This window comes from Phascolarctos cinereus, unplaced genomic scaffold (assembly GCF_003287225.1).
Source record: "Phascolarctos cinereus isolate Bilbo 61053 unplaced genomic scaffold, phaCin_HiC Scaffold_4;HRSCAF=312, whole genome shotgun sequence".
Taxonomy (NCBI): domain Eukaryota; kingdom Metazoa; phylum Chordata; class Mammalia; order Diprotodontia; family Phascolarctidae; genus Phascolarctos; species Phascolarctos cinereus.
In genome coordinates this window covers 633595331-633739509 of record NW_027555847.1, presented here as the reverse complement: position 1 = coordinate 633739509, position 144179 = coordinate 633595331, and the positions used below count along the sequence as shown (strand labels likewise).

The window sequence follows — 144179 nt, the reverse complement described above, 5'->3', positions numbered from 1 at the left end:
AGACAAAAAAACAGAACTCTGCTGGCCTGCAAGGAGTTTTCATTCTGCTGGAAAAGTATGGTCTATATGCAGATAAGACATAGGGCATGCAAAAACTAACCTTGTAACTTTTTCAGTAGTATTTGGCAGGCTTAAAAACCAGCTCATATTTTATAATATGTTATTACTTTTGTAATGAATGCATTTTAAGAACTAAAAAAATAAAACACCCAAAATTTTAAAAAAAAGACATAGGGGCATGTAAATGTTATCTTCAAGTATATTAAGTGTGAAATTATATGTGAAATTATAATAATAATTGACATTTACGAAGGATGATAATAAAGGTTTTGCTTTTTAAATATAAATTCCAGAGCATGATCTGAAGTCAGTCTAGATTCAGACCAATACATAATATAAATATCAGAAGGTGTTTCTCTCTTTCTTTTGGTGACCTCAGTCATAGTGCTCACAATTCAGGGCATGTGCACAACCAAGTTAATGTCACCAAAAAGCTTTTCTTTCCCTTCTCGTCTTCTCCATTAATGAGTCAAATAAACATTTATTAAGCATCTGCTATGTGCCAGACACCTTGCTAAGCGCTGGTTATAGAAAGCAGAGCAGAAAGCAGAATTCCTGGCTTCAACAAGCTCACAGTCTAATGGGGGTGTCAAAATGCAAACCACCATGTGTATACAAGATGCATACAGTGTATGTGGTAGACAGGAGGCACAACGAATAGAGTGTAAGGCTTGGTGTCAGGAATACCTGAGATCAAATTCTGCCTCAGCTAAGTATATGAGCTTACTAGCTGTTTGATACTGGGCAAGTCAGCTTAACATATGCCTGCCTTAGTTCTTCATCTGTAAAATGGAAATAATAATAATACCCATCTTCCAGGGTTGTTCTGAAGATCAAATGACATATATTTACAAAGCACCTTGCAAACCTTCAAATGCCACATAAATTCTAGCTGTTATTAAATTTGGGTAAGCTCAGAGGAAAGGATGGAAGAGATGGGAAAGCCTCATTCTTTTTCCCTATCTAATCATCTTATGGTCTCCCCTGCCTCCCCTTCTTTCTCTTTTCTCTCTGATGAAGAAAGCAACATTGAGAAAAAAAAAAAACTATTCAGAGAAGCAGTGTGGTATAATGGAAAGGGCTTTGGATTTGAAATTGGGTAAGACCTGAGTTCAGATTCCTGCTCAGATACTCCCTAGCTAATATGATACTAAGCAAGTCATTTCTCCTAAGTCTCAGTTTCCTCATCTGTGCAATGGGCATAAAAATGCCTGTACTCCATAGGCTTTTATGAAAAAGTATTACAGGCATTTGAATGAGGGCCCTGCCCATACATCAAACTGTTTTTTGTGCCTTTACCTTATTACACTCAACCCATTTTCCTTTCCCTTGCCCTGTTTTCAGTTTTTCCATCTTCTGACAGAAACCTTGTAGGCTGCTCTAAATGGAAGGTAGGGAAGGGGTTGGTCTTAGCAACGGGAGCTATTCTAACCTATGGTCACCTTTTCTTTCCCTCTTCCTTTCCTTACAGAAAAGAGCAGTTGGAGGCAGCAGCCAGGTAAGTGTTCCTTGTTGCTCAATTTCTTCAAGTCAAATTAAAAAGCATTTATTAAGTACCTACTGTATGCCAGGCACTACGCTAATTACTAGGGGTGCAAAGAAAAGCAAAAGAGAGTCCCTGCCCTCAAGAAGCTGTCAGTCTAATGGGGAGACAACATGTCAACAATTAGGTACAAACAAGATATAGACAGAATAAATTATAGATAACTTCATGGGGAAGGCACACCATTGAGGGGAATCATGAAACATTTGCTTGCTTGCTTCCTTCCTGCCTGCCTGCCTTCCTGCCTTCTTCCCTTTCTCCCTCCCTCCTTCTTTCCTCCCTCCCTTCTTTCCTTCCTCCTTTCCTTCCTTCCTTCCTTCCTTCCTTCCTTCCTTCCTTCCTTCCTTCCTTCCTTCCTTCCTTCCTTCCATGACTTCAGGGCCCCAAGTCACCAAGATGCCACCTACAGGGGCCCCTCCAGAATCTTAGTCTGGTACTCAAAACCCTGGTTCTCTTGAAGGGAGAATATTCACATCTTGAGATACCAATCTCTTCTCAGAAAACAGCATCAACCCTGGGCTCCTCCAAGTTACACATACTCATCACCTTCTACAAAGATTTCATAACTAGATATACAGATAAAGCGTTCATTAAGCACTTACTGTATGCCTGGGAAGTAACTCAGAATACTCCAACATGGTTCTGTCTACTGTCCATACCCAAGAGATAAGCCAATCAGTACAAACAAAGATGGGAAGGATAATTGAAAGAGAAGACCAATCACAAGTCTTGAACTAAATATCCCCTTCTCTCAACATTAGTTACACCTAGGGGATGGCAGATAATGGAGCCACACATTTGTCTAGTCACATACTTTTTAAAACAACCAGTTTAAAAAGTGCTTAGAGATAACAAAGACACCAGCATTTTTGTAGAGCTGTTTTTTAAATGAAATGATCACTTTTTGGCAGAGTTCCCTTTACCAGCTTCAGGAAACAATATGGCAGAGTCTAGCAACAAAACCTTTTCAGTATTGTGTGGTAACGCTAATAATGATTGTTGGGAAGAAACTGGTGATGTTTTATTAAGCTTGAATAGATTTTTAGCTGATTTTGAACGACCTAGAAGGAACATGTCTAAGAAGAAAGTTAAGCCATGTAACTAATAAATCACAACTAATTAAAGTGAGGAGAGAAATCATATTGAATTTCAAGAATTTTTTTAATTCCTATGATATTGGTTTTCAGAAACCATAAGCTCAGTATGAGTCAGTTGGGTGTCCTGGAAGCCCCCAAAGCTGAAATAATCTTAGGCTTCAAATACAATGTTTAGAATGAAGGACATGATATTCTTACCATGTATCTAGTCAGACCACCTTTGGAATATTGTGTCTATTCTAAGCATCAGATTTTAGGAAAGGCATTGTATGGATGAACAGAGTCAAAAAGAGAACTGACCATGATCCTAATGATCCTCAGCCTGCTGTCCCATGAGGTTTGGTTGAATGAAGTAGGGAGAACCTCATCCAAGGAAGAGAAAACTTAAGTGGGAAATGAACACTTTCCTCAAATATTTAAGAATTATCAATCAGAAGAAGAATTTGATCTGTTTTGTTTGGTCCCAGAAGGGAGAACTGGGAGGAAAATGCAAAAAAGAAAATCTAGGCTTTAAGAAAGCAAAAGATTCCTTCCTGGCAATTAGAACTATTCAAAATTGGAGTGGGCAGTCTCTGAAGTCACAAATTCTCTTAAATTATAGTGATCGTTTGAAGTCGTAGAGAGGATTGTTGCTCAAGTATGTTGTTAATGTTGTTGGTTAGTTGTTTTCAGTCATATTTGACTCTTCATGACCCTATTTGAGATAGGCTAGGCAGATGTTATCTCCAACTTTCCAATGAGGAAACAGGTTTAGGGAGACTACGATTTGCCACAGACCACTTGGTGAATATGTGTGAGCTGTGATTAGAGCCCATATCTTCTGACTCTAGGGCTTGAGTCTTTTGTGACATTTGGAGAGCTGGCGAAAACATTAGAGGACTAGTAATGTCTGTAAAGTTTGAATAGCTTTCCGATGGAAAGTTGTATTTCTTTCTGATTTAATTTTTCCAAAGATGTAAATTGAAACATCTTTATATCAGGGACCACTGTCTCAACTAAGACATGGAACTAGTCAAGATTACTTTATAATAAGATCCTCTGGGTAGTTTAGTTTCCAAATTCCCTTGGATGGAGTCCATAATGACCCACTGTAAATGAGCTCTGATCTGTAGCAAAGAATATTATAGTGCAGTATTCAGTAGTGTGAAATCCAACCCAAGTTTTATGTCCACCCTGCACAATCTGGATGTTGGATATCAAGTTGTTTCTTTCCTAGACATTGAATGCTTGACATCCATTAAAAGAAATTCCAAGGTAGGGCTGAACAAAGAACAATCCACCCCCAGCCAAATCCTCATTCATTTAAGATGCTCATTGCTCCCCACTGGATTAGCAGCTTGGATAATATCTAATTAAAGCCAAACAAGATATATATAAAGCATTTTCTAAGATTTTTTAATAATAGCATTTATTCTTGATAAAAGCTAGCACTTTGGAGTTTGAAAAGCACTTTACAAATATTTTATCTCACAATAACCTTAGGAAGTGGGGACTGTTATTATCTCCATTTTTACAGATAAGGAAACTGAGATACAGGTTGAATGACTTGCCCAGAGTCACAAAGCTAGTGAGTGTCTGAAGCTGGATTTGAAATTAGGTCTTCTGACTCCAGGTCTGTTGTTTTACTTACTGCATCACTTAGTTGCCGCTTATTCCGCTTCAATAATTTAAAAGATTCATGATTTCATCTTGATGGGCACTCCTTTCTCTAATGTAGATCACAATCTGTCCACATCTTAGAGGTTTCATGAACCTATAACCAAAAAATTCCGGTGGCTAAACCTCTCCACACTTAACTGATATTGTCCACAACCAGGCCTGTATTTGAATCTCCCTCTCTCTTGTGCTTGCGCTCTCTCTCTCTCTCTCTCTCTCTCTCTCTCTCTCTCTCTCTCTCTCTCTCTCTCTCTCTCTCTCTCACACACACACACACACACACACTCTCTCTCTCTCTCTCTCTCTCTCTCTCTCTCTCTCTCTTTCTTTTTCTCTCTCTCACACACAACTACAAGTCACCTTTCAAGGTCATCAGGTCTAATCCCCTTATTTTGCAGATGAAGATACTGAGGCCCAGAGATGACAAATAGCTTCCCCAAGGCCACATAAGTAGTGAGTACCATAACTGAGATTTGACTTCATGTCCTATGACTCCAAAACTATGGCTCTTTCCACTACACCAGCTTGGTATTATCTACAGAAATTTATCTTCTACTGACAGAACACAGCCTTCAAAAATCCAAGTTCATCTCTATGCCACGATAAGGCATCAGAAAAGGATTTTAGTGCTAAGGGTACTAAGGAAAAAATTTAGTAGTAGAAAAGTAGGCTCTCTAAGATCGTGTCATGGAGACATGGAAGCCCACTTCAAGAGAGCACATTTGGGGTCGGAAGAGGGCATTGCCATCTGCTTTGGTAAAGTCCCAAAGTCAGTTGCTGGGTGACTCACAAACTGGATACTGAGAGAAGAAGGAATATTCCATGAAATTTTCTCATGTCAGGTTACCAAGTAGATGCTATGTTCAGACGGCCTATAGATGATAGAGAAATAATGGTGTAGATGGTGTTTTCAAGAGTTTGGCTACAAAAGGGAAGAAAGAACTATAGGATTGTAGCTTGAGCAAATGATAGGATCAAGTGAAAGAGTTGTTGATTTATTTTAAAGGATAATGTGTATCTGGGCATGTTTGTAGACATCGGTGAATGAGCCAATAGATAGATATTGAAGATTTCATAAGGGGTAATATTGTGGGAACAATCTGACAGAGGACAGTACAAAGGAGGGGCTGACTTTGAAGGGGAGAGTGGCTGCCTTTTTCTTCATTGGAGACTAATGCAAGGCAGAAGGAAATAGAGAATGATGGCAAGAGGCTTTGAGATGTGGAGTATGGGAGAAAAGGAAGTTCACAGCAAATGGCCTCTATTTCCTATATTATAATGATAATGATAATGATAATAATAATGATAATAATAATAATAATAATAATAATAATATACCACACTTAGAGTTTTGTATTTCACAGAATACTTTCCTAAAAGCATAGAATGAAATGGGATGTAATAGAAAGAACATGGGACTGGGGTTGAGAAGAGCATGTACTGATTATGTGACCTTGGGCAAGACATTTAACTCCTTTGAGCCTCAGTTTCTTTATCTGTAAAATGGAAATGAAAATACACTTGACTCACGTTGTAGGATTTTTGAAAGGGATATATTTTGTAAATCTCAAAGTGCTCATTTGCTCAGAACTGCCCCAGGATGTCGGCAGGAATTATTTTCTGCACTTTATAGATGGGTAAATTGAGGCTCAATGAGGGCCAGTTTTCCATCTAAGGTCACGCATCTAGTAATTGGCGGCATTTGCACTCAGATGTTCTGATGCCAAATACAGTTCAACTCTACCATGTGAGCTCCCTCTTATCAGTAAAAGAAAACAAAAGAACTGGTTATACTAAACTCTGTTAGCTACATAGGGAATGGAGTGTGCTAGTTTATCTACTATTTTATGGACAAAGAATTATCCTCCAGAAGGGAAGGGAATAAGCATTTATATAATGTCTACTATGTGCCAGGAACTGTGCAAAGCTCTTTACAAATATTATTGCATTTTCTTCACAACAACCCTGTGAGGCAACTGCTATTATTATCCCCGTTTTACAGTTAAGGGAACTTTTAGGCAGCAGTTAAGTGTCCAAGGTCATACAGCTAGCATGTGTCTGAGACTGGATTTGAACTCAGATCTTCCTGACTCCAGGCCCAATGTTCTATATAAGACTATATCTTACAAAGCAGTTGCCAATGTGCATTAGTAGAGGGAGTTTCTGCACTGAAAGTACCCTACACCAACAAAATCACTATTCAAGACACTCCTTCCCACCCCAAAAAAAGCCATCCCATATTTCCATACATTTGCAATGACATTTGAGAAGGAGGAACACTGAAGTAAGGGGAGAGAGAGACCTGTGATTTCAACTGTATAGAAAATCATTCTACTGGTACAGATCTTCATTTACCAGTATCTTATGGTCTTAGAGATTTGCCATGAACACTGAACAATCGATGAACTTCTCCAAGGTCAGACAGACATCTAGTATGGGTCAAAAGCAGAACCTGAACCCAAGTCTCCTTGACTCCAAGGCCCTACTTCTATAAACTGCCCATTTTGTCTCTCATTCCATATGTGCTTTACCAGCTGACAGAGAATCAAAATACAATGAAAATAAACATGAAAAGCACGTCTAACAGTGCCATCTCACTTGGATATTTTAGAAAGCACTTTAGTTTCTTCTCCAAGTTTCTTCTCATCATTTTGAACATCATAGCATAATGCATCTTGAAGGAACTTCGTATTTCTGCCTCCTCACAGACACACCCAATTTACAGATGAGAAAACTGGGGCCTTAAAACGTAAAGTGACTTGCCCAGGGTCACACAGAACTTGCAGAAGAGTTGGAACTCAAACTCAGATCTTTTGATTTCAAGTCCAGTGAACATCCCACTATACCATGCTGCCTTATCGACTCCAAGATATCTTCCCATTGGTTATAATCATATTATATCTATGTACTGCTGCTAAGCATTAGGGACTTAAACTGGAGAAAAGACTTTTTCCCCCTGGATTCTGAAAACTGGCTATTATTTAGGGGGAAAACCACTTTCTTGCCTCGGTACTATCATTTGTTGCCATTTTTCTTTTCTGCCTAAGTCATTTTGTTTATGTAAGTGTCACCTTGTGTTAATTCTTGAGAATTCTGAAATGGGAGGAATCTGCCAAAGTTTTTACTTGACCTGCCACGTCAGTAACTTCTCCTTCCCTTTTCAGTAATGTCATCTTAAGTAGGGAGTCTTTCTTTGGCCAGAGCCTCATCAGAAATTTAGATATAAGATCAAACGTTGGAAAAAAAAATAAATTTAAAACATTTTTTTAAAAAGTTCAAACGTTGGGCCCTGAACACTGTCATTGGTGACTGTGCGTCCTCCTTTTGCCTTCACCGTTACCTTCTGCCCCTGATGTTCACAGAACCCATATAGAGAGAAGGCGTTTTGAAAAAGATAGCACTGAACTCAAATGTTTAAAAAAAGCACTTTCCTACTAGGGTTTCCACCAGAAGAATCCCATTGCCCTACTTTTCTGAGTGTTTGTGAACACACTACTGTAATTTGCTTTCTTTATGATATCAGCTAGTATTTATTAAGCACCTACTAGGTGTCAGGCACTGTGCTAAGCTCTAAGGGTATAAAGAAAGACAAAAACTGGTCCTTGCTCTGAAGATGCTCACAAGGTAATGAGGAAGACTACACGAAAACAACTATGTACAAATCTTTTATATGCAGAGATAGTCTCAGAGGTAAGGCACAAAGATTGAGGAAGACCAGGGAAGGCTTCTTGTGGAAGCTGTAACTTTAGCTGACACTTGAAGGAAGATAGGGAAGCCAGGAGATGGAGACGAGGAGAGAAATATTTCAGACATGGGGTACAGCCAGGAAATCCTTGTTTTATTCCATAAGTTAAAAATTAAATTAAATTAAAAAAAGAAAAAGATGCCCAATCAGAGATAGATAGTCAAGTGTAAGGGATGATAATAATATTAGTGGAAAAGACCTCATGTTGCATGGAATTACAGACTTTTTAGTGAAATCTTAGACACTATTTTAGTCCTTCCCTTTCATTTTTTTGGAGGAGAGAACTGAGGCTCACAGGAGTGAAATGACTTACCCAATGTCACATAACTAGTTAGGGAAAGGTAGATGACACAGTGGATAGAGCCTGGATTTGGGGAGAACCGAGTTCAAACCCAGCCTCTGACACTTACTAGCTCTCTGACCCTGGGCATACTACTTTGCCTCAGGTTTCCTTACCCATAAAAGAAGATAATAATAGCACTTACTTCCCAGGGTTATTGTGAGGATCAAATGGGTTAATAATTGTAAAGTTCTTAGCACAGTGCCTAATGCATAGTAAATGCTTTAAAAATATTAGCTATTAACATTAGTGGCTGAACTATCTTTAGATCCAAAACCAGCTAATTGCTAGTCCAGGAACTTTTTTCTTCATTAAATCACACATACCTTCGCATCTATTTTCTCACTGTTATCCTTAGAACAACCCTGGATGATAAGTAATAATAATAACTACATATATGTATATATGCATGTATACACACATACATGCATACATACGCACACATATATAACACGTTCTAAAATTTACAAAGCACTTTCGTACCAGCAGCCCATTGAGTTTAACAATGCAAGTCTGATTTGTTTCAGACAGTGAATGAGTCCAAACCTGTGATTTCATTAATGTGAAGAACCCTTGGTGGGGAAACTCCCTCAGTTGTTACTGACTAGCATTTGACATATAACCTTTACTTATAGGATGATAGATCTGGAACTGGAAAGGACCTTTGAAATGGTCTAATTAATCCTCTCATTTTACAAATGAGTAAACTGAGGTTTAGAGAAGTTAAATCACACATAGGTTGGCAATAGCTGAGCTGATATTTGAACTCAGGTCCTGTGAGTCTGAGTATACTGTACTACCTTGAGCTGCCTGGGAGCAATGAGAAAATAAGTGACTTGCCCATAATTACACAAGAGAATGTAGCAGAGGCAAGAGAACCCAGATCTTCTTGACTCAAAATACTCTGTTTTGTCACATTTCATCTCAGCACAAGTATTATCCCCATTTTACCAATGAAGAAAATGAGGCTAAGAAAGCCAATGCAATTTGCATGAGTCATACACAGTTTGCTGGTCTTAAACCAAGGTATCCTAACTCTTAAGTAAACCACCAGTATGTTTCTGATTGGCTTACTGAGGCTTATCAAAACCACTGACTGTTCCCCACTTTGATTGTTCATGTAATGATAAAGAAACCTGGACTGAGTCTCTAATAACCCTAAAGTCCTAGAATAAAAAAATCAGAGGTCATGGAAAGTGCTGCTTTCCTTCATTTTTCTGGCTAAAGATTTTGCATTTGAAAGGTAAAGGAGGATACAATCCATGGGACATGGAAGGTGAATAACTAATTACAAACATTATGCTAGAGAATGGTGTTTGGCACTCTGAATGATGACTTGAACTCCCAGAATGATGAACCCCAACAAGAGATACACTGGGAAGCATTGGTTTGACAAGTAAGTGATTGTTAAGCTGACCAGGAGAGTTTCAAACTGATATTTGAGTTTGTGGAGGTGGTGAGGAAAGTTAAGTGCCTTGATAAACTGAAATCAACTACTGTGGAGGACAACAGGTTTGGGAACAAAAAGAAAAATATTTGGAAGATGTACCCATTTCTTTATAAGTAAAGACAGTTGGAAACAATACTTTTGACATGAAATAGCAATATACTAATACAAAGAATATGGATCATAAAATTATTTTAACACTTTTATATGTGGATGTAAGTACATCTTTGTATATTTCACCAAGACTTGGTTGGATGAAACCCCATTACTGGAATGTGGGTAGGAGGGAAGAATATGTTTTATTCAAAAGAAATATGTAATAGAAGGAGTGGAGGAATTGTATTATATGTTTAAAAGATAATGGGAATCAGCAAATCAGATATTAGAAGAATAGAAGAAGAACATTTGAGTGAGGATAAAGGAAAAAAAATAAATGTTATTGTTGTGGAGCATAAATTCTAGATAGACCAAATGGAATAGATAGGTAGCAATTCTTTGATATAGATCACACACACACACACACACACACACACACACACACACATAAATATACACTACAGTAATGAAGAATTATAATCCTCACTATGGCTGTTCAAATCTTCTCCTAATACCCCAAGCTCCCAGTGTTGCCTCCCCCCTCACCAGAAGATGACTACGTCTTCTGCTTGAATGAGAAACTCAAGCCCAAATATTGTCAGCTCCCCATGGACATTTCCCTCTCTGATTCATGGTCCTAAGAGAACAAGCATCTCTTCTTGCTAAAGGCTAAACACTCTCCATTCACATGGCTACAATCCTCGTTCAGGTCCTCACCCCATCTACTGGGGCCACTGTAGTAGTTTTGTAATATACAAACTCTTTAGCCTGGAATATAAGCCACAATTTTACTCCAGACAATCTCTCTAATCATATTTTACACAGCTCCATTTCACTGGCTCTGTAGTCCATCCAAATTAGACCATTTATGGTTTTCTGAGTTTGACTTCTAATCTCCAGCTTCCATGTATTGTCACAAGCCCTAATCCATGCCTGGAATGTACTCCCACTTCATCTCTACCTTTTAGAATCTAATTTCCTTCTAGGCTCAGCATAGGTGCTTGTTAATTGAAGCCTTCCCTGATTCCTCCCCTACCTGCCCCCTCCATCTATCAGTGTTCTCTCTTTCCTTTAGATCCTTTTATCTGATCTCTCCTTTGTGTCCACTATCCCTTCCTTATAATTATACTTAGGTATAATCAGGTCATATATGCTCTTCGGGGAATATAAGTTTCCTCAAGGATAGGCACTGCTTCATTTTTGTCTTGTATCCTCCGTTCCTAGAACGGTGCCTAGAAACATTCAGTAATAGTTGCTGACTTGAATTGATCTCTCTGTTCATCTACTAGGGTTTTTCTGTTAGAAGCAGAGCAACTGTCGAATTCTTTACTTGGCATGTTGTCAGTTTGTTTCATTTCTAAGATGGAAGAAGAAATAATGAAGAGAGTTATCACCCTGCATCTCCTGATGACCATCCACAAAGAACTGTTTGTTGAAATAGATGCAATGTGGGAAACCTTGAGAGAAAAATACTGTGTCAGCAAATGCAGTTCAATCCAATCCAATCCACAACCACTTATTAAGCATCTTTTATGCACAAGGCATTCTGGTAGACACTAGGCATTCAAAATATGAAAGACCACATAACCCAGTGGAAGGGATATGACGTATACCAATAAGTATGATGTAGGGTATAAGGAGGCAGCTAGAGAGCTATATAGAGGAGTGGCTAGAGCACCGGACTTAGAATCAGGAAGACATTTTCTGAGTTCAAATCTGGCCTCACTCACTAGCTGTGTGACTGCACAAATCACTCAATCCTGTTTGCCTCAGTTTCCTCTTCTGTAAAATGAGCTGGAGAAGGAAATGGCAAACCACTACAGTATTTCTTCCAGGAAAACCCCAAATGGGGTCACAGAGTCAGACATGACTGAAACAACTGAATAACAAAAATAATGCAGTGGGGCAAAGGAGAGTCAGTTAAAGTACTATGAGAAATCTATGGTGGGATTAACCTGGGCTGGGGGCAGGGAAGGGATTTTACATGAGTTTCTCTTAGAATGTAAGATCTTTGAGGGCATAGGCTGTTTCCTTATGACCTTTGTGTCCTGGCATCTAGAACAATGCCTGACACATAGTACTCAATTCATGTTCCTTCAATTAAAGTAGTATTAAGGGTTTTTAATAGTTAAGGAAGGATACGTTGGATACATCCAGAGGTGTAACATAGACATTTAGAGAGCAGATTTCAAAATATTTAGAAAAATGTGAGTTTGAAGCTTCCTTTCGAGGCACTAAAGGGGTATCAGCTCAATAGGGATGAAAATCTCTCAAATGCAAAATTCTGGCAACACAATTAAAAGTAATCCTCAGGAGGGGAAAAGTGAATGACAACTAAAGAAAGCAGTGCAAGCATGGGCACTGAGGGAGCTGCTGCACTGAGCTGTAATTTTTCAAGGACATTTACAAAAGACAAGTGAGAGTGAATATGAAATAGTGGCATGAAACGCTCCAGATGACATCAAGAAGTCTGAAACCCCAGATGACCTGAAGCTTGTAGAAAATGCTGAGGACAGTCCAAAGGAATATGCGGTCACAAAGTAGCCTGGGAGCATGGAGCCCTTTCTGGGAAAAGATCGTCACGACACCAACTCCATCTTAGCAAAGCTCCCCAACACTTCCTATTCCTTGAAAAAATGTGAAGTTTGTTTTGTTTCTTCTATCAGTGCCATGTTCACATAGAGATGAGAATGAAACACTTCCTTATTGCTTCTGGCAACCTGCCCAATTAAATGATCCCTACACTAATCATTTCCAATGACCCTGGTAACAAAAACTCCATGTGGTATCATGAGACTATACAGAGTAGCATGACTAGGGTGCTGGACTTCAAGTCAGAAAGTTTGTTGCTGCTGTCGACTTGTTCAGTCATGTCTGACTGTTGTGACCCCATGGACCATAGCATGCCAGGCCTTCTATCTTCCACTAATTCTGTCCAAGTTAATGTTCAAAGTGTCCATGACACCATCTATCCATCTCATCCTCTGCCAGCCTCTTTTCCTTTTGCTTTCGATCTTTCAACATCACGGTGTTTTCCAATGAATATAGCCAAAGTATTTAAGTGTCAGCTTCAGTATTTGACTTTCCAGTGAACAGTCTGAATTAATTTCTTTAAATATTGACTGATTTGATCTCCTTGCTGTCCAAGGAACTCTCAAAAGTCTTCTCCAGCAACACACTTCAAAAGAACTGGATTCAAATCCTGCTTCAGACAATTATGTGTGATGCTGGATAAAAAAAAATACTTACCTGTCTGAGCCTCAGTTTCCTCCTCTTTAAGATGGGGGTATTAATAATAAAATAATAATAATATAATAAAATAATAAAAAACCCTTGGTGAGTTTTGGTAAGGCTCAAATTATATATATACATATGTGTGTGTGTGTGTATAAATATGTATATATGCAAATCACTTTACAAATGTTGGAGAATTATATAAATTTGAGCTGTTACTACATTTACAAAGAGGACACTTTGGATAATGGAGAATGAAGTGGGAGTCACAAAATCAAATGGAAACGGAATTTTCCTTCTATTTAAAAGATTGCAAAGCATTTGCACTGAATGATGGGATCAGGTCAAATCATTCAATTTAGTTCATTTCAACAAACGTTGAGTAAGAACCTACTGCATGCAGACAGCTATGCTAGGCTCTGAGAAATGTGCAAAAACATAGTCCCTGCAGTTACCAGTTAATTTTCTGATTGCTCAGCAGCTAGAACTGTTCTTCTAATTAGGCAGTTTTCTGATATTTCCTCCCACTGATTAGCCTCAAACCACAGCACTGCCAGGGAAAAGAACTGTCTCATTCCTCTTTGTATGTTTAAGCAAATGCAGACACTCTTCCTTCACCGGGACCTCAGGTTGTGTGCTCCCTTGCTGTCCTGGTAACTGCCTCTCACTTTGACTTGGGAACTCCAAAGTGCATGGCATGCCAACAAACTCCCTATTCCCTTGCCCTATGCCTTTAAGGGAAGAAAAGAAGAGCAAGGTTTGAATATTCAGGCTACACATAGAATAAGGTAGGAAAGGGAGGATTTGGGGAGGTCTTCAGTCTAATACAAGATGTTTGAGAAGAAAAGCCAGACTATAGAAAACACTATACTAGCAGTCAGGAAGAAGAATCTTACTGTGGCATCCCAGGAGGGACAAGGCGTTATGCCCCATGGCAATGTTTGATCGCCAGTTGGTTATGTTCTTCTGCAGGCTCTCAGACTTGGCTGTAACACAAGAGACTTCATTTCCTACAAAATAAATCGCTGCATGCTATGGAGAACAGAATGATCTGGCATTACAGTTGGGTCTGTTTATAAAAATTCATATTAAAAAATGTTCCATATTCTAGAGAACAACTCCCCCTAATCTCCAACATGAATAGTGCGCCCTGGGTGGCTGCCTGCTTTGTTCACCCCCAGGTCCAGTTCTCAGTGGCATGCATTGATTGATACTGAGCTATTCATAACATGTACATATCTACAAGAGGTTCATAGAAAAGACTGAATAAACAGAGCTGAATCTCTTTCTCTGTCTCTATCTTTCTGTCTCTCTCTATGTCTCTGTCTGTTTCTCTCTGTGTGTCTCTGTGTCTGTCTCTCTCTCTCTTTCTCTCTCTCAAATGAAATGTCTTAAGTTTGGAATGAAGAAGGCCTGCCTGCTGACCAGTAGCCTTGGTTAATGGTCTACCTAGGGCAAAAGTCTAGTTACCTTGTCCAAGTTAAACTCTTCCCATGACAGTGGCATAATTGAGACTAGAATCCATGTATCCTACCTGTCCAGGGCTCTTTCCAGTACATGGTGTTACAAAATTCAACAGAAGGTAGTAGTAGTAGTAGTAGTAGTAGTAGTAGTAGTAGTAGTAGTAGTAGTAGTAGTAGTAGTAGTAGTAGTAGTAGTAGTAAACGATTAGCATTTATATAGTACTTTAAGATTTGCAAAATGTTTTACAGATATCATCTCATTTGATCCTCATAACAACCCTAAGAGGTGTTATTACTATCCCCATTTTACAGATGAGAAAATTGAGGCAGAGGTTACATGACTTGCCCAGAATCAAACAGCTAGTAAGTGTGTGAGTTAGAACTTGAACTCAGAGCTCTCTAACTTCAGTCCCAGAATTCTGTCCACTGTGTCCCCTACAGGAATTGCTCCATCTTGATATATAATCACATATTAACATCAAAATCATTACCCTTCATATTTATAGAGCACTTGATACTTTTTTGGAGCATCTCCCATGCATCTTCTTATTTTATCTGCACACTAAATCTATAAGTTTGTATAGTATTATATCCATTTTACAGATGAGGAAACTACAAACCCTGTGAATTTGGGCAAATCTATTTGCCTTTCTGAAATTTAATTTCCTTATTTATAAGATTTAATTCTCTACTTCCAGGACTCTTACTTCCACTGAGGGCAATAAAAATACTGGCATTACCTCCCTACCACAGTTACAAGTATCAAATGAGATCATGTATATTGAGTGTTTTCTCTACATACTCATTAGAATACTCTATAAAGTGCATTCTTTACAACAGCCTTTTAAGGTAGGAAGGGAAGTAATGTCATATCCATTTTAGATGTGAGGAAACAGATTCAGAAAAAAGATTACCCTTCCCTAGTTAGACTCTTCTCAGTCATATCCCTAGACAGTGGCATAGTTGGGGCTAAATCCAGGTAGCCTGCTTCCTAGTCCAGGGATTTTTCCAGTAAATGGTATTTATGAAATTCTGTGGAAGCAGAATCGTTTAATAGGCACCTTCTCATCAGCCATAGGACCAATATGGCAGGGGAGGGGAGAAGTTGGGACAGCAAGGGGTAGGGGAGAATAGGAAAGTCATCTGACCCAAGCTTCAAGTTCAAATTTAATAGGTAAAGAACTACTACCATTTAACTATGGGTCAAGAGCATTTGAATATTTTATAGCCTTAGTATGAACTGTAGCATGGTATTTCTTTCTGTCTAGATTTTCTTTCCATTATTGGTACATATAGCAAATGGAACATCCCACATGTTATAATGCTATCCATAAGATAATAAAAGACCTGGAGGAAATCATCCCTCCATACATTGGGTAGATCTTCTATAAAGGACTTATGAAAGGACATAGGACACTAATCTCATAAAATAAATAGGATCATAGAATCACAGATCAAATGTTGGAATAGACATTTAATTGCAACAGAAGCACTAAGGTGGCTCAGTGGATAGAACACTAAACCTGAAATCTGGGAAACCTGAGTGAATTCAAATACATTCTCAGCTGCTTATTAGCTGTGTGATCCTGGACACTTAACCTTGGTCTGCCTCAGTTCTCTTATCTGTAAAATGGTAATGATGATAGCACCTCATTTGTGAAATGGAGATAAGAATAGCAGGGATAAATATAAATAACATGATAATAGTAAGGCTAAAATGAGATAATATTTATAAAGCAATTTGCAAAACAAAGTACTATTCAAGTACTGTGTAGAATGCCCCAAAAGTCTCAGTCATTAGAAGTCTAAGCTATTAGAGTTTAAAGATTTTTGAGACACTCTGTATAACTGCTAGATGTTGTTGTTGTTATTGTTGCTGATATTATCATCATTATTTCACTCCAGAGAAAAATTTAAAATAACGCAAAGTACTCCCAGGAGCACTTAACAAGCAAGATACCCTCTACTATGGTGAGTCTCATAGCAACATCTATTTAGGGCATGAAGGGACCATCTAATCCATCCCCCTCATTTTATAAATGGGAACGCTGAGGCCCGTAAGTCAAGTGACTTGCCCACGTCCACACAACTACTGAGTGGCGGTACTGGGATTTGAACTCAAGTCTTTCGACTCTGATTCCAACATTCTTTCAATTAATTACACCTGTAATTACTTCTGTCTCTTGTCTCTCTGTAATTCATCACTCTCACTACACAATTAACCAACCCCCTTTTCTGGTCACATATATCTCTGATGGTATTTAAACATCTTTTTTCCACATACAAGTCCTCATAGATAATACATCTAGGTATACCCACCATGAGTCTTTTCATTATGCTTAGATCACTTGAAAAGAATATTGTTATAAGACCATAGTTTTCAATGACATTTCCCCCACCCCAGCCCATATGCCTATTTAAAGTTTGAAAATATAGATAGAGACTACCCTGATGATGGTATTGATACAGGGAATTTCTAAATGAGGAAAGCCTTCTATCAAGACAGGCTGGCCCCTTTTCTGGACCTTGTAATCAGAAAAAGTTGTGTAGTAAAGACATACATTTATAAAACCCAGAGGATAAAGGTTGTACTTTTTGTTCACACTCTTTTTTCTTTAGAGGCAAAATAAAATAAAATCTAGGGGTTTTTTTTGTAACTTGACTTCTTTTTCTTATGCTTTCTTAGATTCATTTATTAAGACAGTCTTTCTTTACCTATTTCTCAGAGATGATCATGACCATCCAAGGTGTACAAGTTAAGCTTCACTGCTTTTTATTAGGCCCTGGACCATTCAGAATGAAAAGGCTTTCATTCTCTCTTCTCTAGCTCCAGGTCCCTTTTCAACTGGACCCAATTAGCCTTTGTTATTGGTTTCTCTGTGTTTAAAAGCCTTCCAAGGCAGGCACCTAGAAATCAGGTGCCATTTCTGAGATGAGCTTGTCATGCTAGACCCAGCCATGGCCACAGAGAACAAGGCTAGAATTGTTCACTTGAAAGCCATACTGAAAACAGAAGATGGCTATTGTGGCTCAGGGGATGAACTCTTTCTGCTATCTGATCATCCATCCATTTAGGTATTCATTTTCTACTGACGCAATTAGAAAGCAAAAAGATCTCTCCCCCTACTACAGAAAGAACTTAAGCCACTTATGCTATAATAACCAGGAGTAATTCACAGCAGATATTAGATTACAGACTTGAGTGCTTTCAATTTCTGACATGTGCACCCTACACTCAAAAATCATCATCTGGGACCCATATGGTATGAAGTAAATAGAGGTGAACCCAATAGTACAGGTAATAATATTGGTATGACCTGCATCTAGTGGGCTGTTTCAGTGCCAAAAAATCCCAGCACCCACCTCCAGAGATTCTTTGCCCTAGCTCATCTATTCCAAAGTCACACATGGGGGTTTAGAATCAGGACCAAGCATCTGCAATGAATGTTACTTTAAGCACCTTACCATGATTTATGTATATACTCTATATACAGTTATCTCCTGACATGCTGTTGTGTGGTCAGCCTTCCTGTATTCTACAGTTAGCTTAAGAAAATCTATAAAGTACTAAATCCATATCAAGAGCCCACTGAAATTCATAACCCAATGCTTTCCATGCTCTAGCAAAATATCCCTCTTCATTTTGTTTCCTTCATTTCAAACACTCTCTTCTAAGGAATTCAATAGAAAAAAAAAAGTGAAGTGAGTACTATTGTGTCAGGTGCTAAGAGTTGATACATAGATAAATAAGAAAGGATTCCTGTCCTCCTGGAAGTTGCAGTTCAGTAGAGAAGATGAGGCAATTTCAGAAATACCATAATCCAAAATAGACTATGATAATTGCATAGAAGAGGTATAAATCTCAGTAACTTTCTGTTTATTACTTGAAATCTAGCACATGCAAACATAAGAGATGCTTCATTCATTCATAAAATATTCATTGAGGTATAAAACACTATAAGATAATAAGAAAACCAAAGATTAATTTAATACCATTCTTACCTTCAATAAACTTACTGTCTAGCAAGCAATTAGGTTTCAACGTCTATCTCTAATCCTCCCTATGAAACTATCCATCTCTACTCAGACCTGGCTGTATCTGTAACTCTGGTGGGAAAATAATTCCAAAATGAGTCTAATGTTAAAGTTCATCAGTTAGATCACCAGAGGTTAGATTTAGTTATAGATATGGAAGAGAATTTAGAGATTAACTAGAGACAGGACCAGAGAATAGAGAGACATGAGGGGCACCAAAACTCACAGAATCAAATCCAATTCTGTCATTTTATAGATGGAGGAGTTAAATGTTATAAATGGGGAAACTGAGGCTCATAAGTCAAGTGACTTGCCCAAGTCCACACAGCTATTGAGTGGCAGTACTGGGATTTGAACTCAAATCCTTCAACTCTGATTCCAACATTCTTTCAATTAATTACACCTGTAATTACTCCTTTCTCTTGTCTCTCTAAAATTCATCACTCTCACTACACAACAGAAATTGAGTGGCCTCCCCAAAGTTACATTGGCAGTACAAGTAGCAGAGCCTGGGTTTGAAAAGAGATCACTGGACTCCAAATCCAATACTTGCTCCACTCTATATAATGGGATTGACTACAGATGCCATCCTTGGGTGGCCACTCCGCTCATTTTACAGATGAACAGCCTGAAACCCAGAGAGGGTAACAACCCTTCCAGACTCACACAGCTGTTATGTGATGGTGCCTGGACTCAGACTCAGATCTTCTGACTCCAAGCCCAGTGCTTTGCACACAGTATCTCACAAACTACCTCTAATGTTACTATATAAGGCAGTTAGGTGGCTCAGTGGATGTGGAATCAGAAAGATCTAAGTTCAAATTCTATTTTAGATACTTAATAGCTGTGTGACCCTAGGCAAGTCACTTAACATCATCTGCCTCAATTTCCTCATCTGTAAAATAAAGATGATAATATCATCTACCTCCCAGGATTGTTGTTAGGATCAAATGATATGGTATTTTGTAAAGTGCTTTACAAATCATGAAGTGCTATATAAATGCTAGCTATTAGCTACGTGGAGGCACAAAGCAATGCAAGACTGCAGATTTCTGACAGTGATTTGGCCATGTAGAACAATCCTTCCATACAAATCTTGTCATGAGGTACATTTCAGAAAAACCCCACTGCCAGTCATATAGAAAATAGCTAAGGGCCTTATTTCCAACTGGCCAATGCCTTAATCTGGCATGGTTCTTCCATCTATAGCCATGGGGGAAGTTTTGGTCCTTGAGATTTTTATCGCCTACTTTACAGTCATAACCTTCCACTCTGTAATCAATTTTACTCTTCAGAAATCAGATACATGCACCCTTCAGAAGGAGAGATTGGAGGTTGTGGGTTGTGTACTTACATTTCAGAACCAATCCAATCCAAAGAGTGAGTAAAAAAAACACGAACTGATAATAATAATAATAAGTATTTAGTTATCACTTTAAGGTTTATAGAAAACTTTATGTTATCTCAGCTGACACTCATAACAACCAAGAAAAAACTGGAGTTGCAGATTATATAGCATCTGAATGTCTTTGGCCTGAATTGTTCCATCTAAGAATTAATTATCTATCTTAAGAAAACATGACTGAATAGTGGGTAGACAGTAGGTATCCTAATATTTAGTAACTGGTAATAAATGCCGCCAACATACTGGTACCCATCATGTATTTTGAGACAGCTGATAAGGACCTTTCCTATCTCAGGAGATATCTCAGTTGTCCCACTTCTTACTTTGGTTGCTATTTGATCCTACCTCAGCCTACAAAGATCCTGGTTGTGTAATAAGGCCTGTCTTTAATGTACCCCATTATCATACAAGGGTAGTTCCCTCCTCATCCCCAAAATTATTTTGCATTTACTTTGTGTGTGTGTGTGTGTGTGTGTGTGTGTGTGTGTGTGTGTATATATATATATATATATATATGTGTGTATATATATATATATATTTGTATTCACTTATCTATGTACATGTTCTTTCCTCTTAACTCCCCACCACTATTAGAATGTAAGCTCCTTGAGGGCAGAGAATAATTTCTTTATTTTTATCTTTGTATCTCCAGTGTCTACCTACCTGCCTATCACAGCATACAGTAGGTGCATAATAAATCATTGTTATTAAATTCCATCAAAATTACCAGAAAAAATTGATAAGGTGGAGAAATAGTTCCAATGGTAGCCATTTGTATTTTCTGAGAGGAAGAAGTACATGGTGTTTACAGAGAGAGATGCTCTTTGAAAGGTGCAAAAATGTCCCTGCAACAAACACACAGCTAAAGTATTTGGGGCTCTGACTTCAAAAGCAATTGTCTCTCACATTACATATCTTTGTATAATATGTCTGTTTGAAATTCCTCAAAGGACTTGACATATTATATCTACTAATGCCCCGAAAAGGGTACCCCTCTCTAGCTTCAGAATTCTTCACAAAGCACATTTCTCCCTTCTCCTGGGGATATGTGAGGGGATCTTAGAATACAAGGTGCATAACAGGGATGGACGTGCAATGTTAAGAGCTTTCACTGAAGGAGGAAAATTGTTCACTTTTGCTTATTTTGTAGCCAAAAGCTGGGTCTCTTGGATCGGGTTCGACTTTCTAATCCTCGTGGTACCAATACTAAAGGAAAGCTATTTACCCCTCTGAATGTAGATGCCATAGAAGAAAGCCCTTCTAAAGAGCCAAAAAATGTTGGCTTGAACAATAAGGAACGTTTTCGGACTGCATTCCGAATGAAAGCATATGCCTTTTGGCAGAGCTCTGAAGGTAACCCAGCTTCCCTTCCTTCCTCCAACTTCTTTTCACTTTTCCTCCACTCCTTCCGAGGTTACTTCCCTTTCCAGCTCCATTGAAGTATCTTTGAAGTTGCCCAGCATCTTCAAAATAGCTCATTCCCTCTGATCCTAACTCCAACACTCTACCCCAATTTTTTTTGCATTCTCACTAAGCATTTGGGGGTAGGAGAAATCCCTCCCCCCAAAAAAATTAAGAACGAAGTTTTTAGGAAATATCCCAGTCAGGCAGATGCATTTAATAATAATAATTACCATTTGTCAAGTGCTATATAAAGTTTTCAACAAGCTTTCCCTATATTATCTTATTTGAGACTCTTCTTGGGTATGTAACTTTTATACTCCTTTTACAGAGGAAAAAAATGAGACTCAAAGATGTCCAGTGACTTGTTCAAGATCACATAGTAAAGTAAATGGCAAAGGCAGTATTTGAACCAAAATCTTCCTGATTCCAAGTCTACTACTTTATGTCCTAAGAAGGCTACAGTGCCTCCATTTTTCAGGAGCCTCCAGCATCAGGGGACAGTGAATATGGAAAGGCAGCATGATGTCATGGACAGAGGGTTGACTTGGAGTCAAGAAAAGATGCTAATCAAATCCTGACTCTTACACTTCTTTTCTCTGTGACCCTAGGGAAGTGACTAACCTCTCTGAGCCTCACCTCAATTTCTTTGAAAGAGTACCTGCCTCACAGGTTCTTATGAGGCTCAAATGAAATAATGTTCAAAAAGTTATTTGCAAGCTTTCAAGTGCTATGGATATGTCTATTGTTATTTTTATTGTCATTATTATGCAGTATATCACTTACCCCCTTATAATATGATCACTGTCACTAACTGGCCTCCTCCACATAAATGTTTTGCATAGCAAAACATACATGGCAAGTTGTTAGGACTCACAACTATTATTTCATTATTATTTCTCCTCAGGGTCTCAAAAAAGAGGCATGACTAATAGGGTGGAGGTTGGGAGAGAGAAGGAAGTCTGTGTCCAGAATTCCATATGCCCAGTGGCAACATTCTGCCAGAACTGAATTTTCACTTAAGCTGGAAAAGGAGTCTTAAAGTCAGTAAACCATCCCATGAGAAGGCTAGGATAGATCCACATTAATAAGAATGTCTGAAGAGAGAATATAAGATGACATTTTTTTTTCCTTTCCTCACTGAGGATTTAGAGAATATGTTATAGGACCATAGATTTAGAGCAGGATGTGTCCTTATCAAGTCCAATCCCCTTATTTACAGATGAGGAGACTGAGGCTCAGAGAAGTTAAGAGACACACAGCTAGTGAAGCAGAATTTAAACCCAGGTCTTATCCATGACACCAGACTGTCTCAACAGGCATTGACTCAGTAACTCAATGAATGAATATTTATCAGCTGCCTTCTATGAACATAGCACTGTGCTCGTCACATTATGGTGTCGGAAAGTGAACGAGATGTGATCAGTACCCTTAGGAATTCACAGTCTAGTAGTGAGAACAGAAATACACACACACACACACACACACACACACATACACACACACATGCATACACATACAGGAATATACATATAAATTCAAACATATGTATACATATACAGGTATGTGCACATAAATTTATGTGTATATATGTATATATATACACGTGTGTATACACATGTACATATATACATATATGGATACACACATATACAGTTCTATTCAAACATATACACCTATATGTATATATGAGTACATACACAAATAATAGATTTCTTACTCTACTATCTGGAGAATTTGTGATTTCAGTGATGTCTTTAACCACTAACACAAATCACAATCCTTCTACTCTTCAATAAAAAGTCTTTGTGATTATTTGTGGCTAATAATAATAATAATAATAATAATAACAATCACTGACGGTAAGTCCCCAGGGATGAGCCTCTCCAAACTTAGCTAACCTGGGATGACAAACACATAGAACTCAAACCATTTTCAACTTAAATACCCCATCTGAGAGTGAGCTTCACTGGCATAACTTCAAATGACTGGTTCTCCTCCATGCCATGCCAAGGCATTTAAACAGAATGTTAGACATTTTAAACATGTATTAAACACCTTCTGTGTACATAGCACAGCCCTGGGTGCTTGGGGAGGGGGAGAGACATACAGAACTTGAGGTAGTATGTGGTAGTAGGCTAGATTTGGATTCAGAGGACCCAGGTTTGAATCCTAGCTTTGCCTCTTACTTCCTGTATGGCCTTGGGTAATGGTAATTAATTCACTTAATGTCTCTTGACCTCCATCTGCAAAATGAGGGGACTTGGACTAGGCAGTCATTGATGTCTTTTCTAGTTCAAGTATTCTTATCCCCATTTTACAGGTGAAGAACTTGAGGCAGAGACAAATTAAATTAGATGCCTAAAGTCTTGTAGTTAGTAAATGGTGAAGGCAGTACTTAAGCCCAAATTTTCCAAATAGAAATCCCATATGCCACACAATTCTGAAAAAAATTCTTTTTAAAAATAATCATAGAGCTAAAAGGCCATAGAGGCCAAACTCCTCATTTTACTAATAAGGAAACTGAGTCACAAAGCTTTTAAATAATTTCCCCAGTGTCCACAGTTAGTATTTGAGGCAGGATTTGAACTCCAGTCTTTATGACTCCGTGCCTAGAATACCATACTGCCTCTCCAAAATGCTAATTTGATGAGATCTCTAAGCCTCACAGGGTTCTATGACCTGGTTTTTAGGTTTTTGTATCCTATTTCTTAGATGCCGGGACAGGAGAACCCATGACTGAAGAACGGGGCTACAGTAATGAATTCCTCATAGAAGATATGATCCCCACACTCAAGTCGGTCATCAGAGCAGTCAGGTATTGCTTTTATTGCTTGTCTGTTTTACTTCTGTGGAGCCAAATTGAAACAACAAGAAATTATTTCTGTTCCAAAGTGAATTCTCCCTTGGGTGGCCAGGGAGATGCTGGCATTTGGTAGACTTTGGAGGCCAGGTAAGAATCACCCTTAATTTTTGTTGTTATTGTTCAGTTGTTTCAGCCATGCCTGTTGCTTTGTGACCCCATTTGGGGTTTTCTTGGCAGAGATGCTGGAGTGGTTTGCCATTTCCTTCTCCAGCTCATTTTATAGATGAGGAAACTGAGGCAAACAGGGTTAAGTGACTTGCCCAGGGTCATGCTGCTAGTAATTATCTGAGGCTGAATTTGAACTCTAGGTCTTGCTGACTCTAGGCCTGGCACTCTATACACCTAGCTATCCCACCCTTAGTTAATGTAAGTCAAATTAGAAGACTCACTCATGTAGAATATTACATGAAGTCACAGTCATAGAATGTTAGCACTAGAAGAAAAATAAGAAGTCAGTCACCCTGTCCAACTCTTCTCTGATAAATAAATCCTTCTACAGCATGCTCACAGAGTTGTTCACCCTCTGTAGGAAGACTATTGATGATGGGTACTTCTACTTCAATTCAGTTTAATTGGACAGTTCTGTTCACAGAGTTCTTTCTTATATTAGACTGAATCTAGCTCCCAGCAATTTCTACTCATTGGTCACAAAGTAGTTGTTGCCCTAAAAGGTACACTGAACATAACTAATCCCTCTTCCACATACAGCCTTTCCAATGTTTACATGCATCAGTCATGCCCCCTTAATTAAACTTTCTCCAGCTCCCTGGTTGCTTCACTAAATCCTTCAAGATATTTTCAAGTGCCCTTGATATCTTCATCTCCCTCCTCTGGACACGGTCCATTCTGTCAAAATTTTCCTAAAATGTGTCACCCAGAACTGATAACTACATTCCAGATAACAACAACAATAATAATAATTAGCACTCATATAAAACTTCAAAGTTTGCAAAGTACTTTATATATTTTATTTCAGATGAGAGTTTCTATTAGTCTTACATGAGAAAGTGATACATACAGTAACAAATAAGTCCCAATGGTTCTTCATCACTTCTAAAAGTCACAGAATAGCTCCGTGTACCTTCTAGCAATGTTCTCCATGTATAGTAATAACTATTTGATTGAAAAGGCAGGCAGGGATTGACTTTGGGCTGACCTTAACAAGTCAGTTTGACGGTCCTTTCTCTCCTTCACTATTCTACTGCCTGTTTTTTTTTCTCTTTCCTCTCTTTTAACAAGACAATCAAGCACAGGATTTTGTCTAGACTAGAATATACAAGAGTCTAATCTGTCTATTTATATGTACTTAATAATTCAGAGGCAAAATGAAAGCATGCCTCCATATAGAAAAAACCACCCAGCCCCCAAACTCTCTGAAAATTTTAAGACTGATCAACTAGGATATGATTACATTAATAACCAAGGGATTCCTTAGAAAAGGACTCCATGGAATAGCTTTATTCCTTATTGCACAGAAATTCTAATACATGGATTGCTAAATAACTCTACAAAGATGAACAAGGGCAGAGAAACTTAATATTGAAGCATTAGGACTCCCTATCAAGTGAAAAGCTATAAGAAATAAAGAAGAAAACCTCTCTGAAATGAAGACTTCATTTGCAAAAATTCTCTTTACTAAAATTCATTTTCTATCGCCACAGCATAAAGGCTAGTATATCTGCAGTGATAGATTAATAATGGATCCATTATTGTATTTGTTTTTCAAAATAGCCCCAAGTAATAAATTAGACAGGTATTATCACTCCCATTTTATAAATGATTAAAGTGAGGAACAGGGCCTTTCTCAAAGCATTCAGCTAGTAAAGAATAGGTCTCAAATATCAGGCTCAACATCCAGAGCTCACTTCACCATACTCCAACCAGGATGGACCGTGTCCAGAGGAGGGAGATGAAGATATCAAGGGCACTTGAAAATATCTTGAAGGATTTAGTGAAGCAACCGGGAAGCTGGAGAAAGTTTAATTAAGGGGGCATGATTGATGCATGTAAACATTGGAAAGGCTGTATGTGGAAGAGGGATTAGTTATGTTCAGTGTACCTTTTAGGGGAACAACTACTTTGTGACCAATGAGCAGAAATTGCTGGGAGCTAGATTCAGTCTAATATAAGAAAGAACTCTGTGACTGATTTTTTTGTGGCTTTATGGAATCAAGCTAATTATTTTAGAGCCACAATATATAAACATTTCCCTCTCCAAAGCCCACAAAGAACCCTGCCTTGGGTCCTAGTAGCATTGATCATGAGATATCTTCTGCTCCGTTTCTATGCGTGGTGAAAGGGAAAGTGAGAGGAACATTTTGCTTGCTGCCCACAGACCTGGAGCCAGAAAGGATCTGAGAGACCATTTAGTTCAACACCTCCCCCATTTGATAGATGAGGAAACTGAAGCCTAGAGAGAAGATGTGATTTGTGCAAGGTCACAAGCAACAAACATCAAGAACTGGGAAATGGGTGGGGCCGAGGAAGGTACCCAGAACCCACATTTCCATTTAATCTGCATCATTCACATCTTCTCTATTGCTATCTTAAGTCTAGATAGTCAGCAAAACAATAAATCAAGCCCGATTTGTACCTTTGCTGGATTCCATGGTGTAAATGTACACAATGAAAATTTAGCAATCCATTCTCTGAAGCCCATTTGAGCTGACTCCAGTGAACTCCCAATGCAGGCTCTCTGGCTTGAGAGGGCTTTTGGTACTACCCTGTATCCTGTTGTCCTGGAAATTACTTCTACTTCTCTGCCTCTGTGTCTCTGTCTCTCTCCTCCTCCTCTTTCTCCCCTTATCTCTGTCCCTTTACTCCATCTCCCCTCCCCCTTCTTTGCCTTCCCTCTCCTTCTCTCTCTTTCTCCTCTCCCTCCCTCTCCTCTTCTTCTCTCCTTTCCCCCTTCTCTTTCTTTTCCTTCCCTCTTTCTCGCCTATCTTCTCCTCCAATTCCTTCCACCTCTTTTCCTTTCTCTCTCTCTCTCTCTCTCTCTTCTCTCTCTCTCTCTCTCTCCTCTCCTCTCCTCTCCTCTCCTCTTCCCACAATCTCATAGTCATTCATAACTTTTTTCCCAAAAAAAACCAGACATTTATGAAGTATTTACATCATGCAGAGTATCCTGCAGGCCTGAGAGAGAAGCAAAGTTTCTATGATACACCACAGTCCCTGCCCTCCTGGAACTTACAGTCCTGCTGAGATATAAGATGCAAACAGATAACTATGATGTGCATGGACTGCTAAGTGCATTAAAGAAATATAAAGTGCAATGTGAGATCTGAGGGGGAAGATTGCTGCTGGCTGGAAGGAATCAGCAAAGACTTAAGACTACAGATTTAAGACTGGAAGACATTTTAGAGGCCAAGGAGTCCATGTTCCTCATATTGCAGATACCTAAATATTAAAGGACTTACCCAGGGTCACACAAATAGTAGGTGTCTGAAGTGGGGTTTGAACTCATCTTCCTGACTGTATGGCTAGAGCTTTTCACAGCATTGCTACTTCATGGAGGAAATGACATTTGGGTTGGGCTTTATGGCAGGAACTGACTGGGAAGATGAGAAGTGGAGACATTCCAGGCTCAGGGAACAGATTCAGGAGAACATGGAGCACTTTTAGAAATAGGGAACGGTACAGTTTGACTGGAAATGAGAGTGCATAGAGGGAAGCACTATAAGGATATGGAGAGAAAGTGGACCTAGAATTTCATTGGCATAGAGAATTCACAGGTGAGGAAAACTCCCTCCATCAATGTGGTTTGGTCCCTTCTCCTTGACTTTATCACCTTAAACAGTTGTCTAGAGCACTGAGAAATTTAGTGACTTGCTCAGGGTCTAATAGCCAGCATGCCAGAGGCAGAATTTGAACTCAGGTCTTCTGGCTTTAAAGCCAGCTGCCTATACCACTGTGCTTTGAGAAAAGAGCAGTAAACAAAAGTGATAACAGATATAAATTTCATTCAACTGGAAGGCAATACAGTCACTGAAGATTTTTTTAGTGACTACATTTATACAAAAGGAAAATTATTCTGGCAATGGTATAAAAGATGAATTGAAAAGAGGGAAGGAGAGGAAGTAGGAAGTACTATTAGGAAGCTATTGAAATTGTCTATGTGGGAGAAAATAAGTTCCTGTACTATAGTGGTGGTGGGGGAATTGAAAGGATGGCTCGAATGGGAGGGAGATTATAGTTACCTAATCAACAAGATTTGGTAACTGAGTGGATGCAAAAGATGAATGGGTCATTTATCAGTTCTCTTTGCCTTTCTGTTCCTTCCTTCTATTCCCTTCCTTCCTCCTTATCTCCCTTTCTTTCTCCCTTCCTTCCTTCCTTCCTTCCTTCCTTCCTTCCTTCCTTCCTTCCTTCCTTCCTTCCTTCCTTCCTTCCTTCCTTCCTCTCTCTCTCTCTCTCCTGCAATAGCTACCTATGATCACAAACCCACTTCTCATCAGCATGAGAAATTTGATCCATTCCGTTTCCAACTTGTGCAGGCTCACCATTCCTGAGGCAGCCTGGAGGGCCCCCACTCCCCAGGTATCAACATATTGGTGCTGTACTTAAGACAGACACTAAATTGGCTATCACCCTCTTGCAGCTCAGAACTACTGAGATCAAGCTATCTATTAGCCTTAACCTGCCTAACAACAAAGGTATGTTCCACCACACCTAGACTGCACTGACTCTCTAATTCTTCTCTCTCCTGTTCACATATAGAATACTACAATTCCGTCTCTACAAAAAAAAGTTCAAGGAGACTTTGAGGCCTTATGACGTAAAGGATGTTATTGAACAGTATTCTGCAGGACATCTGGATATGCTTTCCAGAATAAAGTATCTTCAGACAAGGTAAGACAAGCATGTCAGAGCAAGAAGCAGCTAAGTGTTACCAGAGCTGTTTACAAGAATTTCAAATGAATGGAAGGCCAGAAATTGCCATGAGACACAAGAAATGTAAGGAGTAAGGACAAGAGGAAACTCCCCTTGATGATTTATCATGGTTCTCTTTGCCTTTCTGCCCTTCCTTCCTTCCTTCCTCCCTCCCTGCCTCCTTCTATCCATCCTTCCTTCCCTCTCTATTGATGCTAGACTTAGTACAGACACCAGATTATTAGCCCTCCTGAATCTCAGAACTCCTGAGCTCAAGTGATCCATCACCCTCAGCCCTTCTGGTAGCAGGGACTAAAGGCATGTTTCACCACACCTGGCCTGCATTGACTCCCCTCCTGGCAGGTCTTCAATGCCAGTTATAAAATAGGTGTTACATAGAACTTGATGGCTGAAGTAAAGGACAATATGACTCTGGATTGAGGCTCAAGAGATATGGATTATAGTCTAGGCTGGATTCCTGACTTGCTCAATTAATTTAGGTGAATCACACAACCTTTCTGGGTCTTTCAGCAGCTCTTTTAGTAATGGCTAGGAATTGAACACCAAGGGGATGCCCTTTAATTGGAAAATGGCTGAACAAGCTGTATATGATTGTGATGGAATTGTGATGGTGTTCTTCTTTCTTGGCCTTTTAGAAGTGCTATTGAGGGGCAGCTAGGTGGCGCAGTGGATACAGCACCAGCCCTGAAGTCAGGATGACCTGAGTTCAAATCCGACCTCAGACCAAACACTTGACACTTACTAACTGTGTAATCCTAAGCAAGTCACTTAACCACAATTGACATAAATAAATAAAAAAAATAAAAGCTTAGAATTGCTATTGAAAGATCATGACTATATGTGAAGTTGAATGAAAGTTTCTTGAGGTCAGAGACACCTGTAGAGATGTTCACAGTGTAGATACTTAATAAACACTTGTTGTATTGGATTGGATTGGACTGTATTGGAGGGGGTCTGATTTTTTTTCATATGAGTTTGCACTAAAACCAGCCTTTAGCTACTATTCCTACAGCTTCTCAAAATATTATCTCTATGGATGGTGGTTGAGAGTCTGAAGAAAGGGAAGAGGGCACATACAGAACAGGAAGTTACCTTCTCCAATACTCATTTGGGTCTGTGCCCTATGTATTGTGGGTATTCCCTCCAACAAGGCAGATAATGATCCATTTATGCCTACCTGATCTGTGTAATTTATCTGTGTCCTCCCTTTGGTTCCCCACAGGGAGTTCATTCAAAGTCTTGAGGTTCTTCCTTGATTACCTTTTATATTAATAAGATAGCAGTTGAGGTGATATACTGATTCAACTATTCTGTAGAACAATTTGGAACTACACCCAAAAGACTATGAAACCATGCATAACCTCTGACCCTGCAGTACCACTACTAGGTCTGTATTCAAAAGGGATAAAAAGGTAAAAGGACCTATACGTACAAAAATATTTTATAGCAGCTCTTTCAGTAGTGGCTAAGAATTAAACATCAAGGGGATGTCCATCAATTGGGGAATGGCTGGACAAATTGTACATTTTTGTGATGGAACACTATTGTGCTGTAAGAAATGACAAACAAGATACTCTCAGAAAAAGCTGGAAAGACTTACATTAACTGATACAAAGTGAAATGAGCAGAACTGAGAGAATGTTGCATATAGTAACCGTAACATTGTACAACATTATACAGTATACAAGAGTAAAACTATACAACTATGAATGACTTAGCTATTCTCAACAATCCAATGATCTAAGACAATTCCAAAGTACTCAGGATGAAAAATGCTATCTGCCTCCAGAGAAAGAATTGATCGATTTTGAATGCAGATCAAGCATACTTTTCCTTTATTTTTCTTGCCTTTTTTGTCTGTTTTCTTTCACAACATGACTAAGAACCAACTCAAATATTGTGAAGCTACAATCAGGATTACACAGGATTTAGCAGCTGCAACACTAAAGGATTAGAGGTAATGACATTCCAGAAAGCAAAGGAGCTAGGACTGCAATCAAGAATCACCTGTCCAGGAAAACTACGCATAATGCTTCAAGGGAAAAAAATGGCTATTTGATGAAATAGAAGGATTTCAAGCTTTCATTAGGAGAAGACCAGAATTGAACACTGATCTCCAATATTAAGATCCAAGAGAAGCCTAATAGGTAAAAAAACAAAAGGAGAAGAAAACATAAGGGATTCAATGGAGCTGAACTGTTTACATTCTTAAAAAGTTATACAACTAATAGTACAGCTAGAAGGAATATACATATAGAGAGGATATGGATGTAAGGTAAATTTCAGGGAATGACATAAAAATAACTAAGGAATGAGAAAGAGGAGTACACTGGGTGCAGAAGGAAGGGAGAGGTAGAATGGGATAAATTATTTCACATGAAGAGGTACAAAAAACCTATTAGAGTGGAGGGAAAGATAGAAGGATGGGTGATGGGCATCACTTAAACCTTAGCCTCATAAGTATTGGCTCAAAGAGAGAATAATGGACATAATCAACTGCATATAAAAATCTATCTTACCCAGGAAAGTAGGAGGGGAGAAGATTAAGTAAAAGTGTGGGGGGGGTGAGGGGGGGTGGAGACTGACAGGAGAGAGGGCAGACCAAGGGAGCCAGTAGACAGAAGCAAAATACCATCAAGGAGGGAAAGGGTGAAAGGAGAGAAAGGAGAAACAGGAGGAAAAATAGGATGGAGGGAAATACACAGTTAGTAATCATAACTGTGAATGTGAATGGGATGAACTCTCCCATAAAACAAAAGTGGATAGCAGAAGGGAGCAAAAATCAAAATACTACAATATGTTGTTTACAAGAAACACACTAGAAGCAGAGAAATACACACAGAGTAAAGGGTAAGGGCTAGGGTGGGGAAAAAGCAGAAATAGCAATCCTAATCTTAGACAAAGCAAAAGCAAAAAACAGATCTAAGTAAAAGAGATAAGGAAGGAAACTACATCTTGCTAAAAGGTACTATAGACAATGAAGTAACATCAGTACAAACATACATGCACCAAGTTGTATAGCATCTAAATTCTTAAAGAAGTTAAATGAGTTACAGATTCATGACCAAACAAGAGATAGAGAGCATTACAAAATATAAAATCAATAATTTGATTATATTAAATTAAAAAGCTTTTGCACAAACAAAACCAGTGCAACCAAGATTAGAAGGAAAGTAGAAAGCTGGAAAACAATATTTACAGCAAATGTCTCTGATAAAGGCCTAATTTCTCAAATATGTAGAGAAGTGAGTCAAATCTATATGAACACAAGCCATTCCCCAATTAATAAATGATGAAATATGAACAGGTAATTTTCAGATGAAGAAAGCAAAGATATCTATAGGCATACAAAGAAGTCCTCTGAAACACTTTTGATTAGAGAAATGCAAATTAAAACAATTCTGAGATACCACCTCACACCTATCAGATTGGCTAATATGGCAAAAAAGGAAAATGATAAATGTTGGAGAGAATGTGGGAAAATTGAGATGCTAATGCACTGTTGGTGGAGTTGTGACCTGACCCAACCATTCTGGGTAGTAATTTGGAACTATGCCCAAAGGGCAATCAAATTATGTATACCTTTTGACCTAGCAATACTACTACTACATCTGTATCCCACAAAGATCATAAAAAAAGGAAAAGGACCTACATATGCAAAAATATTTATAGTGGCCCTTTTCATGGTGACAAAATATTGAAAATTGAGGGGATGCCTGTCAACTGGGGAATGGCTGAATAAGCTGTGGCATGTGGATGTAATGGAATACTATTGTGCAATAAGGAATGATGAAGATGAACAGGCAGATTTCAGAAAAATCTGGAAAGTCTTTTATGAACTGATTCAAAGTAAAATGAGCAGAACCAGGAAAATGCTGTACACAGTATCAACAATACTATGTGATAATCAGCTATGAATGACTCAGCTCTTCCCAGCAGCACAATGATTGATCCAAGACAAGTACAAAGGCCCCATGAAGGAAAATGCTATCTATATCCAGATAAAGAACTGATGGACTCTGAATACAGATCAAAGTATACTTTTTTTCACTTACTTTATTCTTATTCCTTTTGATCTGTTTCTTCTTTCACAACTTGACTAACATGGAAATATGTTTTATATGACAGCACATGTATAATCTTTATCAAATTGCCTACCATTTTAGGAAGAGGGGAGGAGAAGAGAGGGAAGGGAGGGATAAAAATTTAGAACTCAAAATCTTGTAAAAATGAATGCTAACCATTGTGTTCTACTCAGACTTGGGTGGAGATTCTTTTGTCTAGATAGTCCAAGGTTAGGAGTGGTGTGTCATGGCTGGGAGTGGTTTGGTATACAGATATTTTCTCTGTCCAGAGGTGAAATGATGATAGTAAGATATCAGCCTCTGTTTGAAAGGTAAACTGTGCACCCTAACCCTAAAGTGAGCTCAATTCCAAACTGTAGCTCCCATGCATAGACATTGGCATGCCACCCGCTTTGAGAGAAATAAACATGGAAACAACCTTAAAAAAAAAATAGGGAGCCAAGATGGCAGAGTAAAAGCAGTGACTTGCTTGAGCTCTCCCCCAAACTCCTCCAAATACCTGTAAAAAATGGCTCTAAACAAATTCCAAAGCAACAGAACACACAAAAAGACAATGAAACAAATTTCTAGCCCAAAACAACCTGGATGGTTGATTAGAAAGTTTGGCATGTGCGCAGAGGCAAAACAGGCCTCAGGGAACCTGGAGCAGGCCTCAGAGGACTGAATCATGGGTAGCTATGGTGGTTTCCAAACTTCTCAACCCACGAACTCCAAAGACAACTTAGAAAGAAGGTCACTAGGAAAAATCTGTGACCCTGGTGAGAGAGAAGCTCAGTCCCAGCCCCAGTCCCCATGCATGGCCCTGGGTGGCAGCTGCTTCCTGGGCTTCTGACCCATAGACTGCTGAAGAATCGAGTGGCTGATCAGAGGGGAATTGCAGGGATCTCTTTCCTGGTGCAGGATTCTTTTGATTTGCCCATGCTTGGATCTGGGTCAGAGTTCTAGGTAACGATCCTGGGGCAAGGAAAAGTGCTGGCATGGTGGAGCTTGCAATGGTGAGAGAGAGGGAATCTTCCCCAGAGTTCCAAGGCAGAAAAGAGTGCTTGTGGTCACTCACACACCAGAGCACAGGCCAGAAAAGTTGTAAACACCTCACCCCTTATCATACCACCTTGGAAGAACTGAAAATTTACAGCTCTCTAGAAGTCTCTGAAAACAGCTGCACAAAGTCCCTGAAGCTTGGGACAATGTGTTCTCCACACTGGAAGCAGACCTCTACCTTAACAAAGAGTTTATAACTCAAGTAATTAGCTGGGATCGTGAACAAACCTTGAAAAAAAAATCAGACTATAGAACCTTTCTTTGGTGATAAAGAAGATCAAAACATACAACCAGAAGACAACAAAGCCAAAGCTCCTACATCTAAAGCCTCCAAGAAAAATATGAATCAGCCTCAGGCCATGGAAGAGCTCAAAAAGGATTTTGAGAAGCAAGTAAGAGAAATGGAGGAAAAACTGGGAACAGAACTGAGAATGATGCAAGAAAATCATGAAAAACAAGTCAACAGCTTGCTAAAAGAGACCTGAAAAATACTGAAGAAAATAACACCTTAAAACTAACCTAGGGGCAGCTAGGTGGGGCAGTGGATAGAGCACTGGCCCTGAATTCAGGAGGACCTGAGTTCAAATCCAGCCTCAAACACATAATACTTACTAGCTGTGCGACCCTAGGCAAGTCACTTAACCCCATTGCCTAGTCAAAAAAAAAAAATTAGCCTAACCCAAACAGCAAAAGAGGTCCAAAAACCCAATGAGGAGAAGCATGCCTTAAAAAGCAAAACTGGCCAAATGGAAAAGGAAGTCCAAAAGTTCACTGAAGAAAATACTTCCTTAGAAAATAGAATGGAGCAATTGGAACCTAGTGACTTTATGAGAAATCAAGACACTGTAAAACAAAACCAAAGGAATGAAAAAATAGAAAACAATGTGAAATGTCTCACTGGAAAAACAACTGACCTGGAAAATAGATCCAGGAGAGATAATTTCAAAATTATTGGACTTTCTGAAGGCCATGATCAAAAAACAGCCTAGACGTCGTCTTTCAAGAAATTATGAAGGAAAACTGCCCTGATATTTTAGAACCAGACAGCAAAATAGAAATTGAAAGAATCCACCAATTGCCTCCCGAAAGATATCCCCAAAGGAAAACTCCTAGGAATATTGTAGCCAAATTCCAAAGTTCCCAGGTCAAGGAGAAAATATTATAAGCAGCCAGAAAGAAACAATTCAAGTATTGTGTAAATACAATCAGGTTTAGCAGCTTCTAAATTAAGAAACTGCAGAGCTTAGAATATAATATTCCAGAGGTCAAAGGAGATAGGATTACAACCAAGAATCACCTACCCAGAAAAACCGAGTATAATCCTTCAGGGGAAAAAATGGTCATTCAGTGAAATAGAAGACTTTCAAGCATTCTTAATGAAAAGACCAGAGCTGAATAGAAAATTTGACTTTCAAATACAAGTCCCAAGAGAAACATGAAGAGATAAACAGGAAAGAGAAATCATAAGTGACTTATTAAGGTTGAACTGTTTACATTCCTGCATGGAAAGACGATATTTGTAACTAATGAGAACTTTTTCAGTATTAGGGTAGTTGGAGGGAAAAATTATATGTATGTATGTATGTATGTATATAGATAGATAGATAAATAGAGGACACAGGGTGAGTTGAAGATGAAAGAGATATCTGTAGAATAAAATTAAGGGGTGAGACAAGATTATACTGGGAGAAGGAGAAAGGGAGAGGTAGAATGGGGGTGAATTATCTCACATGAAACAGACAAGAAAAGGCCTTTACAGTGGAGGGGAAATGGAGGAAGGTGAGAGGGAATGAGTGAATCTTATTCTTATCAGATTTGGCATAAGGGGGAATAACATACATGCTCAATTGGGTATGGAACTCTATCTTACCCTACAGGAAAATGGGGTGGGGGAAGGGGACAAGAGAACAGGGGGATGATAGAAGGGAGGGAAGATTGGGGGAGGGGATAGTCAGAAGCAAGCACTTCTAAGGAGGGACAGGGTCAAAAGAGAGAATAAAATAAATGGGGGCAGGATAAGATTAAGGGAAATATACTTAGTTTTTCACAACATGACTACTATGGAAGTGTTTTACATGACTACACATGTATAACTTATGTTGAGTTGCTTGACTTCTCAATGAGGATGGGTGGGGAGGGAGGAAGGGAGAAAATTTGGAATCCAAAGTTTGGAAACAAATGTTAAAAAAATTATTTTCATATGCAACTGAGAAATAAGATATATAGCCAATGGGGTATAGAAATCTATACTGCCCTACAGGAAAATTGAAGGGGAAGGGGATAAGAGAAAAAGGGGAGAGATAGAGAAGGGAGTGCAGATTAGGGGAAGGGGTATTCAGAATGCATGCCATCTTGGGGTAAGGGTAGGGATAAGATGGGGAGGGAATTTGGGATTCAAAATCTTGTGGAAGTGAATGCTGAGGACTAAAAATAGATAAATTAATAAAAAAAAAAAGAAAAAAGAATGTAAAAAATTGTCTTGATGTGTAATTGGGGAAAATAAAATATTAAATTATAAAAAGAAGAAGATACCGGTTAAGCAGCTGGGCTTTCCAATGTTTATCCTTCACTCTTGCCAATGAGATATCATATGAGATAGCCAACATTTGTGAAATTTTAAAGTTTGCAAAGAGCAAATCTCATTTGAGCCTCACAAAAAGCCTGAGAGGTTGGTGCTGTTATTATTCCCATTTTATAGATGAGCAAACTAAGCCTAGGAGATGTTAAGTGACTTATTTGGGGTCATACAATTAGTAAGGAAGGACTAGAACTTAAGCCTTCCTGACTCCATATCCAATGCTCCATGTATTAAGCCAGACTGCATGTCAATATTATTATTGTTTACAAATGACAAGCCCTTATTTTTGCTCATATATTTCTTCAATGATATTCTGAACAAGATCAAAAGTACCCATAGAAGGTCCGTGATAGAGGCAGCACAATTTTGAAAGCACTGAGGGATCAATCAATCGATCAATCCATAGGCATTGATTAAGCACTTTAATTCTCTAGATGCTATGCTAAATCCTGGGCATAGTAAGAAAGAGCAAAAACCAATCATCCCTCAAGGAGCGACTTCTGCTGTAATGGGGTTCAACTGTCAGTGTAAGGAGGGAAAGATAGCAAGGGTGTGGAGCAAATCTTAACCCTCATTATTATCCCCCCAAAGAGTTAAAGGAGTAAGAAATGGACCTGTAATTTCAATGGTATAGGAAACTCTCAGGGGAGGAAAGTCCCTCTACTAATGAGTCTTCAACTTTCTCTGTAATTTGTAGTCTTAGAGAGTTCCCTAGAGCACTGAGATATTAAATAATTTGTCCAGAGTCATGAAGCCAGTAAATGTTAGAGGCAAGACTTTTACCCAGGTCTTCTCGGTTTCAAAATGTCTGTCCATTACACCAGGGGTGTCAATCTCAAAAAGAAATGGTGCCACTGACTGACCCATACACAAGGCTCCCTGTGGGCTGCATATTGACGTAGAAAACCATACATGTTTATACATCTTTTTTTTTTTGGTAAATACATCAGCCCATTAAAATCACATAGGAACTAGACATTTAATCTACTTCAGCCACCCTGAAGAATTTTGTGGGCCTCATTCAGCCCACTGACCATGTGTTTGACACCTCTGCCTGACATCCTCCCTGCCCCCCCCAAAAGGCAACCAATTATTATCAATAATTCCAAATGTGTATGCCTACTTCCCCACCTGTATAAAATTTCCATGGCAATGATCTAGTCACACTTGGAAGGCAACCATGGTGAGGCAAATGCATTCCAGAATAGAACACATCTTTACCTTCAAAAAATTGACTAAAACATGTAGGAAATTCGACATCCTCCTGTGTTTATTATTTGTTGACTATTTTTTAAAAAGGCACCCAATTCAATAAAGCAAGATAGATCCTTAAAGTTTCATTCAATACCAGTCAAATACAATGATTTTAGAGTCAAATGTTACACCTCTGCTGCCTTTAATATTAATGGATAGAAGTGTTTCTATGTGAACAAGGTGTTGGGAGGGGAGGGATACACTGGTGCCCGATTATCACTCTACTGAATTTTATAGGTTTTCTTAGGCCAAACCTAAGCAAAGTTTGGAAAATGCATGATTTCAATTGCATAAATATTTGTTAGTTGCCTACTAAGTGCAAAGCATCACATTAGAATCTGGAGATACTAAGAAATAGTTCCTAGCCTCAAGAAGATCTTACATTCTTCTGTATTTATCGCATTGCAAATCTGCTTTATTTTTTGGAAAGGGACAAAAGGAGGCCATTGCACAGACAATTATAGACTGAGAGACCATTTCCCTGTGCACCATCTTAGTGAGGCTGAGGACAGCATGGACTCCCAGCCTACTGCCCACACAGAATTATGGAGCAGAGGTAGAAGAGGTTTCATTTCTGCTCCACTGAATGGGGATCACGAAATGGTGCGGGTTGCAGGAAATGAAAGCATTATGCCAGCAGAATATTGTCAGATCCATCATTCTAATGACCAGCAAAAGTCTAGGGAGCTAAAAAAGATTCATGCCGCTAAAAACAGGTCTTTTAGAGTTGGCAGTAAAAATCTCCCTAACTAGATGTCTTAGAGAGAAGAAAAGCCAAAGATGAGCTAGGCTTAAAGCTTAATATATTAAAGTTGCTAAGAGAAATAATAAGATGCATCTATCTCCCTGTCTCTGACTCTGCCCGCAATGTTCTCCATAATAATAAGAAGCTATTTTTGCCTAGCCTAAACAGATGATGTATTGGGGTTATAAATATTCTTGTATGTAAATCCACAATCCTTGCCTTATTTTGTGTAGTCAGTGGTCCACTGTCTCAAGTAAGTTCTTTGGAATAGTGTTTCTTATTTTTTCCTCTTTTTCTCTCTTTCAGAGTAGATATGATCTTCACCCCTGGACCTCCGTCTACTCCAAAACACAAGAAATCCCAACGAGGCGGAGCTTTCACCTATCCTTCCCAGCAGTCTCCAAGGTTTGCTGCTAGGAATGGCTTGACCCAGAATCACCAGAGTCACTACTCCATGAGCAACCCTGAGTTTCAACTTTATTCACTTAGGGTGTGGAGATTCACTGTTTCCCAGAAGTGATAAGGAGAATGAATAGAAGCAAGGAACTCATATAGAGAATTTTATGTAATACCTGGGTCCTTGTAAGTGGAAATCCTTTCTTCAGTGCAAAAGGGTAGTTTGCATTTAAAGAAATCTTACGGCAATTCCTTTTGCAAAGTGATTTTTCATTTGGAAAAAATGAAGACGTTCATATAGCATATTTTCTTGAAGTGTAATATATGATAGGTAGCAATGTTTGGTGACACGAACCCTGGTCTAAGTGTGGACCTAAGTTTGCATCCTGGCTGGGCACGTCACTTCATTCTTTCTAACGTTATTTTTCTCATTTTGAAAATGATCATCACATCACCTAGGCTGGCTACCTCCTGAAGGGGGAAGAAAAAGTTAAACCCTGAAACACTATGGAAATGTAAGTTAAAATCATGGCACTATGTGCCAGATGCTGGGCTAAGCACTTTGAAATATTATCACATTTGATTCTCACAGCAGCCCTATATTTTTATAACCATTTTACAGTTGAAGAACCTGAGGAAAACAGAGGTTATCTAAGTCACACAGCTAATGAGTATCTTATTTGAGATACTTATTTGAGGCCAGATTTGAACTCAGGTCTCTTAAATCAAGGTGCAGTACTCTATCCACTGCACCACCAGTTACCACCGTGTTTTTGAATAGCTAATGTTTTTGAATTGTCCTTAAGATATCTCTAGAATCATAGGATTAGCAGAATCAGAATTACCAAAGTTGGATCCTCAGAGTCTAAATCACAAACTTTTCCCACCATATGACCTAAAATTGTGCCACAGATAATACACACACCAATACAGAGAGACAGAGAGAGAGAGACAGAGAGAGAGAGACAGAGAGAGAGAGAGAGAGAGAGAGAGAGAGAGAGAGAGAGAGAGAGAGAGAGAGAGAGAGAGAAGTTCATTTGTTATCCACTTTGGCTCCAGTTGTCACTGTCTCTCAGTAAAGCACAGAATTTCTATCCACTAGTTTCGAAGTCAAATTGAGGAGAGGAGAATGTAAATTTTTTCCTAACTCAAATTGAACTATTGAGTCTCATGAGTATCTTAGTGAAATCATCTATCCATATAACTGCAGGAATGGGTATGAAGACATTAGGTCTCCTGAGCTACCAAAGAGATAAATAACATTGCAGAATGGACTAGGATGCAATGCTCTCATGGGACTCTTGATTCTTTCCTAGAAATGATCCGTATGTAGCCAAAGCATCCTCGTCAGAAATTGAAGACCAAAGCATGATGGGGAAATTCGTCAAGGTCGAAAGACAGGTGGGTTCTGAATGCAATTTATGGCATTGAAGAAATGTTTCTATATCATCGTCTCATATAATCTTATCTTCTGAACATAATGTTATTCCACTGGATATAGGAATCATAAGATCATAGATATAGAGTTGAAAAGAAACTTAGCAGCGATCTGAGTCCAACTTTATAGATGAGGTAAGTGAGGCTGAAACAGGTTAACTGACTTGCCCATGGACACATGGATATTAAGGGCAGCTAGGTGGCACAGTGGATAGAGCACCAGGCATGGAGTCAGGAAGACCTGAGATCAAATGTAGCCTGAGACTCTTATTAGCTTTGTGACCCTGGGAAAGTCACTTAAACCTATTTGCCTTAGTTCCCTCATCTGTAAAATAAGCTAGAAAAGAAAATGGCAAACCATTCCACTATTTTTACCAAGAAGATCCCAAATTGGTCGAAAAGAGTCTAACATGCCTGAAACAACTGAGCAACAACACAAATATTAAGTTTCTGAGGAAAGATTTGAACTGAATCTTCTGGACTTTGAGTCCACTGCTATATCACCTACACTAAACTGCTCTTCATGTCTTCAATCAGGTCCACAAAATAAAAAATACATAACTAAGCAAAGTTAAAAAGTCAGGTGCCCCGCAGTGAGAGGATAAGATATATTTGAATACATAAACCATCTGAGTCTGACCCTACTTATTTAGAAATTGAGAAAATTTGAATAAGACTCATTAAGTTGAATTCCCCTTCTTATAATTTATCTGTGTAACCTGGGCATACTTGAAAGGCCAGCCCAGGTTACACTTTCGAAAAAGAGTAGGGGAGAGAACTTGAAAGAAAATATAAAATAAATGTTTAACATAACTTAAAAATTCAACTGTTTCCAAGGACTAAAATACAGCTTAACACTACCCTTTTTTATTAAAATGAAAATGTTCTAATTTAAACACATGCTCATTAAGATAAGCCCATGTAAATCATACTTAGCTGTTTTTTTTTTAATTTTATTTTGTTTGAACAGATAATTTCACTGGTATATGGAACTTTCAGTTAGGAAATTCCATTTCTTAGTACTAATCATCAATCATTCTGTAACAGATTTAGAGGTTAAGCGGCAGTCCCAGGGTCACACAGCCAGACCAGAACTCAGGTCTTTCTGAACCTTACTATCTCTCTTAACTGCAAAATAATAAAATTTCATTAAAAAGGTATATAACAATTAGCACAGTTTTTCTATACTCATGAAATTTCCTGCCTCTGTATGTCAATTCTTTACACATTTAGAAAATCATACTTCCTCCCAAGACCTTTCTTCTCCTCTTTTTAACATTTTTGATTAATAATACAGGCCCTGATGGAGATAGACTTTGCATGGAAATTCTTCGGGAAGGCACTTGGGGGAAACCAGCCACAATATTAACTGTGTCAAGTAATGACCCAATACATCTGAGGCTACCACGACTCTGCCATACCTAGCCAATATTGTCATAACAGACATTAATCAAGTAAAAACTGTCGAGGGGCACTAAAATATGCCCCTCTGTAATTCCCACCCATTTGCCTCGTTCTGTGCTGTGGAACCAGGCAGACTCAATGGAATCTCTCTTTGGCTTGATAGTCCTTTAGATACTTAAGACAATTATCAGGCTTCCCTTGAGTTTTCTCTAGACCAGGCTGAACATTCCCATCTATTCCTTTAACTCATCCTCATATGTCGTGAGCGGATAGAGTGTTGGGCCTAGAGTCAGGAAGACCTGAGTTCAAACCTGGGCTCAGGCAGTTACTAGCTGTGTGACCCTGGGCAAGTCACTTCATCTTTGTTACCTTCAGTTTCCTCAACTATAAAATGAAGGTAATTATAGCTAATAGATAATAATGATCTATCTCGCGAGATTGTTGTGAGGATCAAATGAGCGATGATTATAAAAAGCACTTAGCACAGTGTCTGTCACATAGCAGGTACTAGATAAATGTTTGTTCCATTATATTCCAAGACTTCTGACTATCCCGGTTGCCTTTCTTTGGACATTCTCCAGATTATGAATGCTCCTCCTACAGTGTAGTAACCACACCTGATCATAATGGCCCGCATGTGGCCTTACCATGGCGAAGTTCAGTGGGCCTGTCTATCATGCCCCTGGTCCTGGACACTATGCCTCTTAATATGCAGCCTAAGATTGCATTTTTCACTGCTATATCACACTGTAGACTCATATTGAGTCAATACCACCCATGTAACCAGGCTGAATTCTACTAGCTCCCAAAGCTATCCCTACCTGTATCTATAACTTAAAAGCACAGTGATATGGGAAGAACTTCGCTAGACAGCTCAGATTGGGTTAGAAATGAGATCTAACGTTAGTCTCTGACTTAGGTAACCATATTACAAACACAAGGTTATTATTCCAAAGGGAGGAAAGAGTTTCAGAGAAGGAGAATGTTCGTCTTTGTGGTAGATGTGCCCACTCACCCAAAGTTCCTTTTCTGAAGGGATATAACCACATGGAAGCAATATTCCATCTAAGCATTAGATATGCCTGAGTATGCTCTGTCTAGTCACTGACTACATGACAGGTTTTCACTAAATAAGTGAGAACTGAGATATAGTCATTAAAAAAAGAATGATCATTACCCTCAAACTGCAGGTGAAGGGATATTTCTTTGAGATTAAAACCAGATGGTCAAAGCAAGGGACTGTTTGGGTTCAATCCTAGCTTCCTTACTTTCTGGCTATGTGACCTAGAACTGTATAATTTAGGGTTTAACGGGACCTTAAGGATCCTCTTATCCAACTAAAACATTTTATAAATTGGCAAACTGAGTTCATAGAAGAGAAGTGACTTTCTCTAGGTCACACAGCTAGAAAGTAGCAGAATAGGAATTTGTACATAGGTCATCTTACTTCAAAATTACTCTTTGCATTAGTTCCCTCTGTTTTGACCTCTAGGAGATTATTTCTTTATTTGTAAAATGAAGTTAATAATACTACACTAAAATACCATGGATAAGCTAAGGGAGCATAAAATAGTGTACCTGTCAGATATATGGATAAAGGCAGAATTTCTGACCAAATAAGAGATAAGAGTGCATTATGAGATATAACATGGGTAATTTTAATTATATTAATTTTTAAAAGTTTTTATATAAACAAAACCAATGCAGCCAAGATTAGAAGAAAAACAGAAAGCTGAGGAGAAAAATTTAAAGTAAATATCTTTGATAAAAACCTTATTTCTCAATTATATAGAAAACTGAGTCAAATTTATAAGAACATGAGTCATTCCCCAGTTAACAGATGATCAAAGGATATGAGCAGGAAGTTTTTGAAGAAAGAAAACAAAGCTATCTGTAGTCACATGAAAAAATGCTCTAAATCACTATCGGTTAGAGAAATGCAAATTAAAATAACTCTCAGGTACCACCTACACCTCTCAGATTGGCTAATATGACAGAAAGGAAAGTGATAAATGTTGTTGGGAAAAATGTGGGAAAACTGGGACACCAATGCATTGTTGATAGAGTTGTGAAATGATCCAATCATTCTGAAGGGCAATTTGGAACTATGACCAAATGGCTATAAAAGTGTTCATATCCTTTGACTCAGTAATACCACTACTAGGTCTATATCCTAAAGAGATTAAAGGGGGAAAAAAGGATCTTTATGTACAAAAAATATTTATAGCAGTTCTTTTTGTGGTGGCAAAGAATTTGGAAACTAAGGGGATACTCATCAATTGGGACATGGCTGAACTAGCTGTGGTATATGATAGTAATGGAATGCTATAGTAGTATAAGAAATGATGAGCAGGATGATTTCAGAAAAAACTTAGAAAGATTTACATGAACTGATGCAAAGTAAAGTGAGCAGAACCAGGGAGAACATTGTGTACAGTAACAGCAGTATTGTGCAATGATCAACTGTGAATGTCTTAGCTATTCTCAGCAATAGTGATCCAGGACAATTCCAAAGGACTCATGATGAAAAATGTTATCCACTTCCAGAGAAAGAATTTATTGAGTCTGCATACAGATCAAAGCATATTATTTTCCACTTTCTTAATTTTTTGTTTTTTTTCAAAACATGACTAATATGGAAATATGTTTTGCATGATTGCATATCTATAACCTGTCTCAAATAGTTTGCCATCTTGGGAAGGGAAAGAATTTGAAATTCAAACTTAAAAAATAGTTTAAAATTGTTTTTACATGAAATTTGGAAAAATAAAAAATATTGCTAATAATTATTTAAAAATAAATAAAATAATGGTGCACTAGGTTGTTAGCAAAAACATAGTTTATAAATTTAAAGTGCAATATATTGTAAACATAACAATTTTTATCATTATTGAGTGCTGGCTAAGTGTTAGAATGAATAACAACTAGCATTTATATAACGTTTTAAAGTTGATAAAGCATGTTACATACTTTATCTCATTTGACCTTCACAACTAACTCTAGAGCATATATGTATTGTGTATATTATCATCCCCATTTTACAAATAAGAAAAGTGAAGCTCAATGAGGTTTAAATGACTGCCCCATGGTACCTCTTTTGCCTTAAGCAATAAAATGAAAATTTGTATCAAGAATGAGCCAATACATTTCTCTCCATTTTTTTCCCCAGGTTCATGACATGGGGAAGAAACTGGATTTTCTTGTTGATATGCACATGCAGCACATGGAACAGCTCCAAGTACAAGTTACAGAATACTACCCAACCAAAAAGGCCACTGCTACCCCAGCAGAGGTCGAAAAGAAAGAGGAGAACAAGTATTCTGAATTGAAAACCATTATCTACAACTATTCTGAACCCTGCACCCATGAAACCCCCTACAGCTTCCACCAGGTCCCAGTCAACAAAGTCAGCCCCTATGCTTTCTTTGCACATGACCCAGTGAGCTTGCCTCGAGGTGGAGGAGGACCGCCATCAGAGAGGGAGAAACTCCCGAGGACTCTCCCCTCCTCGGTCCCCTATGCAGAAAGACCCACCGTCTTGCCTATCCTCACTCTCCTAGACTCTCGGGTGAGCTACCACTCCCAAGCTGAGCTACACAGCCCCTACCAGGAACGAATCTCACCCCGGCAGAGACGGAGCTTCACCAGGGACAGTGATACACCACTCTCCCTTCTCTCTGTCAACCATGAAGAACTAGAACGCTCACCCAGCGGCTTCAGCATCTCCCAGGACAGAGACGATTACCTTTTTGGCCCAAATGGGGGCTCGAGTTGGATGAGAGAGAAGCGTTACCTGGCCGAGGGAGAGACCGACACGGACACAGACCCCTTTACCCCGAGTGGTTCTATGCCTTTGTCTTCTACAGGGGATGGGATTTCAGATTCCATATGGACTCCTTCCAACAAGCCAGTTTAAAGGGGGAGGAGGGGTCACTGGATGGCCTCTCCTTGTAATGTAGACAAACTTTGTATAGCTCACTTACTCTTACACCCAAAGCTTACTAGTTGGAACACCAATGGCTGCATTCAATGCATGTGTTAGTATTAGTCACTGCACCATTCCACGGGGATTTACAGCTACATTTTTTTTCCCAAGACACCACAAGGAAGCCGCTTCATTTTGAGCATGCTTTGCATGACTTTACACTATATAAATGGTACCGCTACTTTCTTCTAGAATACATATCTATCTGCTATTCTTACTTCAGAACCACAATTGGGCCTGTGCAGGGAGAGACTATAGAAGATTTCACGCTCCTTTTCTTTTATAAACAGAGAATATAGTTCAGTTAGTTCTAGAATCACTGCCCGTTTGTGTTCTAGCACCTGCCCTGAAATCTGCACCCATTTTTCAAAATAATGATTTCATTTTCTTGATAATTTCACTAGCTCTCAAAAATTCCTGGAATGGAGAGCAAGCTTAGTGAAGTCTAACCCCCTGCATTAATATGACACAATTCATTAACATTCATTAACTTTTGGAGGAATTCTGATTTCATTCATGTATGGACCTCCCACAACAGAAACTCCTTCCACTGAGGCCAGTCAGCAACCTCTCTGTAACTAATCTTCAGCTGTGTAGGAACCCTGAGAAGGTTAGTGATGCCTTGTTTCGCATAGCTAGTATGTGTCAGAAGCAGGACCTGAAAACAGGTCTTACTGTTTCCAAGGCCAGCCCTCTATCCTGTATATCATGTTGTTTCTCCTTAAATATAATACAGAGGGAAAGGAAGGGCATCTATCTCTTTTCCTATACCGTGGATACCTTAATTTATAAAGAAACTAGAAAAAAAAATTAAGGCTTCCAAATAGAATTTTACTGAGTCATATTAAATAAAGAACAGTTTGCTGCTAATTCCATTGTCCTCAAAAAAGGACCCAATTTGTATTCCCTTCAGGTAATTGTCTGCAAAATATCCATTGGGAATAGAATCAACTTTAGAGATCATTTGGATTCATCTCCATTAATCACATCTTTACATGTGTGTAAAATGAGACCTAGAGAAGTTAAATGGCTTTCCTCAAGTCAGAACAGCAGAACAGATTTGAACACAGGACTCAGGACTTCTAAGCCATTTACATATTCTGTGTAGAAAACAGGGATCAGAAATCATACTGAGATTTAGACTAGAATCACAGAGATCCAAGAGACCTTAGAAATCACCTAGACCAACTCCTGTCAATTAGTAGATGAGAAAATTGAGGCCCATAAAAGTTGTTATTCATGGTCACACAAGTAGTAAGTGGCTCAGTGTTTTCTCTGTGGCTGACTTAGCTGTGGTACCTTCAACACAGAATGTCGGTTACTTTATGCCCTAATTGACCAGTGAAAACCATAAAATTTGTTTTTATTGTAAAACACAATACACTCATTTTTATTCTGCCTATTTTGCTTCAAGAAAAATGGCTCATAGTAGCTTTACTGATGCGTTAATTGGCCAATATGACAACAAACACATTTTCTTCATTAATTCAAATGAGATCATATATGTAAACTGCTTTGAGAATTTTAGAGAGTTGTGTCATTCATTATTATTTTATTTCAGTGAATGCATAATTGCATTACTGTGGGGTACTTCCTCCATTGATACAAATTATAATGAAGTTTATCCATCTGTTATTTCATTGGTTATTAGGTGAAGGTTTCATATTATTGGTACCAAAAGTTAGATGAATATTTGTCAATTGGATACTCCATCAGGGTATTGGAGTATGAAGGTGACCCTGGCCTATTGAAAGCTACCAAGTTGGAATAGATGCAAATATGGTCTCAGCCATTGGCTTCATCTGATGCCTAAGGACCGTCCTGACTCGATATAAACAGATTCATTACTAGAAAATTGGCCATTCTTTAGCCATGTTCATCCATTCTTCCTCTCACACTTTTATGAAAATACTTCAATCTTAAGTGACATTGGATCAGCACAAAGTTAAAGCAAATAGCCTTGTAGCATTGTCCCACGCTACTTACTAAGCACAATCTGCCTGAGGTTTCTCTTTACCACTTGATAATCTATAATGTACTCAGTGGAATTTCTCAGGAAGATTGGGTCATACAGATGGGTACCATGTCAATGACAGCACAAGCATGTATCAGTTCTGCCCCTCTTTAAGCAGTTGCTTATTGGTTCCTGAAGAACTCTATCAAAATGACCCAATTAGCTAGGCATTGGGCACATTTTGGTGCCTATATATCACCTGTATATCAACAAGGCTGAAATCCTTGCCTAGAGGAGTAACAGTGCTGGCAGATGCTTTGGTAAATAAGTTTATACATTAACTACCGAAGGGATCTTCATTCTTTTGGTAGGGAAGAACATCTTTTTTAGGTTCTGAGGTCTAGAAATTACTTAGACAGGAGGAGGGAAGATGGGAAAGGAGAACATTGCTGATGGTGTTTGTAATCAGCACACAGGAAGGGGTACTGACTGAGGAGTTTGAGATTGGTTGAGGGGCAGAGCAGGATTAAGGAGAAAATAACCTGGTTATGAGAACCTAGGGTGTGGTCCTTGCTAAGACTTGCTGCCACAAGCAGTGATCATAGAAATAACTGCCACCTTTCAACCAGACACATTGAGCTCTGACGTGGATTATTGGGAGCCTCTGACCCAATGGGTCAAATGTACTTTTCTCAGAGATTGATTTCTGACTAATCTAGAAGTCATCATTTACCAGGAATGACTGAAATATCTCCATTAACACTATATTGTTATTTACTTAAAGTTTTTTTAAAAAGGGATTGGTGGAAATCTGACCAAACTTTCTGCCTTTGCACCAATTAATTTTTCTAACAAATTGACACTCTCCTAGAATCTTGACCTTGGTGTCTTAACAGATAACAGATGGTGTGAGGGGACATTTACACTCATTCTTGCTGATCAAACCGGAGTGGACTTTTGCCTCCCTTCTAGAAACATCTTCTTTGGACAAGGCATTTGCTAAGCAGTATAATTTCTCGTGGGCTGCCTGGGCAGGGAGTGGGTTCACTTTCACTAAAGGTCTTCATGAGGAAATTGAATGAGTATTCATTCTTGTTCAGGTAGCTTCGTACAAAATAATTTCTGAGGTCTCCAAAGAACTTTGACATTCTGTTGCATATCCAAAAAGCTTCCAGCCTTATAACAAGGTGCCACTGAGGCACTAAAGACTAAAAGAAGTGCCAACTTTCAAAGCACTCTATGTTTTATTCCTTTCTTTCTATCCTCAGCAGTTAGCAGCACAGTGTTTGGCACGTAGTAAGTGATTAATTAATGCTTGTTAATGACAGACTGACTCTTTGAAGCACGGCCAACTCAGATTAGAACAGAGAGCTTAGCTTTTATCTGGCCAATCAATCAATCAAGCATTTCTAAAATACCTTACATATGTGCCAGGCACTATACCAGGCATTGGGAATACAAAAACAAGAAGAGAAATCTTACCCTTGAGAAGCTTATATTCTATCAGATAGCCAGCCTCATGAAAAGAGGACTGTTTCCACAAATATATTGACACTTCATCATCTCCATAAGTGAGTTTAGAGGACCATTCTTCTATCAGAGTAAAATGTCCTCACCTCTGAGGACAAGATGGAGGCTCCAGCCTCTAATTTGATCACTTTGGGCTGGCTAGTCTCAGACCACCTCAACAAAGGAGTGAGCTCTGGATTGGCTAAGATTTTTTTCTTTGTAGGTGAAGCCAGATTTCTCCTCCTTCCTTCTCTTTCCTAAATCCATTACAAGAGATGCAGCCATTCCTGATGGACATTCCTATAATTTGTGATAGGATTTGGGCTATTTTTATCCCTCACCTGCATCCCAAGCATCATCAATTTACAGAGCTTTAGCCTAAAGTCTAACTCTAATCTTTGAAACCTTTGCTCCATGGTAGAACACCTTTTAAGAGGAAATCAGCTAATTTTCTGTAGACATCTGCTGATTTGGTCAGTGGCCTGAATTTACATTTTGTGGGAGATGATAAGGATGTTCTCTTTAAATTCCCACCCTTAGAGTTACTATACAGCCAATCTTTAGCAGTCTTTACAAACCAAAATTCCATGAAAATTCCATATCATGTGGAGTAGGGGTTGTGCTTTGATGTTATTGGTATAGAGAATGTCCTAGAGAGAGAAACTCTCTTTACCAATATGGGTAGGAAGCTTCTGTGAAATTTAAAGTCTTAAAGAGATAACCTAGAATACTGAGAAGTTAAGTGGCAGACCCTGAATCACAAAGCTAGATGAAGGATTTAAACCCATGTCTTGTAGGTTCTAAATCTGGCTGCTCATTATGCCACATTGGTTCTTTGTTGTGCAGAGATCATTTGATCGTGAACATCCTACAGAATTTATTTCTTGATCTTAGCTTTTAGTGACAAAGGTATGTCAATCTGAGGGTATATTTCAAAAGGATTCAAATGGTTTCATTTTCCATACCAAGTCTCGTCATCATTGTTAAGGATGGTTTATTGCTATAAACAAACAGCTAATGGAAGCAGCTGTGGCTTGAAATAGCCTGCTGTCACACCAGGTTTTCCAGAGTGTAACATTATTAGACACCAGGGAATTCGCATGTAAGTTTGATCTTTGTAAGCCAAAGGAAGTTATGGGAACAAGTTTATGTTTATATTCAAGATTCAGAACATAAGAATCCCTTTTATTTTCACAATTCAGTGTCTGTAGTGTATAATGCCTTAAACTGGACTTTTTCACATTGCTATGAATACTTAATTAACTTTAGAAATTTTCACAGCTCAAAAAAAAAACAGGTGAAGCAGGTACCCTAAAATGTTTAGTATGGAGATATTATAACCTTAAGGCACTTATTAATAGTGATACCCCTGCATTTTGAATTATTTGCATTTAACTACTGAAATCAGAAAGCTGTTACTACCATGGGAAGATAATAAGACCTGATTGCTTTGGGTGCAATTCATGAATCCCTACTAGGTATTATATCTTATGGTATGCTAAATTCATATTTTCATGGATGAACAGTTGGGAAAAAATGCTGCAAAATGACAGGGATGATTTAAAGTGAAGGGCCTGGTGGGTGCTTACCAAAGACCCATGTGGCCTTTTTCATTCTTTTTTCCCCAATTAGAAAAGTTATGGAACCAAGTCAAAATTATGCTTGGCACAGGGAGCCCATGGTTTGGTGGGAGTGATAGATTTCTGGTTCTGATTCCCATTGAGACTTACAACACTATCACAGTGGCTGGGATGCTGGGCTTGGAGTCAAGAAGACCTGAATTCAGACTCTGTCTCAGACACTGTATAACCATGGGCCAACCACTTCACCTCCATTTTTCTTATCTGTAATTGAGAGGGTTGGACTCAGTGGCTTCTAAGGTCTCTTAAGCTCTAAATCTAAGCCCCTATGATGGCTTCATTTAAATTTTCTCTACTTTAGCACCATGGCTGGTAATTGGTGGACAGTATTTCTGTTTCCTTTATTTGCTGGTACAGAAAATTCAGAAATTTAAAAATATACAGCACCTAGAGATTAAAAACATTGAATAAAAAAAATTTATTCGGTATAGTACAGTGCAGTAGACAAGGTAGACATTTTCCTGCCTTCCCATTCACCCTGAACAATGGGCAAATGTTCTGAGTCTTCAGAGGCTGCCCTTGTGGAGAAGATAATGTTCCCATGTATTGGAAGAGATCATTTTCCCTTCCCCTACTTCCAGCTTAGATCCTTCCAACAGAGTCTACCAAAAGTCCTTAAGACTCAGTGCCATTTAGACCATACCAATACGCCCACTTTTTTTTTCTTTTTAACTTTTCCCAATTGCTTCTCTTCTCCACCCCACCATCTCAACAAATTATCTGGTCTGCTACCTAGACTCACCCTGCCTCTAGAGTAAATACCCAAGAAGTATCTATACACACAAGCCAATGTGACAAAATTCAAGTTAGAAACCAAATAAAGAATAAGGTGAATTTGGCAAATCCCATGAGATCTACATGACCCCAAATAACTGTTTTGGCTTAATAGCCTTCTTTGAGCCTCTAGTTTTCTTTTTAATTAATCCTGCCATTTCATAGCATGTTACAAAACCCCTCCACCAAAGAGTCAGAAGGAAGTAGAAACAGATGTTGCTAAAGCTATTCCATGCTAGTGACTCTAGAGAATGGTTGGGTCATTGAGAAAGTTCCTTTTGGCTAAAACAAGATTTGGGAACTGGGTCTGGATGTCAGTAATTAATTTCTATTTATGATAGAGGTCTAGATGCCCTTGCCAGAGGGTGCTTTTTTCTTTTCTTTTTTTTTTTTTTAAAAAGATCATAGATTTCAAGCTGGAAAGGTTCTTTTAGGTCATCTAGTCCAAAACCCTCCTTTTACAAATGAAAAATCTGGAGCCCAGAGAGGACTTTGTTGCTTTCCTTTCACTGACATTTCTTTTTGTTTGTTATTTGGCTTTCAGTCTTTGTCATGTTTTATGAATATAGGGGAAGCTTCTCCCAAGAGAGAGCATACAAGGCCTCAAGAGGTTGGCCAAGTAATTGAAGAAATACTCACTGAATCCTACGTACCTTGTCCCCTAAACCTCACCATTCCAACAACATCAGCCTGATTTTCAGCAAGACTAGGGGTTGAAACAAACATTAGGAGAAAATTATCATTTTCAGTGAGCCCTCAAATGTCCATCTGAAAGTCTGCAGGGTGAATAATTATGCAATAATCAATAATACTGGCTTCAAATTTAGAAACCAGGTGTTCACTCTAGATTTGTCAAAGGATTTTCCATTTAATATCATAAGCTGGAGAGATAAAAATGCTTGAGCTGATATTTATTTCATTTTTATTTGAGCTGATATTCATAATAGTCCAAAGAAATGTAAGCTCTCAGAGAACAGCCATTATTTTTTTTATTTTTTCATTGTATTCCCAGCATCTAGCACAGTGCTTTGCACATAGTAGGCACTTAAGAAATGTTGGTTGAAATGAATGAAAATGAATTGAATTGTATCAAACAGAATTGAATTGAATTGAATCCCTATGCTGACCTCCATGATCCCAGTTGAAGGTTAGCCTTAATTCCTCTAATTTGGGAAAGATACTAAATTATTTTCTCCCTGAGGCTATATGCAGGAATTTTATAGTAAAAGGTTAGAGGAAGATTTACCAGGTCTATAAAAATGTTTACTGTGGGGGAAAACACACCTTCCTTTTACTGGCTGGCTGAACCAGTTTTAACTAGTTGCTGTGTGGTTGCTCTCAGACCTGACACAAATCCATATCCCAACCAATCAGGGAGAATGGCACAGGAATGCACCCTCCCACCAATGATTCAAAACAAGAAGGTCCCTAACAACACTTCTAGGATATCGAGTTCATAGTTGCTGTTGTTGCTGTTATTGTTTATTCTTTGTTCTCGAAGAGGACAATGACATCATGGGGGTGATGCCATGACATGCAAGTGAATTGGTTTTAAGTGAGGGAGGGCTGTGCAAAGTCACCAGCCTCACTTTCTCCTTCAGAGTCATCTGGGTCCAGTGGCCAGATGCACGTTGGGATGACTGGAGATGGCTAGGGGACAAGGCAACTGAAGACCCTCTGCTCAGCATCTCCCTTAACAGCCTTCACAACTTCAGCAAACATAGCTACTCTATGCAAGGTACTAAGCTTGGCACTAGACATACAAAGATCACCCCCCGCCCCCCAAAAAATCCTTGCCTTCAAGAAGATTACATTCTACTGAGGAGGGGGAAATCTCCCAGGGGCGGCCCCCAAGGGGCAACTGCTTCTCCCCCTAAAAAATGCCTCTGTATACATACATACGTATATGTGTGTGTGTGTGTGTGTGTGTGTGTGTGTGTGTGTATACACACATATGCATGTATTTATGTATGTATGTATATATACGGTACTGTTTCACCACCAGAAGGGTAAATACCACAGAACCGAATCTGCTCTTCAATGTCAAATATCCTGGTTTCCTACTGGAAACCAATTTTACATTTATAAGTTTTTTTTAAAATATCTCGTATTAGCTGGTCTTCTCTTACTTTATAAACATGGAAGTCTCAAGATAGGTTTGCTAGGATAGAGAAATATTTCCTGTGATGTACTTAAGAGTCTGCCACTTGGGGCAAAAGGAGAAGGCTCCATGTTTGCCAAACTGGCTCCAAGGCCAATTTCTTTGAGGTCTCAAGCCTGGGAGGTGTCAAGTAATATTGAATGACTCACTTTATACTGGCTTCTACTAATGCTGGGTTTTTTTTTCAGAGTTGCTACTCAGAACTCCATGAGAATCATTCCTTTTCCAAGTCACTTATGCTAACCTGTCAGTAACTTTTTTTTCATTTTTTGCTGAATTCAATTAAGTAGGTTCAAATGTCCCAATTGACTCAACACCTATCCTGATTTGTTATTTACTATTAGGATTTGAAGCCAGCTTTTTCTTCAAAGGTAGCATATTTATTTTCAAATGCCTTCTCTTCTGGGTCTCTTGTGGGCAAATCACAAAATGGCTACTTCTCTTTGTATTTAGAAATTTCTCTATCCCAAGGTCAGAAGACAAGGCTTTTCTTCTGATGTCAGCACCTTTTTACTGGAGAGAAATAGCCTCTCCCTTCACCCACCAGCATATTTCTGTCAGGCACAGGCACAGAACTCCCAAGGGAAGAATGAACTGGGAGGGTTTTGTTTTGTTTTGTTTTTTTAAAAAGTCTTTACCTTTTTTTCATATGTAAGGTGATGCTTTCAGAGTCTCTACTAACAAATCTACTCTGTATCTTTATTCCCAAGAAGCATGCTAGCATCAAGGAGCAAGAGAAAGAAAAGAAAATCTGGTTTTGTAAAATAGTGACCCTTCAGTCCCAATGCCCTTTCTCAACTTTATATTCTGGTCTGGTTTCAATTAATTCCAATTCAACTCAAAAAGCATTTATTCAATTTCCAATATATCCAAAGGCCAAGAAAAAAAGAAAGACTCTTTAGCCTCAAGAACTTTATATTCCCCCATTCTATAACTTGTATAGAGATGAGCACATGTGGAATAAATATTGAAAATAAGTTGTTTATGTTATTAATTGAATCACTTAGAGGGCCTGAGTGAGAAAAATGTATGCATTGTTAGGACATGACCTGGCAGACCATCCATGGCAACTATGGAATGGGTTGGAATGGGCTGGATATTTCTGTTTTATTTTCTTTTTTTCTTCCTGATGTAGCAAAATGACTTCAAATAGCAAGAGAATGATCTATTTTGAATCTCTGAAGGACAAACCTATTGTTTTTCCTTTGGGGAGAGTTACTTTATTTTTTTTCCTTTTATGGCATAGAATTCTGGTGCCTTGCTCCCTGAAGTTGTCTCCGAGCTACAAAGGTTATGCTTTTTTCACATTCTGGCTTACAAGGGAACACAATTTTTCTACAAGTGGCCTTTAGTGCTCTTTCTAATATGATTTCCTGTAATTTTTAAACTGTATGTCTAATTTATATTCTGGCACTGTCCGATATTTGAACAACTTTAATATGTTGATTTCCATCTATATTATGCAAATGATACTTCTTACCTGATTTTTTATGTTCTGTCTTAAAATGAACAATCAAATAAAGAAATGCCGCACCACTTATTAATAAATGGAAATTTCAATGATGGAGTGAAAGAATGTCCTTTGCTTTGAAAGCTCTTTTAAACTGAAGGGCAGGGGTAAGATGTCCCAAGACACTGAGAGCAAAGGTCATGGGGCTATAGATTGAGAGCTCTTCCTATATTTGAGGAAATTGAGGGCCAGAGAGGTTCCATCCATGATTCATTCACTCAAGGTCAAACATTTAGTAAATGGCAAAGCCAGGAATAAGAGTAGGTTCTTTCACTTCCACTATGCTTACTTCTCCTGATGGGGTATGGCCCAAGCTGGCCCCAAAGGGAATCTGGCTCCCATTTGTCTATAGGCCCCAGCCCCTCATTTCCCTTTGAAAGCCTTAGCCTACCTTTTAATCTTATTCAGATGTGCCTTTGCACCTTGCCCTAAAAAGGAATCTGGCTCCCATTTTAGGTTCCTTATCCACTCCCCTTGTCAGCTCCCCTTATTTCCCTTTGAAAGCCCTAACCCCACCTTTTTGATCTCATTCAGATGCCTTTCTATTCCCATTGTCTATCCAATCTCTTAGACATTCCAATCAGAATTCTCACCCAGACCCTTTTCCTAGACCATTTTCCCAGACCCTTCCCTGGTCCCCCAAAATCACTTTAGTATATAAGATCTACCCTGGCCCCCATTCAGAGGCTGAGAATCTCAAGCCCAAAAGGCTATGACTTTCTTGTGCCTGCTCATCCTCACAGGCGTTACCTGGCCTATGTGATTTATCACTAATAAACTTTTCCTCTGGCTGGAAGAAGATTTGAGTTGAATTCTTTCAGGCAGGGCCCGGCATCGCGATCTTGGGGTTCCAGCACCCCAAACCTCTAGACCGCTTCACTCTTCTATAAGATGTCCCAAATGTCTTAGTGTGATTTTAAGCTTTAAAGCTAAGACTTTGGAAACATTTTATATGTTCACTTTGTTTCCAGGGCTTGCTTTTTGTCATTGTTTTGTTTTGTTTTGGGGGATAACTTAAAACAATATTATATTCATCAAAGTAAAGAAATCACAATCAGGAAATCCAGACTTGACCCTGGAATTGTCACAGTGGCCAAAAAAATAACTTAAGCACTTCCCCTGGCAGCCAAGTGACTGTACATAATGTTGCCAAAGAAGCATATATCAATTGAAGGAACACATTTCAAACTTAACAAAGAGAAGAACATCCTGAATGGTTTTCAGTTTTGAATTAAACTGAATGGGCTTCTTGTCCTGGATCAGTTGTCTTCTGCCATTGGTTGTTTTTTTTTTTTTTGCCTTCTTTAATACATTCCCTCTTGGCCTCCTCATTTCTCCCTTCAGATTTCAATTTCCTTATTTAAAGAAAAGGAGCTTTTTTCCCGTTTTTCTTACTCCACAGTTATGTATAATGCTAGGGGAAAGTTCATTTTAACTCCCCTTCCCAGATATTAACTGGTGGGATCTATTGTAGTTGGCCAATGGAAAATTATGTTGTACTAAGTTTTAATTTCACACACACACACACACACAAACATACACACACATACACAGAGAACTCCAGAAAAGATAGGAGCACATAATGGACGATATAGTTAGCAAGCATATTAGGACCTTAAGGAAGCTCAATACTAACACATAACTCAAAAAAAAAAAAGAACCTTCTGAAAAGATGGTAGTTTGGTATTGTGAATATAGACACCACCACTTTCTCCCAATTTGGAGTCAAGAAGATATGAATTCAAGTCTCACTGCTGATAAACAAAACTTTGTGACTGTGGATAAGTCATCTAATTCCTCAATTCCTTCAGGCAACATTCTTAGACTTTTAGTTGCAGAATAGTTGCCAATCTGTATTAGTACAGGGTATTTCTTCTCTAGGAATTCTCTGTGCTAATAAAATCACAGATGCAGAAGAAAAAACTCAAAATAATAACATATATTAAGAATATCACTTTCAATGCTAAAGAGATTGTTTTGGGTTATTTCTTACCAAATTACAAAGCCAAGTGCCAATTCAAGAATGCTTATTCTTGGGGTAACAAGAAGAAAGAAAGAGGGAGAACAAAAGAAGAATAAAGCTATGGACCTGTAGGAGAAAAATATGAGCCATGGCCTATGCCCCCAGGGGTTAGGAAAAGTAATGTGTCCTCCTGGTCAGTCATACAGGAGGGAAAAAGATGATACTAGCTATCTGTTGATCTACCTAGAAGATAGAGGATCTGAGCATCTAAAGTCATAAGGGACTTTAGGGAGCATCCAATTATTAGATTCTAATCCTTTCATTGTACAGATGAAGGAATTGACCCAGAAAAGGGGAGAGTTATAACTTGCCCAAGGTAACTCAGTTAACAATAACAATAATGATAATGATAATATTGTTGTTTACAAATCACTTTACATATGCTAATTTGATTATCACTGTATTCCTGTTAGATGGGCCCTACTTTATATATGAACACTAAAGTTCAGAGAGGATTCTACTTCACAAAGGAATCAATTCTTCTTTCTTCCTGTCTTTCTCCCTCTCCCTCCCCCAGGTCCTCTTTCTCTCCCTCTTCCTTGTGGGTGGACAGGCCAAACTCCTTTGAGTCCTTACAGATGTCTCCAGGATGCTATGTAATGTCATGGGGCTTAATGAAATTAACACAACGTTATCCAGAAACAGGAGCATGTAGAGGGCCTCACCATTCACAGAGTGGTCCTTTGACCCACATTCTGTGTTGTCTGTCTGCCAAACACTTTTGGCAAGTAAAAGTTGCCCTGTATTATGCCTCTGCTTATGTTCGTAATCTTAGAGTGACTGAAGTGGGTGATTTATGAGGTTACATCTTCCAAGAAATCTTGAATGATCTTGATCTATGGATAGAAGACACCTTATAAAAGAGCTAGTAAAATGGTGTTTTCTTATGGTCAATTGCTTTTTTATAATCACTCAACAATGAGCACAGTTCAATCTTCTCTGCATCTTTCAGTCAATTGTGAGATGGCCAAGATGTAGTCCATTGTTGAATATATTTGCAAAAGCCTGCTAGTTGTCTATTAAATACTTAATCAATTAAGAATGCCCTCGATTCCTGTAGAGATGACCATCCTGAAAATGTTGTGGAGATAGCAGAGTAGGCATGTGGACTGGTAGTCTTTGGTCTCTCTCATTTTTTTCTCCTAAGCCATACTTTCCCATATGTTTCTCCCCATCTCACCTCTTTTTCTAACTTCTCACTGAAGTCACTAAATATCATATTATATGTTGATTCTATTTGAAGGGTCTTATAAAATTCTGCATAAAATTCCTCTACCATTTACTTGGGCCACAACAATTGATGTTGATGTGTAAGCTGCAATGATTTTTGTGGTGTACTTTTTGCGATTGTTTATCATTGATACTGCAATAAAGGATGATCCAATATCCCATGAAATAATATTTAATTGTAGTTTTTGAGTGTATGGTAAGACACACTCTGACAGAGTTCAAGAGGCCTTTCTTTGCTTCTCCAAAGTCTATGAGCCATCAGACAGCTCATCCTTCTTCTGATTTTATTTGTATCAGGGGTGTCAAGATTGATATGATTGAGCTCCTCCAGCAACATTTCCACACACTGGTTATTGGACAAGGATCTCACATTTAGAGGACAGACAGTCAAATTAAAGATTGTTGATATTCTAAAAAACACTGTGATCCTTAGCACCTTTTGACCCCTTTCAATCACTCTGATACCATCACCACACAAGTTAAAGGTAGATGCACAGTAATGAGAGCTACTTTCATGGGTTTCTAAGACAAAAAAATGCTGTATCAATAGGTGACCAGCTCACTAATGACAATTTTTCCCATGGTTATCTGGGCTCACCACAGTGTTTGAAACATTGCAGGCATTTAATAAATGTTTATTGATTGATTAATTCTTACAAAGCAGACATGGTCTGTAGCAGGGACCATATTCAAAACTCTTCCAACACGGTATTACCTGCCATAGCTTTCACTCTACAGTCATAAGCTTTGAAAACCCAGGTTACCGCCACAGTACAATGAAGCAGCATAGTAGGACTTTTATGGAAGATTTAACTTTGTTATATCCATTATGGCAGAGACTTCTTAAAACTCAGTGAGAGAAAGAGAGACACAGACAGAGACAAAGACAGAGACAGAAACAGAAAGAGAAACAGAGAGAGAGAGAGAGAGAGAGAGAGAGAGAGAGAGAGAGAGAGAGAGAGAGAGAGAGAGAGAGAGAGAGAGAAAGTATAGATAGATTTTCTGTTTGGCCTCAGAAGTAGAGCAAGGGGTAATGGGTAGAAGTTGCAGGGAGGTCAGTCAGTCATCCCCTCACTGCCACTGCCCCCCCCACTATATATATCTTCAGGCAGAAGATAACTGACCACTTGTTGAGAACATTATAATAGAATGAATTCTTACTCAGGTACACATAGGACTGGATGAATTCTGAGGTCAATTACGAGTAGCTTCTATGATTCTGTTTTTCAGATCCTGACTTTATCATTAGCTAGTTATGTGATCCCAGACAAGTCACTTTCTGGGCTTCAATTTCCTCATCTGTAAAATTAAGTGGTTGAGTTAGATGATCCACCTCTTAATTTTGTTTTAATTGTTGTTATGGTTATCATTACCCACAACTAGTGGTTAATCCATATGAGGTGTCAGAAATTTGTTCCCTGTAATAATGACCCTCTGTGGGATACATAGTTGTTGCCATACTTACCTTCCTCCAAATTGCTCATAAGGCCATAATCACAACTATAAAGGAATAAAAAAACATTTCTATTAGTTGTCCTTGTTCTCTTTATTAGATAAAAACACCACCCTACAGTCTTGTATATGTCATTGTCTACAATTAGCTTTCTTCTGTGAATTAGGACTGAGTGCCTACTTTCTAATTACACATTCAGATCACAGGAGTCAGATTCAACCATTAGTCATTCTACATTTCACACAACTGATATTCAGCAGCAGAGAAAAGCCAATATCCCTGAGAAAATTCCTTACCATTTGCTTACAAAGGGTAGAAGCTCATTCAGAAGTTGGCATCCTAGTTGTACTCAAAACCCAGCCACTGTTCCCAAACCCATCTCACACATCAGGGAGGCAAGAAAAAGATCAGCTTCCGTGAGTTTTTTGGGCATCCCATCTGTCATAGGATTCAGGGAAAGTGGCTACTTCATCTTGAAGAGGTACAGTGTCCACAATGCTGAAATTCAAGTTGTTCTTCCTGTCTCAATTTCAAACAACCTGGAAATATTCCCAGCAGATATGTTTTTGTGTGTGTGAATTACAGACGAGGTTGTGTTGGGGGGAGGGTGGTCATAGTATTATAATTATCAATTAACACTTCATCACTTATACAGGTTTGGAATAAAGGTATAATAGTACACCACGCTGACTTCAGCTGGCTGTCCAAGGGCTCCCTACACCAGGGGGGAAAAAGGCCTCCAAGTGGTGAGCTATTGGGACTTGTTCTTGGACCCAAACAACAAATTTGGAGCAGTAAGTGGATGGTACAGAGTGACACATTTCAGTTCCATATAAAGAAAAGCTCCCTAACAATTGGTGGTTTCCCAAAGTGTAATAGATGGTCAACTACTTATCACTAAAGCTCTTTTTGTGAGTGGACTTCCATCAAAGTATTGTCTAGATAAGCGAGGCTCCCAAATTTATTTGGCCCACCCCCCCTTAAAAAAAGAAGTACTCAGTGACCCCTTGGAAATCTACTTTCTTTAACTCTTTAATTTTTTTTTAAATTTGTGTCATTTCAAAAAAAGTAACTTTGTAAATTTGTGGGTTTTTTGCCATTGAAATTTTGATGATGCAATATTGCATCCCATAAACATATAGTATCATATTGTAAACAACTAATTACATGTACATATTCCTGCTGATGCATGCTGGACTTCCTGACAATGGGCAACATGTTTGCCTGCCAACAATTGCTTGAAGAGACCTGCTGGCCAGCTTGACTACTGATTGGTTATAAGTTGCATTTTGTGTGTTTATTAGGAAAATAACATAATCACTAAGACTTAAACTCTATTACACAACAGATGTACGAACGGTTTTCCAAAATGTTCTTGTTTTCTGTTCTTTCCTAATGTTCCACTGTCTCCTTATTTTTATTAAACAACCCCCAATTGCACCCGAGGCTACTACTGCCATCCTACATTGTTCCAGAACCCCCCAGGTGGTGGTATTGCCCATTTTGGGAATCTTTCGACCAAAACTCCCAGTGCCATGTGCTATCCTTGAATGCCCAACCTTACCCTTCTCTTCTACAGTGATGAATGCCTGTGAAATACAGTGGAATGCCTGGGCTTGCCCTTCTGAAGGAGGACAGTGGTCTAATCCCTGAATCTCTCTTTTTCATCCTCGTACTTCACCTCCAAGTCCTACTAATGCCATATTGATCTTCCCAAATAACATAGGTGCTTTTCAATAGAGTACTCTTAGAAGCATACTCCAAAGTTTTCAGAGATAGAAGGAATCTGAGAAATGATTTACTCTAACTCGTACCAGATCAAAAATTCCCTCTTCCATAATCTCAAGAGATGGTTGGCCATCTTCAGCTGGAAAACTGGGATGATAAGAAAACTGACTACTTCCTGAAGCACCCCAAGGCCACTTATACAACAGCTCCAATTGTTAGGAAGCTTTCCCTTAGATTGAGTCTAAGTTTTCTTCTTGGCAATGCCTAATCACTCCTCCTACTTCATAAAGATTATAGCTCTAGAGCTGAAAAAAAATTTCAAAGGCCATCTAATCCAGTTCCTTTGTTTTACAGATGAAGAAACTGAGGGATATTAAGTGACTTGTCTGAGATTACACGGGTAGCTAATGTCCGAAGAGGAATTTGAACCCAGGTCCTCTAGTTGTAGAGCCCTTGATTGCACAGTTTTACACCCAGAGGCGAGCAGGACAAATCCAATTCTTCTTTCACATCACAACCCTCCAAATATTTGAGGACAATTATCGTGTCTTACTTAAGACTTCTTTCTCTAAACAATTTCAGTTGTTTCAATGGATTCCTGTATGATGCAGTTCTCATGTTTTCTTACCCACTTCTGAGTTCTCTAGTTTGTGAATGTCCTTCCCAAAATGTCTCCTTTCCTTTTTTGTTTATCCTCTTGAAGTACTTTCTTCAATTCTTTCCATTGTGTGCAGGTAGTTGTTTCAGTCATGTCCTACTCTTCATGACTGACCCCAGTTTTTTCTTGGAAAAGATTTTCTTTGGGGTTTTCTTGACAAAGATACTGGAGTGGTTTGCCATTTTCTTCTCCAGCTCATTTTGCAGATGAGGAAACTGAGGTAAGCAGGGTTAATTGATTTTTCAAGGTCACGCAGCTAGTGTTTGAGGCCAGATTTGAACTCAGGAAAATGAGTTTTCCTGATTTCTGACCAAGAAAGCAAAGGTGCACTCCTCTAGGCAGTTATCTTCTTTTTCAAAAAGGAGACCAACTTTCACTTTTTTGATTATGTAGGTATTACTAGGAACTGTTAGAAACACAAACATCTATAGATAACTGCAAAATTCTTCTTACCTTGTTTCTTGGTGTTCTAGTTGGTAGCCCTACTAGCTAATTGCTACAACAAATGTCCTTTTTGCCAATATGTGTGTGTGTGTGTGTGTGTGTGTGTGTGTGTGTGTGTGTGTGTGTGTATTGTGTGGTTTCAGTCACTGAGAGCTTCTCAAGAAGGCTAAATTTATTTAAAGTAATTTTTCCACCTTTTCTCAAGTCAAGTCTAATCAGCCACTGTCAGACATACTATATACCTTGATCACAACATAGTGATGTCATTGCGGTCCTCTTCAAGAATAAAGGATGACAACCAACCAACTTTTGCATATTTCTTTAGTCAATAATTGTCAGATTCTTGCCATAGATACCAGAACACGGGCTGTCCCGCAAGCAAAAATCTAAACACACGGGTATATGCATATATAGACATGTGTATATATGTGTGTGTATGTACATATATTTGTATATGTGTGTATGTCTAATTACCAACACTGTTTCTCCTTACCTTCTGATCTGCAGATACCTCTTTGCACTTACCTAGCCACCCTCTGCCCCCAAATAATGCTTTAACCCCAAGTAATGAACCTCTTATAATAGAAAGTTCGGGACACTATTAACAGATTGTTGTTCAAGCATTCAGTCACATCCAACTTTTCATGATCCCATGGACCATAGCATGTCAGGCCATTCTTGTCTTCCGCCGTCTCTCAAAGTCTGTCCAACTTCATTTTCATTATTTCTATGGCACTTTCTATCCATCTCATCTTTTGCTGTCCCCTTTTCCTTTCACCTTCAATTTTTTCCCAACATCAGGGTCATTTCCAATGAGTCCCATCTTATCATATGGCCAAAGTATTTAAGCTTTGGTTTCAGTATTTGGCCTTCCAGTGAACAGCCTTGATTAATTTATTGGAGGTAGTTGGAGGAGACGATTATAGGAGAAGACAATTCTCCTCCTTAAATCACTAGAATACCTACTTTCTCCACAAATGAGGAGGACAAATACTGTTCAGAGGTCATGTTCTGTACATTACTACAGCATGAGAACAACATAGAAGGTAAGAACCTAAGACTGCAAGCCTTTAATTAAACCTCCAGGGGTCAAAATTTGAGTTTGGGACAATTTTCCTTTCTAATCAAAAGTAATTATTTCTTAGAATCTGGCAGAGTTGACAACCAAAAAATGCTTGCTGATTGAGTGATTTATTGAAGGTTTCCATGGGGACTTACAGATCCCTAGTCTGTATATGCCTCTTTAGTCACAGAGATGCTATCTTCATTCAAAAACAGTATGATTGAAGAAATATTGTTTTCCTGAAGACCAAAGTATCTACTTAACATCATAAACATTCTCATTAACATTACAAGTATGTGCCTTTTTAGTAAAAACCAATGAAGAAAAATCCAGAGTTCCAAAACAGGAAAATTAGGAACTATTTATTCATGTTATCAGGATTATGTCATAATCCTGAATACAAAAGATTCATCACCCAAAGCATTTTACCAGAATGACTTAAAATAATGACATTTCCTAGAGCATTTAAAACATGGTTAATTTTATATCCAATGTCTCAGCAGAACTGTTGTGTCAACTGAAGGACACCTGGATATTGACTTTCTTTGATATTATAATTCACTGGCCTGGCTACTACTTCCATTAGTTAATATTGTAACGCCATCAGGTATTAATACCCTGGAGGATTCTTGCCCATACCTTTCAATTAGTACCCCTAGAGAATCTTCCCAACATTTTGAATACCTTCCTCTAGCTGTATTATTATTTTTTTTGGTGGGAGGGCTAGTCAATGGGGTAAAGTGACTTGCCCAGAGTCACACAGCTAGTAAATGTCAAGTGTCTGAGGCCAGATTTGAACTCAGATCTTCCTGAATCCAAGGCCAGGGCTCTATCCACTGTGCCATTTAGTTGCCCCATGTATTAATGTTTTGTTGGTCCCAATGAAGTGTTTATGTTTTCAGTCACTGTTCTAACTGCATGACTTGTCTTCCTTTTCTAATCATGTATTTCCTTGATGATGTCTTTTTTAAGAGGTTCATTTCTTGCCAAATATTTGTATCAGAAAGATACTGCAACCTGTTTCCTTTCCCTTTTTTCTCTTCAAAGATAATGTTGTTGCAAGATTTACACATATGCATGTATACATATATGTGTATGTATACATATGTGTATACATATGTGTATACATATATGCATGTATATGTACATATACATATAAATATACACTTCTTGTTCAATCATTTTCAGTCATATTAGACTCTCCATGATCTCATTTAGGGTTTTCTTGGCAAAGATACTGTAGTGGCTTGCCATTTCCTGAGAGAGAGAGAGAGAGAGAGAGAGAGAGAGAGAGAGAGAGAGAGAGAGAGAGAGAAGAGAGAGAGAGAGGAGAGAGAATGTGTGTGTTATGGCACAGGGAGTGGAAATGATCATTGAAAATGTTGCACAGCTTCCTAAATGTAATCGGACCTGATTTCCTCCAATTCTAGGTCTGCTATTTACAGTATTTGTTTAGAATGTAGGACTATAGACTTTGTTTCTGTAAGTCTCCATCACTGTCTCTGTGTCTGTGTCTATCTTTTTGTCTCTGTCTCAGCCTGTCTGATGTCTGTCACTCTCTCTCCCCCTCTCTCCTATTTCTGTCTCTACTTTCTCCTCTCTCTGTCTCCACCTTCTTCCTTCCTCATCTCTATCTCTGTCTCTGTCTGTCTGTCTCTCTATTTCTGTGTCTGTGTGTCTTGACTGTCTTTGTCTCTGTCTCTGTCTCTCTCACAAACAGAAACCCATGATAGATACATAGATATAGATATAAATGATATATATACATATACATATATAGAAATAGATAGACTTATCCCATTTTCAGATAGCTCCAATTATTAGAAAAGTTATTTTCCCTGACATCAGCCCTAACTGTCCCTCTCTGCAATCCCTTCCCTTCTTGGTTGTCTTAGAAGGGAGCAAACTGTCCCTCATTCAAGATCCTCAAGCAAGGTCTTGTTTGTCAAGTATATTATAGATAATACTTTTATTCAGATATGGGTTAGCCTAGATGTCTCCTGAGGTCAATTTCCAGTCCTGCTTCTGTGACACTTCTGGGATGCTGTGAACTCAGTGGGCTGTACAGCCAGTTGGCATAAGGTGGGCAGCATAGATTATTCATCCACGTTGTTTTTCCCGTCTTCTGAGTTGCTAGGCTCAATCTCTTACAAGTGCTATGGGTGCTGTGAGGACGTCTCTGATAATCCATGGTGCATTGCAATCAACATCTTATCCCCAAATAAAACTATCTGGAGGATCTCACAATATTGAGGAAATCTCCCTTCTTCAGACCCTGTCCAGGATTTGCCCCATATGGCGACCAACATCTTTGACAAGTATGTGTCTCTGTTTTATACTTCATTTGAAGCGGATAATCAACAAAATATGGACTTAGCACACTGACAGACCTCTCCTGTGCTCTTCGCCTGTATTAGTTTGAATTTATTGTTCTTGATTCTGACTTTCTGAGACCTTCAGGTACCAGCATTATTATCTCCAATTTACTGGTGAGGAAAAGAGGCTCAGAAAGATTGACCTACTTGCTCAAGGGTACACTGAGTCAGAACTAAAAACCACATCTTTTCTGAGGAGGGACAGGGTCAAAAGAAAGAATAAAATAAATGGGGTGGGGTGGGATAGGATTAAGGGAAACAGAGTTAGTTTTTCACAACATGACTACTCTGGAGGTGTTTTGCATGGCTGCACATGTATAACCTGTATTGAGTTGCTTGCCTTTTCAATAAGGGAGGGAGGAAGGGAGAAAATTTGGAACGCAAAGTTTTAAAAACACATGTTTAAAAAAATGTTTTCACATACAACTGGGAAATAAGAAACACAAGAAATGGGGTACAGAAATCTATCCTGCCCTACAGGAAAGTAGAAGGGGAAGGGGATAAGAGAAGGAGGAGAGAGATAGAAGGGAGGGCAGACCAGGGGGAGGAGATATTCAGAATGCATGCCATCTTGGGGTGGGGGAGGGGCAAGATGGCATGAAAATTTGGAGCTCAAAATCTTGTGGAAGTAAATGTTGAAAACTAAAAATAAATCAATTAAAAAAATAAAAACCACATTTTACAGAATTCAGAATTCAAAATTCATTTTGACACATGCTAAATAAATACTATGATGACTTACGGGGCAGCTAGATGGCGCGATGAAAAGAGCACTAGGCCTAGAATCAGTAAAATTCATCTTCCTGAGTTGAAATCCAGCTTCACTTACTAGTTATGTGACCCTGTGTATGTCACTTAGCCTTGCTCCAATTTCCTCATCTGTAAAATGAGCTGGAGAAGGAAATGGAGAACAACCCCGGTATCTTTGCCAAGAAAACCTCAAATGGGGTTCACAAAGAATCATAAATGACCCAATAACAACAATGCTGACTTAAACTACTCATTTTAAAAGCCTCTATTTACTCATCCTGAAGTCAGGAGATCGATTTTAACCTCTGCCCTTACCACGGGAGCACTTCCACCAAAAAGTATGAACAAATCAGTTTCCCAGAAGAGAGTTTCCCTGATCGCTCATAGTCACTGAATTACTAAGAGAACAGCAAAGGATGCAGAAATGTGTTGATGAATGAGATAAGGACTCTGACAGGCTCTTCCCCAAGCAGGCCATGAGTATACTAAGTACAACAACAAGGTCCTTAGCCTTCCCATTTATTAAATGGACACTGACAGCAACTGTTTCTCTCCTTGACTTGTGTTAAGTGAACCAAACGATAATAAACCAAATGTAATATGCAAGAGAAGACCTGGGTCAACAGTTTTGTCATCTATGAAATGGAGACAATAATACTGACATTACCCATCTTGCAAGGTTATTGTCAGAAAATTACTCTGTTAAGTTTTAAGTAACATATGAAGAATTTGGTTTGTGACAGTCAAGAGAACTGGGCCTAGAATCAGGAAGGCCAATTCTTCTCTCACATGTACCGCTATAGCTATGTGACCATAGAGTTGAACCTCAAATTCCTATTGCCCCAAGCAACTCTTTAACACTGTGCATTACAAGACAGCTGCTTAGTTCCATCTTTAAAGGAAATTTTACAGGTCCAGGCCGATGCACACTAGTGCTTTTGGGAGAGTTAAGTGTAGGGTAGCTCCAGACCTTTGATCTCATCAAATTACAGAATTCACAAAGTAGAAACCCACTCCATGAGGATAGATCAGCAATTCATTTTTAACCTACATTTAGGGTTGATTGTCTTCACTAGAAGTATTCAAAGGGAGTCTGGGTCACCATATGTTGAGAAACCTCTATAGACGATTCTTATTCTGGTAGAAATTAGACTAGATCCCCTCTGTAATCTCTTCCAATTCTCAGCTGTGGACTTTTGCATTACTTAACCTTTCTGATGCTCATTTTTCTGAGAAACAAATTTAATTAAGCATAATTCGGATAAGTGCAGTGGATATTGAGTGACATTCTAGTGAAAAGATTGATGGAGTAAAAACTAGAAGAACTGGTTTCTTGGCAGAATTGTAAAAATAACCCAGTTCTCATAAAATGATAAAGAATCACCAGTTACTATGGTAAGAACTCACTATTTGACAACATTTTCTGGGAAAATTAGAAAATATTCCAGTAGAAATTAGATTTACATCAATATCTTGCACCATATGCCCCAATAAGTTTCAATTGGAAATTTGACCTAGATAGGAAAGATCATATAAACAACTCAGAGAATAAAGGAAGGAGATACATTTCACAACCATGGATAGGAGAGTTCTTCACCAAACAAGCGATAGAAATGATCATGAAAGGTGAAATGGACAATTTTTGACTGAATAAAATTGAAAAGGCTTTGTTCAAACAAAATCAATGCAGTTAGAATTAAAAGAGAAACAGTGAACTGAGAAAACATATCTGCAGAAAATTTCTTGGACAAAGACTGATATCCAAAGTAAATAGGAAATGCATAGACATATAAGAATGAGAACATTGTCAACAGATAAATGGACAAAAGTCATGAACAAGACACTATCAAAAGAAATGCATGCTATCAACAATCATAAAAATACCCCAAATCACTATCAGTGATAAGAGAAATGTAAACTAAAATAACTGGGTTTCTACCTCACAATGTTATGATTACAAATGTAATGAAATATTATTTTTCCATAAGAAATGAATAGGAGGTCTTGTATAAGCTTGTGAAGAGTGAAATGAGCAGAACTAATAATGATGACTATAATGTTACATAGGAAAACACTTCTTATTTCTTGGCAGAGAAATAATGGACTGTAGGTGAAAAATATGATAAGTATTTTCAGGCACAAAAAACAATCAGAATATTTCAGCTGCAAGGTATCTAAAAGATAATGCAATCTAATACCTTCACTTTACAAATGTGGAGACTGAGTCTCAGAGATGTTAAATGACTTGCCCAAGGTCATACAAGTAGCTAGTGTCAAAGAAAAATTCAAAAGTTTCCTGATTACCCAATGCCCTGTTAAGAGAGAGATTTAAGAGCTGAAGTACTCTCCACATCTCCCTTAATAGTTTAGTCTGAACTTCAAAAAATCCTTAGACTTTTCTTTGAAGGGACCCAGAAGGTCAACCATACTATTTGCTATTTGGTTCACTCACTCTTGTGAAAGCAGCCTCTTTAACAGGGAGAAAATGCCCCACCTACTACCCTCAACTCCATCCTTTCAGTAAAAGTAATTATTGACCGCAGTGGTTTCCCATCCCAAGCTAGGTTGTTGCTAAATTATTTCATTTACAGATCCCATTCAAGAGGGAGAGCAGGCATTTGGCTCCAGAGGAGATCCTGTTTCACCTCACCGGGTTTTCTGGGGGATTAAAATACAATTTTCTGGGGATTTAAAGTATAGGTATCAGGCTACTCTATAGCCATTCCTCTATCTTTCATTAAGAACTCATAGAAACACACTGTAGGGACCTCAGGGGTCACCTTCTTAGTTTTTTTAATCCCTGGAAGTTTCTCATCCGCATCAGAAAACAGGTAAGCTACTATTAACAGGTTCATCCTACAGATATTAAAGAAACCACAGGCTTCCTCCATTTTGTCTCCCTAATGGTAAGAAAGCTGAAGAAGGAAGCAACTCTAATTTCTGAGGCTGGGGGTCCTGGGAGCTGATGGAAAGCTGAGAGTATTCTATATGAGGCAGGACTGAAGTCAAAGCTAAGTTTAGCTTCCTGCTTTAAGGCAGTGGGCTCTCTTTGGGGGGAAAAAAAGAAATGAAACCTATATTGAAACCTTAAAGCTGATGTGGGCCAAAAAGGATGCCTCTGCCTTGCTTATCAAGCAGAAAGTGTGCCTTTAATCAGAAGGACTGAAATGTGAGAGGAAAATATAAGACTGCCCTTAAAAAAAAAAAAACAAGCCTCATTTCCCCCTCTAATATCTCACTGCCTTGACTCTGTTAAGCCTCATGGAATCTGATCGAGCATCTTAGAGATGGCAAAATGCATTGATGGCCAGTTTCCTTGACAGCTTAATCTATTCATAATCTATTCTGAGACAAGTGTGAGGAAGACATCGGTTGAAATGTGATTATGGGTGATTTAGCTTCTTTCAATACTTGGAGCCTCTGTTGTTTTGTCCATGTGGGTGCTATTGCCACAGTCACAAAGCTCTGACCTCTCTTTAAATTAATAGATGGCCTTAAAGATTTTTCTATGGTGAGTCAGCTATTTGTAGTTAATCCAGAGATGAGTTTCCCTGAATTCAGCTAGGCTGGTCCCCAGGTAGCAGATGCACAGTTCATTATCTAGCTATATCTGTGCTTTTTTGGCAATAAAGTCTGTCTTGCTTCTAGCAGTATCTTAAAGAACCTGCACCTATTCCCATGCCAATGTGAGACTTCATCATTCATTCTGAACCTTTTGGGGATTATGGACCCCTTTGGCAGTCCAGGGAAGACTATGAGCCCTTCTCTGAAAAAATATCTTTAAATGCATAAAATAAAATACATGAGATTACAAAGGAAACAAACTATATTGAAAATACAGGTATTAATTTTTTTAAATCATGCACCGCTTTTTAAGAACCCCTACATTGTACCAAGACTTGAGGAGAAATTGAAAATAATGACCTACTCAATTAACACCCCATTGCCTAACCTCTTGTTTATCATATGAATTTCCAGCACCAAGATCATTATACTAACTCTTTTCACCAAAAAGCACTGGAGTCAAGGGACCTGGGTTCTAGTTCTGGACCCACCACTAACCAGTTGCAAAACCTTGGGCAAGTCATTTAACTTAACTTCAAGTTACTCTGAGCTTCAGTTCCCTTATTTGTAAAATGAGGGGTCTGGACTAAATGACTTCTGAGAACTCTCCCAGAAGCGGAATTCTGCATTCTAACATGTTGTGTTCTAAGGTGCAATCCAGCTCTATCATTCAGTCTTCTAGGTTGCAAAATTCTATGTTCTAAGGTCTATTCTAATTGTACTGTTCTATTTGTGTGTGTGTGCGTGTGTGTGTGTGTGTGTGTGTGTGTGTGCACGCACACGCACGTGAGAGAATTAGAATGTGGCCATATAAGGGCTATTTAGACAGATTTCTTTTTTAAAAAGTCATTCCCAGCAACAATGTTTTGGCTGCATATGCAATATATTTTTTTTTATTTCATTGAGGTTGCTTTCCACATTCCACAGGAAAGAAAAAAAATGAGGATATTACATGAAAATTAGATCAGTTAGATTTTGAAAACATTTATCTCAAATAAAGACACACAGGCTGTTTTTCCAGGATGCCACCATGACAGCCCAAAAAATGAATAACTTCTGTTAGTCAACTAGTTCTTTTGCCTACATGAGTTCCAATAACCCGATTTGGTTGGCATTTTAACTAATAGGGCACATGTTGTTGATGGAATCAGTATAATTTACCAGCTTTTTTGGTACCTTGTAAATATTGTCTAAATAACCTTCAATTTACCAGTTTTATATTCACTCTCTAAGGTTTTAAAATAATCAATAGTATTGTAGAGGTGAATTTGTGACATTTTTAAAAAATCTTATTTTTCTCTCTAGGGCATTTACCTTTTTTAAATATACTAATAGTTCTTTGGATCTGTGAATACAGATCTCTCTGTGGCACATGTCACAACCCAGCCAAGCCTTCTCATCTTGGGTGATTGTTATCCATATCTTCCATAAAAAATCTGCTCAATGTGCTAGGAGTGGGCAGTCTAATATCTCCGATCTCCTTCTTAAGGAGTAGTCCATGTCTGCCTGTCTGTCTATGTATCTATCTGTATTTTGTGTATATACATCTTATTTTGTGTACATAAATGTATATGTGTATGTATGTATGTATGTATGTATATGTGTATATACACAGACATATGTACATATTATGTATAAACATGTATATGTATGTATATACATGTATACACACATATCATATTTTGTGATTAGTTGACCCCATTGAAGAAGTATCCCAAATTGATGAAATTGTCTTTTACCTTTATTTGTATGCCTCCCATTTAGCATAGTACCAGGCACATAATAGGTACTTAATAAACATTTATTGATTGATCTTGTTTTAGTATACTATGGTCCAATGAGGTACATGACCCAATCTACCTATTTTTCAATAAGGATTCAATTCAACAAACATTTATTAAGTGTCCACTATGAGCAACACACTATTGTTGGAACTGGGTCTACTAAGATGAAAAATGAGAGACAGTAACAATATAGTGGAGGGAGCAGGAAGACATTTCCAAATCCCACTTCAGATTCTGTGTGCCCCTGGCAGCCACTGAACTGCTATTTCAGTAACCTTATCTATAAAAATAAAAGGTCTAGATTTAATGGCTTCCAAGTTTTCTTCTACTTCTGAATCTATGAAACTATAATATAACCTTGGCCCTCAAGGAATCTTCTATCTAATGGGGTAGGAAGGAGTATGGGACTATGCTATTTCAAAGATAAGAAATGCATTGAAAACTGATTGACTCTAAAAAGTATGAGTCAGAATTTGAACTCAGGCAGAGCAGATAAAGCTCTGAGCCTGGAATCAGGAAGGCTCTTCTTCCTGGGTTCAAATCTGGCCCCAGAAACTTACTAGCTGTGTGACCCTGGGGAAAGTCATTTAACCCTGTTTGCCTCAGTTTCCTCACCTGTAAAATGAGCTGGAGAAGGACATTGCAAACAACTCCAACATCTATGCCAAGAAAACCCCAAATGGAGTCATGAAGAGTCAGACACAACTGAAAATCAACTGCTTAACAGCTTCCTTATTCCAAGTCCCAGTACTCTATCCTATATATCACCTACCTTGAGATAATTGTAAAAGTTTTTAGCACCGTGCCTAGCACACAGTAGGTGCTACATAAATGCTCATTCCCTTTGCTTTGTACTTCCTCACAGCACCTCTCCAGATACTTGAAAACAGTTATCACACCCTCTGCCTAAGTCTTCTCTTCTCAGCAGTTAAACATTCTGAGTTCTTTTACTGATCCTCATCTCACGTGGCCCGGCTTCCAGTCCAGTCCAGTTGAGAAGGTGAATAGACACTTTTCAGGTTTGGTTCCCAGGTCTGGAGAATATTTTTCACCATCAAGGAGACTTGATAGAAATACCCCATTCGTCATCTTTAAGGTGCTAGTGTGAGGTACCCTACAGTCCTGGGGTAAGTGTGGTAAGTGATTGTATTGGAGGGCTTATGGAAAGAGCACGGAGTGTGCATTGGCTGGAACACTTAGAACCATTCAGGACTCAGGTAATCAGTGAAATCCATCTGAAGTTCTTTACAATTTTGTTCAGGTCCCTCAACCCTAGTTTTTTGGGGATTTTAGTTGTTTTTGTTTTTATCACAGTATAGCAGAAATAACACTGGATTTGGAATCAGAAGACCCATTTCCATCACTTGGTAGATATTCGAAGTTAGGGAAATCACTAATCTTCTCTAAACCTCAGTTTCATCATTCATTACATGAAAATAAGAGTACTTGGGGTCTATCTCACAGGAATCAAATGAGCAAATTAATAGCTAGCATTTATACATTCAAGGTTTACAAAGCACTTATTTCCAAGTGTTATTTCATTTGACATCATTTAAAACCCTCTGTGTGCTATAAAGTATGATATCACTACAAGCAATTTGACTGATTATGAAAATCAATAATGTGAGAACATTGAAAGTTAAAAAGAAATGTTTAAATGAAAAGTCTGTCACTATTCTAGTCCATATTGCACAGATGCCAAAGTAATTTCTTTAAGCACAGAGGCTTCCTCCTGCTTTTAGGATGAAATATGAACCTGGATCAACCCAACCATTCTTTCCAGAATCACTGGAAGTTACTAAATTCTGTGATCCAGCTAAACAGGCCTTCTCCCCATTCTTCACATGCTCCCTCTGCCTTCCATGTTCCTGTCTTTGCACTGGTCATTTCCAGTCCCTGAAATGTATTCCTCCTTAGCTCTGTCCCTCTTTCTTTAAAATGCAGCTCAAGATGGTGATTTTCAGCCATTACTGATTGTCCCAAATGCTAGTGCCCTCTATTCCAACATAGGTGACTAAACACTAGTATAATGTGAGTTAAGAGGAATGGCCTAGAAGTCCAGAAGACCTGGGTTTATAATCCTACCTCAGACATTTATGAGCTGTGTGACCATAGGCAAGTCACTTAACCTTTTTCAGCCTCAGTTTCCTCATCTGTACCATACTTGTAATAATAGTACCTATCTCACAGGGTTGTTATAAGGGTCAGAAGAGATAATGTGTAACCTCTGTAACCTTAATTTTTATTTAGTTGTTTTTCTGTCACGTCTGACTCATCATGAGCCCATTTTGGGTTTTCTTGGCAAAGACAATGAAGTGGTTTGCCATTTCCTTCTCCAGCACATTGTATAGATGAGGAAACTGAGGCAAACAGATTTAAGTGACTTGCTCAGGGTCACACCGCTATTAAGTCTTTGAAGCCAGATTTCAATTCAGGAAGTGGAGTTTTCCTGACTTCAGGTCTGGTGCTGTATACACTATGCCACCTAGTTGCAACCTTAAAGTGCTGCATAAATAATAGCTATTATTATTAACTACTTTGCATATATTTATATACATTTATATTATATATATATATACTATGTGTATTTTGATACATATGTATTGTCTCCAGTTAGAATGTAAACCCTTCATAGAATAACATCGTTTCATAATTAGTTTTTCAATCTCCAACACTTAGTGTGCCTGTACCATAGTAGGTACTTGATACGTGCTGATTGACCGAGTATACATGTGATTCCATTCCATTCATTCCAGCCTATGTTAGTTCCTTACTGTGTACATTCAGACAAGCCTAGAATGCCCTCCCTCCTCATCTCCACTCACAGCTTGTTTGAGTGAACAAAAGCAGAATATGATATGTCAAATCTGGGGAACAATGTAAAGTACAGGAAGTAGCAAATTAGGAGTGTAAGTAATAGGCCGATGAAGGAGGCTCTTCAATACCAGTATAAGTATTTTATTTTTTAAGCAAATGGGAGTCATTGAAAATTTTTGAGCAGGAAAACAGACGGCATATACAATTATTTTAACAGTACGTGGAAGTTAGTTTGGAGAAAGGGGGAACTGGAAGCAAGGAGATCAGATAGGTAGATATTATAATAGTCTATGTAGCTAGTCAAGCAGATGAAATTTTTTGTTAGATACTTTTTTATTGAAAGATAATACAAAAGTCAGACAAAAGTCACGACAGATAATGAACGTAACTTTTCCCACAGGAGACGTGTCCCTGTGTGTAGATACTCCCCACACACAATGTAAAAAAAAAAAAAAGCAAAAGTGAATTGCCTCCAATTTTAACTAGGCAGAAAGCTTTCATTATAAATCCATTCCTTTCTCTTTATGTGGTTTTGCTTAATGGATGGTATCAAGAACTTAATTTCCTATTCATGTTTGCATAATTTAGCTGTGTTTTTATGTGTGTTGAGTAGGAAGAAGGCCAGTTTGGCTTATTCTTGGAATGCAGAAAGGGGAGCTTGGAAAGACCAGCCTGGAGTCAGGTGGTGAAGTTTGTAAATGCCAAACTGGAAAGTTAGTCTTTGATCGCAGAATCCATAGGAAGCCTCTGGAGTTGATTGAGTAAGGGGGTGGTGGGGGGGTGGGGGGGTGATATGGTCAAGCCTACTCTTTTAGGAAAACTACTTTGGCATGTATGTGTGGGGTGAATTGTAATGTGGAGTGATCACAGATAAGGAGATGCAACTGAGTGACTGGAAGGATGGTGGTGCCCATCATACTGGAAGACTCACTCTGTCCCATCTAAAATGAAAAGGATTAAGGGGCTGATTCTGTTACCAGCCACTGCCCCAAGCACAGAGCCTGTATTCTGAGGTATGCTCAGTAAGAGATAACCTGGGATGGGGAAGGGGAGAGAAAAGGGAATGGTTTTGGTAGAGGAGCAAAGAATTTTCCCAATGGCACCTACACAGCTACTGCTGTGGGTGCCCAGGTCATTATTAGATTAAAAATATACCGGGGGAGGAGGGAAGTATCTGGTACAAAAGGCAGAAGCCTAGGAGCTTACACAGCACTTTGGATGGTTATTAAATTACTATTATTGTTGTTATTATTATTATTATCATCACTTAGGATGATGAGGTCCTGGTAAGCATTAATGATTTCCTTATCTGTCTTTAGCATACCCACTGGCTCTCATAACTGAACAGAAAGGAGTTCTAGGTCTATATGACAGTGGGTAGTTCCTGACTCACCAAAATTCTATTTTCTTTCCTCCAGCTAAAGAAATAAAACTTGACCATGCTGTTGTTCCAGACATCTTGGCATCCAGGGCTGTTATGCATGGGCCTAGTATGTCTCCTTTGTCTCTGGGATGTGGGTGAGTATATTGGAAGTTTAACATGAGCACCAGACCTTGTTAATATTATTTGGGTTTTAGAGATGGTTCTTAAGGATAATCATCTGCTAAGGAGAATGAGTTTTTCAGACATAGATCTAGAGCTGGAAGAAGATCTTTGATTCTAGTCCCTTCGTTTTACAGATGAGGAAACTATTTCAATTCAATTCAATTAACATTTAAGTATCCATTAGGTGGTTCAATGGATAAAGCACTAGGCTTGGAATCAGGAAGATTCATCTTCATGAGTTCAAATTCAGTCTCAGACACTAGCTTTGTGACCCTTGGCAAGTCACTTAAGCCGGTTTGCCTCAGTTTCCTCATCTATAAAATGGGCTGGAGAAAGAAAGGGCAAATCACTCCTGTATCTTTGCCAAGAAAACCCCAATGAGGTCACAAAGAGTCGGACATGACTGAAACAACTGAACATGTGCCAATTACCATGCTAAGTGCTGGGGATACAAATAAGAAAAAGAGACAATCCTTGCCCTCGAGGAGCTTACAGTCTAGCTAGAGAAGACAACATACAAAACAAGAGTTGGAGGGGAGTAGGGGTGGGGCAGTGGGCTACGTAGTTTCTTGGAGTTGAAACCAAGCAGAGCTGCTGATGGAAAATGGAGTTACTAGGAGGGTTGTGAGCCTTCTATTAAAGAAGACTTTGGGAGGAGTTTAGGGCTCTTGCCTACAGCCCTCCAATTAGAGGGGAGAGGCAACTGAGGGTGAATTAAGAAAGCATTGCATCAAAACTTGAATTGGTCTTCTTAATGATGAGATTTTAGGTGATCAGCTTATCCTGGAAAGGGAATGTGGATCCTTGGAGTCAAGTCAAACTAAGGCCAAAGGATGGTAAATAACTTGCCCAAGGTGACATAGATAGTAAGTTGTAGAATGGGGATTTGAACACTGGTTTGACCACGAATCCTATGTTCTTTCCACTATCCCATGCTATCTCTCTAGTAGTCTTCACGATTGATGAACAGACATGTCATGGCACACTGTTCTTAGACTCTGACACAAGTCTCAAGTGATATCAGTTTCTAATTCTAGCCCTCTCCACTGGTTTGATGGGTGTAATACTATCTCTGCCTCTAACTTGCTAAATTACCTTAGACAAAATCACTCAATCTCTCTGGGCCTATGTCTCTTCTTCTGGAAAACTGAAATTATAGGACATGCCCTACTATATTGGATAAAAATGAGATTATTTGATGTGTTTTGGGGGATGGGTCACACAACTGGAAAATGTCTGAGGCTGAGATATGACCTCAAGTCTATCTGACTCCAGGTCTAGCACTCTATGCACCGCACCACCGAGCTACCTAGGTATACATATACTGGGGGCAGTAATTCCTATCTTAGGGGTTGTTGGGAGGCTCAACAGAGATAATTGGAGATAAAGGACCTTGCCAACTTAAAGGGTTAAGTCAATGTCAACTCCTTGTATTTTTTAAGGTAATCACTTTTATTTCCTGTATATCCCCAGGAAGATAGCATGAGAACTATGAGAGATAACAATGTAGAGTGGAAGGAAAGCACCACCCAACCTCAGGAAACCTGGGCCTTAGTCTCACACAGTTATTAACTACTTGATCATTTCTGAACCCGACCATCCACCTCACTGAGCTTCACTCCCTCTTCTGTAAAATGAAATGACAACTCGATGGTCTCTGAGATCCCTCATATTCTAAGATTCTAGGATACCATTTCTCTAATGAATTACCTTTACTTTTCAGGATCTACTATTAAAGGAGAGTCTAAGAAAGAAAAAGGAGTGGCTTTTCTAGCTACAGCTGGTAAGTTGTGAGCACTCCACACCATCTCGTGCTCTTGTAACCTTTGGAAATACATCAGTCTCTTTACACCTTAATTGTTTTTATTAACCTACAAAATGGGTATAACATTTCTTTCCTATATACTTTATGGGTATAATATGAGTAAGGAGGAAAGTATTTTGAAAAAAAAACTTTTTTACATTTTATCATTGTCTTAATTATCATCATCATTATACTTTGTAATCCTCTGCTCCTTTCCTTTTTTGTTTTCTTTTTGATAATATATTTACCATGGGGGTTGGGGTGGGAATATAGTTTATTGGAAAGAGCTTTGGACTGGGGGTTATAAGCCTGACCCGACCACTAACCAGGTATATGACCTTTAAGTTGTCATTTACTCTCTGGTCCTGTTTCCTCCTCTGTAAATGAGTTAAGTTGGGCTCAATAATTCCTTAAGGTCCCTTACCACACCGATCTTTTTTGGTACCATGTCACATATAGTCAATTGTTGTCGATTAGACAACTAGAGACGATGTTTTATCACTAATCTACATTCTCTAAAGCTATTGATTACTACTTCTCTACACAATTAGGGGCTTAATGCATTTTATTTAGTCTGTCTCTAATATATCACTCTATCCACCAGCAGAATTAAAATTAATCTTTCATAGGAGAGCATCTCCCAATTTAAGTTCCTTTCACTTTTCTCCAACCATATTCTGCACCTCAATAACCATATGAATAACCTGCAAAGTTAGAATTTTAAGAAGCCTAATTGCACTTGGGACAAACTCAGTTGGTTATGGGATCTCACCATTACTTCAGAGTCATTTTATATGTTTCTTATATTTTCTTTTCCATATACATATTGTTCCCGGACATCTCACTGCAAAATGAAAGCTCCTTCAGGGCAAGGACTACTTTCTTTTTGCCCTTGTATCCCCAGTTTGTAGCACGGTATCCAGTAGGTACTTAATAAGTGCTTATTGAAATGAAAGGACATCAAGTGAAGTGAAGTGACAAATCAAATGAATGTCCCCTTACTGAAGTTCTTCAAGCAGATGGTGGATGAATACTTATAGAACATGTTATGGGGGTGGAAGTAGGGAGGATTCTTATATATGCGTCAGATTTCATATCCTCTGATGTCCTTTCCAACACTGACATTCTGTAATCCTATGAAGATTCCACATTGGCCTGTATTTTGAGCCAATGAAGTACTTCATTTATCACTTTAAGAAGCATTTTTTAAACACCTACCATGTGCCAGGTATTGTGCTGAGTGCTAGGGATATGAAGAAAGGCAAAAGGTAGTTCCTGCTGTAGAGGGCCTCAAAGTCTAATGGGGAGACAGCATGAAAACAAAGAAGATATAAACAGGATAAAGTGGAGGTAATATACTGGGAAAGTATGAAGATTAAGGAGAATTGGACTTCTTGTGGAATTTTGGCTGGGACTTGAAAGAAACCAGGGAAACTAGGATCCAGAGTGCAGACAAAGAGATTTCCAAGAGGGAGCGATAGCCAAAGAAAATGCCCACTGGGAAGATGGAGTTTTTTCTACAAGGAACATCAAAGGACGAAAGTGTAGAGAACATGGAAGAGAGGAATGTGTAAGAAGACTGGGAAGGTAGGAAGGGAACAGATTATGAACAGATTAGACAAATTATAGACGAAGATTAAAAAGCCAAACTGAGGAGTTTCCATTTATTGAAGAAAATGCCCCACGTAACTGTGCTTACTTCTTTTTCAGAACTGCCTGCAAGGACAGTTGATCTGTCTACAGTTAACCTCACAGAGCTAGTGAATGGGATGCTGACCAAAGCCTTGAAAGGTAACAAGAAAAGGGGAGTCTAGTCCTAATCTGTTGCTTGAATGAACTCAGGAAAAACATTAGCTCTTTCTTTAACTCAGTTTCCTCATCTATAAAATGACAACTGTAAAATCTATTCTACCCCACAGAGCTGTTATCAGGGTCAAAAGGAATAGCAGCTCTACCACAGATTTGAAAGTAATTTGAAATGCATTCCAAGAATGATGTAAATGGCAGGTTTTCATTACATTGCAGATTATCCTGATAATGAAGAGAAGGCAGGATGGAATAGTGGACAGAGGAAGAGCCTTGGAGTCAGGAAGACAAGTGTACAAGTCCCAAACTGACTATGTGGCCCTGGGAAAGTTACTCAGCCATTCATTGGCCCAGGCACCTCTCTAATGAGGCGGTGGTGTTCAGTCATTTCAGTCCCATCTGATGCTTCATGACCAACCTCATTTGGGGTTTTCTTGGCAAAGATGCTGGAGTAGTTTGCCATTTCCTTCTCCAGCTGAGAACAGGAAACTGAAGCAAACCAGGTTAAGTGACTTACCCAGTGTCATACAGCTTAAAGTTATATACATTTTATACATTTATACATAGTAAGTGTCTGAGGCCTGATTTGAACCGGGAAGATTAGTCTTCCAAACTCCAGGCTAGGCATTCTATCCACTGTTGTCCCTTTAATAAATTTGAGAAAAATATCTGATCTACATTAGATCCTCCAAAAGGATAATGAAATTATTATGATTTTCTAGCTCCAAAAATCTAGTATTAACTTTTTATAATGTAATGGGGACAGGGGAAAGAGAGACTGTGAAGGTGAAAATAAAATTAAATATTAAAAAAAAAATTATGAGTCACATTAAAATAACCTATTGCTGAATTGGAAAGCTCCTAGAGATAGTACAAGGGTCCTGAAAGCACACTGAGTAATAAAAAGAATGATATTTTTGGACAGAAGAGCTGAATTTGAATCTCAGCTGTACTATAGAAACTGCTGTCTTTGATAAAGTCACATCACTTCTGTGGCCTCAGTTCCTTCATCTATAAAATTCAAAGATTGGACTAGATGACTTTAAGGTCTCTTCCCACTCTAATGTTCTGTGAATCCACAACTCAAGAAGGAGAAACTTATAAGTCAGCATCAAAATTCAAATAGATTGTTAGACAACCCATGTGCAATCCACCTACCTTCTGGGGCAGCTACCTCCTGGCTGTTTCCTAACTTCCATTTGTTCTTTCACATCTTAAAGCATGGATGTGTTTCGTTGTTGTTTTCTCTGCGAAGGTTTGTGTTCCCTTCTTTTCTTTTTTCTTGCTTTTAGGCAGTTGGGGTTAAGTGACTTGCCCAGGGTCACACAGCTAGTAAGTGTCAAGTGTTGGTCTGAGGCCGGATTTGAACTCAGGTCCTCCTGACTTCAGGGCCGGTGCTCTATCCACTGTGCCACCTAGATGCCCCTGTGTTCCGTTCTAATGCCAGTACTGTCACCTTTGTTTTACAAAAACTTCATCTCCTGAGAAAGAGTTGTCATCTGTCACCCCCCATCACTCAGATGCAGTGATGGACACGCTGCTATGCCTTAAGAAGCTTTCCTTCAAAGATGTGGCCAACATACAATTAGCCATGAGTTGTATTGGTTAATAAAGACAGACAGCCCTACTTACCATACATGAATTAGGAAAACCTGAATTTAAATCTTGTCTTAGAAACTTAACTAGATGTGTGATCCTGGGGAAGTCACTTAACCATTTGGGGGTCACAATTTCCTCATCTGTAAAATGAGGGGCTTGGATTCAATTGCCTCTAAGATCCCTTCAAGCTCTAAAGTTATGATACCACTATACTATTTATTTTTCTAATAATAACAGTAAGAAAACATAGAGCACAATTGGGAGGATTGTAAAATGGGAGCCCATCTATAAAATTAAGGAGTTGGACTAAATTATTCCTAAGATCCCTTTCTAGTTCTAGGTTATGTAGCTCTAAAACAGAGATCCCTCTTCTGAACTCTTATAGGAACCCATGTGATAGATGGCTTGGATTTGTTCTTGGTTTCATAGGGCAGAACTAAAAGCAATAGATGGATATTGCAAAGAGGAAGATTTTAATTTGGTACTAGGAAAATTTCCTAAAAATTTGAGCTTTCCAACAGGGGAATGGACAGCTTTGGGAGGCAGGGAGTGTTCCTTCTTCCTGAAGGTCTTCAAAAGAGTCTATCTGGATGACCACTTTTCAGTTATGATGTGGAGGAGTTCTAGTCCAAGCGCAGGTTAGACTAGATGTAGATGGCCCTTGAAGTTCCTTCTGCCTCTGAGATTCTAATAGAGTACTGGACCTGGAGTCCAGAAGACATGATTTATATCTGGCCTGAGATACTTATTAGCTATGTGACCTTGGCCAAGTCACTTAACCTCTATTTGCCTCAATTTCCTTAACTAAATATCATAATAGCATCTACCTTCCAGGCTGTTGTGAGGAACAAATGAGATAATATTTGTAAAGTGCTTCGCACAGTGCTTGGCATATAGGGGGTGCTATATAAATGTTACTTATTGTTATTATTTTGTTTGTAACTTGCCTGTGGCCCTTATCACAATGTGGTTATTTGTATGCTTATTTTATACCCTCTTACAAAACAGTCTATTTCTTAAGGCCACGAAACACTTCTTATTCACCTGTGCATGCCAATTGCACGTAGTCTCACTAGGAGTATGCTGGTAAATGTTTAACATCAGGCATTCCAAAAAAAAAAAAAAGAATATACATGATACACTTTTAAGTTTAATCTTCACTATTGACATTTTTCAAATGCTTTCTTAAGCCTAGACTTAAGGCATAATATGGAATGCAACAGTCCCTAGTGGGCAGGAACCAGATTAAAATATAATAGGGAAATATTTAACAAAATAAATAAAAACACTACAAAACATAAATAATATTAATATGTGGATCTCTTAGTCAATATGCAGCAGCAGGGATCTTTATGTGAGATTTAGTGGCCCCATTTTCTATCTTGAATTTGACACCCCTGGTCCAGATAAAGCAACAAAATAATAAATCAAGCCCCGAGTTGTAGCATTTGCCAATTTCTGAAATACAAATGCTTACATTGAATATTTAACATTTGCTCTTGGCTGGTTTGAGCTGCCTCCAGCATACCCTTACCTGAAAATAGTAAAAAGCCAATAAATATTTATTGAATTCTATACATAATTGATTGAGTCAGAATAATATTTAAACTCCATTAAACACTACTTTGGGACAGGGGCTAGACTCACGATTTCATTGCTATAAGGAATATAGAAAACTATAAGAAAACTCCCTCTTCCAAAGCAGTTTCCTATTATTTATAGCCTTACAGAATTGCTTTAGAGTACTAAGTGACTTGCCTAGAGTCAGTTATGCAGCCAGTGTATATTAGAAGCAGGACTGAAAACCACTTCTTACAGGCTTTTATTTACTGCAATGACATACTTCCTCTCTCACATGTAACCCACCTTTAATGGCTTGGAAGGTACCTTGAGGTTTTATAGTAATACAGGAACAGCATTATGTCATTATTTTCTATTATACTATAAATGAGCAAGGGAAATGTCAGTTTAGAGAAAATGCCAGTGAGTATTACAGAATTTGCAATATTTTCTTTGTTGCTTCAGTGAATTCCAGCTAGCTCTGGACATCCCAATCATCTAAGTCCTTCATTCAACAAATGTTAATTGGACCTCTACCAAGCACTGTTCAAGGCACAGCCAGGATAAAAAAAAAAAATTCAAAGAGTTGATCACCTGAGCTGTTTTTACTGTCCACCCATATATCTGTTTTAGTACTTTTGGCTATTTGTTTATTTCATTCTTCTTATTTGAATTCATTTTACTTTGTCCTCCCATGAGGACAAATGAGATAATATCTGTCAAGTGCTTCGCACAGTGCCTGGTACATGGTAGACACTTAAGACATTATTGTCCCCTCGCCCTTGCCATGATAGTTTCTTCCTTAAACATTTCCCTCCTAGTACTCAATGTTATTATTCAGTAGTTTTAGTTATGTCCCACTCTTTGGGATCCCATTTGGAATTTTCTTGGGAAAGATGCTGGAGTGGTTTGCCATTTCCTTCTCCAGGTCATTTTACAGATAAGGAAAATGAGACAAACAGGGTAAGTGCCTTGCCTAGACTTGCACAGCTAGTGTCTGAAGTCAGATTTGAACTCAGGTCTTCCTGACTCCAGTGCTCTATCCAGCCACCAAGCTGCCCTTGAGTACTCAGTACAGCTCTCTAAATACTGAAGGTACTTGGGGAAATTTTTGGTCAATTTTCCCCATATTGTTACTCAAAGATATTAAGGCAATTGATTTCTCTTATGAAAATCTTAAAAAGCAAATGGTTGGTACACTAGAACACTGAATAATCCTAGACTTGGGCCTTGGAAATATGGAAGTTGAAGGAAGAGGAAGGAAGAAATACATAACACAATAACCAGAGAAGCAACATTCTATAGCAAAATGGTACCTAACCCTGGGCTTTAGTTCCAGCTCCACCACTAATGAGTGAACCATTTGACTTTAGGCCAATTGCTTAAACTCTCTGAGCCTTGATTTCCTCATCTTTAAAACAAAAGAGGGTTATTAAGAGGATCTCTGAGTTCCCTAGCTCAAACATTCAATGTTCTAAGGTCTCTTCAAGCATTAAAAATTCAGTGATTCCAAAATGCTATTGAGTGACTGTGTATTTATTTTCCCCAACAGACAGCAAAAAATTCTTCTCCTTGCTGAGCATAACTTCTCACAGCTCATTTGCCTTCCACAAGTTCTCAGTGGTGATTTATAACAGTAAGTACCATCAAATTGGGAAGTTTATTTTGCTTTCTGAGTAGCAAAGGCAAGTTCGGGTAAGGCTAGATGGTTCTATCACATTTACAACATGTTAACTTTCTCTCTTTGTAGTTTCTAACCTGAAAATCATGGATTCCACCAAATTCCCCTCACGGCATTGCTACTGTTTAAATAATCAGACCAATGACCTCTCAGGTGGGTATGGTTATCTGTAAGGATTCACGCCACCTTAACTTTAAAATACAGTGCTTGATTGAACTTGTCTTCTGTTATCAAAGTGGATTATTAATTTCTTTTCTTAATTAATAATTTATTACCATATTCATGGCTTCTTCTTTTCCCCTTATGACCTTTAGGAGGTCTATTATGAAATCCTGTGTAGCCTCTGTTTGCCAGGCAAGCAGAAACTCTAATAAATTCCCTTGTAGATATGATCTACCACAGGCACTAGAAAAGCCATTTCCTTACGATGACTTCTCATCCAGGAATCTGAAATAAGTTAGAAAGCTCTTGTAGTCTTAGGGATTTGTAAGCCATAGTTCTGGTTCCGCTAAAGGCCCTTGAGTATGGAAAATCAATCAAAAATCCAATTCCACACACACATTTGAGCAAGCCAAGAGGCAGCATGAAATAGTAAAAAGGATGTCATTGTCATCGAGAAGATATGCGTTCAGACTCTTCTGACAAATTCTGCCTCTGCTGGATACTTGCTAAATAACCATGGGTAAGTCATGTGTCCTGGGTAACTCTATAAAACTATAAAGTACAGACAAAAGTTGATAATCTGCATTAATGAAGAGTTTGTAGTTCAGGACTTTCCACACATTCAGAACAACAACAAAAACAACAAAGCAAAATTCAAACCACTGTGCTAGGTGCTAGTGTTATGTAAATGAAACGTTCCACAGTCCTTGGCCACCTTGGCTTACAGTGTTTTGGTAAGATAAGACAAATACTAAGGTAACTATTTTAGAGAATAGGATTATAGGATCGTAGATTTAAGACTAGAAGGTGCGTTAGAGGTTATGCAATTAATCCCCCTCATTTTGTTGTTGTTAAGTTGTTTTTCAGTGTGTCTGACTCTCCATGATCCCATCTGGGGTTTTCTTGGCAAAGATACTGGAGTGGTTTGCCATTTCCTTCTCCAGCTTATTTTACAGATGAAGCAACTCAAGCAAAAAGGATGAAGTGACTTGCCCAGGGTTACACAGCTAATAAGTATCTAAGGCTGGATTTGAACTCAGGTCTTCCTGACTCCTGGCTTAGTGCTGTATCCACTATGACACCTAGTTGCCTTCCCTCAGCTTCATATTATTGTGTTGTCTTACACTATGGAATGTTAGGCACTAAAAGGCTGGGAATGTCTCTCTTTTTGATTCTATTTGTATCACCAGCCATCAGCACAGTGCCTGACCCATAATAAGTGCTTAATAAATACTTGTTGTTATTGAAAGTTCTGGTGAGTTTTTGCAGGAGTAAGTCAGAGAAAGATGAAATGATAGGAGATTGTGGTCAGAAATTCAGTATACTAAATCAGGTTGAACCACTATGGGTAATGGTTATATCAAGGATATGTCCATTCCATAAGTAAATGAAATAATAATAGCTAGCATTTTTGTAGCATTAAAAAATTTGCAAAATACTTTACATACATTATCTCCATTGATCCTAACAACAATCCTATGAGGTTGATGCTATTATTATCCCCACTGCTTTAGAGATGAGGGAATTGAAGCTGACAGAAATTCTTTGCCATTGATCACAAAGACAATAAAAGTCTGAGGCATAATTCAAATTCAAGTCTCTTTGGAGGATATGGGACCTTCAGAGGTTAATGATCTGGGAGGACAGGATGGTCAAGGAGACAGTGACATGTACCCCTTGAGAAAGAAGGAAGGATTGTGGCCAAGTTGGCTGCCTGAACAGAAGCAGATATTCTAGCTCCCTCCTGTCCACTCCATCAAAATCCTAAAAATAGCACCAGATTGAAAAAAAAATCAATAAACCTAATGAGAAACTAAAGTAAATTACTTCTTTCCCTCTAGAAACACACAGAGACAACAAGAAGTTCTTGGCTTGGGCAATAAAAAAAGTGGGCTTGTCAGAAAATCTGGCACTGGGGTCTTTTCTGTTCTTTAATTCTAATGTCTTACTTCTGTTGATTATCTCTAATTTATCCTGTATATTGCTTGTTTGTGTATATTTATTTGCATGTTGCCTGCTACATTAGACTGTGAACTCCTTGAGAACAAAGGCTGTCTTTTAGCATCTCTACCACTAGCACAATGCTTGGTACATAGAAGTCACTTAACAAATATTTGTTGACTGATTGACTAAAGATGATAGCCACCTAGCCTAATGAGAGATGGAACAGAGACATATAGTCTCAAGGCTCCACATCCAGAGGAAGCAAGAGCAAAGAAAGCCTCATGGTAATCAGAAATTGACATTATAGAATGTGGAAACCACTGAAATAGGTAGCAATTAGTACTGTCATGGCAGCACTTAAATATAGAAAGCCCACGTTCTGAGACTAAGTCTGCAGCATTCTGTCCTGAGACATCACAGACAGCTATGAACCTCCAAGATCTAGAAGGCTCTAAAACCTAGCGCTGCTCTTACTGTAGACATACCTTAGAAAGTAGAGATCAGGATCCCACATGGCCCCGGGTCAAGTTCAACAGTATCAAGCAACATACCCAAAAACATAGCAGGAAGCAAAGCCTGGACTTAGCACAAAGATCCCAATTCAAAAATTAAGGTTGGAAAAATGAGTAAACAGAAGAGACACAGATGACTATAATTTTAATAGATCCAGAGATACCAAAAAATCCAGCCTAGAGAGAGTATGCAAACAGAAATCAAAGGGAAAATTTCATTTTTCACAAGAACTATTGAATACCTAGAAGATATGAAACAAGATATTTAAAGGATAAGGTAAAAAGTCTGGAGGAAAGAATTGAAAGGAGAATAAGTTATTTAGAATAGAAGGTGGTAAACTTTACTCAAATAGCAGACTCCCTGACAACTAGAGCAGACCAAGTAGAGATCAACAACTCCATAAGACAGCAAGAAATATTAGAATGTTAAAATCAGAATGTTAAAGAAAATGTAAGGCTAGGGGCAGCTAGGTGGCACAGTGGACAGAGCTCTGGCCTTGGAGTCAGGAGGACCTGAGTTCAAATCTGGCCTCAGACACTTGACACTTACTAGCTGTATGACCCTGGGCAAATCACTTAACCCCAACTGCCTCACTAAAAAGCAAAAAAAAAAAGAAGAAGAAGAAAGAAAATGTAAGGCTAGAAAATGAAAATAATTTAAGAATCACTGGACAATTTGAAAACTATGATTTAAAAAACCTGTGCACTAAATTTCAAGAAATTATAAATGAAAACTACCAAGATCTATTGAAATGAGAGGGGAAATAGAAAAAAAAATCCACAATCATCTACTGAAAGAAATACCAAAAGGAAAAGTCCTAAGATAGTTATAGGCAGAATTCAACCCAAAGAAAAAATTCAGGCATCCAGGAAGAAATTGTTTAAGTACCACAGAACCACAGGCATGATTATACAGACCTGGCAGCTTCTACTGTAAAGGCATGGAAAGAATGGAGTACAATATTCCAAAAGCATACAGGCTTACAACCAAGAATAACTTACCCTGTAACGCTGACAATAATCCTAGAGGAGGAAAAATGGATCTTTAATGGAGTAGATGCTTTTCAAGCATTCCTTATGCAAAATGTGGAACTAAGTATGGATTTTGTAATTCAAATGTAAAAGCCAAGAAAATCTAGAAAGTTAACGTTTTGAGCAATTAGAAAAGACTGAATGATGTTGTAGAGCTACCATTCTGATAGAGGGCGAACAAACAAGCGTCACTTCAAAGTACTCTGATGAAAGTGATGGGACTGTTGTGTGGATCTGTTTTTCTTGATTATACTTACTTGTTACAAGGATTTTTCCCCTCTGTTTTTAATCGGGGGAGTAGGTTGGGAGGAAAGAGGTAGTGACAATGGTGCCAAAAAAAGAAGAAAAGAAAAGAAGAAGATGCTCATTGTAATTCTTTTTTTAAAAATGCACAGAAAATAAAACAAGGAAGTTTTGAAAGCAATGTCATGAATGAATGATATGCTTTACAATTTTCATGTGAATGAATTAGGGACTTCACAGTTTTCATACACAATGTCCAATCCTCTTTTTGTGTTCTACTTGATATGTAGAAATATTCATTGTAATGTTTATAAGTTCAGATAAAAATATTTAAAATTTAAAAAAATGACGGTGGTGATAATAACACTAGGTGTAGTAATTAGAAATTCTGGTGTCAAGGAGCAAGTAGCAAAACAATGGATGCGGCAGGGGAAGAAGAGAGAGAAGCCAAAGACTGATACCAGCAGGCAGCTGAAGGGAGGCTACTAGGAGGGGAGGGAGAAAGGTGGGTAAGGTGGTGGAGAGCACCCAGGCTACCAAATCCCGCTTTGGCCAGCATGCAGCAGCCTTTGCTTTCATTGGTAGATCCTTCACAAAAACCTGATTTACCTAGTCTGACCTGCCTGGGGTGGTTCTGAAGAACATGTAGTGTCCTTTCCTTGAGAGAACCTGCAGGGCCTTAGGATGTAGCTGACAATCACTAGAAGGTGTAGGGGGCAATAAAAAAAAGAGAGAGAAAAAGGGGCCCTCTCCCTCACCGTAGGATGTGGTACCCTCTAGCAATGAAGGCCCTGACTTGATGACTGGGGAAGGAGAGGATGTGGGTGGTCCTTGAGCTTGGGTCAGAGAATAAACAAGGTCCTGCCATGGATGTAGGGGGCTCTGACACGAGGCTAGCTGTGGATCTCCAATAAGAGAACATTCTTCCAATATCAGCTCTATAGGGAAAAGTCCTGACCATCTCACTCTAGTTGCAGTTCCGGTGATACTAATAGCATTCATCTCACAGAGTTGTTTTTAGGATGAAAACAAACCCTTGGTAAATCATAAGGTACTTAACAAATGTCAGCCATGATATACCAGATTATGTTAGAAGTTGTGAGAGATTGAAAAGTACAAAACAAAGCAACCTGCTGTATGAGGCTCACAGCCTAAGAGATGGGTGAATGGAAGGGGGATGGTAAGGAAACCATTCAAACTAGAGCAAAGGAAAAATTCAGGGGAAACTGAGAAAAGAGGTTGGTTGGAAACAATTTGTCTGTTTTTTCCTCATGTGTTTATGAATAAGGATTATAAACCTGTTCTATTCCATCTTCTAGATTTTACAGCTCTTCTGGTTGACATCATTGGGAACTCCACTAGTTACCTCACAGAGATATTCAAATCAACCTCCATTCTCTCAGGTTGGTCAATCATGAAAGTGCAGGGCAGATTTGGGGTTTGGCATCCCTGTGTACATACAAGTGAGTTAACACTCCCCTCCTTTTCCTATTGCCATCTTCAAAGACAGCAAAGGAAACTTTTCTTGCCCTATAAGTGAAGGGTAGCTTCGAATCACAGGACCATGGAATCATAGCATCATAATTTAGAGCTGATAGGAGCCCTCAAGGGCCCTTTCAGGCCAATCTGCTCATTTTACAGATGAGTAAACTGAGATGTTAAGTGACTTGCCAAGCATCACCGAGGTGTCAGAGGCAGGATTTGAATCCAAATGTTCCTGACTCCAAGTATAGCTCTCTGTCCACCATATTATGCTGCCTCTTTTGAGTCTACATACAATAATCCAAAGATATCATCACCACCCATATTACACTATACATATATAAGTATATAGTAATATATGTATTTGTTATTGTTATAGTTCAGTCATTTCAGTCATGTCCAACTCAGTGACCCTATTTGGAATTTTCCTGGCAAAGATACTGGAGTGGTTTGTCATTTCCTTCTCTAGCTCATTTTACGGATGAGGAAACTTTGGCAAACAGGGTTTGTCCAGGTTCACACAGCTAGTAAGTGTCTGAGGCCAGATTTGAACTCAAGATGATGAGTCTTCCTGACTCCAGGCCCAGTGTTCTATCCACAGCACCACCTAGCTGCCTATGTACATACCCATATATGTATATATGCTATATATGTGTGTGTACATATATGTGCATTTATATGTGCATGTATGTATTATGTATGTAGATATATATCAATGTAAATACAGATAGTAGGATTGTGTTATGGGTGACTAGCCAATTAAGTTCTAATCCTGGGAACACAAGACCATTCTAAATCATTGATGGTTGGTAATCCTGCTTCCTGGACCTTCATTCCTCTATGCCCTGTTATATACACAATCAGCTACTGTCAGCTAAGTAGTAGCCCAGGGAGAGAGGTAGCAACAGAGAAGGAAATGACTCTTCCAATGATAAAAGCAATTTGAGGCTTGTGTGGCAAGTGTAATTATAAAAACTCAATAGTTTCATTCTATGAGCCACACAAGAAAATGTGAGAAAAATCCCATTCACATTATCTTTTGTAATGTTTATTATTTGTGTGGCCATGGGCAAATAGCATAACCTCTCCGAGCCTCAATTTCCTCATCTGCAAAATTAGGATACTATGGCCTGACCTACTCACCTCATAGAATTATTGATAGGGAAATGTGATCCGGAGTCTGTCCTATGTCAGTGATATGATGCAATATCATGAGTTGCACATCTGAATTTTAGTTTAGTTTCTCATCTTGCACAGTATATTACATAGATAACCATTAGGTTTGGAGATGTGAGGAGCTTTAAAGAATGTACCTGTGATTTGCTCCTTTTCTGAATAACAAATCAGCAAGCAATTAACTGATTATTTAAAAGATTGATCTAACAAATTCCCAGGCAACTGAATTGTCAGCAATTTGACAGGAAACAAATAGCCTAATCTATGCATAGTATCCTAGATTTAGAGGGAGACAGGACCTCAAAGGTCATCCAGTCCCACTGCCTCGTTGTAAAGATAAGGAAACAGAGGTGCACAGAGGTAAAATAACTTACCTAAGGTCATATAGCCAGTAACCTTCACAGTCAAAGTTTGAACCCATGTATTCTAACTACAGAGCTAGTTGTCTTTCAAGTCTACCATACATACTCATATACTACTAGATAGTCCTGTCCTGGGAGTTTTGTCCCTCAGAATTCACATCAGGTTTCATTATGCCCAGTTGTCAGTATCATTTGCCATGGAGCAACTTCCCTTCTGAAGCACTTTGAGATTATGTTGTTGAAGCACATGTCCCTCAACATCTAAGTCTGGGAATTTTCATTTATGCAGAGCAATTGTGACATGGATACAATTACAATGCTATCAGTGTATATTCATTTATCTTTCAGTGAGTCAGAGCACTGAGTCCGACTGCATCTACATCTGTGTGATGACAGGGAAAACAGGTGAGATAGCTGGTCTTTTCTTAGGTGCCAGAACTCAAATGTAACTTTCTGGTTGGAGGACTCTTTTGGGGGGTGGGGTTTTGTTTTTCCTAATTTTCTTTTCTTCTTTTTTTTTTTTTAACAGGAAGAAGTCTTTTTGACTTCTGGGAAATGGTAGAAAAGTCGCCTGTTATTAACTACACATTTACCAGTAATGTGTCTGGTGTTCTGGGTAAGTAGATTAAAAGGCAGACAGGCATACAGGCAGATAGAGAGAGCAGACCAGCAGACAGACAGACCAGCAGACAGGCAGAAAGGCAGGAAGGCAGACAGACAAACAGACAAACAGACAAATAGGCAAATAGGGCAGACAAGCAGATAGACAGCAGGCAGGCAGGCAGACAGACAAACAGATAAACAGGCTGACAGACAGGGAAAACAAGCAGACAGATGGACGGACAGGCAGGCAGGCAGACAGACTGACAGGCAGACAGGGGAGACAAACAGGCAAGCAGGAAGGTAAACAGTCTTCAAAGAAGGCCGCCTTTCTGGATGGGAATATCTGCTCATTCTGAAGGAGCTGGACCAGTCCAAATGATCCAATTGACACTTTCTGTTTCTGAATTCCATGCTATTCTCCCTAGGACTGGGCTCATGTTCTTTCTGCAATTTAAAATGCACTCTTTCCCTTCTATGCAAATCTTGTCCGTCCTTCAAAGCCCAACTCAAACTTCAGCCTTCCATGTATGCCATAGTGAAAAGTCCCTTTGATTTAGATAGAGTAAGAGGTCCAATTGCAGTTCTTCTGCTTAATACCTGTGTGATTTTGGTAAGGTCACCCAACCTCTCTGGGCCTCAATGTCCTCACTGAAAAATGAAGGGGACAGGCTAGATGACATCCAAAATCCTTTACAGCTGTAAATCTATGATCCTCTGGGGTGCCTTCTAGTTCTAGATAATCAACCTGTAGAAGGAATCACCTTAACAGTGAGGTGCTTTATTTAAAATTCCTACTTTAGTCATCATTGTATAAGAGAGTCTTAGACCTACTCCATCTCATGACATGTTCTGCTTCCTGAGAAATAACATTGCGGCCAATTAAAACACTTCCTATGTAATTAGTAAAGACAAGAGAGTATCACTGTGGCACAGTATTGTGGAAAGAGCCCTGATTAGGCTGGGGGAGCCAAGATTTGGAACCTGGCTCTCCTACTTACTACCTTCATGACCTACCTTGGGCAGGTCACTTAAAGTCTATGAGGAGGTTGGAAGAGATTACCTCTAAGGTCTCCTCCAGCTCTAGAGTTATTATCTAGTGATTTCCAACTGTCCTTCCAGGTCTGAAAATTTCTGATATATACAAGGTGTCCCAAAAGTCTTAGTGCAGTTTTACACTATTGAAGTTTAAAAATACCTAAAATTGTGGTGACGAGCTGTATAGAATAGATACACATAAATCCACATAAAATAAAATATGACAATCCAGGGAGCCCAAGTTTAAAAAAAACCAGATTTTCATTTTACTTAACCTGATGTCACCTAAATAATATCTATATTTTGTTCTTCCTTCCTTTGTCAATTTCCAGCTAATCCAGGGAACCAGTAAAGAAAGCTTCAATGAGCCATTTTATAAAGAGTAGGCAGAGGGACCATCTAGTGGTGGAAATAATAATAACAAGCTTTCCTTATGGTGAACTGTAGGCATGTGGATTTAGTACAAGTGGCTCATTTTACATATGAGGAAACTGATGCTGAAAAAGGGTAAGCATTGGGCCTAAGAGTCACACAACTAGTAAGTATCAGAAGTGGGATTTAAACCTTAGTAAGTGATTTGTCTAAGATCATACACCTAGTTAATGCAAAACTGGGACCCAGAGCAGCTAGGTATGGTGCCTTTTCTAGGACTCCAGTCATAGGAAGATTTTTTTTTTAAATGAGGAATTGGAAGGGGGAGGGTGGAACCATTGAATTTGTGTAGATTCTAAGCAGGCAACAGCTCACATCTCTATAGCATGTTAAGGTTTTCCAAGTATTTACCTTAAAGCAGCCCTATGACCTATTACAAATATCATAATCCTCATTCTCCAGATGAGAGGGCTACCTGGCTCAGAGAGGTTCAATAATTTGCTCAAGGTCACACAGTCACTAAGTTTCAAAGCCAGGAACTGGACCCAAGGCTTCTTAGTCAAAGACCAAAACTATTTCCATCATACGACAATGCTTAAGTTTGTTCCAACTCTACAGTATTCACTTTTGTGGTGCCCATGATGCATCGTTGTTGTCATTGAGGTCATTGTCATCATCCTTGTTGTTCTCAATATTTGGCAGGGAACTGAAATTAACATACCAATTAAGTCATGAAAATCATGGCCTAAAGATCTCTCTTTAGAAAAGGAAATAAGCATTTCTGTAGTGTCTACTCTGTGCCATGAGCCTTGCTTTTTAATACACAGAAGTGTTATTTCATTTGAGATTTACCACAGCTCTGATGTTATCTCCATTTTGCAATTAAGGAAACTGAGGCAAAGATCAAGTGACTTGCCCAGGGTCATACAGCCAGTACGCTCCTGAGGCTGGATCCAAACTCAGGTCTTTCTGACTTCAGGCTTGGCATCCTATTCACTGCACCACCAGTTACATTAAGACCTTAGGCCGATTTACAGAATACCAACCAAAACGAGAATAACATCTCGTAAACTGACCCCAGACTCTCTGTAAGAGCCCTAAGCTCTATATCTTTGTTGGTAAGTTATAGTCTACCAGAACATCCTAGACCTTAAATTTGTGCCACTGCAACAGTTTCCTAATTGGCTGCAGTGAAAGAAACAGAGAGAGAGAGAGAAAGAGAGAAAGAGAGAAAAGGAAGGAAGGAGGAGGAAGGAGGGAGGGAGGAAGAAGGAAGGAGGAGGGAGAGGAGGGAAGGAAGGAAGGAAGGAAGGAAGGAAGGAAGGAAGAAGGAAGGAAGGAAGGAAGGAAGGAAGGAAGGAAGGAAGGAAGGAAGGAAGGAAGGAAGGAAGAGGAAGGAAGGAAGGAAGGAAGGAGGGAGGAAGGAGGAGGGAGGGAAGGAAGGAGGGAGGGAAGGAAGGAGGAGGGAAGGAAGGAGGAAGGAGGAAGGAAGGAGGAAGGAGGAAGGAGGAGGAGGGGAGGAAGGAAGGAAGGAGGAAGGAAAGAGGGAAGGAGGAAGGAAGGAAGGAGGAAGGAAGAGGAAGGAGGGAGGAAGAAGGAGGAAGGGGAGGAAGGAAGGAGGGGGAAGGAGAGGAAGGAAGGAGGAGGAAGGAAGGAAGGAAGGAGGAAGGAGGGAGGGAAGGAAGGAGGGAAGGAAGGAGGAAGGAAGGAGGGAAGGAAGGGAAGGAAGGAGGGAAGGAAGGGAAGGAAGGGAAGGAAGGAGGAAGGGGAAGGAAGGAAGGAGGGAGGAAGGAAGGAAGGAGGGAGGGAAGGAAGGAAGGAGGGAAGGAAGGAAGGAAGGAAGGGAGGAAGGGAGGGAGGGAGGAAGATAGAAAGGAAAGAAGAGGGAGACACAGAGAGACAGAGAAACAGACACAGAGACAAAGATAGTATATTATATTATAACATTATAATACACATAAATGTATATTATATGCCTAATTATAATATATAAATGCATGTTATAATGTATATAATCTACATAAATATATAATACATGTAAATATGATTACATATAATATATGTAAAAACAGTCTTCCTTTGAAAAGCTATTATAACAGTTAATGAGATAGGGCGTTGGATTTGAAGTTAGGAAGATCTAAGTTCAAGTGCCATTTCAGGTATTCACTACCTGAATAACCCTGGGTAAGATACTTAATGTCTCTCGGCTTCAATTTACTCATCTATAACATGAATGAATTTAAGTCAATAGTCACTAAGGTCCTTTCAAGCTGTAAATCAATGATCTTATGAACTATCTCTTCCTACAAAATTATTTCTACAATACTTTAAACAGGACCCATAGCTCTAAATATCACATCCACTTAAGCATGACCTTTAACATCCCTTCCATAGTATCATAGATTTAGAGCTAGAAGTAACCCAGAAGTCTATATTTCTCCCCCCTCACATTTTACAGATAAGGAACTGAGGCTAAATGACTTTCCCAGGGCCTAGCACCCTATCTACTACCAATTCAATTCTAAGATTCTGTAGTGCTGGGAATGTACCTACTCTGATTATTGGAAGATTGTGGGGAAGATAAGTGAAGTTAATGTATATAAAGTTCTTTGGAACCATAAAGTACTACATAAAAGTGAATCATCATTATTTCTCAACAAAACCTTCATTTGCTGTTTAATTAACTTTCAACCTCCTGGCAATACTGATTTCTAAATCAAAACTGTTGCACATCTCAGTGAAGACTTTTTTTTTGTCTCTCTACAGCCACCAGAATGACTACCTGGGCTCAGAGTGAGTCTCTGAAAGGACCTGAAGTAACAGCTACAAAATTCCCATCATGGACACAAACCATGAGACTGGAAGGATCTGGACTTTCCTCTATGAAAATCTCTTCCTTAATGCAAACTGTACCTTCAGGTGAAGACGAGACCCCATACACAAGAGCACCTTACCGGCTTCCTCCCCTTACAAGGGTTATGATGACACAAGGTACTTCATCCCACACCCACCTACCTTCAGGTAACAAGAAATTCTGTAGGGGAACAGAAAGAAGTTCACATACTTGTTGGTCACATGTGGCACCTTCACAAAAACTGACCATGTATTAGAGAAAAAAACCTCACAGAAAATGCTTAAAGGCAAAAACACTAAATATATCATTTATTGATTATAATTAAAATTCTATTTCAAAAGGGGTCTTTGGAGAAAAAATTAAAAATTAATTGAAGAATAAGCAACTTAATCCGAAAGAAGTGGTAAGTAAATAAATGCTAGAAAAAGTGAAAAAAATTATCAAAGAGATATTAATGAGATAATATACCAAAACTTATGGAATACAATGAAAACATGACTTAGGAAAAATTTTATATCTTTCATACTCTTTCATTAACAAAAAGAAAAATATCAAATCAGTGAATAGAAAATGCAACATTAAAAAAAGAACAACAAATCAGACCAGACCCATTATAGATAAACATTAAGCTAGTCTGATTTTTAAAAAGAGAGATGAATGTGAAATTGTTCATATCAAAATTGGAAAAAAAGAGGATTCGAAAACAACTTAAAAGGCAATAAATGAAGTTATCAGAATTTTATCCAGCTATTTGCTAAAAATAAACTGACAACTTGGAAGAAAATAGATGAATACTTATAAAATATAAAATACTCAGATTAACAATAGAAGAAATAAATTACCTAAGTTACCCAACATCAGAGAAAGAAATTGACCAAACCATAAATGACCTGCAAAAGGTAGGGGGAAAAGTCCAGGCTAGATGCATTTACAAATGGATCTAACAAACATTCAAGGAAAAATTGTATCAATATTACATAAAAAAGTTAACCAAACTAGGAAAAGAAGGGAGCATTCTTTCTATGATATAAACATGGTCTTGATACCTAGAGCCTTGATATTTAAGACAAAACAAAGAAAGAAAACTATAAACCATTATCTTTAACTCATACAAAAATAAATAAAATATTAGGAAACAGGCTAAAATAATACATTTAAATTATTATATACTTGGACCAGGTTGGATTTATGACAGTTTGATTTATGCAGGATTGGTTCAATATGAGAAATACTATAAACATGATAAATCACATTATAACATAAATAATAAAAACATATGACATTAATAGATGAAAAGTCTTTTGACAAAATCCATTTCCATTTTCTATTGAAAGCATTAGAAAGCATAGGAATAAATGGACATTTCCTTAATATAATTAATAGTATTTCTCTAAGACCAAGATCAAATATTATATGAATAAGGAAAGTTTAGAAGCCTTTCCATTAAGTCAAGGGTAAAAGCAAGAATGTCTATTATCATCACTGCTAGCTAACATAATGATAGAAATACTCACTATAGTAATGAGACAAGAAAGAGAAATTGATGAGATGAACATTGACTAAGGGACAAAGATCTATCTAGAGAACCCTAAAGAGTCAACTAAAAAAAATTAAATCAAACAATAAATTCATTAAAGTTAGAGGCTATGAAATAAGTCCATGTGAGTCATCAGCATCCCTATTTATTACCAACAAAACCCAGCTAAACGAGGTTAAAAATTTTCATTCAACATAATTAGAGAATATATAAGATACTTGGCATCTACCCAGCAAGATATAATTATGAACTATATGAAAGAAACTACAAAACACATTTTACAAAGCTATGGACTTGAATAATTATGGAAAAGATAATTGTTTGTGGGTAGGTTTACCAATACAATTAAATATGATAATTTCCTTATTGAGGACTGTGCCAATCAGACTACCAAAGGACTATTCTATGAAGCTAGAAATATAATAAAATTAATTTGTAGGATCAAAAGGTCAAAAATTTTCTTTTAAAAGGGAAATAAGGGAGAAAAAAGTAGTCAAAAAAGAGGGGCTAGAAGTACCAGTAGTAATCATCAAAATGATCTGGTAATGGTTAAAAAATAGAGAGGGATGGGCAGCTAGGTGGCGCAGTGGATAGAACACCAATCCTGAAGTCACGAGGACCTGAGTTCAAATCCAGCCTCAGACTAAGCACTTGACACTAACTAGCTGTGTGACCCTGGGCAAGTCACTTAACCCCACTTGCCTAGAAAAAAAAAGAGAGGGAGATCAGGAGAATAAATCGGGTATATAATACACAAAAGCAAACGAACACAGAAGCACAGTGTTCAGTAAACCCAAAGATACCAGGTACCAGACTGAAAATTAGTCTGGCAGAAATTAGAGATCAACATCTCACACAGTATGCTAAAATAAACTTCAAGTGCTTACGTAATTTAATCACAAAAAGTAACATCATTAAAAAAATTAGAGGAGCAAGGAAGAAATTACCTTTCAAATCTATGAAAAGAGGAAGCATCCATGACCAAATAAGAGATAGAGCATCACAGAAGAAAAAATTGACAAATTTGGTTATATAAAATTTAAAAGTTGTATACAAACAAAATCTATACTAGGTAACTGGGGGGGGGGATTCTTGTGGTAAATATTGCTGATAAAAGTTCACATCCAAGATATATAATTAAAAGACAGTCAATGGGGGTATTTCCTTCATTTCACTTGCATATTTCTTGATGATTTTCTTTTTGTTTTTGTTTACTGGAGGGGTGAAGTATAAGTAAGTGTGGGGGAGAGAATATATTTTTTAATGAAGGAATTCTTTGCCCTTTTCTTTCCCATCCCTTCTATCACTGCTCTCTCCTTTTTTAGTCCCTTTGATCCTCTCCATCTCTTCTTTTTTCCATTTTATAGCAGCTTACATATACGTAGAGGTTTGATCTGTGCTTTCCACACAGCAACCCACTATCCCCACTCCTCAGATGTGTAAACTGATGATCAAAGAGGTTGTGACCTGACCTTTGTCAATAAGCATTTATTAAGTGCCTATTGGGTCAGGCATTGTGCCAAGAGCTGGGGATACAAAGAAAGGGAAAAGAAAAAAAAATTTCTGCCTCTGAGTTATAGTCTGAGCTATGGACAGGATAAATAGGAAATATTCAAGAGAGGGGAAGCGCTAGAATTAAGAGGGATGGAAAAGCTTCCTACAGAGGTGGGATTTTACCTTGGGAAACCATGAGGTAGAGATGAGAGGGAAGAGCATTCCAGGCAGAGGGATAGCCAGTGAAAATGCCTGGTATCAAAAGATGAAATATCTTATTCAAGGAACAACAAGGAGACCAGCGTCACTAGAATAAAGAGTATGTGACGTGAGGGAGGTGTAAGGGGTAAGAAGACTAGCAAAGTGGGGGCGGTATTATGAAAGACTTTGAATAGCAAAGAGAAGACTTTATACTCAATCCTGGAGGTGACAGGGAGGCACTGGAGTCCACGAAGTCTTCAAATGTTCTAGTACTTGGGGTATCCTGTAAAAGTGGGAGCCAGACCTGGAACCTGGGTCTCTTGATTCCAAACCCACTACTGTGCACTATGTGGTCAGAGTAAAAGGTTCCTGTTTGCCCATAGTGGCCAATAAAATCATTTTGAGATGCAAAATTTTGGGTAAATTATAATCAATTTTATCAATCATAACCTGTGAGAACTTGACAAAAATGGCTCCATATGCTCTGGTTCCTTAAAGAGACCACATGGCTACTTCTTTAGGTTTTTATGCCTTTGAACAAGAGGTCCAACAAACAGCAATGAAATCTAACTGGTTAATGCGATTGGAGGTAGGCTATATTAAAATAAAGAAAGGGGAATGGTAACCCTTGGATGGGAAAGTATCTCTATACCAGAACATCCATAACTTTCAGCTATCAATTCAAAGAAGGTATAGACACTCTTAGCAAGGGTGGGACCTTGAACAAGAAAGGGGGTCCAATCTCACTAGCAGCAATGTCCTGCCAGAAATAAAGTCAGGACTTAGGAAGAAGGGGGAGCGAGGGTGGGGGCTCTGAATCTCCCCAGATCATTGGTTAGTAATAATCCTTTCTCTCACCATCCACCCTTTCTGTGTCTCTGGCTCCATTTCTAACTCCCAGAAAATTCATCTCCCATCTTTGTTTTGTTTTATTATTCTTGCTATTCAGTGTTGAGTTCTTCAGCATCGTCAGTGACTCTCACCATCTCCAAGCAGGGAGAAGATACGAGCAACAAATTTCTTCTCTCAGGTAAAGATTGCTAAGTCCCTCTCAAGAGGTAATCACTGCATCAAATGAACAAGTATATTTGGATCATCATAACAGTAGCTGACATTTGCTGTATGTAGCACCTTATCAAGGTGTACAAAGAACTTTAAACATAATATCTCATTTCATCTTCACAAGAACCCTAAGAGATAGATGCTATTATTAGTCTCATTTTACAGATGAGAAAACTGAGGCCCAAAAACTTTAAATAACTTGCTCATAGTCACATATCTGAGAAAGAATTTAAATGCAAATTTTACTGACTTAAAGTTCAATTGTTACTCTTAACAGATGATGTTTTAATGATAATTATTGTTATTATTAGCATTTACATGGCACTTTAATGTCTACCAAGTGTTTTATAAATATTACTCCATTTTATACTCGAAATAACCCTAAGAGGCAGGTCCTATTAATATCCCCATTTTAGAGATGAGGAAACTGCCATAGACAGAGGCTAAGTGACTTGCCCAGGGTCACATGGCTAATAAGTTACCAAGACTGTATTTGAACTCGGATCCTCCTGACTCCACGTCCAGCACTATATGAATTGTGCCTTGTTTGGTCTGCAAACATAATCTCATTTTATACTTAATGACAACCCTGTGAGTACAGATGTGCAAAGAGTTCACACCTGGCCTAAAGGAAGGACAAATAGAAATGCTCTCCCAGGGCATGACTGCTTGCCTGGCCCACAATCTATGCACACCTGTGTATATTAATTAATAACTATTATTATCCTTATTTTCTAGATAAGGAAACTGAGGTTCAGAGAGGTAAAATGACTTGACTAAGATTCCATAACTAGTGTCTGAGGTAGGATTAAATACAACTCATGTGTTCCAGACTCCACGTCTGGCAGCCTCTCACATGTTCTAGACTCCATGTTCTATACCCTCTCATGTGTTCCAGACTCCATGTCCTGCACCCTATCCACTGCATGGAGAGAATACAGAATAAGCTGAAAGTATGGTCCCTGCATGAGATCATGGTCTAATGGAGGAGATGGGACCGGACTACCAAAGAGTAGCATCTAATAACAGGTTAATTAAGTCCTGAGCTGGGAGGTATAATAAACCACATGTGCTGCAGGAATTCTAGAATTGGAGCTGGCAGGGAATTTGAAGGCCATCTAGAATCACCCCTTTCCCCCATTTTATGGTTAAAGGCCAAGGAGAAAATGGCTTCCTAAGTCACAGCAATCCATAATGGAAATAGTATAAGGTTTGGAGTAAGAAAACTCTAAATCTTCTCTCTGCTACCTGTTGTCTATATGTTCTTGGGCAAATGATTTACCTGGGATTCAGTTCCTTCATCTGTAACATTAGGCAGTTGGACTAGATCATGTGAAGGCCTCTTCCAGTTCTAAATTCTATGAACCAAGTTGTAGATCCAGCATTCAAACCCCCAGACCACAGAGTCCAAACCTGGGAGAACAGAAAGGTCAATAAAGATTGACATGCTTAGGGAAGACTTTCTGGAGGACCTGGTAGGAAATCTAGGCCTTGGAAGATGGGTAGATTTGAATAGACAGAGGATGAATGAGTAGGCTTGCATGAAGACAAAGGAGGTTTCTGAAAGAATGAAAAGACCACCTTATTGAACACTGAACTACAATCTTCTCCCTTTTCCTCTGCCCAAAAGATTTTACATGGGCTGAAAAAAAGCCATAAGTGAAATAATATCCATAAATACTCTACCACTCATTGTTACCTCTAAGAGAAAATAAAATTCTTGAGCAAGACAACAAGCTAGGTTATTTCTGATGGGAACAAGGTTATATTCATTCATTCATTCATTAACTCATTCATTCAAAAATATTTATTAAGAAACTATTATATGTAAGACACTGATTGAAGCTTTGGAGATATGAAAAAGAGTGATGCAATCCCTGCCACATGGGGACCTACAGTCTAATAAGGGAGGGCATGAAATGCATATAAAAAATTTAATTACTAGGTAACCTATCAAATGGAAAAAGGAGAGAGCCAAATTACATGCTTTATGAAAAATTGAGGAGGGGAAGAACATGATCAGCTGGGGCAACCAGGGAAGCCTTCATGGAAGAAGTGGCACTGTATTTCAGTCTTGAAAAAAAGGAAAGCATTTCAACAGATAGAAAGGAGTAGGGAGCATACTCTAGACATGAGACTCAGACTAGACACATACATGGAGGTAGGAGAGAGTTAAGATGAGATTAAAGGACAATTAGAAGGCTTGTTTGGCTAGAGAATAAGGGGAGTGACAGATAGTATAGCCAGATTGACCAAGACATTGTGCAGCAGGAAGAATACTAGATTTGGGTTCAAATTCTGATTCTACCTGTTACTACCTGTATGAATTTAGGATAGTGACAACTTCTATGGGCCTCAATTTCCCCATCTGTAAGATAAAGGTGTTCAGCTAGACTATCTCAAGGGTCTCTTTCAGTTCTAAATCTGTATGAATAATCTCAAATATCATGATAGAGATGATGGTTTTTGAGTAGAAAAGACCCATGGATCATGAATACACTAGCCCCTCTCCACAGTCAATGAAATACCCCATTTGGGGATTTGGAGGAAGGAAGACACAGCCTGTTAACCTTAAAGGAGTTGGGAAAAGGGAAGATCTGTAGGAAGATTGGAGGGAAGGGGAAGGGAATAAAAGTACCTACTGCATTTCAAGCACTTTACAATATTACCTCATTTGATTCTCAAAACAACCCTGGGACATAGATTTATGTTATTATTATTATTCCCATTTTACAGATGCAGAAAATGAGGCTGAGAGGTTAATTGTTACCCACTATAACTTTGCCAGTAATTATCTAAAGATCTGCTCAAAGAAGTAGAGATATTCATCCTGAAGATGAGAATACTTAATTATCTTTAAGTACTTAAAGAAAAAGGGATTAGACTAATTCTGCTTGGCCCCAGAAGGTCAGAGCAATGAGTGGAAGCTATGCAGAGTAGAGCTAGGCTTAGTGTCAGGAAAGTCTTCTAAAACTTCTTTTATGAAGAGTAGAATGGAGGTAGAGAGGTTCTCCCTCACTAGAGATCTTCAACCAAAGACCAGACCACTATTTATTGGCTATGTTCCTGTTCAACTATGGACTGGAACAAGATGGCTTCCAAGGCCCCTTGTCACTCTAAGATTTTATGATTCCATGAGTTTGTGTGATTCCAAATTCAGCACTCTTTCCATTGTAGCCCACTGCCCTAGGCAAAGATCCTAGAATGCCATTCTACCCCCACTTGCAGAGTGGAAGTAGGAGGGAAGGGCAGTGTAATTTTTTTTTTATCCTTCCAGAAGCCAAAGTCCTACTCCCATCTAAGAGGGTTTTAGGACTAGAGCTCTGGTGGAGAATTTGTTTTGATCACTCAGCAAGGATCTGTGATACATTCCAAATTCCATCTTTTTAGTACTCAGAAGTTGTTTCTGTTTTCTAAATAGCGTAAATGCAGGGAACATGCATACTAGCTAAGCAACATGCATACCAGTCCTAGGCAAGCCCTCAGCCAATCAGATTGGATGCTGATGATGTCATTGTTTTCCATTGGCTGACAATGTTTTCATTCTACCTCCAGACTATTGCTTCAAGGTTTTTCCTAGGAGACCAAGTTTAGCTAGGGCCATTCATATCAATCTCTCCTGTCTTTTAAAATTTTTACAGCTTGACTCTTTTATTAACTTGTTTTACTCTCACTCAGCATAACAGTCTATGACTTTTCAGTGGGATTTATGAAACAGTCAAAGGTTAATTATTATATATTTGAGTGGTAGACTGGTGGATTTTATGGGGATTAACTTCTCTAAGGCTTATGTGATGAAACACACTTGTACTGACGAGAAATGCTTTAGTGGCAGATTGCTCATGTGATGTGGGCAATCTTGAACAGCAAATAACTTCCCCATTAAATTATCCACACCTAGAAACATGTCTTGAATTACCCACAGAATGGTCATGCAAATGATTGCCATTTGAATTTTCATTTTAAAGGAATATGCCTCAGTGATTCGCATGTATAACCAAGACTCTGACAATGCTGGCAAAAATATTAAATAATTCAATTTTATTATATTTAATAAACCGCCTAATTGAACTTCCTGCTTCTAATGTCTCTCTGTTTCTATCCATCCACCACACTGCTGCCCTGCTCAGAATCCTTAGGTGGCTCTTTTCCTTTAGGATAAAAACACAAATTCCTCTGCCTCCACAGTCTGGCTCAGCCTACCCATGAGGAATAAATATTCCACCCATTGTTTGTCTGTCTTTATTTGTGTAAAGATTATTTTGTGATTATGTTCACATAGTTCCTGTGTCTTGACTCCCAGGTAGTTTATACTTTCTTTATTGATTTTATATGGATTTCTCTTTCCATCTCTTCCAATTGGATTTTGTCACTAATATACAGAAATACTTCTGGCTTATGTGGGTTTATTCAATATCCTACAACTTTGTTGAAGTTGTTAATTGTTTCAATTGGTTTTTAGTCAACTCTTTAGGATCCTGTAAGTGAACCACCATATCATCTGCAAAAAGTGATAAGCGTGTCTTCTCGTGGCCTAGACTTATTCCCTAAATTTCTTTTTCTTGTTTTATTGCTGTAGCTAGCATTTCTAGTACTATATTCAATAGCACTGGTGGTAATGGAGATCTTTGCTATACTTCTGATCTTATTGGAAAGGCCTGTAATATATCGCCATTAGAGATGATGCTAACAAAAGGTAGACCTGAAATCTATTCCTGCCTCAGACACTCACTAGCTGTGTGACCTTGTATAAGTCAGTCAACCTCTGCCTATCCCACTTTCCTCAGCAGTAGAATGGGGATAACAATAGCACCTTCCTCCCAGGTTTCTGTGAGGATCAAATCAGGTAATATTTGTAAAGTGCTTTGTAAATCTTAAAGCTAATTCTTATTAACACATTATGAATTAATTTGTTTCATCCTCACAACCACTCTGGGAAACAGGTGTTATAAGTATTACTATTATCTTCATTTTGTAGACAAGAAAAATGAGGGTCAAAAAGGTGAAGGGAATTGCCAGTGGTCACAGATTCAGACCTGAATTTCAAACCCAAGTCTTCTGACTCCAGACCCAGGACTCGAAAAAGCACCATGCATGTCATGATGTCTTTCCCACTGAGGAGACGGGACATATAGACATGAGGCAAGAATGAATGAATTCACTGGATTGTCTTGAACAGCCATTGGCTAAAAGTTGCTATTTCATGAATCTTCTCGCAGAAGAATTGGGACTGTTTTTGTTTTTCTGGTTTTTGTTTTTTTTCTAAAAGACTAACCTCTCCAGCAGAGTGGCTAAGCAATAGCTTGGCAGCTTGGGAGCACATAAATTGTGTCACTAGCTGCAAGAGGAGAATTGCACTAAATTGAACACACTGTAGAATTGTTTGGAAAGAGAAAAGCCTCCCATTAGCCCATAACTCTGTTGATGCTTTCCCTATCATTATCAGGCATCACATAAATCGTGCTGTACTCCAGGGCCCTAGAAGTCATTCCAGAGGCAAATGAAGGTTGCTCAGGCCGAACATGATCTTGCTCTGCTGATGGATTGTGGGCCTCGTGCTGGGCCTCTAGGATGCTCTCTGGAAGGGTTGTCAGGATATTTGTCCAATGTTCCCTTGCATCTGGGCCAGAGCATTCAGAGCAGGTAGCAGGGGAGCTCATTAATGCAGAGGTTTCAGAGAGGTACCCTGGGCAGAATCATTTCTCTCAAATTGCCATACACAGACTATAGCCTCATCTTTCATGAAATTAGCACCTCCATGGTCTTTGGGAAGGGTGTCTAAGTTAGTGCTATAATGAGCCACATTTCAAGGCCTTTATGCTCTATTAACATCCTCCTTTGATGAGCAAAGGAACTGGTCCGTCGCTAGAGTTTGGCTTTCTAGGCTGAGGTCTGACTCAGGGACTGATAAGACAGGTGAGCTCAAGGTTCCTAAAACCCAGTCTCCTTCTATTGGCCTCTTTTGGAGCTCAGCATGCATTCAGTCTACAATTCTTGCTGCTGTTTACACATGGTACTCCCATCTCCTGTCTCTTTACCTTTGCATTGGTTGTCCCCCATTTCCTAAGGAATGCACTCATTTCTTACCTCTACATGTTTTAGTGATTTAGAATGAATCATTTAGAGCTTAGCTTAAATACACCTTCTGCAGGAAGCTTGTCTTTGTTTTCCCAGCTGCTGTTGCCTACATCTTCCCCACTCTGTTTAGTATAAATATGTGCATACTGTCTCTCCCCCATTTAACTGCATGATCCTTGAAGGAAGACACTCTTTGATTTTGTCTTGGTGCTCTAACCACCTAGCATAGCACAGTGCCTGGGACAGAGTGTGCACTTAAATGCTTGGCGATCGATTGATTAAGGACATTGAATCATAATTCTCTCTGGTCTCACCAAAGAAACAGATACTCCAGGGACAGATACTCCAGGACCAACCAAAGCGGCTGCACCAAAACAGTCACACACTGGTAAGTTCATTCCCCTTGTATACGTCACCACCCTAGTCACTCTATTATGGCCAAATTATTACCACATTAGAATCTCTCATTAGCTCATTCTTCCCCATCACTCACACATACACACACACACACACACACACACACACACACACACACAGAGAGAAACACAGAGTCATTTTCTTTTAGATCCTTCATATTCTTCACAAATCATCTCAGTCTCAAGTTCATAGTTAAATCATTTTCATTAGATTAGTAAAATCATTATAAAACTGAGAAGCAATGGATAAGATTAGTAAAATCATTATAAAACTGAGAAGCAATGGATATATAAATTATATGGTGGAACTTTCAAATGGCTTTCCAGCTCCAACCTTCAAACAAAGCTACCCTTACAGGTTGATGTCTGTTATCCATCCCTTCCAGTCTCCTGGAGCTCTGCAGAGTCAACCTGGAAGTTCAATTTCTCATCGCAAATTTCCCATCTCCAAGCCAGGCAGGGATGGATGCAGACAGATTAACTCTCTGCAAACTAGAGATTCCCTTGGTTGAAGATGCAAGGTAAAATAGAAAAATGGGATCACTGGCTCCAGATTTCTCCCACTATAGGGTCCCAGAAAATCCATCATCCATCAGTTTGACATACATATCTACCTACTACTTGCAACAGTTGCCCTGAAATGGACTAGTGTTCAAACATTTTCAAGGCTCATATGACATCTAACTTCCCCTTGCCTAATGCCATCATGGTGGCCCATTCTGCTTATGAAGAGGATTAGGAAATATTTCCATACATTAAACCAAAACCTGCTTGTCTGAATCTTCCACACATTGCTACTAAGTTTACCCTCTGGGACCAAGCAGACCAAAATCTAGCCCCTCTTCTAAATAATGATAACAAAATAATCTAACAGCACAATGAATTATACTCAGGAACGAGCCTTTTACTACGTATATGGGGAAGCTGAAATTTAGTGATTTCTTCCTAAAGAGTATTTCACACGTAGGTTTATGTACATCCCAACACAAGCAGAGAAGGTATTATGTTGTCAAACAACAAAGTAACAGGAATATCAGAGAAGCTATGGCTGCCCTAAATTCCTCTATTTACAGCCTTCCTCTTATTAGTAAGGTTCTCTAATGCAGTTAAAATCAGGAGTTTCTTAAGTTAATAATAATACTTTGATTCTTGAAGTCATTTACTGCCTCCTTGAATTAAAATTTACTGCTTAGTGCTCGCTTTGGCAGCATATATACTAAAATTGGAACAATATAGAGAAGATTAGCATGGCCCTTGCGCAAGGATGACATGCAAATTCGTGAAGCAAATTCCATATTTTTTAAGTAGATCTGGAAATAAAAGTGATATGAAAACAAAAAAACCCAACAATAAAACCCATTTTAAAAAATTTACTGCTCAGTTAAGAATTAAAAATCTTCATAGTTTTATCAAGGACAAACATATAGACTGTAAGCTCCTTGAGGACAGAGACTGTCTTTTTACATTTTAATCCCCAAACACTTAGCATAGTACCTGGCACACAGTAGGTGCTTAATAAATGTTTAGAGCAGCTAGGTGGTACAACGGATAGAATGCTGGGCCTAGAGTCGGGAAGATTCATCTTTGTGAGATAAAACCTGGCCTCAGACACTGACTAGCTAGCACCCTGAGCTATCTCCAGTTGTCCTGATGACTGCCTGGCCACTGAACACAGTGGCTCTGAAGGAGAAAGTGAGGCTGGTGACCTTGCACAGCCCTCCCTCACTGAAAACAAATTCAATTGCAAGTCCTGTCATCATCTCCTTGATGTCATGGTCCTCTTCGAGAACGAAGGACAAACAACACAAGCTGTGTGACCCTGGGCAACCCTGTTTGCCTTAGTTTCCTCATTTGTAAAATGAGCTGGAGAAGGAAATCATAAACCACTTTACTATCTTTGCCCCCTCCCCCCAAAAAAAACCCCAAAAAACCAAAACCCTAATGGAATCGTGAAGAGATGGACACGACTAAAACAACCGAATAGCAACAAATCAAACTATCCCAGGTCTCTTCCATCTTTAACTTTTTTTATAGAGCAGCTATGTGGCACAGTGCCAGGCCTAGATTGAGGAAGTATCATCTTCCTGAGTTCAAAACTGGTCTCAGACACTTACTAGCTGTGTGAACCTGGGCAAGTCACTTAATCCTGTTTCCTCATCTTTAAAATGAGCTGGAGAAGGAAATGGCAGAATCACTCTAGCGTCTCTGCCAAGAAAACCCCAAAAGGGGTCACAAAGAGTTGCAAACACCTGAACCACAACAAATAAATGTTTATTGCCTGCCTGCCTGACAATGGTTCTACTCCCCTACAGTCTTCTCTTCACCCAGCTCATTATCCCTCAATATGACATCATGGTGACTATCCTAACCACCCTCTTCTAGTTATATGGCAGCTTCTCCATTTCTTCATAAAACGTAGATCCCCAAATGGGTCACAACAGTTTGTACGTAGCCTGACAAGGGCAGAAAGCAGTAGAACTCTCACTTCCCTCTTTTTAGGCACAATATATTTACAATACACCTTTTCATAATTTCATACCGTTTAGGAATGACCCTGGAAAACATTCAGAGAATGACCAGAGTGATAGATCTTGAGTCCATGTCATTAAAGACGCGATTGGAAGAACTAAGGATTAGCCTGGAAAACAGATGACTCAGGAGAGATTATTTTATGTTATTCAGTCATTTTGGTTATGTCCAACTCTTTGTGATGCCATTTGGGGTTCTCTTGGCAAAGATAGTGGAGTGGTTTGCCATTTTCTTCTCCAGCTCATTTTACGGATTAGGAAACTGAGGCAAACAAGGTTAAGTGACTTGCCCAGAGTCACTCAGTTAGTAAAATGTCTGAGGCCAGATTTGAACTCATGTCTTCCTGACTTCAGGTCCAGTGCTCTATCCTCTACATCACCTAGCTCCCAAAGAGACATTTAGTAGAGAATCAGAGATTTCGAAGCTAAAGGGACCATAAAGGCCCATTAGTCCAATTCCCTTATTTTTGAGATAAAGAAACCGAGCTTCAGAGAAGTGGTTAACTGTCTCATCCAATTGAAATCCTATGAATTCATTTCTAATCCAAAGCAAGCTTTGTTGTTGTTCTTCTTCCAATGAACTCTTTTTCTTTGCAGTTGACTTTGCTCCAGCATTGATATCTCCCTCTCAGTCTCAGCCATCACCTTTCCCTAAACTCTACCTCGTATCAAGTAAGTGTCTACTAAAATGCCTACCCTGTACTCAATCTTATATTCAATGACTGTCCAATGTGTATCTATAGATTGATTCAACTAACCCATTCAACTTGATTGATTTTGCTAGACAACTGGAAAATGCATAATCAGCTCAATGTCCTCTGCAAAGAGAACATCTAGGCAACCCTAAAATCTCTTGGAAATCCTATTCTATTTCAATGCAAGCCATTTCCCATGATGATGGTGAAGAGTTTTGGAAAAGACATATCTTCCTGATTTATGCCTCTCTTGATATTTTGTCTCAGTAAATCATTGAACACATCATCTCTTTGTTGTCCATATTCAATTCATAAAGCATTTATTGTGTGTCACTACAAGACCTCCTTGTCAGTCATTTGGGCAACAAATATTTATTAAGCTCTTACTGTGTGCCAGGCATTATGCTAAATGCTGGGCATACAAAGAGAGACAAGACGCAATCCCTCCTCTCAAGGAGTTCACATTCTCATGGGGGACACAACATGCAAGCAACTGTATGCAAATAAGAAACAGACAAGATCTATTGAAGATCATTGACACAGGGAAGGCACTCATATTATAGGGTACTGGGATTGATTGGCCATTATAAGCAAAAAAAAGAAAAGAAAAAAAAAGCTCTGTGGGCAAGGTGTACAAAGATGTAAATGAAAAAGTCCTGCCCTTAAGGAGCTTACATTTTACTTCTTTTAATGGTTTTGCTGTCCTCTGGAATCAGCTTCTTAACCTGACGAACAGGGCAATTGGATAAGGTGGTCCCTAAGCTAGGAGGCAAAGATCAGGAAGAGAGCATTCCAGGCATGGAGGACAATCAGAGAAAATACTCAGAGAAGTGAGATTAAGTGCCCAATTCATGGAACAGCCAGGAGCTCTGCGAGTGTCACTGGATTGGAGACTACATGAGCGGGGTGTAAGGTTGAAGAAGTCTGGAAAGGGAGGAAGGGGTAGGTTATGAAGGATTTTGGACACCAAATAGAGGGTTTTGTTTATGATCCTGGAGGCGAAAGGAAGTCACTGGAGTTCGTTGAGCTGGGAGGAGGGAGGATGACATGGTCAGGTCTTGGTTTAGGAAAATCACTTTGGCAGTTGAATGGAGGCTGGACTGGAGTAGGAAGATGCTTGCAGCAGGCAGACCCACCAGCAGGGTATTGTAATAGTGTCTGTGGATAGACAGGCATGGGGAGGAGATGGTGGGGCAAGAGCAGACCTTTTCTTGAGACTTTTCTTAGTCCTTCAGTAGTTGGGTATCCCAATGGTGTCAGTTCAAGACACCAGTTAAGCCAGTCAATTTTTTCAATATTTTTGTTCTCTGCCACACCTCAGTCCTACCTTCTTTCTTTACTTTTTACTAGTCGCCCTGGGCTACTTTAGCTCTGCTCTGTATGACCCCTGCTCCTTCCTTTCAACTTCCAGACCCTCAGAATCTCTATCTGGTTTTGAGATATCTCACCCTTTTTATACAACTTTCTCAGTGTATGACTAAGTCTCTTATATAATGGCTTTTATTGATTCAGAGAGGTGTATAGACCTGGTTCACATTCATTTCTGATTGGTTCATTGAATCAAGAAGTGTTCCTACCTAACAAGGGTAATCACTTTTAAGTAGAGTGGGATGATAATGAAACTTCACTCTTATACTTTTAAATGAGAGAGTTGAACCAGATGAGGTACCCTAAAATTCTTAATTCTAGGACTGCAAAGAGTATACCAATAAAAGTTTTCTTCCTTTTTCTCCTCCATCATGTTAGTCTGGCACAAGGAGACAGATATTACCCTTGTGTAAGCTATTACATGTCTATGAGGCTTTCTTCTTAAAAGCAGCATTCACTATTTCATGACACTAGGGAATTGTGTAGAAGGCTAAAAAATGAGTGTCACACTTAGTAGCTCAATGGATCATGTTGCCAACCTGGCTAAAAGAGGGGAACCGTTCCTCCCAACTTTCCCCAGTTGCTGAATCTTTCGCACCCTTAAAATTTATTGGAGTGCCAGAACGTTTTGATCTACAAAAGCTAACTACCTACAAAGCTGAATATGCCAAGCCCTATGCTAGGTGCTAGAGTTATAAAGATAAAAGTGAAAAAGAAGCTTACATTCTATCAGGTACACAATATGTATCTATATAATCACATACAAATACACATATACAAAAGCACTAGTAGATAAGGGAAATCAGAAAAGGCTTAATGTGGAAAGTGTTGCTTGAGATGAGTTTGAATGAAGCAAGGGATTCTAAGAGGTAGATATGAGGAAGGAATGCATTTGAGGCATGGGGGACAGTCTGTGCAAAAAGACAGAGATGGGTGTTGTAATGTTATGTATGAAGAGCCCTAAGAATGTCCATTTGGTTAACTTGTTGAGTACATAAAAGTAAATCATGTATTAGAATGCTCAAGATAGTTTGGGACTGGTTATGAAGATCTTTAATGGCAAATGGAAGTATATTTCAATCAATTGAGAAACATTTATTAAGTATCTCCTATGTGCCAGGCACTGTGCTAAGTGCTGGAGATACAAAAAGAGGCAAAAAACAGTCCCAGTCCTCAAAGTTGGAGATATAGGGAGAGAGAGCCACTATAGTTCATAAAATAGGAGAACAGCATGGTCAGACATGATCTACAGAGAGAGAGATATTTAAAGAGAATCATCAGAATGTATGCTTTCTTTACTCAGAGCTCAATCATGGATGTAACAAATTGGTATAAATTAAACAGATGGCTCACCAGGGGAATCATTAGCTCAACAGCGCAAGCATCTAACAATAATGACTTCTATTGAATTGTTGTTCAGACCTGTGGTTTCATTAGGGTAGGAATTTCTAAGCAATGAAACTCCGCTTTCCAAAGTAGATAAGTGTCTTCCCTGACTTTTATAGACTTAGAGTTGCTTAGGGAACTGAGAGATTAAGTGACTTGTCCAAGGTCACGTAGCCAGTCAAAGGCAGGATTAGAGAGACTGGAGCTGTGAATTCATGGGTGTGAAAATCTCCTAGATGATGAAGTGCCTTCTACCAATGGAGGGCAGCACCTTCTCCACAACTTAGAGTCTTAGAGAGTTGCCAGGTCTCCCAGACAGTTTTGTCAGAGGCAGAACCTGAACCCAGGACTTCTGACTCTAAGACCAGCTCTCTATTTATTGTGCCAATGTGGCTTTATGGCTTCTATATAATAAAAATATAAGCCTTAATGATAACCATAGGAATAGAAGACATATAATTATTCCCATGAAGAGGATGATGACTCTAGGGTCAGAGGAATATGTATGAAGCACAGCCACAAAGCTGGGCTGCCACTACTCCCTCAAAGCTACCTGGAAGGGAAAGGACTATACATGCAGCCCAGTGTTTGCCATTCTTGTCCACAATGAGAAAGGAAGAGGAACTTTGTGCTCTCTCCAGAACAGGTAGGCGAGAGCAGTCAGAAACAGGTCAAGGTCAATGCTCGATAAAACCCTGCTATTCCCAGACAAACTAGATCACCTGCTCAAATATGGTGCCCTTCCTCCTTGGAGGTAAAAATGACTGCCTAGTCACAATAGAAATACTGTGAGAAAGAAGTCAGTTTGAAAGGAAAAGCTGACTTCCATGAAATGCTCATCCCTCCTTGAGGCCTACGGTATTGAAATAAGAAAGTTCTGGGGGGCAGCTAGGTGGCGAAGTAGAGCACCAGCCCAAGAGTCAAGAGGACCTGAATTCAAATCCAGCCTCAAATACTTGACAATTACTAGCTGTGTGACCCTGGGCAAGTCACCTAACCTTCATTGCCTCCAAAACTTAAAAATAAATAATAAAATTTAATAAAAAAAGGAAGTTCTACCATTTATCAGCGATAGGAAGGCACTCTCTCAGTGGGGACCCATTTGAGAATTATCTTTACTTTGTGAGAAGGAGGAGAAGTTTATTTTACCACCTTCCTCCCCAAAAACCTGACAGCATCAAGTACGAACTGTTAACCAAGAGTGGTTAAAATCTGAGAACTAAGCTATTGGGTGTCGTATGACATCACCCAGGAATGTGGAAAGCTGAAGAAATCTCATAATTCCTCCCCTTTGGTGGGCTGATGATACTCATCATTATGTCCACCATATACCAAACATGGAAGGAGCAACAGATACCCAGTGACACCCAAATGTGTTCACCTTGCCTCACACCACAAGCATCAATATCAATTTTGATTATAACAACTATAGTTTACCTAGCACTAGGCACCTGAAAAGCCCTTTCTTTATGACAACCCCGTGATGTCATTAGGATTATTATTATTCTCATAGTACTAGGTTTGAGAACAATGGAATGACTGCCACGAGGTTACCAGACTAGTGTATTTGGGAGAGGGGAGTAGAACATACATACATCACAAGATATAGACCTAGAACCTAAAGGGACCTTCTTAGGTCATCTGGTCCAGACCTGTCATCCAAAGACGTTGAGTGATTTGCCCATGATCACACAGCCATGAAGGGAGAAAGCTGAGATTTGAATACAGGCCCTATGGCTCTAAAAACCCATACCACCATGCTGCTTCAAGTCCCCTGATTTCTTTCATTATGCTGCTGGAGTTGTTTCATTGTACCTGTGTCCTGGGACAAAGAAAACACCTTTCATAGTCAAGGAGGTATTCAAAGCTATTCCTCATAGGAATTTAGGGTGTGAGGTCCAAGGAAAATTTAGTAGATGGGAATACCTCACCCATACCTTTCCACTTACTATCCTTGACCAAGTGAAATGTGGTTACAAAGAACATCTGAATCAGATGATGATAATGATAATAATAATAGTGACGATGGTGAAATAATAATTATAACAACAAACCAGCACTTACGTGTGACTTTCATTTCTATGCAAATGATCCTACTGTTGCTTGGCAATCCATTCCATACACACCCCTCAAGCTGAATGTCTACCCTCAGCCACTTATTAGCTGTTTAAGGTTACAATTATTATCTCATTTGATCCTCACGATAGCCCTGGGAGGCAAGTACTATTATTATTCCCATTTTACAAATGAGGAAACTGAGGCTTAGTGAGATTAAGTTACTTGCCCAGGGTCACATGGCTAATAAGAAATTTGAGGAGCCAGTTCAAAATGGTGACATTCAACTTGAAAGTGTGTATGGAATGGGAGCTGGAGGATGTAACATGGTTGCCAAGCAACCATAGCATCATTTACATAGAAGTGAAAGACACCTCACAGAGCAAGTGAATGATCACTTCATAGGATTATAGATTTAAAACTAGAAAGGATGTTAGAGGACATTGAATCCAACCCCCTCATTTTACAAATGAGGAAACTAAGGTCCAGGGAAGTGACATGATTAGCCCTAGATTAAACAGGTGTTAAATGCTGGCTCTGATATTTGAACTTGTTATCTTCTGTCTTTTCCATTATATTACTCCTCTCCCATTTTGAACATAATTACTAAAGGAACCTCAGGTCCCGTTTAGCACCAAAGGGCAAGTCACCTCTTTCTCCCCAGACCTGAAGAGCCCCAGCTAGCTGGAATCCTGGCAGGGAGATGCCCATTTATAGCCTTTACAGTTCCCTCGGGCCATCTCAGGCTATCCATTACTAAACCAATTTCACTTCTAGTCTTCCTCTTTAGGTAGCTGAACTCTCCAAAGGCCACTTTGCATTTAAAATTCAAGCACCTCCCCTCCAAGCCTGATTGATGGCTCTAAGGACCACACTCCAATTCCACTCTGCTGGTTTCCAAAATCACCTCCAACTTCTTACATTTCTGATAGAACTGTGTTTCTGGCATACCTGTCATTTATCACAGATCACAGAAGCCTTCTATCTCTGCAAACAAGGGGAGAGGGGTGCGGTTTATCCTTCTCTCTGAGCTTACTCTGCTCAGCTAAAGTCTTCAGAGACAGCTTTAGCTTTGTGTTTTAAGGAAGATGAGTACAAAAAGTTCAACCCCTGCAAATGTTGCCTCTTTGGTAGTTATGAGATTCATTCTAGTAATATGACAAATTTCCAAAATATGCAACTGAGAGACGTTAGGCAGTCTGTCATTGCCCTCAGGAGGAGACTTTCTGATCAAAGGTAGTAAGGCTGCTGACTTCATATAGCTCTGATGAGATTGGTATTCCCAGTTTACAGGTGAAAAAACTGAGGTGTGGGGTAGGAAAGTGACATCCCCTGAATCACATAGCCATCAAAATTCAAAGGCAACAATTAAACCCAGTGGAATACAAGCTCCTTCAGTGAAGGACAGTTTCATTTTTGAAATGTAGATATTTCCATTACTAATACAGGTCAGAACTCACTCTCTCTCCCCCCCCCTCTCTCTCTCTCTCTCTCTCTCTCTCTCTCTCTCTCCATATACACATACATACATACACATTTCTACACATGTGTGTCATGTATGCACATTATATATGCACATGTGTATACCTACCATATACTTGCATGTGTGTGCATGTATATTTGTATATATGTACACGTATGTGTTTGCATGTATGTGTGTGTGTACCTGTATGTTTGTACATATATGCGTGTATGCATATACACACATTTCAAATATAGGATCTCTTCAAAAGCTTAGTGCAATTTTAATTTTTTATAGTTTAAGGTTTAGCATAGGAAGCTTAAAACTATAGTAAGACTTTTGAGATGCCCTATAGATTCTCATACATCAATGAAAGTATTAACATTATGTCCTTATTCTTCAGTTAGAGTATTGAAGTTCTTATGATCATAGGTTTAGAACTATAGTTTAGAGAGAAATATACATACCCCTCTTTCATTTTCATCTGGTAGCCTTACATTGCTTCGCACATAGTAGGAACTCAGTAATTGTTAAGTTGATGTTGAAACCCAGAGCTCTCTTTATACTCCAGCATGCTTCCTGTAATAAATACAAGTCCTTACATCCTTACCCAGAACAATCTCATTGCATAAGTAGTAATGTAAGGTATAGCTCTAATTGGATGAAAGGACAATGAATGGGATGAATTAAAAACTTCTGTAGGTTCTCCTCTCTACAAGATGCTATGAAAAGGATGTCTATTTTATAAGGAGGATGAGCTAGAAGACCTAAGTCTTCTCCTTGAGGACAGAAGCTATTTCACCTTTTGTATCCCCAGTGGCCTAGAACAAGGATCTCCATCTATGAATTCAGGGGTAGGGGAACTCTCCCCTCTACCAATGCAGGTTGGCACTTTCTCTGCAACTTAGAGAGGTTCCTAAAACACTAAGAAGTTAAATTATTTGTCCAAGGTCACACAGGCCATATGTGCCATAGGCAGCACTCGGATCCAGGTTTTCCTGGCTCTGAGACTAGGAATAGAGGCTCGCTCCCTATCCACTACACTTTACTGCCTTGCCTGGCACATACTAGGCACTTAATACATCCTATGCAATAGCTCTACCACTTGAGAGCTATATGACCTTAAGGAAGTTCCTTATCCTGAATCTCACTTTCCTCATCTGCAAATGTATAGTAGAGAGAGGATTGAATTTAATCCCACTTCTGCTCCTTACTACTCATGTGACCTTGGGAAAGTCATTCAACCTCTCACGCCTCAATTTCCTGATTTGCAAAATGCAGGGTAGATAAGATTGCCTGTAAAGTCCTGTCCAGAGCTAAATCTAGGATCACATAAAATAATAATGCCTGCTTTATATAAGAACTAAATGACGTTGGATGGACACTTAACAATAGTTCTCACTGTCTCCTTAGAAATTATCTCTTGCTGCTGAAATCCCTCCAGCCAAATATTTAGCTCCCAGAGCATGGAACTATGTTGGGTATCTTCTTATAAAACTCTTCCTTTTATCTTTTTTAAAAATAATATATATGAAAGTGTTTTGTAATGTAAAGCACTATATTAGTTGCAAGCTATTATTATTAATATCATCGTCATCACTTTATTAAGCAGAGGCATCTAGGCAGTGCAGTGGATGGAACATTGGACAAGCTGGATTCAAATCCTCCCTCAGACATTCACCAGGGAAGCCATGAGCTCTGCCAGCCTTATTTTCCTCATCTGTAAAACGAGGGGATTGACCTTGATGACTTCCAAGATCCTTTGTAGCTCCAAGTCTATGGTCCTGGGAACTTCAATACTCTAATTGAAGAATAAGGACATAATGTTAACGTTTTCATTGATGTATAAGAATGTATGGGGTGCCTCAAAAGTCTCACTATAGTTTTAAGCCTTGATAGCTTAAAGCTATACTAAACTTTAAGCTATATATGAGTATATATATATGTGAGTTCTGCCCTGTATTAGTGATGGAAATATACAAATTAACAGTAGATAGATTGCTGTTTCAGGAATCAGGAAGACCTGAATTCAAATCCAGTTTCAGACACTTACTAGCTATGTGATCCTGGGCAAGTCATTTAAGCTCTGTTTTCCTCAGTTTTCTCAACTGTAAAATAGGGATAATAACAGTACCTACTTCCCAGTTGCTGTGAGGATCAATATGAGATGATATTTATTAAAAAACAAAACAAAACAACCCTTTAGCACAGTGCGTGGAACATAGTTGGAGCTCTATAAATGATTTTTCCCTTCCCCCATTACCTTATACTTACTTGGAATAAATTTCATATTCACTTCAATGTGTACGTATTGTGTCTTTCCCTGCCAACCCCAATAGAATATAAGCTCCTGGAGGGTAAAGCCTGTTTTTGTCTTTGTATCCCCTATGCCTAGTGTATTATTTGGCACACAGTAGGTTCTTAATAAATGCTTTTTGGTTAACTGATTAATGATATTCCTTAAATCCAGGAGTGTGCTGGAACCAGCTCAGGAAAGCCAATTGTTAAATTTACAGTGTGAGCACCTACACTTCAAAAATCATCAAATAAGACAAATCAGGGCTTTGTTTGTTGTTTTCTGGATTTTTGGACTTTAAAAGGTGATGGAGAAAATCAGTAGTACAGACTAAATTTAAAAGTATGTCTAGCATACTTTTTGGACAATCAGTTGGTAAACATTTACCAGCACATCCCTGATTAAATTCCAGGATGATTGGAAGAATAAGAGGAAAAAAAGTAGGTAAGGTCCTACATAAATATAAGCCAACTGAATGAGTAGAAGGAACATGTCAAGGTTTTAATTCCTATAATCACTGGCTAGGATTCACTAGTGCCCGCTCTCATGGGCCTCTTACCTTCCCAGCCCCAGAGCTACTTTCACAAAGACTGGGAATTCTTGCCTTAGCTAAGATCCCCACTTGACCACATTCCCAGCATCACATTCATAAGTCATTATACATTTTCTTGGACATGACCTCGAGGTTTGTTTTGGGTTTTTTTTGGGGGGCGGTTCTCCCCCTGTATCTATCAAATGAACAACCAGCATTGTCTTTCTTTTCTGTGGAGTCAGTTTCCATAAGAGACGCACTGTTACAAAGCTATTTCTTTCAGACTAATTGCTCCCTCTTCTTCTGCCTGCCAGCGGATGCCATTCTATATTAGCTTCATGTCAGCGTCAGGCAATTGAGGCATATTTCAACAGAGTGTCATTAATCCAAAGGCAACCTGCATAATCTATCCTTTCACATAACATATGATCACCTCAAACCTGAAACGAATGGGGCTTAAAGACACAAAAATGTAATTACTCTGCCAAAGAGATTTCCCCCATTTTCCAAGCTTTGTCCAGATATAAGACCCTCTAGAGTGGGAACCTCAGAGTGCATTAAAGGGGAGGGGGAAGTGGCTGTAAAATAAAGCCAGTGTGATTTAATACAAGGACCAGTCAACAAGTATTTATTAAGCACCTCCAATACAACAAGTGATGCCCTAAGTCAGCCCTGGATGGGAAATGAATGCTCTAGTCACAGATCTGCCACTTCCTGGTTTAGTGACACTCACAATTTGTTTCTCCTCTCTTGTCCTCAGTCCTTCTATACAACGAGAGCTGGACTAAAGGTCTACTGGAAATTCTGCCTACTCACTTGGTAGCTACTAGGAGTAAGTTAGAATTATAGCATTTGGAGCCACCAAGTGACATTCCTAAGAGATAGGGTTGACCGTGTCACTACTCTGATAGATCCCAATTGCCTGTAGGAGAAAATACAAGCTCCTTTGTTTGGCATTTAAGTCCCTTTACCACTGGTGCGAGGGCAGCTGAGCCCTTTTCAGGGTTACTCATCCATCTTTGGTGTCCACCTATCACCCAGCTCTTACCTTTAGCTCCAAGAAGCTGTAACTGTGTGTACAGTGGCCACACCTTGGTAAAACCATCTTGGCAGATGAGCTAAATCAGGTTGAGGGTAACCAATAGCCCTCAAACCCATCAGTGAGTCAGGGGGATGTCTACCCCGAGTATATGAAGACTTCCCCCAGTGGAACAGATGGATGAGAACAATTTGTTCCCACGGCCATGAAGATGTCTATGGAGCACTCAGAACTTGGTCAGACATGGAAGACACCAAGGTCATCCATTGCATCCCATCCCCATGGCCACTCACCCTGACTTTTTTCCTGCCACTGGATTTTGATGGCTCTGGGAAAGAGAGTGAAGCTGATGGCTTTGTGCAACTCTGCCTCATTTAAATCCAATTCATGCTTAAGTAAAGAGAGGGCATTCCAGGTGAAAGAAATGGTATGAGTGAAAAGGTATAAAAAGGAATGGGGGGAAGGGAATAATCATGGCATGCTCTTGTTGAGTCATTTCAGTCCTATCCGACTCTTTGTGACCCCATTTGGGGTTTTCTTGGCAAAGATACTGGGATAATTTACCATTTCCTTCTCCAGTTCATTTTACAGATGAAGAAACTGAGGCAAACAAGGTTAAGTGACTTGTCCAGGGTCACACAGCTAGTAAGTATTTGAGGCAGGATTTGAACTCAGGTCTTCCTGACTCCAGGCCCAGCATTCTATCTACTGCGTCATCTAGCAGCTAAGCATTTATATTGCACTTACTATGTGTCAGCCACTGAGCTAAGCTGTTTTTACAAATACTCATTTGAGTGGTACATACTGAGTAGTAGATGCTGTTATTATCCCCATTTTACAGTTGAGGAAACTAAGGCAAACAGAAGTTAAGTGACTTGCCCAGGGTCACACAGCTAGTAAATGTCGGAGAATGGATTTGCACTCACGTCTTCCTGACTCCAATCATAGTGCTCTATCTGCTGTGCTACTTAGGGGCGTGGAAGTGGGAAAAGCAGAACATGTACTTAGAGTAGAGTGGTGGTTCCCAGTTGGTTTTGTTCTGTGAATGATTTTCAACAACAGCAAAATGTGTTGTGAATCTCCAGAGTGGAATATACTACTCACAATATTTTTTACAACTATTTACTGTATTTGATAGTATTAAATAAGATATATCCTAACCCCCTTGGACCGTTGTTAAGAAATCACCAATGGGTTCCCAAACCATTAAACATAAACAACAGTAAATATTTATTAGATGCTCACTGTGAGCTAGTCACTGTGCTAAATTCTGGGGATATAAATATAAAAAAAGAAATACATTCTCTGCCCTCAGCGAGCTTATAATCAAAAGACAACACACAAAAGGAAACTGAAAGTAGTAGTTGGGGGAAGATACCCAATGCAGGGTGTGGTGGAGAAGTCAGAGAAATCCCTGAAGTGATGCAACCAGGTAAGAAATAAGGAGAGGAGAGGCAGCTAGGGGGTGCAGTGGATAGAGCACTGGTCCTAGAGTCAGGAGGACCTGAGTTCAAATCCAGCCTCAGACACATAACACTTACTAGCTGTGTGACCGTGGGCAAGTCACCTAACCCCACTGCCTAGCTTAAAAAAGAAAGAAAGAAAGAAGGAGAGGAGAATAACCCAGTTTTGCTGGAGCTTGGAATCCACAAAAGGGAGAGAGGGAGAAAGAGAGAAAGTGATAGCAAGAGAGACAGAGACAGAGATTTAAAGAGATAGCAAGAGAGACAGAGACAGAGATTTAAAGAGATAGCAAGAGAGACAGTGATACAGAGACACAGAGAGAGACAGAGAGAGTTAGAAAGAGAAAGTGATAGCAAGAGAGACAGAGATAGAGACAGCAAGAGACACAGAGAGAAAGAAAGGACAGAGATAGAGATAGACTGAGACAGAAAGACAAAGAGAAAGAGAGACAATCATACAGACAGAATATAGACACAAGGATGGGGAATACGAAGGCAACTAGGTGGTGCAATGAATGAGAATAGCTGGGCCTGGAGTCAGGAAGACCTGAGGTCAAATACTGATTCAGACACTTACTAGCTGTGTGACCCCGGGCAAGTCACTTAATGACTGCCTTCCTTAATTTCCTCAACTGTAAAATGAGGATAATAGCCACTTCCCAGGGTGGCTGTGAGGATCAAGTGAAATAAGGCAGCCAGAACAGTACTTGGCACATAGGTACTTCATAAATGTGTGTTCCCACCCCACTCCCTCCCCTAGGGACACTTGTTTCCAAACCAAGATAATTCCTCCACCTGCTGGCTTTCTTCCCAAGGCCCTCCTATTTGCAGCATTCATTCGGTTTTTCTTTCTTTCTTCCAGGAGAGACCTTGACCAGGTGTGATTTTCCCCTTAACACATTTTTTTAATGCCTTTTAGATTTGAATTACCTTGTACACAATGAGAAATGCTAATCTCATTTTTCAGTAAGGAGAGTGTCCATAGGGCATTTTCAAGCCAGAAGTAAGCCAGAAATGAGGTGGGAGGTGGGTGGCACCTGGGAAGAACAGTGTATTGAAATCCTAACAGATTGGCAAGAGCATTAGAATAGTCATCTGAAAGAGGCATCCTGGCTGTGAATCTACAGCATTTTTAACATGAAAATATAGCTATAAGGCATTTTGTAAATATCAATACTAAATAAGTTTTATGAATAGAATTATTATTGTTGATTTTTTTTTGTAGGCAATCAGGGTTAAGTGACTTGCCCAGGGTCACATAGCTAGTCAGTGTCTGAAGCAGGATTTAGATTCAGATCCTCCTGACTCCAGGGCCAGTGCTCTATCCACTGCACCACCTAGCTACTCCCTTGATGATAATTTATTACAATTCATTTTCCTCATCTGTAAATGTCCTAGACAATAATAGTTCGTATTTTATAGCCATTTAATAATAATAACAGGTAACATTTATATAGCTCCTTAAAGTTTGCAAAGTGCTTTACACATAATCTCATTTGATCCTCATAACAATGTTGAGAGGTAGGTGTTACTATTAAGCCCATTTTACAGATAAGGAAATTGGGGCAGGCAGAAGTTAAGTGACCCTGGGGTCACACAGGTAATGCCTGAGTCAAGATTTGAATTGAAGTCTTCCTGACTCCAAGTCCTGTGCTCTCTCCACTTTGCCACCCAACTAGTGAGGGGGCCAGAATGCTGAATAAACTGGACACACCATAGAATGGCTAGTTGAAAGTACTGGGGATATTTACCTTACATAAGAGTAGATTTTACAGAGCTGTGATAATAGGGAAAAAATCCGAAACTTTCTATGAGTTAGAGCTAGCCAAAAGTGGGATGATTTGCCTCAGGAAGTAGTGGGTTTCCTGTCCCTAGAAATCGCCCAGTAGAAGGCTGGATGGTCACTTTGTCAAGAATACTATTGTAGAAGGGTTTCCTGTCAAGGTAGCCCTTGGAGCAGATGACCTTTGAGTTCCTTCTCAACAGCTCCCAGATCCTTGGATTCTCTAAGGCTTTTTCATGTATTAGTGAGTCTGTTTCCCACAGCAGCCTTCTTAGGAATCTCTGTTTTACACCTGAGGAGAATGAGTCTCAGGGATATCCTGGTGATGACAACCAACATCCCATAGCTAGCAAGATGGAGTAGCTCTTCCAATGCTCTTTTCACCTCACCCCTCTTCTTCTTGATACATCTTCCAGGATGTCCACAGCCACTGCTCAAGGACAAAGACATGACGACCCTTCCTCTCACCCTCAGCCTCCAAAAGATAAACCCTTGCGTCATGGAGCTGTGCCGATTTTTTCAACAATGCCTCTGTGTTAGCCAAAAGCAATATTCAAGAAAAGATACTACGAGGTAACCCTGGTTGCTACTTCGTTGGAATATTTTCTTTAAACTGCTTGTCTTTTTGGGTTTGGGGTGGGGAGGAAGTTGCCCTTCGGTTGATGCCAAGCAGTGGTTCTTACCATCTTAGTAACTGCACAAATGACTTGATTGAAAATTCAGAAACCAGTTTATCTGTCTGATATCTCTACCCAACACACGTCCAACCAAAAATAACAACAACAACAACAACAAAAAACCAATTCAAGCCAATTCAAACAACATTAATTAATACCTGCTACTACATACAGGGCTCTATATTAGTTCCCATCCTTAGAAGGCATAGCATATAGGACCTTCATTTCCAAGAAATGACACAGTATTTATAATCCTCTCTGTTCCCCTTCCTACTTTTCTTTCTCCCTTGTATGTGTTATCTTTCCCTCTTTAGACTGTAAGCCCCTTGAGGACACAGATTGTCATATTTGCTTATATTTATGTCTTAGGTGCTTATGCTCTTAGGCGCAGCGTAAATGTTCTAGCACTCATTCATTCATGTTTTGGCTTACAGATGCTTAAAGGATTAGATGAAGAATGTTGGCTAAAACTTACACAGCTTGAAGATTAGTGTATTTGGGACCCAATCAGTGACTGGTGTAGAACTAGTCGCCCATTTAAGAGTTTGAGCTTCTCCTCCCTAAATCTTTCTGTGTGGCACAGGGACCCCAACCCAAATTAAACTCAGAGACGTCTCATGGTGGAAAGTGAAGGTTACCTGTATTACAATCTCCCGAGATGGCTGTCTGCTCCTTCCATACAGGTGGAGAGAAAGAGAGGGGGAGTAACAGGGGCCGCTTTATGAAAGCAAATCTCCGCCCACCACTCAAACAAGCCTCCACCCACCACGCAAACAAGTTTCCACCCACCACTATCCCTTACCCCCTTACCTGGGGGTGGGCTTACATTCTAAGCTCTAAAGTTTCTTCCTATCCTCTTAACTGGGAGGTGAGGCTTACATTCCAGGCCCGAAATTCAAAGACAAGGAAAGAGGCCGGAAGCTCAGGTTGGGGGGGGGCAGGGCTTATTCTTTCTGTCAAGTGCTTAAAAACAGGGTCTAAGTGGGGGAGGATTTGGATAGTAATAATCAAGAATTATTTGACCTTTTGAGGAGACTTCACTTCTGAGAGTTCATTTCTCACTCTACCTTCTGAACTCATTACCTTAATTACACTTAGAAGTCTTCACTGGGACATCCCATTCATTACCACTCAGGTTTTTAGGAGGTAGGAAAGACAAGTATACACAGGTGTGGGAGATGCGGACCTGTGGGGAAAGGGAAGGAAGTGGGTGGTTATTGGCTGTCCTCTCTTCAGGTATAGAGGCCCTAGTGGGTACTGAAGATAGCCCAGGGGAATGGCTAAAGAGAAAAGGGTAAGACAATAATGGAGAGGGCTCAAACAAATGAAGAGGAGGGAAGGCAGTCGTGAGCCAAAAAGCAAAAAAAAAATCTCCATTCCAACCAGCAGAAATCAGACTAAAATGTTCTCTGCTCCCTCAGGTTCCTGTATGTAAAGTCAGTTAGATGGTACAGTAGATAAAGTGATATTTGGAGTCAGGAAGACCTGAATTCAAATCCTGCCTCATCTACTTACTATCTGTATGACCCTGGGCCATTCACTTCCCTTCTGCTTGCCTCAGCTGCCTCATCTATGAAATATAGATAATAACAGCACCTACTGTCAGGATTATTGTGAGAAACAAGTTAACATGGATAAAACTTTGCCAACCTTAAAATAAATACTAGAAATTATCATTCATACATACCCTATCATAGGACTTTATTCTAAAGCTAGTTGATTTTTTTTTTCTAAATGTATTTGGGAAGAAATTCGAGTTCTTGCTTTGCATTGGGAAAAAAAAAAGTGAACCAAGAGGAGTGTTATTTTCAGATTCCTATGCATGACTCCCTGGCCTTCCATCCCTCTCAGATTGACGGAATTCGCTGAGGGGTAGGTCAGAGAGGTCTCTGCCTCTCTGTTCCAAATACATACCAATCATAGTTCTTCCAGAGGCTAATACCAGTCATTCTCAGGGCCAAATGAATGGGTCAGTGAAAGAAAATTGGAGAATGGGCCCTATAATGTTTCAGAAAATTTGGTCAGGGATTTTTGCCTTCCCTGAAATGCTGACATGACTTTCTCTTCACTGTGATTTTCTCTTAGATACTGCCATAAGCAGAATAATAAAGAGAAGAAAAAAAAAACCATTCTTGTTCTATAGCCCCAGGAGCCTGCCTACTTTCAAACCTTTAATATTGTTTTCAAAGTCTACTAAAAGACCCACTGGAACTGGAATTGATTGATTGATTGGAACCTGGTGTATTAGGTTGGGAGTCAGGAGACCCGGAGCAAGTTACAGGTCTGCTGTTTATTATCTGTGTGAATGTGGATAAACCATTTAGCCTTTGTAAGCCTTCCTCTATAAAATAAACTCAATACTACCCATATTCTTTACACAGTTGTGTACTCACAAAGTTGTTACAAGGAAGTGCTTTTTAAATCTTAAAGAAAAGTGGCAGTTCAATCCAGTTCAACAATTATAACTATTATTGATCAATTTACTTTTTATGATCTCTTAGTCCTTCAACAGATGCCCTCACTTCTCTCACAAGACTCTTACCTTTGGTCACCTCACCCAGCATTTCCTGTTTCTTGAAGCTAAATGGATCAGCCGGGGATGGTTTAGCAAGGTCTTTAGTATCGAAAATTAAGAGAAAAGGAAAAAGGAAAAGAGGAAAGAGCATTCTACCCTATGGGCACTGGTAGCTCTTCTTGAAAGACAGAGCTAGGACTGCTGGTGAGGGAAAGAATGAGGCCCATCTACAGTAGATTAGCTGTGGATCTGAACTGGGAGAAGAGAAAACATACATTGAAAGGAAAGGTCAAGTAGGTACCAGAATATCTTCAGAGTCCCAAGATCAGAGGCCAAGACAAATAGGAAGCCTGGGTTTGGAAATAACAACTTGGGTACATTAAGTTATCCTACATCAAGAATCTAATGTTCTGGGAAAGCCAGCGACATGATGGTTTGTCTAACTCGAACTCATTCTTTTTATTGGACTCATTTGTATTCCCAATTCCTGCCATATTTAGAGTCTCCCAAACTTCCTCCTGACACAGTTGCACCCAAGGATTCATATGCCCGGCAGCTGGCTTAAATTCAGTTGAGCTTGGGTGAAAGTGGCTCAAAGTAAGTCAAAGGTATAACCATGCCCTGGTATAATTGAGGCAAATTAAAGATGGAGGTCATAGGAGTTGAGTAAGTAGAGAAGCTAGGAGGCTGGACTGAACAAAGTAGAGAAGGAAAAGACTGTGATCCAGGCCCTGATTCTATTGGGCCCAGAGGTTACCAGATGATAGCAACAAGGGTCCAGATTGGATTATACCTAACAAGAAGAGAAGCAATTGTTGACTGATACTGATGGTGATAGGAAGAAGGTCTGAGTGTGGCAGTGGGGAACAAGGAGTTTGTTAATGCCTTCTTCTGGCCCTGTGTCAGGGTGTGTAAGGGAAGGAGTAGATAGCCTTCTAAAAGGATGCCAAGAAATGTGGTGCCTTCAGAAAAAGCCTAGGCTGCAATGGACCTCAGAAGATGCAAGGAATCTGAAAGGATGATATCTTGGATCACAGGTTTATAGCTTAAGGAAGGGACCTTGAAGGTCATCTAGTCGGGTTCAACCCCTTCATTTAACTGTGGGGAAAATTAAGACCCAGAGAAGTGAAATTAAGGTCTCAAAGTCACACAAATAATTCAATCAATCAATAAACATTTATTAAGCACCTACTATGTGTGAGGCGCAGCCTAAATGGTGGAACCAGGTTGAGAACTCAGGTCTTCTGATTCTAAATTCATTGATCTTTCCCCTGATTTATAACCAAGGAAGCTTTTTAGAGAACATAGTAGAAATGAAAAACTGAAAGGAAAGATGGTAGAGGAAGGATGTAGCTAAGTTTTTTATAAGGAAGAGCAAGAGACAAGACTGTAGAGTCTGGCCAGGTAAGGACAGAGGAAGAAGTTGGAGAAGAGTCCACCCTGACCTGTTGTGATGGCACCTGAATAGATGAGCATGATAGGTACTTGACTCTAGACCCAAGGATGGTTGCCAGAGAGGATAAGGGGTAAGAATTTCAACCCCACTATCCCCCATTTATCAGTATATGGAGCACAGCTTTATTTGCTAGTTCCAGATCTACACACTCCTGAGCCTTTCTGTGAGTAAGGGCCTTACTTTATGACTTTAGTACCACTGTCCATCTTGCCAACATTGGATGATATTTCTTGAGAGCTTCACAATAATGGCTAGAGTCAAAGAAAACCATGATGCTGAACTGAATTGAGTTATTCTATAGCTGCCTGGAACCCCCTGAGCTGTATTTATATGTGGCTGACTACACCACCTGGGCAAAAAACATCCCAAGGTCAATGTGGTCTTACAAAGTGCATGCTTCAACCCCAGTGGCAACCCTAACACACTCCCAAAATGAAGGCTAGTAGATTGCAATCATTACCTGGCTATTGATAAATAAACTCCTACCTTATATATTTTAAGTAATCTCTTCCTGCCCAGGGTGTTCTAAGTATAAATTCCTAGCTATCACAAGGTTGTCCCTTCCCTGACTTACATTAACTCCCTAGGTTCTGCATTGAGTACTATTCCTGGTTCTTGAGAAATGCAACGTACATCTGCCAGAGGGTGACAAGGATGGCTCATTCCCACAGTAAGTACACTACCTAACAACTTAAACAAATATCCTTACTTTAGTTAAGGATACAACAAATGTCATTACCAAGAAAGGCTTTATATACCAGGACTCCCATAAAATCAATCTTGACCTGATTATGAATAATTCTAAGCAGTCGAGTAGTACAATGGATAGTATGCAAGCCTTATGATTGTGATGGAATACTATTGTGTTATAAGAATTGATCAGTAGGATGGTTTCAGAAAAACCTGAGAAGACATATATGAACTGATGCAAAGTGAAGTGAGCAGAACTAGGAGATCACTTTGCACAATAATAGTAATATAATATGATGATCAAATGTGAATGAATTAGCTATTTTTACCAATAGAGTGATCCAGGACAATTCTGAAGGACTTACGATGAAAAATGCTATCTAACTCCAGAAAAAGAACTGATGGAATCTGAATGTGGATTGAAGCAAATTTTTTTTTACTTTCTTTGTTTATCTTTCTGTTTTTTTCTTTTGGCCTGTGTTTTACTTTCAACATGTCTAAAATGAAAATATTTTTGCATGACTTCACATGAATGATCTATGTCAAGTCACTTGCTTTCTCAAGGAAGAAGGGAGAGAACTCGGAACTCAAAATTTTTTAAAAAGTTAAAAAAAAATTAGAAGTAATTGAGAAATATTTAATTAAATAAATGAAAATATATTGGTATGAGGGGGGAGAGGAATATCCTAACAAAAAAGAAAAAAGAAAATGAACAGAGAGGTCACCTACTCCTATTTCTATCAAAATTATGAATTTCATCAACAATGAAACGGGCTGCATGGTGGCCTGATTATATTATTACATCATCATCATCAACAACAACATCATCAGATAGTGTTTGGACCTGTGATTTCATTAGTACAAGGAATTCCTGAGTGAGGAAGCTCCCTCTGCTAATGTAGGTAGGCACCTTCTCTCTGACTTAGGGAGTCTTAGAGAGTTTCCTAGAGCACTGAGAAGATAAGGTCATAGCCAATATATGTTAAAGCCTGGGCTTGAACCCAGATATTCTTGAGCCCAAGGATAGCTCTATTCCCTATATCACAGTAACTCTAATAATAACAAGAAGAGACAACCTTTATGTAGCATCTTATGGTTTGCAAAGCACCTTACCTACATTATCTCCTTTAATCTCATTTAAATGAGATCTTAATAAATGTGTAACTGAGTTGAATGGCCTGGGGGGAAAAAAGAGATTCTTCACAGGAGGAAAAGAAGAGGCTAAATGATCACAAGTTGAGGTTGTCATAACAAGGATTCATGCATTGGATAGGGGGTTCCACTAAAGCACATCTTCTGACCCTAAGATTCTGTGATTCCAGGATTCTCAAAATTCTACTTTATTTGGAGCATCAGTTTAATCCTTCAAGAAACAGCTTCAATACACTCTCTTGAAAATGATGAATTAAAAGGTCTGGAAAGGAATTGGGTCTTGCTGAAAGCTACATAGCACATTAGTTACAAGAGTAGGAAGTAGTTCTTCTGACTCCCAAGCCAACGGTCTCTCCTGTTGTGCATACTACCAATACTTGACAATGTGCCAGGCACATAGTAGGTGCTTAATAAATTCTTGTTGACTTGACTTGAGGAGCTCCCAATTAGGGTAGGCATCAGTAGTCACCAAACTGAAAGCACATCTGATAGAGTGGATGCCCTGATATTATAAGGCAAATGGTATAATCAGAAAGTAGCAAAATCCTATTTCAGTCTGAAAGCTGACTCCTCTGGGATGATGTTCTGTCTGAGCGGTCACTGACAGCCCAGCTCTGGGCCCAAGTCAGACATGCACCCCCTCCACAATTCTCCAAACACACCCGAAGGCCTTGGGGTATGCACACAAAGAGAAGAAGCCTGAGAAGCAATCAGAAGCAAGGTGGCTCAGCCTGCAAGAGCAGAGCAGGATCTCAGTTCCAGCTTCTAGCCTGGTCTGAAGGCTGCGGAAGAATAACCAGGGCAGAAATCTCAGAACAAAGAGGACCCTGCAGTTCTGTCACCCTGACCAGTAAAGCTTCCCCGTTGGCTGATGGTTGTTGATCCCGATAGCAGTCTGGTACGTTCAGATCCAAAGCCAAGTTAGGAACTCATAAAGTTCATCAAAAAGGAGTATGATCCTGCAGGGGGGTGGGAGAGGGGCAAAACGGACCTTTAATTAAAGAACTTCTGATGACTCCTGATGAAAAGACTAGAGCTGTACACAAACTTTGAAATTCAAACATAAGAGTTGAGAGAAATATAAAAAGGTAAACGTGAAAGAACTGATAAAGGACTGAACAAGGATAAACTGCTTATACTCTACTATGGGGAGATGACACCGTGTCCTCTCTGAACCTTATCGTCTTCAGAGGGATTCTAATTAGACAGAAGGCTTAGGAGTGGTTCTGTTATGTCTTGATGATCTTAAAAGAAGAACGGAAAGAAAGGGAGTGAAGTGAACAGAACCAAGAAAATATTGTATACAATGACAGCATGGTTAAGTGAGCAACTTTGAAAGAATGAGGAACTCTAATCAGCAGAATCACCATCCATGATTCCAGAGGACTAATGATGAACTACCCACCTCCTGATAAAGAAGGGAAAGACTCAGAGTACAGAATGACACATATACTTTTGGACATGACCAATGCATCAATTTTTTTGCTTGACTATGCTTGTTTGTAATGGGGGTTTTATTTTTCTTTCGTTCTCATTTGTGGGGAAATGTTGGATTAAGAGAGAAAGGATGCAGATTTTTGCTCGTTGAAAAAAATAGAATGTAACTTTTTTAAAAGGGAAAGAAGAGATGATAGTTAAATGATGGTTAGGAGGAAGAATCAATAGAACTTGATAACTGATTAGATATTAGAGGTGAGGGAGAAGGAGTAAGATAACTCTAAGGTTATAAAAATGGTAAATTGAGTGTTGCCATTTACAGAAATAGTGAAATCATAGGGCACAGATTTGAGGGGAAATTATGAACTTAATTTTGGGCATTATGAGGTGCCAGTAAGCATCTAGGTAGAGATGGCTTATAGGGTATTTGGAGATACTGGTTTGGAATTTAGAAGAGTGGTCAGGGTTGGAGTTATAGATTTGAGAGTCCTCTGCATAGGGTTTGCAGTTCAAACCACAGAGTGAATGAGATAGCTAAAGAAGAGAGCATAGGAAGAAAAGAAAACAAACACGTATTAGAACTGTTAGGTTTGGGATAGAAAGTGTCATTCTGAGTTTATGTCGCTCCAGCATTGGTTGATATCATACAGTCCAATTCAGTGGACATATGGATACAAGATGGCTACACAAGACACATATGCATCTACCTCATCACTTCCTGCTGGGCCTCCATCTCTGCTTAGCATAAGCAAATGAAGCTACACATGTAACTGCACCAAAGAAGTCAGCTCTACCCAGCCTCATCTCAATATGGTGAAGAACTATTAAGGGCCAAAGAAATTTGGAGTTGTTTGATAGTATATAAAGAGAGCTAGTGCTTCCCAACAGTGCGTCGATTTAAAGTAAGCAGATAGACTAATCGAAGGGTTAATAGAAATCCTTTGGAGTCATGGGCTACCCTGGTGGGTATTCACCAGCTGCACTCATCTCTTCTGGCTCTGTCTGTCCAGCCTGTGTTCAGAACTTTAAGGAACAGACAGCTACCTTCTAAAGTTGGGAAGAGGACAAAGAGCTAGTGTAGGAAACCAAAACAAGAAGCAGTTAGAGATGTCAGAATAAGCAACACAAATTATACTAAATAGTCGTTAATTAACCATTTTTCTTTTTATCATTCAGAAGGTTTTTCATTCTGAATGTTAATCATCATTATAAAGGACTACAGAATAGAGTCTGGTTCCATGATTTTTCTGGTTGGATTCTGGATAGATCAAATAAACCAACAAGGATATTAGCTGTGTGACCCTGGGCAAGTCACTTAACATCAATTGCCTCACATAAAAAAATAATAAAATACAATAAAATAAATTAAAAAAAATAAATAAACCAACAAGGATTTATTCAGCCTCTACTATGGGCTTAGGGTAGCTAGGTGGTACAGGGGGTAGAATACCGAGCCTGGAGTCAGGAAAACTCCTCTTCCTGAGTTCAAATCTGCCTCAGACATTGACTAGCTGTGTGACCTTGGGCAAGTTACTTAATCCTGTTTGCCTCAGTTTCCTCATCTGAGGAATGAACTGGAGAAGGAAATGGCAAACCACTCCAGTATCTTTGCAAGAAAACCCTAACAGGGTCATGAAGGATCAGATGCAACTAAAAAAAAATGACAATAAATACTATGGGTTAAGCATTGCACTAAAAGCTGATGGGCATTTACTGTATCTGGAATTCCCATTGTAATGAAAAGCACTTGATACGGGCAGTTTTTAGAACAGTAAGAGTCACAGATTAGGGGGAAGACAAGGAGGTCCATGATCCTGGTCTCAATCTAGATCACCCATAAAACTATCCTGCAATCCTGCAACAGGGGTAATTTAGAGCTAGAGCATTCCCAAATGGATGATGCATGCTGAGCCAAAGCCCATGTGGCCTACAGGAAGTGACCCAAGGGTAACTAGCCTCTCCCTCACTAGGTTCTCACTAAAGCACACTCCATTGGTATTTACATGGAGCTAAGCTTGGCTTCCCAGGGTTACCTAGGCTTTGGCTTGGCTCTCTGCGCGACCCAACGGAGTGTGCTTTATCCAAAACAGATGAGGAAGTGTGGGAGGGAGAAAGGGGGATTGATCACTTTCATGACTACAGAATCTTAATCACAGACTTATAGCTAGAAGGGACTTAAAGGATTAGGATTGAGAAGGATTCCATCTTTCAAATCACCTAATCCAACATCCTCATTTTATAGATGGGAAACCAAAGATCAAAGGGAAAAGCAACTTGGCCAAGATCATAAAGCAACTGAGAAGTAAATAGGTGGTGTAGTAGATTGTGTGCTGGATGACTCTTGACATTTAGTAGCTGTGTGACCCTAGGCAGGTCACTTAACTTCTCAGGACTTCAGTTTCCTCACCTGTAAAATAGAGACAACAATAATGCCCACCTCCTAGGGCTGTTGTAAGGATCCAGTGAGAATATATGTGTACACATCCACGTGCATGTATACACATATGTATATATATATATATATACACATAATACATATACACATGTGTGTTATGTGTGTGTACGTATATATATATATATATATATATATATATATAATATATATATTGCCTTGTAAACTTTAAAATGCTACATAAATGGGAGCTATCCTTACGAGTGGCAGACCCTGAGCTAGTCCAGATTACCTGCCTTCTAATATATAGCCCGTCTTCCACGATCCCACTGCTACAGTGTATGATGGATGGAGCACATTGAAGTCTGGCATTCTTCCCAGAGTCACTGCAGTCAGACACACTACATTTCTCTCTAGTGTTTCATACCAGTGATTTTTTTTTCCTCCTCTTCTCTTTCAGCCTTAAAGCAAAAATGTCTTTCAAACATCTGCACATCTGTCTGAGGCCCGAGGGAACCACTGAAGCATAGCTCTGCATTCACTCCACCTCCTTGGCAGCTCTCCTCAACCCACAGTACCAGCAAGAGCACCACCAGGAACTAATTTGTTTTTTGTTTTTTTTTTTTTATCAGCCCTTTGTTCTCTCTTGCAGGTGTGTTTGATGTAAGGCCACCATAGGCAGGGGGCACGTAGATTACAGACACACAAAAAAAGCTGTCTAACTTGTTTCATGTTCATAAATACATCAGTTCTGGGCTTGCGGTTGTCTCAGATCCAGGAAGACACTTGGGCATGGAAGATAAATGTCAAAATGCCTAAGAAGGTGAACCCACCTATGCTAGAAAGTGATATCTCAAGGAGCTTTTTGGTAGGACAGAAATGCATTCCAGGATTCTTTATAATCTCCTATCAGTAGATTTTTTTTTTCATGTTATTCTTAAGGAGGCAAATCCCCAAGAAAATGGCACTTACCTTGGTCTGGTGCTCTACTTAAGACAAAATGTGTTTGAGAAGATATAGGTCCCTACCCCTTGACAGAGAGGGATCACCAAGGGCAGAATGCTACAGGTATTGTCAAATGGGATGATCATTTAACTTGTTTTTGTTTAATTGTTTTTATTTGCTTAATGGGTTAATTCCAGTTCTCTGTCTCTGTCTCTCTCTCATTCTTTTGTTCTATCTAGAATTCTATCATTCTATCATTCTATCTGTCTCTCTGTCTTTCTCTCATTTTATCTATCTACAGATAGAATGAATAGATAGATGGATATATAGACAAGAGACATAAATATAGAGACAGATACAGATAGATAGATAGATACATAGATACATGGATAGATATTCTCTATATACTGGAAGGCAATGTGGTACAGTGTCTAGAGAGCTAGCTTCCAAAGCAGGAGGTCTCTATTCAAGCCCTGCCTCTGATGCACAAATATTGGCTGTTTGACCCTAGGCAAGTCACTTAACTTTTCCACTGCTCTAGGGAGCTGTCTACATCTCTAAAGGTCATGGAGGCTACCCACCTGCATTGGGAGAAGGGGCTTCATTATCTGGGAGTTATAGATGACAAAAAAATTACAGGTCCTTTATCTCTCTATATAGAAACATGTTGTCTCTTCTGTCAGAATATAAGCTACTTGAAGAGAAGGCTGTTTCACCTTTGTCTTTGTATTCCCAGAGTTCAGCATAGTGCCTGGCATATTGTAGATATTAATAAATGCTTGTTCATTGACTGCTTAATTCCTTACAAAGGTAAATTCAATTTTGGTATGTATTGAAGTATTTCTAGAAGTGACTGATATGAAAACAAAAGTCATTAATAAAACTTTTTTTAAAGGAGGAGGGAGGGGGCAAAGAGGAAAAAGAAAAAGGAAAGGAAAGTATAAAAACTGCCTCTCCTAGCCCAGTTTCTGGTACATTTTTTCAGTCATTTTTTATTTGTGTCTGATTCTTCATTTGGCGTTTTCTCAGCAAAGAAAATGGAGTGGTTTGCTACTTCCTTCTCCAGACTGGTACATAGTAGGAACTTAATAAATGCTTGTTGGCTTGTTGCCTTGATCCCATATTGCCTTAAACCTGGAATCAAACTTTAATCAACGGATTCCTGAACATTTTGCTTTTCCATGGCAAAACCATTTTGGGCAGAGGGAGGGATCTCAAAGCCAGTTTCAAATAAATATTTAAAGTAGCCAAGACAAACCCAGGAAGTGTGTGTGTGTGTGTGTGTGTGTGTGTGTGTGTGTGTGTGTGTGTGTGTGTGTGTGTGTGTAGGTCACAGGTGCCACCCAAGAATCCAAAACTTCAGGGATGGGAGGGATATAAAAGATCGTCCCTTTGTCCAACCCTGTACCCAGTATATGAATCCTCTCTCCCACATCCCTGGTAGATAGAGGGTCACCAGATTCTTTTGGAACCCCTCCAGAAATAGGAAACTCACTGCTTCACAACACAGTCCCTCTCTTGCTGGGTAGTTTGAACTGTCAAACTTCTTCCTTTAAAGGAGTAGAATTCCAGTTTCTTGCAACTTCTAAGAGATGTCATGGTCAAGTACATTTCATAGGTCTTTAGACTTATAAGGAGACCCACTTTTTATCACATTAAGTGCTTTTCTGACAAAAACTTCAAGGTAGGTAGTTATCCCCCTTTCAGGAAAGCAACTTTCCCAAGAGACACCACTGCTAAGCACTAGAACAGGAAAGAAAACCCAACTCTCAGTCCTCTTAACACTCTAGGGAAGACCTGATTCAAAAAGTGAGAAGCAGCAGGAACCTTAGAGGTCATTGATTCTAACTTCCTAGTTTTACAGGTAAGGAAGTCAAGACCCAGAGAGATTAAAGGACTTGCCCAAAGTTATACTGCTGTTAAGTGGAAGAGCTGGAATAAAGAAAGAACCCAGGTTCTTTGACTCAAAAATCAGTGGTCATTTCATTGCATCTTTGATGCTCTTATCAATACATTCTAGATACTAAACCACTTTCTGTTGTGAGTAGAGAAAGCCAAATTCTCCCCCAACGTAACAACCTATGACTAAAGGAAACACTTTTTTTTCCACCCTGTTAATGTTCCTGAGCAAAACCCCAGATCTGTATGAAAACAATGAGACACAACAATATTGTGGTATAGCAGAAATGGCAATAGATTTGGAATCAAAAGCACTGGGTTCAAATCCTAACTGTTAATACATTAGCAAGTAAGTCATATTACCCCTCTGGGTCTCAGTTTCCTCAGCTGTAAAATGAGGAAGATTGGACCAAAGAGTCCCATTGTCTCTAGTACCCGTTGCTCTGAGAATGGGTTAATAAATAGTGGTGCATTGAAGTATACTGCTGTGCTAGAAGAAACAACAAATGCGATGAATTTTGAGAAGTGTGGGAAAATCTACATGAACTGATGCAGAATGAAGTAAGCAGAGTCAGGAAAATGTTCACACAATAATTACAGTTATGTAAACAGAAAGAACAAATAAAAGTGAATTCTGTGTACTGTTAACCCAATCTGACCTAGGAGTAGAATTGAGGAAGTGAACCCTCTCTTCATTGCAGAAGTGGGGAACTATGGCTATGAATGACTTTGTATACTGTCAGATGAGGTCAATGTGTTAGTTGGTTTTGCTGAACTGATTCTTCATCTTTCTCTTTTCAAATCTTTTTTAGAAAAAAAGGCTCACTGCGGAGGGGAGGAAGAGGGCTATGTTTGGAATGAAGGTGATATAACAGCCAAAGGCATCTATCTAAATTGTTATATCACCCTCATTTCCAAATACATATGTACATGTGTATAGTATATGTGTGTGTATGTGTCTATCTGTCTATCTGTCTATCTGTCTATCTATCTATCTATCTATCTATCTATCTATCTATCTATCTATCTATCTATGCCAATGTCTATCTGTCTATCTAAATCTCTAATTCTCATCTGTAAAGTGAACATAACAATAACATTTACCTTATGGGGCTGTTACAAGAAACAAATGAGATCATTTCCATAAGCTCTTTGTAAACATCAAGGTCTTTATTAAAAAAAGGTTATTATCTATTTTAATTATTATTTATTTTAAAAACTGCTCTTTCTAGTTTTAGCATTATAGGTAAGATAGTTGTATTTTTTCTAGTTGTATTTTCCCTAGATGCGTCTCTCATCTTGTGCATTTTTTTGTTTTAATAAAAATGAATGGATAAGCCAGACATGGTAGTCTCTATCTGTAATACTTGCTACCAGACAGGCTAAGACTGGTGTATCACTTGAATTCAAGAGTTCTGAGATGCAAGAGGACTAAGTCTTTGTAGTGTGAAACTTCATCTGGCACCAATTTGGTGGGGTTTTTAGCAGTAAGCAATACCCCAAGCTACCTAAGGAGAAGCAAATGAAGCAGGGTAAAATTCCCAGGCACATGAGTAGTGAGTTGGTCCCATGAGTGACTGCTATGCTTCTGGCCTGAGTGTGATAGGAAGACCTAGTCTCAAAAAAAAAAAAAAGAAAAAAGAAAAAGAAAAAAAAGAAAGGTGGGGGAGGGAGATTATAGAAGGTGATGGGATTTTTTAAATATATCTAGAATAGGATACATAACAAAAAACATCTTATTTGTATTCCTTGTTGATGTTCTTTTCAAGAAACCAGGTTACATGAAGATTGAATTCCATCTATGAATGTGTGGGTCCAGAGTTTCAAGGAAATCCTGTAGCTGATAGAAAAAGTATGACAGGTGTTGTGCTTGGGGTCTTGCAGTAGAATTTATTGTTAGATTTTTTTAATTAAAAAAAAAAGAATTTCATGTAGCTCCTTTATGAATTCAATTTTTATTTGATTAATTAACAAAACATCTTGACATTTAATAAGGAAGATATGCACTTTCATACCACGATGAGGGCATTTTAAATATTTGCAGAGACTTAGTAGGTTTAGGGGAATTGTGCCACAGTGTAGCAGAAATCTGGTGTATGGTGGGAGCAAGCCAGCAGGTAGCACATGTACCAACAATTGGGAACGCTGAAGGACACCTGGTTCTCTCCAAGTTGATAAGAAATGCATTTTATCTTTTCTGAGTCCTGCTCGCGTAGTCTAAATTCTGAAGCAGCAAGGTCTTGCAGTAGTGGATAGAAAGCTAGACTTGGAGTCAGAAATAGAATCCTGTCTCAAAAACTTCCTAGCTGCGTGACTCTGGCCAAGTCTGGTAATCTCTCTCAACCTCAGCTTCCTCATTTGTAAAATAGGTATAACAGCACTTACCTTGCAGAGTTCTTGTCAGGATCAAATAAATCTAATACTCTCTTCTCTCTCATATGTATGTATGTATGTATGTATGTATGTATGTATGTATGTATGTATGTATGTATGTATATGTGTGTATATATACACACATGTGTGTAAATGTGTATATATACATATATGAAAAATAGTAATTGCCATGCAATATGTGTGTACATATGTGTATATAATATGTATATATGGAAAATAGTAATTAACATGTGCTATATATGTGCATATATATGTATATGTGTATATATACATACATGTGTGTTTATATACATGTATATATATATATATATATATATATATATATATATATATATATATATATATATATATATATATATAGTGCATGTTAATTATTACTAACTCCCTCCCAACCCACCCCTTGTGGCTGCCTGATCATGGTAATGAATCATTGAATGAACTTGACTTTGTATATTTCATGTGATTTACAATACAAGGCCAGGATCTTCCAGTCCACTAGAACAATGCCAATTCATCTTTCATGCAATAGTCTTTCTAATATTTGAAGATAGCAATTGGATCCCTACTAAGTCTTCTCTTCCCCAAACAAGATATCACTATTTCTTTCACCAAATTAAATGATGAGGGACTCTCACCAGGACTTGAATAGTAATTAAAGAAAACAAATAAATAAATCTACCCCTAGAGTGATTAGAGAAGAGAGCCTGGGAGGCAGGGGGCAACAGAGATTCCAAAGGCAGCAGGCCATTTAACGCTGCCATTTTGCCCCACCTCCACTCTCTACAAATTCTCCAATGATGTTGAATTGTCCTTGGAAGAGGGGGTGGGAGAGGGAAGGAACGGAGAATTTCTGAAAGTACTAGAATCTCAGAAACCTAGAGTTGGTTTTTCAAGGTCATTTATTCCAATCTCCCACTCAAAGCATTCCTGAGGATAGATTATTCAGACAATGCTTTGAGCTATCCTAGTTGCTAATTAAACTGGTGCTCAGGAGGCCCGGGTGTGAGTTCTGTCCCCCTAACAACTTCTGTGACCTTGATCAAGTCACTGCTTCTTTGGGTGTTCACAGATCTCATTTGTTGTTGTTATTTGTCCTCCTTCTCAAAGAGGGCCAATGACATCACTAGGGTCATGTCTTGACTTGCAAGTGGATTGGATTTAAGTGAAGCAGAACAGTGCAAAATTGCCAGCCACACCCACTCCTTCAGAGTCATCAAAGGCTAGTGTCAGGACAAAAGTCAAGATGACTGGTGAAGACCAAGGAGGCAGTGGATGACTTTGGCCTTTCTAAATTAAGGTCTTTCCCAGGCCTCAGTTTATCTGAGGCAAGAGTTAGGTAAGAACTGAGACAAAAGATGGCATAATTTACCATTTACCATCACAAAAATATCAATCTAAGAGGGCTTAACTAATTTGCTTGAGGGGAAGAGGAGAGGATATGGAGTAGGCCCTCCCACAGTTAGAGCCAGAAGTGAAAAAGACCTCAAAAAATTTTAAAAAAAAGAACAATTCCAGGCTGTTGCTTGCCATTTGTTGAAAGGAGGAAAGGCCTTTGTCCTCATTTGTAATTGGAGGCAGGTGGCCTGAGTCAAGTGGCTCCATCCAGCTGTAACGTTGGTCTTCCCATTATTATATTAGAGGTCTCACTGGACACCCTTGGAATATGAACAAACCTAGTAACCCAGAAAGGGTCTGCCTGACTAAAAAGAGCACAGAGTGCAAAGGTGCTCTCTGAGGCAGAATTTTTAAAAGGGGGGGGGAGGAAAAGGAGAAAATGTAAGAGAAAAAGGAAGCTGAGGAAGCAGGGGGAAAATCAACAGGAAAAAGGAGGAAGCCCAAAAAAGAAATGTTGATGGGGAACAGAAAACAGATTTTGAGGATACCAGGAGGAAGAAAAGGAATAGAAAAAGAAGAAAAGGAGAAAAAAAGAGGAAGAGGAGAAAATAAATAAGAAAAAGCAAACTGAAGAGGGGAAGGGAAAAAACCAAGAAAGAAAACAGGAGGTGGAGAAAGACAAAAGAAAGATTGATGGGGAAGAGAAAGCAGAAGATAAAAAAGGAAGAGAGAAAAAAGGTCAAGGAGGAAGAAAAAGATAAGAAGGGGAAAGAAGGCAAAAGAGAAAGAGAAAAATGGGAGGAGAAAGAAGGAATTGGAAAAGAAGGAGGGAAAAGATACAAGAAAAAGATGGATGAGTAAAGGGAGAAGGAAGAAGAGATGAGAAGAAAAAGAAGGAAGAAGAGGAAAAAGGAAAGAAGGAAAAAATGAGGGAGAGGAGGAAGAAGAGGGGGAAGGCAAGGAGGAAAAGCCAGAGGACAAAGGAAGAGGAAGAGGAAAAAGGAGGAAGAAGTGGAGGAGCAGGAAGAGAAGAAGGAAGAGGAGGAGGAGAAGGAGGAAGAGGACAACCACATCATCTAAGGAGGAAGAAAGAGGCATGATTAGTCACATGCCAGCAGGAGCAGGGGTTTTGTGACCTTTGAGAGGCCCCCTCCCCTCTTGCTGAGGCCAGGCGTTTAGCCCTGAGGCAGCAGTACAGATTCAGCTTCAGGAGATTTCATGTCTCCTGCTGACACCTGGTTTGGGACTTGGGGAAGACTGCCCTACTTTTGTCCCGGGAGACCATAGGAGTGGTGGTGGCAGATCCCTGACCTCTCAGTGTTTCTGAGGTGATCAGCACTGGTGACCCAGACACAAAGGTGGGACACCCTTCTTGGTCATCAGAGGGACAAGTTATTGACACCACCACCATGTTCTGTTCCCCTGGAGCTGGGGTTTCTCTATTTTAAATAAATTATCCATTTTTACTTCTGCAGTGTGATGTATGCAATTGATTATAAAAATAACTCACGTGCTGCCCCTCCCTTACTCCACTTGGGTTGAATGTAGTTACATTTGCATAGTACTTTAAGATTTTCAAAGTATTTTACACATATTATTTAATAATAAAGATGGCTTAATCTTTTGAGGAAGAAATTCAAAGGGCTTCGGGGTTCATTAGAAATAGTTGAGTAGATGTAAACCCTCAACCAAGTTTAAAAGTTTGTGAGCTGCTAAGGGGCCGCTTCATGGTGAGGCCTTGTCTCTAGGATTTTATTTTTAAATTCATTGGCGTGTGTGGAAAGCTGTAGTCAATAGTCAAAAAGTGTGGAATAATTTTTTCCATACTGAAATTCTTGATTATACCAGTTGTTCGGCTGTGTGTCGACATTCCATTGATGTAGTATTGCTCATTTCAATTGAGTACTGGGCTCACTGTGCTTGGAGAGCCTGTGGTCTATAAAGAGACTCAGTGTTGGGTCTGGACAGCTGGTTTGTGTGGGAGGTGTCCAGTGACTAGGAGGAAGATGTAGTTGAGCAAGTCATGCTGTAGACATTTTGGGGAGAATGTCAAATACAAGATGAGCCATATGGAGTGAATAAAAACAATTATATTTGTTAAAGTGTATAAAGCATTTGAGGATGTATGCATTCCATCATCTCTGAAGTTATTGCTACTAATGAGAATGATTGGGAACTAACCATTATACATACCCTTACTGCAACCAGAAGATGGCAAGAACATATGATGACATCATTCTGAGAGAAGGACAGATCCTAGATCACAAGAGAGGCCTGCTAATTGAATCAGCATCACCTTGAATAGTTCTTGATTTAAAAGTAGGAGTATTCTGCAGAGAGCATGACTCAAGAGCTACCCCAGGTGCAACAGCTGGTGATGCCAAGCAACCTTTCCACCCACCATTGCATAATATGGCAACCACAACATCCATCCGCAGGACCCCAGCTTCCAAAGGAGCAGATCATATGGCAGAAAAGA

The 144179-nt window shown here is 39.0% G+C and overlaps 2 protein-coding genes and 1 non-coding gene across 3 annotated transcripts in view; all 3 read left to right on the top strand.

Moving 5' to 3' along the window:
- KCNQ3 (potassium voltage-gated channel subfamily Q member 3) overlaps positions 1–55806 on the top strand; it is a 462534-nt gene extending 406728 nt beyond the window's left edge. Inside the window, 7 exon segments of the mRNA XM_020997918.2 lie at positions 1532–1558; positions 21272–21474; positions 24238–24340; positions 29105–29236; positions 39288–39386; positions 40694–40778; positions 45388–55806. Of these exon segments, the coding sequence (XP_020853577.2) occupies positions 1532–1558; positions 21272–21474; positions 24238–24340; positions 29105–29236; positions 39288–39386; positions 40694–40778; positions 45388–46134 (1396 nt within the window). The 3' untranslated portion in view covers positions 46135–55806.
- A 21273-nt stretch (positions 55807–77079) lies between these two features.
- On the top strand, positions 77080–135631 carry HHLA1 (HHLA1 neighbor of OC90). The gene is made up of 12 exons (XM_078151799.1): positions 77080–77158; positions 78910–78969; positions 79895–79905; positions 80664–80781; positions 85508–85591; positions 85706–85789; positions 90849–90932; positions 92898–92954; positions 93079–93165; positions 125225–125381; positions 130044–130126; positions 135588–135631. The coding sequence occupies exons 1-12, from the start codon at positions 77080–77082 to the stop codon at positions 135629–135631; spliced, it is 948 nt and encodes a 315-aa protein (XP_078007925.1).
- On the top strand, positions 109394–109500 carry LOC144457215 (U6 spliceosomal RNA). The gene has a single exon (XR_013486541.1). It is a non-coding gene; the product is annotated as a U6 spliceosomal RNA (small nuclear RNA).
- Positions 135632–144179: the final 8548 nt, after the last annotated feature.

Coding starts and splice junctions, on each gene's coding strand:
- HHLA1 (XM_078151799.1), top strand. CDS start 77,080: ATGCTGTTGTTCCAGACATCTTGGCATCCAGGGCTGTTATGCATGGGC. Junction 93,166..125,224: donor TAATGTGTCTGGTGTTCTGG/GTAAGTAGATTA, acceptor TACATCTTCCAG/GATGTCCACAGCCACTGCTC. Junction 125,382..130,043: donor TCAAGAAAAGATACTACGAG/GTAACCCTGGTT, acceptor TTAACTCCCTAG/GTTCTGCATTGAGTACTATT.